This window comes from Nycticebus coucang, chromosome 4, assembly GCF_027406575.1.
Source record: "Nycticebus coucang isolate mNycCou1 chromosome 4, mNycCou1.pri, whole genome shotgun sequence".
NCBI lineage: Eukaryota > Metazoa > Chordata > Mammalia > Primates > Lorisidae > Nycticebus > Nycticebus coucang.
Genome location: NC_069783.1, coordinates 47,895,714 through 48,039,892, shown reverse-complemented (window position 1 = coordinate 48,039,892; position 144,179 = coordinate 47,895,714).

The following is a 144,179-nucleotide window of genomic DNA, read 5'->3' as shown; positions in this document are numbered from 1 at the left end:
GGAGACAAGAAGAGAGGAAGGGCAATTGGCGGATCTCACCTGATGTACACAATGTGAGGTTGTTCTCAACCCCTGGGTGGCTCAACTGCAACTTGAATTTTACCTTGGAATTGAAAACAATGTAACCTAAACATTTGTAATCTTATATTCATTTGAAATAAAAAAAAAATAAAGTACATTAAAGTTGGCCTACATAAAAAATAAATACCATGTTAATAATAGTTTCATTATCAGAGATAACAGTTCTCATTAAAATAATCTATATTTTCAGTGAAAACCCAAAGGAATCCTGACAGGGGGGATGATGAAATTTGACAAGCTGATTCTAAAATTAATATGAGATACAAAAAGTCAAAAGTAATAAGACAGTTCCGAAGAACAGAATAGGAGAATTTGCTTCATAATAAATCTTATAAACCTGTTTAATGAAGAGAGAGAGTCTTGGTATAAAAGCAGATAAATAAATAGCCCACAAAGATGTACATATGTGAAAATTGAGTATTTGAAATAAGTGGCATTGCAGGTGGAAATTTTTCTGGAACAACATGATACATTAAAAAAATATAAAATATGAACTTCATTTCATAGAAGTCCTGGTTAGCAGCTTAAAATAATTGCAAAACCTACATGTGAATATGAGAATGTAAGAAGATATTTTTGTGATTTAAGGATTGGGAAGAATTTCTCAAATAAGGAACATAAAACATAAAAGGTAGTGAATATAAGTACATGTATATTAAAATAATTATTTTTGCCCATCCTAATATATCATTTAATACTGAGAGAAAAAATAGCTAAACTAGTAAAAAGATATTTGCAAAACCTAACTACCAAATGCCTACAATTCAGAGTATATAAAATATTCTTATAAATCCATGAGAAAAAGATTAAAAAACTAGTTTAAAGATATGTAAAAAGTGTATACTAGCAACTAACTGAAGTTGGAAAAATTAGTGGCCAGAAATTGTATGAAAAGATGACAAATATAACTCATAATTATGAAAACAAAAGCCAAAATGAGATATTATTTCACAAATTTCAATAGAAAAACATTTGATGTCTCACAACAGAAATTACTGGAGAGCATAGACTTACTGAAACTGTTAATGTACTTCGGGTAGAGGTAGACATTCGTAGAACCATTTTGGAAAGCTAGTCAAAACTTGCATGAAGGTAAAGATCCCTAGGTAGTAACTTTTCACTTAATGTCATCAATAGGTTCTTGGAAACTTCAGCTCTAAGAGAAACAAAATACAACAAAACCAAATTTACTGTAGGATAATTAATTTAAACAAGAATTATATCCCTATAGCATATTTCTGGTCACAAAAAATGTTACTGAACTTCTCCATAAAGCCCCTAAACACTTCTAATATTAAACATGGAAATAAATACAAGCTATATATATATTAGAGAAAGATAAATAAAACTAAGTAAGAAAAGTATTACCCAATGATTGCAGTTTAGGGTCTCAGCGACCAAAGCCTATCCTGGCAACTCGGGGTGGGAACCAGCATTGGTTAGGATGCCATTTCATTGCAAGGCCTTACACATGCACCTGTACTCACCCCGAGACAGTATAGACATGCCAGTTAGCCTAATTTGGACATCTTTGGGATATGAGAGGAAGCTGAGGATACCTGGAAAAAACCCAGGCAGACCTGGAAAGGATGTGCAGACTCCATGCAGACAGCAGTCCCTTCTAGGAATCAACATTACAGAGAAATGAGGTACTGTCCCCCCAGCAAACCTGCCACGCCCTAAAGAATGCTTTGCTCATGAGCACAGGGAGACAGCATATATTGTTCATTGCAGCACTGTTTGTAATTGCAAAAAATAACTGAAATAAATGTCTATTGAAAATCATAGATAAATTTTGGTTATTTGGGATACAACAGTAAACATGAATAAATTACATCTCACAAACATTTCTTTGTAATAAGAAACTAAATACCATGAATCCCACTAATAGAAAAAAGTTCAAAAATATGTAAAATATGTTTAGGAACACGTATTTACGATCCAAAAAATATATAAAAACACATGAGAGATGAACATCAAGAAGAGTGATATCCATGAAAATGAGAGACCATATGGGAAGAATCCATGTAGACTTCAATCATAATAGAGGTAGACATTATTTTCTTTAATTTTTTATTTAATATATTTAATAAACCTGTTCATGCATAACAATTTATTTACATTCCAAAAGCAGACTATTGCATCTAGACTGGATGAGTGGATAGACTGATATCAACAAGGATGGACAAAAACTATAAAATGGGATGTACATATGAACAAACCTAATTGTGTTGATAACTTTACCACATACAAATGGGAGAAAGCTAGTAACTCCGATAGTTTCAAGACTGTATTTCATCTACACACCATATACAGATATTGAATTCAGTAAGTATTTCTTACAACTACGTGGGTAAAAATTCTTGAAAAATTACACTCTGTGTACTCTATGACTAAGTATATGTGGTAGAACTTCTGTAAGTTGACCACTCAAGGATCTGTAACAAACTGGTTAATATGACTATGGAGGTGGTCAAAATAATGTATGCAGTTTCCATAATATGCTTCTAATGTTTACATTCTGGTTTTGATAGCTGCATTATGGTTACATAAATATTATCATTGAGAAAAGGTAGATGAAGAGTGCACAGCAAGAGCTTTTTATATTATTTTTTTGATACATAATACTCTACGTATTTTTAGTGTACATGTGAAAATTTGTTACATGCATGGAGTAATCTATGGGTATTTTGGGTATCCATCACCTTGGGTACTTTTCATTTCTAACTGTTGGGAACATTTCAACATTTCTAAGTACTTTGAAATATGCAAAACATTGTTCTTAGCTATAGTCACCCTACTCTGCTACACAAAATTATAATTCACATCTTCTATCTAACTATGTCTGTACCCATTAACCAACTGCCCTTTTTCCCAGCTCCCACTTATATACACCCTTTATAGTCTCTGATATCTCTGATTTTATTCTTTACTGCCAGGAGATCAACTTTTTAAGCAAACTTCTATATGACCCTAAAATTACTTCAGAGTAAAAAAAGTAAAGGAGGAAAAAAGACACAGAGGCCATCGGAAGCAACCCCTACTGGTCAAATCTGGGGTAATCTGAGCAACAAAATCAATAAGGATAATAGGAGAATGTGTCCGTTTGTTTCCTCTGGGGGGGAAAAAAAAAAGGACACAGGCACAGAATTGGACATACAATAGATTTATTCATGGAAAGTCCTATAAATGATAAAGAGAAGGAAGAAAGGTAGTCTGGAAAGCTCCAAATGCAATGAGGGACTGACTCCTATAAAGGCAGAGAAGGAACTAGAGAGGATTCAATGGGAAGTGATGCTGTTCGTAGTGCTGTTTTGAGAATGTCTTTCTCCCCCTCTTTTTTTAACATCACAGTCTTGTGGGGGTCAATGCATTTTGGTTACAAAGTTTGCTTTTGTATATTTCAAGTCAAAGTTATAGGTGTGTCCTTTACCCAGAAAGTGTGCAATGTACCCATCTTGAGCCGGCTAACAAGAGGCCTAAGAGAAGGATTGCCCGTTTATAGCAATACTTCACTGGGCATTAATAGCCCAATTCTAATACCCTGCCATGCCCGGGCATTGATCAGGAGAAGCTATGGGACACTATGGCTTTGGTGTAAACTTTGTGGTAGATCTATAGCAAATGGAGCCTGTTAGACATGTCCTCAGAACAGATTCTCTTGAGAGAAGCTGAGCAGTCCATGTCCAGGATTTCACAGAGTACAACTCACTAAATTAAAATTAGTCCATGAATCTATGATATAATTAAATAAATAGACAAATGGAGAAAGAGAAGCTCTTTTCTGCAATAAAATGTCAATTAATAAATGTATAAGAAAATCACCACTTGGCCACCATCGGAGTAAAAATTGAGTCAGTTAAGAATCATCAAGGGTTGCTAAATCTAGTAAGTAAAAGTTTGATGAAGGAACAGCATATTTATATAGATTCAAACTATCTTTTCACAAAGTTTTCGTTAATTAGAAAGAAAGTAGTTTTTTGATGGACACACCTGTCAGACACCATCTTAAGCTAGTGATGCAAGTTAATGTCACTAGTCATGGAACAAACTCATATCCTACACTTCCTGGAAACTGAAGATGACATCACTTCTTTGTTGTACCTGCCCCTAAAACTCATGACCTGAAATTAATCGAGTGAAAAACTTAGATCAAACACACCGCAAAATAATTAGCCCATGCAATCCCAAAATGCAAAAGTTATGAAAGAAAAAAAAAAATCCAAGAAATTAACAAACTGAAGGGACAACAAGACATAACAACTAAATACAAAGCATGACCCTGGACTAGATCTTGGAAGGAAATTTGTGGGTGGGAGAGGACTATAAAATACGTTATTGGAGGACAATGTGGCAAAATATATGGGCTGAAGATTAGATAATAGTATTATACATGTATTGATGTTAATTCCGTCATTTTGGCAGACATTCTGTAGTTGTGTAAGACTTGTCTTTGTTCTTAAGAATTATTCACCAAAGTATGTAGGGGTTACAGCATAAATAGTTCAGGAAAATATGTATATATTAACATAGAATATTCATATATATGTATTTAGTGTCAACATAGATTACTTCTTGTAAGTATCGCTGTTTTACTAATCATAATTAAATGCTTTATCTACAAGTAATGTTAAAAAGTATAAGAAATGATACAATGGAAGAAGACAAAGGAAAAACTTGGATGAAATTGCTTCACTAAAAGTTGCCATGAGTACTTTCAACTAAAAGAAACAGTTTTCTCAGGACTAAAACGTCCTTGCCACACAAATACAAAATTGTACCTGGGACTGAGGTCCAGGTCAGAAATCCCGCAACAGTGTTCTTAGGCTTAAAGATACACTTAGCTGGGCATTTATCCCCGATGGAATGAGAGCACACTTCAAAGGCAAGCTGAGGGCCTAATTCTGCTGATTGCTGATGCCTGTTCAGTTACACATAAGTACAAGCTAGTCTAAGAATAATATACCTGGCCTGGGCTAACTTTGTATAAAATTGTTACCTCTCCCAGGAAGAAAGAAAACCATCCAAGAACCCTCAGGTATGTGTATTTGGGCAATAGGCAGGAAAGTCCATGACCTTTACCAAATAACTATCTGTAAATCTGTGAAAAGTAATGTTAACCTTCCAACATTTGTAGGCCCTTGCTCATGAAATCATTTGAATTGACTAACTGAATCTTCCACATTGATGTGATGTTTCCATGATATGTAGACACCAGCTTTTAACCGTTTTATGCTTGTATTTTCTCTGAGTGCCTATTATAAGCCACAGCAGGCATTTGGTATGTGTTTGCCTACAGCCACAGTAACTTGGTTTGGAGAGCTACCTTTCAACGATTTGAGAAACCACAGCCTAGCAACTGACAAATTTAACAAAATTTAAGTGGCCTCTATAAAAATGTACAGATGGCTTCTTAGTAACGCAGTTCATAAAATGTACTTAGCTGTTATTTAAAATATAAATTTAAAAAACAAAACCTCAGGATTGAAAATTACCATAATTTTGAGGCTTCCGAAGCAGCTTTTAGCCAAACGGCACACGTAGCTTTTGTTACTTCTGAATTTCATTTAAAGTATTAGAAACAGCTTTTCCCCTTGAATCATGGAAGTTTGTGTTTTTGTGGGTTTTTTTTTTTTTAATGTGACAGTATTTCACGTTAGCATTGGAAAAATTAACTTTTAACATACCTTTCAGCTCCCTCTGGGCCATTTTTTTCCATAGGAAATAGGTTTTCTGAGAAACATATACCAAGAAATTGATTAATTTATGTCTTTTGAAATAAATTGCTTCTCATATTTTTGCCTCTTTGTAATAGTAATTCTATGTGAGTGAAAAAAAAAAAAATCCCAAATGTTACTTCCACCTTCACAACATGTGCAGAATGCTTTAGAAACATTGATAAATGAACACCACTCTGGTACAACACATTATGTTTAGATAATAATTAATTAACATTAAATTTTGTGTCTCGGGTGATAAGTTTAATAACATATGGAATAAAAGGAGTAAGTTTCTGCTTAAATTGGTTATGATGGGTGGACCAGAGGTAATCTATCACTCAGAAATACACATACGTTAGGAAATTATGGTGTTTTGATTACCGATTGAGGCAGTGCTCTGTGAAGATTGTACTCAATTTAAATTAAAACTTGGACTGCTTGTCAGTGACCCAACACATGTTGCACAAATTAAAATAACTAATAATGAAAAGGGTGGTTTGAGCACCTAGAATCAGAGCTATTGCAAGGTTAATTTTTTTCTTATGTATTAGAAAATTTGAAATAAAAAAATGCAGACTACTTTATAATATAAAACATATAATTTAATAATGTAACACAGGAGAAACAGAAGTCCCCACAGCTAGATGGTGTCCTTACGGAATCTTTGCATCTGCAGTTGAGATTGCTCCACCCCTAAGTATTTCTATTTTAGAATAACATATATAGGAAGCTGATGTTTTCTTTTCTGGTTACTTTTACAATTACAATCACATTTCATGCTCGCTAAAGGGCTATTAGAGTCTTAAGGCGAACTTAAGATTAATGAGGAAAGGATGCTAGAACATTGCAGCAGAAAGGAACTTTGGGCTTCATTACTTATTTAACTGTTTTAGGGGGGTATTTTTCTGCAATTATCTGAATGAATGAAATGGTTGTAAATAATAAAAGCACAAAAGTAGAAGCTTGAAATCGACCTTTTCAAACAGGTCATTTTATATTATTGCTTTTTATTTGGTTGAGATCCTTGGGATCAGGTACAATGAAGTTAAATGGAATCATTCCTAAGAATAAAAAAAACATGATTTGACTACGACAGTTGATATTGGCTAATTCTTTATGGCTCAGAGTATCTGCTCATGCAGGTTTATCCCTACATGCTTTCTGCCAAACATTACAACACAGGTCAAATATTGCATTTTTCACAAAGCATGATTGGCTTTTGGCCAGTGAAAAATAATTCCCCTCTGTTTTTAACTCTCATAGCCCTTGTTATATACTTTCCTTACAATACCCATAACTCTCTATTATTATGTTCTGATCTTAAATGTTGGACTATCAGTATTTGATGGTAATAAAAGTATCCTTGCCATCCTTGTACCCTCGCAGTACCTTGTATGTCACACAGGGCTTTGTGAAAAAGTCAATTATTAAGAACTGCTGAGTCAGTGTCTTTATAGACCATGATCCACTTGCCCCAATGAGCTCTCGGATTCCATTCTGCTACCTAGGCTGCATGAACAGGGAAGCCCACTGTGGCTGGTTCTCCGGCGTTTAGATTGTCTCTGTTCCTTGAGAGAAGAACTTTAATAGCGCACTGCCAGATCTATGAAAATTTCTCATGGATTTTCATATTCTTGAGATGTGTACATATTCTGGACTGGAAATGCATCCAAGTAACAAAAGTGGAGACAATTATAGGAAGGTGCTTGATATAAGAATTGTCATAACCCACATAAAAAAGAAAGAGGGAGAAGGAGTAATTAAGGATAATCTCAGTATTAGAAAATGGCAGTTTTATGATAATATGAACCGTGAGACTTCTGAAAAGAGGACTGGTAGTTCATTGGTTTACAAGATAGATTTTACTTTTTTCATCACCTTATTTGGGAAGAGAAAAAAAAAGCTTGGCATGTAATTCTTTGCGAGAGTGAATAATTCATTGAGAAGAATAAAGCAATGAGATATTAAGAAAGGAAGGGGGTAGACAGCCTATTCCGTTCTGAAAAGTACAGAATGGTATGATGTGTTTATAAAATGTCATGTCACACAAACAGATATCATCACATATAAAGAAAAATGGCATTTGGTCATGATAATTCATCCCCTAAAAAATGTAAATTGTAGAACTGCCATTTTGAAGTTTTGGTTCCAAAATAAGCATTTGTAGTATTTCCCATTAGTCTCTGATCTTTCACTCAAGGTCAGACATTCTTCTTGTACAGTAAAGGCACGACAGAAATGAGTGCCACTATTTCCTTGCAGAAACCCTTTTCTCTTACTAAGCTAATCTCTTTGTGCACCTCTGTATGTCATCTTTTTCCTGCTCTGCATTTGGACACACGGTTCCTTAAGATTGGCATGTTCTTTTCTCCCCTGCCCTTAATTAAACCCATAGCCATTTTTTTAATAAATGAAAATCATACCTCTCCTCAGAGGTCTTTTCAATTAATAAATAATGATATATATTTATAGGATGCATGTGATACTTTGACATGTGGGTACAATGTGTAATAATCAAACCAGTGTATTTAGGATATCCACCACCTCAAACATTGACCATTTCTTTGTGTTGAGAACATTCCAAATCTTCTCTTCTAGACATGTTAAAATATACAATAAATTATAGTCAACCTATTATGCTACCAAACACCTATTATGCTACTAAACCTTCCATCTAACTGTATGTTTGCAGCTATTAACCAAACTCTTCATCCCAGCCCCCAACCCTTCCTGGCCTCTGGTATCTATTTGTTGCTGCTACTCAGTCCATATGCATTGAACTGAGGGATCCAGGAAGGCCAACACCAGGTAGCTTTCCACACAGAGAGACAAGGGTGCAGCTTTTCCTGACGGTCTTCACAGGCTTTTATTGAAATCGCAGGCATAAAAAAATCCAGCACAGCAGAAAGCTTCAAAGAGAGAGTGAGGATTAAAAAACAAAGAGTTTAAACAAAGAGTTTAGAAGTGTTCCCTTTTCTCCACATCCACGCCAATGTCTCTGGTCTTGGGATTTTGTGATGTGGGCTAATCTTACTAGAGTTAGAGGACATCTCAGAGTGGTTTTGATTTGCATTTCTCTGATGATTAAGGATGATGAGCATTTTTTCATATGTCTGTAGGCCGTGTGCCTGTCATCTTCAGAGAAGTTTCTCTTCAAGTCCCTTGCCCACCCTGAGATGGGATCACTTGTTCTTTTCTTGCTAATACGTTTGAGTTCACTGTGGATTCTGGTTATTAAACCTTTGTTGGAGACATATCCTGCAAATATCTTCTCCCATTCTGAGACAGAATCCCAGGGCTGTCTGCTTGCTCTACTTACTGTGTTCTTGGCTGTGCAGAAGCTTTAGTTTGATCAGGTCCCAGTAGTATTTTTGATGTAGCTTCAATGCCCGGGGGGTCCTCATAAAATATTCGCCCAGGCCAATTCCTTCAAGAGTTTACCCTGCGCTTTCTTCTAGTATTTTTATGGTTTCATGCCTTAAGTTTAAATCTTTATTCCAGTGAGAGTCTATCATAGTTAAAGGTGGGACGGTGTGGGTCCAGTTTCAGTCTTCTACAGGTCTCCAGCCAGTTCACCCAGCACCTTTTGTTAAATAGGGTATCTTTTCCCTACTGAATATTTTTAATTGGCTTGTCAAATATCAAATAACGGTAAGTAGCTGGGTTCATCTCTTGGTTCTCTATTCTGTTCCATACATCTACCTCTCTGTTTTTGTGCCAGTACCATGCTGTTTTGATCATTATTGATTTATAGTATAGTCTGAGGTCTGGTAGCATAATTCTTCCTGCTTTGTTATTATTTCTGAGTAATGTCTTGGCTAATCAAGGTTTTTTCTGTCTCCATATAAAATGATGTATTATTTTCTTGAGATCTTTAAAGTATGACAATGGAGCTTTAATAGGGATTGTATTAAAAAGGTATATTGCTTTGGGTAGTATAGAAATTTTGACAATGTTGATTCTTCCCAGCCATGAGTATGGTATATTTTTCCATTTGTTAATATTTTCAGCTATTTCTTTTCTTAAAGTTTCATAGTTCTCTTTATAGAGATCTTTCATGTTCTTTGTCAGATAAACTCCCAAATATTTCATCTTCTTTGGTGCTACTGTAAATGGAATAGAGTCCTTCATAGTTTTTTCAGCTTAGCTATTGTTGATATATATAAAGGCTACAGATTTATGGGTGTTGATTTTGTAACCTGAGATGCTGCTATATTCCTTGATCACTGCTAAGAGTTTTGTAGTAGAATCCCTGGTGTTTTCCAGATATACAATCATATCATCCACAAAGAGTGAAAGTTTGATCTCTTCTGACCCTATATGGATACCCTTGATCACCTTTTCTTCCTTAATTGTGATGGCTAAAACTTCCATTACAATGTGAAAGAGCAGTGGAGACAATGGGCAACCTTGCCTGGTTCCTGGGAATGCAAACTAATACGGTCCTTTTGGAAAGATATTTGGAGAATACTTAGAGATCTAAAATTAGATCTCCATTCGATCCTATAATTCCTCTACTAGGTATATATCCAGAAGGCCAAAAATCACATTATAACAAAGATATTTGTACCAGAATGTTTATTGCAGCCCAATTCATAATTGCTAAGTTATGGAAAAAACCCAAGTGCCCATCAACTCATGAATGGATTAATAAATTGTGGTATTTGTACAGCATGGAATATTATGCAGCTGTAAAGAAAGATGGAGACTATACTTCTTTCATGTTTACATGGATGGAGCTGGAAAATATTCTTCTTAAGGTATCCCAAGAATGGAAGAAAAAGTACCCAATGTACTCAGCCCTAATATGAGACTAATTTATAGGTTTCATATGAAGGCTATAACCCAATCTTAGTACAAGATATGGAGAAGGGGGCACGGGAGGGGAAGGGAGGAGGAGGAAGGGTGGAGAGAGGGTGATTGGTGGGTCTACACCTAGGGTGCCTCTTGGAAGGGTGCAGGTTAAATTTACTAAGTGTAGAGTATAAGGGTTTGAACACAATAATTAAGAAAATGCCATGAAGGTTATGTTAACCGGTTCAGTGAAAATATTTCAGACTGTATATGGAACCAGCACATTGCACCTCATGATTGCATTATTGTACACATCTATGATTTAAAAAAATAAATAAATAAAATAAAAAACAAAGAATTTATCTTTAACAGTATGATTGAACTCTTAACACATGCTGCTTACTGCACTCTGTCTTGCCTTTTGCTTATCATTGCTAAATATGACTTAGGGCTGAGACAATATACTGTGTCTAAGGAATATTGCTTTTAGTACTCAGGGTCAGTAGTGATGCTTGGCTTTTTCCCAGATCACTCTGTCCCCAGTGCCTTGCACTTTTACCCCTATGTTCTATCCCACATCTATTATTCCTCTTTCTACCTCCATGAGATCAATTGTTTAGCTATTGCATGTGCGTGAGAATATGTGATATTGCCTGGTTTCATTTCACTTAACATAAGAACTTTCAGTTCCATCCATGTTGCTGAAAATGACAGTATTTTATTATGTTTATGGCTGAATAATTGTGTATATAGGCTAATTTTTCTTTACCCTTTCATCCATTGAGTTGAATCCAAACCTCAGCTATTGTAAATGCTGCTGCAGTAAGTATGGGGATGCAGGTATCCTTTTGCCGTACTGATTTTTTTTCCCCTGTGTATAAATACAAAGTAGTTGGATTGCTAGATAATACAGTAGTCACATTTTTAGTTTTCTAAAAAAACTCCATATTATTTTCCACAGTGGGGGTTTATGAATTTAACTTCCTACCAACAGTGTATAAGACTTCCCTTGTCTCCAGATCCTCACCAGCATTTCTTATATTTTGTCTTTTTGGTAATAGCCATTCTAACTGAGGTGAGATGACATCTCATTGTGCTTTGATTTCCATTTTACTAATGGTTAGTGATGTTGAGTATTTTTTCACATACCCGTTGGCTATTTGTATGTCTTCTTTTGAGAAACATCTATTCAGATACTTTGTACACTTATTAATGGGATCATATGTATTTTTGCCCTTGAGTTATTTGAATTCCTTGTGTATCTTGGATATTAGTCACCTTGTCAGGTTTGCAAATATTTTCTTCCTTTCTAGTGGTTGTCTCTTCACTCTGTTTCCTTGTCTGTGCAGAAGCATTATAGTTTAATATAGTCCCACTTGTCCATTTTTGTTTTTGTTGCCCATACTTTTAAAGTCTTAATCATGAAATCTTTTCCTCCCTAGACCAATATCCTGAAGTATTTCCCCTGTGTTTTCTTCCAGCAGTTTTACACTTTCAGGTGTTATTTTTAAGTCTTTGATCCATTTTGAGTTGATCTTCATATATGGTAAAAAAAAAATGGGGGTCTAGTTAATTCTTCTTCATATGGATATCTTATTTTCCTTACACCATTTATCAAAGAGAGTGTCTGTTCCTAAATGTATAATGTTCGTGCATTTGTCAAAAATCAGTTTTCAACTGATATTTTCTGGGTTCTACATTCTGGTCCATTGGTATATGTGTCTCTTTGTATACCAATGCCACATTAATTTGGTAGCCATAGTTTTCTTGTATATTTTGAAGTCAGGTAATCTGATGCCTTCCACTTTGTTCCTTTTGCTTCATACACATTTTATGATTGTATTTTCTATCTGTGAAAATGTTACAGGCATATTGAGAGGGACTGGATTCTGTGGATTGTCTTGCATAGTTAATAATTTTAGCAATGTTGATGCTCCCCATCCATAAGCATGAGATGTCCTTCCATTTGCATCCTCTTCAAATTTTTTCATTAGTGTTTCAGAGTTTTCAATGAAGAGATTTTTTACTTATTTGGTTAAATTTATTTCTAGATTTTTTTTAGCTATTGTAAATGGGATTGTCTTCTATGCCTAATTTGTTGAGGTTTTTATTATGAAGGGATGTTGAATTTTATCATACGCTTTTTTTGTATCTGTTGATATGATCATATGTTCTTTGTCTTTTATTCTGTGGATGTAAAGTTTCACATTTATTGATTTGTGTACATTAAACTATCCTTGAATCCTTATGATAAATCCAACTTTATCATAGTATATTATGTTTTTGATGGGTTGTTGGATTCAGTTTGGTAGACTTTTGTTGAGGATTTTTATGATTACATCTGTCAAGGATATCAGCCTGTTTCTTTTTTGTTGTTGTTATTGTTTGTTTTCTTTGTACTTGTCTGGTTTTGGTGGTAGGGTATGCTAGCCTTATAGAGTGAATTAGGAAGATTTTCTCCTCTTTAATTTTTTGGAATAGTTTGGGAAGAATTAATGTTAGTGCTTTATAAGTTTGGTAGAATTCAGCAGTAAAGCCATTTGGTTGTGAGTTTTTCCTTTTTGGGAGATTTATATATATGATCAATCTCATTACTCATTATTGGTTTGTGAGGTTTTCTATCTCATCTTGCTTCTATCTTGGTAGGATGTGTGTGTCTAGGAATTTATCCATTTCCTTGAGGTTTTACAATATTTTAGCATATAGTTGTTCCTAACAGTCTTTAATGATTCCTTGTATTTATGTGATATCAATTGTAATGTCTCCTTCTATACTTCTGAATTTATTTGTTTGGATTTTTTTGTCCTTGTTAGTCTATCTAAATTCTAGAGGTTTATTGATTTTGTTTATCATTTTTAAAAGACCAACTGCTTGTTTTGCTAATACTTTGTATATTTTTTGGTCTCTAGTTTGCTTATTTCTGCTCTGATCTTTTTTAGGTCTTTTCACCTATGTTTTGCTTTTCTAGTTCCTTGGCATGCATTGTTAGATTGTTTATTTGAAATCTTTCTTTTTTTTTCTTTTGCTACAAACCTACCATTTAGCACTGCTTTTGCTGTATCTGACAGGTTTTGGTATGTTGTGTTTCTATTTTCATTTGTTTTAAGATCTTTTTTAATTTTTATTTTTATATATACACGTTAATTAGTTTTCCATTTTTTTGAAGAAATTTTTGTTTTAAGAAATTTTTAATTTTCTTCATAACTTCTTCATTGACTGAATAGTCATTAAAAAGCATGTTATGTAAATTTGATGTATATGTATATTTTCCAATGTTCCTTTTTCATATACACATGTTAATTAGGTTTCCTTTTTTTTTTTTTTAAGAAATTTTCTGTTTTAAGAAATTTTTAATTTTCAGCTCGGCGCCTATGGCTCAAGTGGCTAAGGCGCCAGCCGCATACACCTGAGTGGACAGGTTCGAATCCAGCCTGGACCCGCCAAACAACAATGATGGCTGCAACCAAAAAATAGCCAGGCGTTGTAGCGGGCGCCTGTAGTCCCAGCTACTTGGGAGGCGGAGGCAGGTGACTTGCTTAAGCCCAGGAGTTGGAGGTTGTGTGAGCTGTGATGCCATGGCACTCTACTCAGGGCGACAGCTTGAGGCTCTGTCTCAAAAAAAAGAAATTTTTAATTTCATTCATAACTTCTTCATTGACCGAATAGTCATTAAAAAACATGTCATGTAATTTTGGTTTATATGCATATTTTCCAATGTTCCTTTTATAATTGATATTTAGTTTTATTGTGGTCTGAGAAGATACTTGATATAAATTGGATTTTTTTTTTTTTTTTTTTTTGGTTGGGGATTCATTGAGGGTACAGTAAGCCAGGTTACACTGATTGCATTTGTTAGGTAAAGTCCCTCTTGTAATCATGTCTTGCCCCCAGAAGGTGTGTCACACACTGAGACCCCACCCCCCTCCCTCCTTCCCTGTCTCTGCTTTTCTTCCCCCCACCCCATAACCTTAATTGTCATTAATTGTCCTCATAAACAAATTGTTGATATTTGTTTTGTGGTTTAACATAGGGCCTATTCTGGATGTTCCATGTACTATTGAAAAGATGTGTACTCTGCTGTTGATGCATAAAGTGCTTTCTAAATATCTATAAGGTGTATTTGCTCTAAAATTCATTTTAAATCGAATGTTTCTTTTTTGATTTTCTGTCTGTAATGCCAAATGAAGTAGAGAAGTTCCTAGCTATTAATATTATTGTATTGGATTCTCCCTCTCTCTTTAGATCTAATAATATTTCCTTCATATATCTGAGTTCTCCGGGATTAGGTGCATATATATTTAGAATTGTTATATCTGCTTGCTAAATTAATCCCCTTATTATATAATGACCTTCATTATCTCCTTTTCCAGTTTTTATTTGAAATCTGTTTTATCTGATAGAGGCATAGCCATTCCTGATTGCTTTGGGGTTTCGTTTGCATACTTATGTTTTTCTATCCCTCCATTTTAATCTATATATTTCTTTACAGCTGAAGTGAGTTATTTGTAGGCAGCATATAGTTGGACCACTTTTTTTTTGATATACTAAGTCAGTCTGTATCTTTTAATTGGAGGAATTAATCTATGTGCATTCATGGTCATTATTTATAAGTGATTTATTCCTGACATGTGAATCATTTTTTGGTTGTCTTGTATATTCTGTGTTCCTTTCTTCTCTTACTGTTTATCACTGTGGTTTGATGGCTTTTTGTAGTGGTTTTGTTCTTTTTAATAATTCTATTGTCGTGACCACATAAATGATCATGCGAGACATGGATTGACAGTACATACTACAATAGGTGAGGCTGACCATAGGTACAGGATAGCCCCAGCACTTCTCACAGAGTCCTTTTATTGAGAAGATACAAAATGGGTGGAAAGATTACTAAGCAAAGACATGCAGGGGCTGCATGCTCAGGGAAAAGATCTCATAAGTGCCAAGAGAGTATGTACTCAAAGAAATAATCTTCAAGGGTGGTAAAGGAAATGATTTCCAAAATACTACATGCAATTTTTCCCCACTAATCCTTCGAGGAACTGCCATAAAATGCTTAATATTTAACATTAGCCTTACTACTACAGGACTGAACTTTGCTCCTCCAGGATTACTGAGTTACTTGGTGGCTTGTCTTCCAAGTCACATGAGATTTCCAAGCTTGCCAGCAGAATGTCTTGTTCTCAGTAATTCTTCAGATGAGTTATGATATTGGTGGCTATTGTAGTAACTATGATGTTTAATCCTCTGTAATCTATCCTTTGTTGAATTTCTCATTCAGATAATGATTTGTTTTTCTGATTTCTTTGTATCATTTATCTGTGTTCTCTTATATTTTACTGAGTTTCTTTAATACTATTATTTTGCATTCTTTTTTAGGCATTTTGTACAACTCCTTTTTTGATGCAATCTATAACAAGAGAGTTAGTGTGTTCTTCTAGAGGTGTTATGTCTCCTTGCATTTTCATTTTTCCTTACATTGATATTTGTACATCTTGTATAATGGTTACTTCTTTCAACTTTATGGATTGGGTTTCATAGGGAAAGACTTTTACTGGATGAAGTGCTTTTGCTTTGGTTCTGGGTGTGCATAGTAGTTTAGTCTTTGGAAGAATTATTTGGTTGTAATCACCATCAGTGGTGTCCATGAGTTCCTCAGTGGTTTGGGCTGTGGTTGTTTGTGGAAGCTGTGGTAAAGCTTTGTTGGGGACAGGGATGCCAGATGGACCAGTACTCGAGAACCAGCAGTAGCAATGGTGGAATAAGCAGGCAGATCCTTGGGCCCTCCCTCAAGATGGCATATATCAGTTCATATGAGAGACAATGCAAGCACTGGCAAGAGTGGGTTTTGTCAAGCCTTGTACTTGGGCTTTTAAGCTGCTTGCTTGCGTGCTGAGAGTTGCAGCAGTGATCTTGGCAGACAGGTGAGTCCCAGGCTCCTGGCAGCATATTTGGCATCAGTACTGGTGATTGTGGTGGTGTGTTAACACTCAGGCCTCTGAATGGTATGCTGAAATACCAGTGGTGGGCTTTATGGCTTTGTATGCCAGTCCCTAGGCCCCCAAGTGGCATACACAGTGGGTGGTAGTGGTGGTTATGGCAGCAGGCTGAGCAGGCATGCTCTTAGGACCACTGATGCTTGCATGGGTGCTAGTGATGGTAAGTGCCATAGACCCATCCCCAGGTACCTGAACAGTGATAGCAGGTGGAGCATCCTGTCCTCAGGCCACAGGAAAATGCCCGGACAGGCCAGTTTCCTGGAGGTGCATTCAGAAGCACAGCAGCTCCACCACTGGTGGAGGCAGTGGTACTGTAAGGTGGCTCTCAGCCTCTGGGGGACTCTCAAAGGCAGCCTTTCTGGTGTGCTGTACTACCCATTCCCTGCAGTGTAAAACACGCATGGGCTAGAATGCTAGGGATAGCCACATCACTGGGCTATCTGGTACCAATCACTGTACCCTCTGTGTGGATAGGGGGTGTCAGAAGTGCTCCAGAGGTGTGGAGATGAGGAGCTATAGAGTCCTAGGAGCAAGATGTAGCATGGTAGGGTCTGGGCCCTCTCACTGGCACAGTGGTACAGCTGTTAGGGCATCATAGGGCGGGGTGGGGGCTGCATGAGCTCCCTCTCTGGAACAGTGCTGTAATGTGGACTCTAGGCAGTACCCTGTACTGAGTCTCAGAACCAGTGAGGGCTGATGGACTCTCCCAGGGCTACAGTTGTAGGGTAAGAATGTAGTGCTGGGGATCCTCTGCCTTTCCCTGCCATGGGCACTTTCTCCTGGCTGGAAGGCAGCCCTAGCCGGAAGGGCTGCTTTACTTCCTGCTCTTTCCATACCTCAGAGATTCCCTGTCACTTTCATGCCGCATTCCAGTGTCTCTCTTGAGTATTTTATCCAACATGTGATTATCTCCTCACCATTTGTGGAGGAGGTAAGTGCCAGGTACATCCATTTCTTTGGATGCCTTTAAAAGAAATCTTAAAACTTTCTCTTTTTTTTTTTTTTGCAGTTTTTGGCCAGGGCTGGGTTTGAACCCACCACCTCCAGCATATGGGGCTGGCGCCTTTCTCCTTTGAGCCACAGGGCCACCCCTTAAAACATTTTTTTATTTACTTGATTACATTCCTCATATCACAGCTTTGGTATTTATCATTGATATTTATTGTAAGTCCAATCATTTCATGTTCTCTTTACAATGGATCTTAAATACTTTGGAGAAAATGAGCTGTGCCTTCTAACTCACATGTGCTCAAGGTTACAGTCCCCTTAACTGTTCTGTTGAAGAGTTAAAAACACTTCATTGCTACAGGTATTCTCACAACACTTGATTGTCAGGAAGTTACTTCCTAGCCAAAATGGTCACATTTTACGTACCTCTTGGCTAAGATCTGATGGTTGCTTAATTGGAATATAGCGTATATTTGGATTGGTTTTGTGAGACACCAGAGCTACAAATACCAATAGTTACTGGCAGATTCATTCACTAGGCATAGACAGAATAAGAGAACACAGAATCTTGGACCTGTTTCTCAGCAGCATTGATTCAGTATTCACAACATGCACGCAGTTAAACCAAACCCAGGACAAAAAGCATAGAACATTATTTGCTCTTAAGATGTTCTTATCTAAATGGGGGATTTGGTTATACATATAGCAAGTGTTGGTGAACATAAATAACATTCATGTACAAAAAGAGAATCCAAGAAAGACTTCAGGAAGTTCTAAGGGATTTGATGAATATATTTTCATGGTCAGTATAGGTTTTAACTGAGTGTTGGTAATTGATCAGCCAGTAATTAATTCTATTTATTCTAGAAGTATTGACTAAGTTGAATTTCTACTATATACCATGCATTGAATTAAGCATCAGTGAACTTGAATTTTGGAGTTAAAATGTCAATGTTAGGCCTTGTTTGTGCAATATCCAAGCAGTGTAAGAACCAATAAGTTGTTTACTCTTTCTAAACTTTAATTTTCCATCTGTAAAATGAGGATAATTTCAGTAGTGAGTTTGCAACAAACTAATCTAAACAATGAATTTAATAATATGTTTGGTACTTACAAATGCTTAATAAAATAGCTATTGTTTTTGTTATTGCTTTTATTTTTATTGTGAACATTGTTGATTTGGACTTTCTGTAGATATATACATATACTTCTCTAAATATTAAGTATTAGAAAGAACATATTGCTAAATTGAATCCTTAAAAGAGCCAATTATTGGCCTTTTTTTGGAGAGATAACTATAGTCTTATTCCATGATAGATATACTATTCACAAAATCTATTTTATTAAATATGATGGATATTGCTATAGCTATTTAAAAATAAATGAAGACCAACCAAAATCAGAAAAGCAAAAGTTATTTATTCAGAGATTGCTATAGGAATGTAGGCAGAGATTTATGTTTTGGCAGAAATTCAAAGATAAGCATAGATGTTGGTAAGCTTTATGGTGAGAAAAGAGAGAAGTCTTCAGGTATGCCCTGATTGGAGGCTCTTGTCCTGGGTAAGTCGTAGGCTGGTTAATTAGAAATGGAGCATCTTTTGTGATTGATTAAAGCTACATATTTGGCTTTTTCTGATGGTCTTCAATTAGAAGCAGAGACAGAAATTAAGTTATTAATTATTACTCAAGTCCTGGCTATTTTGAGCTGATTATTATTAGTTACTGTTTGACTTCTTGGATTGCTACTTTAGCTAACGGTCAGACCTCCTCCAAATCTGACTTATAACGTATTGGCTTCCTGGCTGGCTATCACTGGTAATTCACTGGTTTTCTAGGTCGATTGTAGGTCAGAGTTCCTCTATTTTTCTACATGGTCTGGACATTGTCTTTTTGCATATTCAATCTCTCAGTCAGGAGTTTAGGATCTGGAGCTGGAGTGCACACCTTATGAAATGTGTGTCTTTGGGCAGACTGAAAAATTCCCCTATGCCTCACTTGATTAACACATCAAAAAATATCAGAATAGTCATTACCTTACAGAGTTACTGTGATAATTAAGTGAGTTAACATATACAAAGTACTTAAAACAGTGCCTGGCACATAGTAAGCACTAGATTTTATTCTTATTTATGATTGATGACACTGATGAATTATATCTGTGGGATGTAATTCATAAGATTCATTAGATTCAAAGAGGTGGTTGGAGGAATATTTCAAATTACAATGATGCCAACATTTTGTACCAATACAAATTCTACTTTCACTTAAGCCACTTAAGTATTATTTCTTAAATTCTCATGAAAAAGAAAATATATTTTCTTGAAAGTGAGACAGATTCTCAATTCTTTACTTCTTTTCTGCCTGTGACTTCGTACTACATTATTATGAGAGAAGTATAGTTCCCTGCCCATTTATATGGAGGTTGGTCATGCAATTTGCTTTCACTAACAAAAGACTTATGGGCACAATGAAAGCAAAGGCTCTAAATGTATTTGCACAATTTGGTTTGGCCTCTTATGTTTCTGTGATTGTCGTAAGAAGTCAATGTCCCAGAAAGCCACTGTCTCTTCCCTTTAGCCTGAGCCCCCACATGAGTTAGAAGAAAGAAATATGAACTTAACTATAACTGAGCCAAGCTCAGCCTATCCTAAGGGAGAATCTTTAGATCTGTGAATAAGAAATAGAAATGCTTATTGTTATAAACCAATAGAAACAGGCATAGCTTTTTACACAATATCATCACAACAGTAATAGGAGAGAAGAATAATAGGTTAAATCTTTTGTTCACAATTTTGTTATTACTAGACAAAATAAGCTATTTGTCCTTTTGTTTGTTTGTTTGTTTTGTTTTTATTATTTTTTTTATTATTGGGATTCATTGAGGGTACAAAAAACCAGGTAGGCTATTTGTCCTTTTAACATGAGGGGGACCTTTTTGTAAGGCAGAGAAATTGGGAAACTTGGGGTTCATGTCATATCACTGCCAGAGTGATATGTTACCAGTTTCAGGTGGGGGAGGATTGAGCAGCTGAGGACGTTAGGTACAGAAACAGAGGAGCCAAGTTGAAGGGGATTGAGAGGAAGCATACAAAGGAAGAAAGTACATGCATATTTCATTTCATTATTTTCAGTAGGATAAATGAGAGAGTTAATTTGTCTCCCCAAAGCCAGTATTTCCTAACAACATGGAGAAATCTATACTTAGGAATAAAAATCATTCATGACAAATAATAGAAAAACAAAGACCTTTGAAAATGTCTCAAATAATTTCATGGAAAAAAATTCAACCAACTAAATCATGCTGGTTGTTAGCATTTCATATTTATGACTATATAAGTCTGGTCTTTAGAAATGCCATGCATATTTGAATTGGTTTTGCACTTCTGGCATCAGATTGAAATGTAATTTCATGCCACTCCTGATGATTTTGTTTAGAATAGCAGCCTTTGCAGTGAATTCTGTCAGCATGGTGCAGCAAAACCCGTCTTTAGTTTCTGCAAGTCACATACATGTAAAGCTTCGGAGTGAAACATCAGAATACATGCAGACAGAAACAGTTCTCCTTGGCAATGCACAACCACAGCCATATTCTCTGAAATAGGCTAGATGTGCAGTATTATTCATAATTATCTTTATTTATCTGAAATCCCTAGACTTCGGGTGGTGGTCACATTTACCCAGTGGGTGGGCCTGGCTATCCTCCCACCAATCCTAATTCAGTATGTTTCTCTTGACCATCATTTTCATTTGCTGAAGCAGTGGACTTAGAGGATTCACTGTCAGCACAATGTAGAGCTTAAAATAAAATCTGCATTATTATAATTACTTTTCTACTTGCTTAGGTAAAGGAAAGTTAATGAAAGTATGAACATAATAAAGGCAGACACTAGAAGGCATAGTCATAATTACAATAAAGCACATTCATTTGTCAGAAAGAAATCAAAAATACTGTATAATAATGCCAAAAATAGAAATATGATGACCAAAATATACCCCAAATCTTTCCTACTTATAATAACCAATATCACCTCCTTTAGCTTTATCATTTCTTTCCATCTGATGTTCTATTATTTTTGAAAAGGAATTTATAAACATATCAATACTATGGTCTTAATGACTGATTACAACTTAATATGTTGCTGTTTTAAATTACTGTTTTGAATTGCAGGGGAAGGAAGCTAAACTGGCTGTACTCTAACTAACTGAAGAATTGCTGGGTTAGATGTTCCTAAGAGAAACACTGGGGCAGAGCAGATCTCCCTAGCATATCTGTGATCAGTTGGAAGAGCAGCTTGCTCACATGTGCTGTTGTACCTGAGTATCATCTGTTTTTTTATTTTTATTTTTTTTTTATTAAATCATAGCTGTGTACAATAATGCAATCATGAGGTACAATGTGCTGGTTTTATATACAGTTTGAAATATTTTCATCGAACTGGTTAACATAGCCTTCATGGCAATTTCTTAATTATTGTGTTCAGACTTTTATATTCTACATTATTAAATGTAGAATGTAGAATATAGAAGTCTGAGTATCATCTTTTAAGTGTGATGGTTTCTTTTACAAACTTGGTTATAGAAAATAAAATCTGTGCCTTAGATTCAGGTATTATCCGCAAAGCCATATGGTAACATTGAAAATACTCTCTCCTACCACTCCATTCCATTTTTTTTTTGTGTGTGTGTGCTATAAAGTATGGGTAATATCCAGGGATATAGTGGTCATCACTTCTTACCTGACATGGTTGGGCCATGATTGATGCTGATAATTCTTCTTTATGTTAATTATTCTTTTAAATATCTGTTTCAAGTAGTGGGATTCTATGCTAATTTTATTTTCTTTTTCATAGTTTTTTTTTTCTTTATCGTCTGGTTTATTTTTACAAATAAGAATACTATTTTCAAACAGACAAAATAATAATGCCATTTTAATATTTATAACATATATTGACTTTTTAAAGATAGGAAAAAGAAAAAAAAAAATGATACTGACCCATAAGTCCCATATATAAATAATCCCACTGATTTATTTTAGAAAAATCAAAGTCATGCTTTAAAAATTCAAACAACATAAATATACATATAAGTAGTAAAAATCTCTTATCACCCATCACCAGAGATAACCACCGCTGTCAGTACTTCTTGTATGTGTATTCAGTAAATGTAATAATTCTATGTATAGGCCATCACATAAATGTGTCTTTTCTTCACCTTTAATACATCTTATAAATCTTTACATATACACATGAGGAGATTTAATAAATATTTTAAATAAAAGCATATTCTTCCATTGTATATTATACCTCTAATGACAATCATTGAGATTGTTCTAGGTTTTACTCTTTATGGTCATTTAGGTTGTCCTGTTTTGTTTTTATCTTTTTCTACAAACTGGTAAAGTGAATAGATCTTTGTTAATCTATTATGGGATAGTTTGTTAACCACACTGCACAGTTATCTTACTAGCTATGGAACTCTGAATCAAAATGGATATGTTTTAAAATGTTTTATAGATATTGTAAAAATAGTTCCCAAAGTGATTACAGCAATTTATACTCCCATTAACAATACACACTTTCCCTATATTTGTGTTATCACTGGGATTACATAATTTTTAAATTTTGACAAATTTAATCGGAGAAAATTATCCCAATTTATTTTACATTTGTTTAATAGCAGTTGAGCGTATTTTTATGTTTATTATTCTTCTGTATTTATTTGAGGTGAATGCTATGGTCTTATTTGTTTCCCTTTGTGAATCATATGTTTTTCTGTTGATTTCTAAAATCTATTTTTATTTTGGAGGAAATTAAGAAGGAAAGGGAAAGAAGAAAATTATCCCACCTGAAATAGGCTTTTAGACACAATAGTTTACCATAAGTTGATAGGTAAAGTCATATCGATTTAAGATGGAAGTTTTGAAAGTATGAATGTGTATATGGAAAACACCGTGTTAAGTAGTACAGGATAAAGGAAGGAAGAAAGTCAGACAGCTGGAAATTTCTTATCAGGCAGAGTAAGAATTTGTCCCTTGCCTTACAGCTTCTGGATCACAGGAACAAAATGCAGAGAATTGTATATTTTCTTTAGCAAAGAATGACTTTCCACTTGAGGTAGCCTATATTATTATTGTTCAAATTATTTACTACTTCTCCCTGGGGGTGGTTGACACTGACCCTGTCCCTTCCCACTGCTGGCAGTCTTGACGCTGAGACTTGTATAGTTACATCCTGAAATATTGACTTCAGGGTGAATTATAGGCAAAGCTAGACTTGTGGTGGACATAGGAGAGGCATTCGTTACATCAGTGCCTTGCTCCGTATTTTGCTGTTAAAACAGAATACCACAGATGGTGTAATTTATTTTAAAAAAAAAAACAAAAACACAAGTCAAATATACCTACAGTTTTGGAGACTGGGAATTTTTTTTTCCCTTTTTTTTTTTTTTTTATTAAATCATAGCTGTGTACATTGATATGATCATGGGGCATCATTCACTAGCTTCACAGACTGGGAAGTTTAAGAGCATAATGTCTGTTATCTGGCAAGGGTCATCCCATGGTAGAAAGGCAGATAGGTGAAGAGCAGAAATAAAAAGCAAGTACATAAGACAGAGAGAGAAAATCAGGCCCGACCCACCATTTTTACCGGGAGCCCACTCCTGGCCTAACTAACCTACTCCCCCTATAATGCCATCAATCTACTCACAAGGGCTCAACACCTGCAAAAGGCCCCTCCTTTCAATACCCTACTTCCCCAAACCATTAAAACTGGCAATTCAAACCACAGAAAGCAATGTATTTTAAATAATGCCATTAAGAAATCACCTAAAATGCTACTAACCAGAAATACCCCTTTCAGCATTTGGTGATATTTCTTTGTGTACACATATGTCAGAAAGATGGATAAAATGGATGGATGAATAAATGGATAGAAATAATGGAGAATAATGCACATTATTCTTTACATAATATTTTACCTTATAAAATATTAAATTTCACCAGTTTGACTTTAAAAAGAAAACACGAAAGGAACTTAATTTCAGGTAAAAATTTATTCACTACAAGAATCATATATTTTTAAAAGATCTTTTTAAAAGTAAAAGATAATTGAAAATATTAAGAACTTGAAATAATTAATCTTGAAGAATACATATATTAATTCCGTATCTCAATCATGTTCCATGAAAGATAGATGCATTTGACTCCCCTCTACTTCTCCCTGCCTCATTTTGTTACTATTCTCATTAGTTTGCTTATGGTTATAACATTAAATTCTATTCTGATATCATAAATCAATTCTCAGCCTTAGTTCTCTTAAATATTCTATATTTAAATAGAATAAGTGCTCACTGTGACTTCTCCATTGCTCAATTGTTCATCTGATTTTTTTCTTAAAAGCCAATATGTTGCTGTGTAGTAGGAAGAGGGGTGGTTTAGTACGTATGGTGGTTTTTGTCTTACTTAAGCCTTATGTGGGTGATTCAGGTTTGTATGCTTCTTTTATACTTAGAGAAAAACTTGGCTGAGAATAAATCTAAGATAAATTTATCTCATTGATAAAAGAGTTGACACCGTTTCACTGTCTTTTGGTATGAACATCCTGCTTTGAGTTCAGCCTAAGGCCGACATAATTATTTTAATCTTTGTCTATGCTTTCCTTTCTCTAGCTAAATGTCCATTTGATTGTCTCTTCACACTTGAAGTTCAGTTGCTTTGCTTAATTATGTCTTACTGTTGTAATTATTCAGTATCTTTTTCTCAGACATGCATTTCCTTTCGTTTTGCATGCCCGGGTCTTTATTTTGTAAATGCTTTCCTCTTTGTTTCCTTCCAGGAGCACTTGCCATGTAGGATCTTCTTTGTCTTCTACATTTATCATTTCAGTTAAAAATATTTATAATTTTCTTCCCACTTCACACTGTACATTTTCCTCGAGCTGTCTACCATGTGTCTTACTTGGTTTTGATCATAGTTAGTCCATACTACATGTGACTTCCAGCTATGTATATTTTCATTTTTCTCTCCTACTTCTTTCTGTTGCTCTTCCAACCCCCTTCCCCTCTTTCAGTTTATTGCATCTGAGCCCTGTTATCTCCTTGTGGTTTTTTAAAAAGAATGGAAAAATACCCAATGTACTCAATTCTATTATGAAATCAATATATAATCACCCACACTTTCATATGAAAGATAAAATACAATTATATTCTATATAATATAAAGAGGAAAGAAAAGGAGGGCGAGGGAAGTGTAGAAGGGAGGCGGGGTGGAAGGAGGGTAATCGGTGGGACCTCACCTACTGTGCATATTGCAGGGTACATGTCAAATATATTCATGGTAGAGTATAAATGTCTAAACACAACAATTAAATAAGTGAGGGGAACACTATGTTAACCATAAATTGTATATAAAATCAGCACCCTGTACCCCATAAATGCAGTAATGTACACAGTTATGATCTAATAAAAAAACAGTGATCCTGCAAAATAAAAATTAATCTGTTAAAATGACTATTACCTATACTATTTGTATCACTTGGTCAACTATAACTCATTAAACTCTCACATAGTTACACAATAAAAAAATAAAAAGAAAAAGAACAATCATATTATCTTTATGACTATGGAGAATTATTTTTCTGATATCTATGTCAATTTGTACAGATATTATCTTTTCTTTGTGAACTTCTTACCTATGCACCTTTTTCTCATTTCTCGTTATTGTTGTCACTGCTGTTTCTGGTTTCCACGCAGGAGTTTTGTGTTACTATTTTCTTATTCTTTTTCATTTTTGTATGGATTCAACTATTAATTTTTTTTTTTTTTTTTTTGTAGAGACAGAGTCTCACTTTGTCGCCCTCGGTAGAGTGCCGTGGCGTCACACAGCTCACAGCAACCTCCAAATCCTTGGGCTTAGGTGATTCTCTTGACTCAGCCTCCCAAGTAGCTGGGACTACAGGTGCCCGCCACAATGCCCGGCTAGGATTCAACTATTTCTTAAACCATGACATGAGGGAGGGGCAGAAAGGGTTCTGGGAGCATGCTTGGGGGATGCAGCCATATCCTGGAGGCCTATCTTCCTCCATGTTCACAATAGGTATGGCTCACAGGAATATCCTGGGAACAGCTGCTTGTGTTCTAATGTGAAATCTACAATCTTCCCCCCTACTTTACTTAAAGCAATAGTCTTTGACTAAAAAGTGTAGGAAAGCAATGTCCCAATGAACTTTGAAGGAGGAAAGTGTTAGTTTTCCACTTTTGCTTCTGTTGGCTTAACTCCACAATATCTGGTTCACTTAATAGGATTCATATTTGTGGTTCAAATATATGTACATATTTATATTTTGGAGTTGTAGTATTTTCTGTCTTTTGCTGAATGGAGTTTTGCCTTTTAGCTATTGATGTTTCATTTGCTTTCAGTGGATTTTTCAAAAAAAGTAGGGTGAAATGCCTTTATTCTGTCCTGAGAAGAACTTGTCCTTTAAATTTCCTATAAGTACCACTTTGTATTTTTTCTACTCCTTCATATTGAAAAATTTTCAGGTTTCATAATAAAGGTTGCATTCATTTTTAAAAATAAACCTATAAAAACAGAAGACAAAAAGAAGATAAAACACCCAATTTTCTTTCATCATTCATTGGATCATAAAATATGCAAAAGTTCAACTAACATTCATTGCTAATTAACAAATTCAAGCAAGTATTGGCTCGGCACCTGTATAGGGGATTAGACAATTAAGTTTGTGAACTCATCCTAGAAAAACTGTTCGAAAATTGCTTTGAAGGGTAAACTAGGTGCTGGCATCAGTTCATGGCTTCCTAAGAGGAGTACTCAGCAGTGAGGTATACAGCACATTTACTAGGATGAGTTTGCAAACTTAATTGACTGGCCTCATATATCTTATCATTTTAGGTTCAAGAGGGATAGGAGATAGGCAAAAAAAAAAAAAAAAAAAAAAAAAATTGTACAGTAATTCCTTGGCTGTAAGGGGTTCCAGTACCCCCATAAATAGCCAAATCAGTGCATACTCAAGTCTTGCAGAACCTGCATTTACAAACAGTGGGCCCTCCACTGTGGCACTGTGCTGCAAATACTGTATTTTCAATAAGCAAATGGTATGGATGTGGGATCTGTGGATATGGAGGGCAGACTACATTTATCGAAAAAAATCCACATAAACATGGACTCACAAGGTCCAAACTCATGTTGTTTAAGGGTCAAATGTATTTCCAAACAAGGAGCCATGAATCTAGTTATAGTTTTCTGGCTGTATAATAATAACAACCTTAAAACCTTTCTGATAATAATGTGCCTATTCAGTTCTGATGTTGGAAGAAGATATCTGACTTATTTCTTTTTTTTTTTAGTGCTTCTCATTCCATGAAAAGAGGTTAGTGACAATACAGAGTGTATTTTTTGGCCTTCAAATGCATTCAATTACTGGTTATAGGAAGAAATAGCCTATTCAATTTGAAAAACCAACAGTTATTTTAGACACAAAGTTTATGGGAAGTGTGGACAGAGCTGATCAGTCCTGTGGATGTTACAGATTTATGAGAGGTCCTACAAATGGTGGAAGATAATTGTTTTTCTGGCTGATGGAAGTTGCAGTTGTAAATAGCTATATCCTTTATTCACTGAATAAGAAAAAGTGCAGACACACCTTTCTTACAGGAGAAATCTCATCAATCAGCTTGTGAGCAATGTGAGCAACAGAAATTCAAAAAAAAGGGGAAGACCATCATCGTCTGACGCTGAAGAAAGGCTAAATGGGAAGATGCATTTTATAATGAAAAAAAATCAACAATGGATTGCATGGTTTGCAGTAGAAGAAATGACAGAAACCATTTTCTACTGTGAGACATGCAAGAGGAAGCCTTCATTCAACAGATTGCTTCAAAAAGTATCATACTCAAAAAAATTACAAACAGAAACAGAAACCCTTGAATTGTTTTAGGTAACCTAAAATAGATAATAAAATCATCAGATGAGCTCATATTTATGTTTTTGTCGTTCAAAACTGTAGGATAATTACAAATAATCCACCAATCTCTTTCCCATCCGAAATACATAAGAGCTGGGGTGTATGTGACTGGCCAAAAAAAAAAAAAAAAAAAAAAAAAAATTGGATTGGAAATTAAGATAATTGCTTCCCCTTTCATGAGGTAGTTTGCTTTTCTCAGCAGTAAGCCCTCGTTTTCTCCCCTAATTCATTATTAATGTTTATCAAAGGTAGCTGCTTCCATCTCCAGTTATGTGCATAGAGGTGCAGTCAACTTTCGAAGGAGCACCATTAAACAAGTTTATTTGATCCATTTGGAGTTGGATTCTATCAGTGGTGACAGGGGTCTAGTTTCAGTCTTCTGCATGTGGATTTTCAGTTTTCCCAGCACAATTTATTGAAGATGGTCTTTTCCTCAGTGTGTTCATGGAATCTGTGTCCAAAAAAAGTGAACAGTCAATGCAGGATTTATTTCTGACTTCTGAATTCTGTTTATTGTTTGTTTTTATGCAGTACCATACTATTTTGGTGGCTATTGTTTTGTAGCATATTTTAAAGTCTGATCATGTGCTGCCTCCAGTTTTATTCTTTTTCTCAGTATTACCTTGGCTATTTGAGGTCTTTTGTGGTTCCAACAAATTTTAGGATCATTTTTTCTGTTTCTGTGAAAACTGTCATTGATGTTTTGACAGGTGTTACATTGAATGTGTAGGTCACTCTGGGTACTTTGGATATTTTAACTATATTAATTTTTCTAATCCATGAGCATAATATATTTATTCACTTATTGATGTTGATTTCTTTTATCAGTGTTCTATAGTTTTCCTTGTAGACATTTTTTGCCTCCTTGGTTAAGCTTATTCCCAGGTATTTTTTTGTAGCTATTATAAATGGTATAGATTTATTTATTTATTTTTCTGATGGCTCACTATTACTGCTTAAAAATGCTTCTAACTTTTGTATAATGATTTTATATTCTTCAACTTTACTAAATTTGTTTATTAGTACTAATAGTTTCAGTGAACTTTGTAGGATCTTTTTTTTTTTTTTTTTGTCAGTTTATGTCTGGGGCTGGGTTTGAACCCCCCACCTCTAGCATATGGGGCCGGTGCCCTACTCCTTTGAGCCACAGGTGCTGCCCCTTTGTAGAATCTTATAAATATAAGATCGTGCCATCTGCAAACAAATAAAACTTGACTTCCTCCTTTTCAATTTGGATAGCCTAATAGGTGTTGCTAAGACTTCTAGTACTATACTGAATAAAAGTGGTAAAGTGGGCATCTTTGTCTTGTTCCAGATTTTGAAGAAATAGCACTCAACTTTTCCCTGTTCAATATGATGTTAGCTATGGGTTTCTCAAATATGGCCTTTATTGTATTGAATTACATTCTTTCTGTACCTGATTTGTGTTGGGTTATTACCATGAAAGGATGATGAATTTTGCTAAATGCTTTTTCTGCATCCTTTAAGGTGATTATATGGTCTTTGTCTTTGATTCTGTTAATGTGATATATCACATTTATTGATTTACAAATGTTGAATCATCTTTGTATCCCTGGCATGAATCCTACTTGATCATGGCAAGTGATCTTTTTGATGTATTGTTGCACATGTTTTGCTGGTACTTTATTGAGGATTTTTGTGTCTGTGTTCATCGAGGACATTGCCTGTAGTTTTCTTTTTTGGTTGTGCCTTTGTCTGGTTTTGGTATTAGAGTAATGCTGGCCTTGTAGAATGAGTTAGGAAGAATTTCTTCCACTTCAATTTTTTAGAGTAATTTGAGAAGAATTGATTAGTTCTTTAAGTGTTCTGGGCTTTTCTTTGATTGGAGAGTTTGTATTATTGTTTCAATGTCATTATTTATTAGTGGTCTATACAGGTTTTCTTTTTCTTCATGATTCAATCTTAGTAAGTTGAATGTATCCAAGAATTTGTCCATTTCTTTGAAACTTTTTAAATATTTTACTGATAGTTGTTAAAACTTAAATGTAAGACCTAAAACTATGAAACCAGTAGAAGAGAACATCTGGGAAACACTTCTTGATTCTAATCTGGGCAATAAATTTCTTTTCCTTTTTTTTTTGTTTTTTATTGTTAGGGAATCATTGTAGGTATAAAGAACCAGGTTACATCGCTTGCATTTGTTAGGTAAAGGCCTTCTTATAATTGTGCCCCACCCTTGAGAGGTGTGTCACAGACTGTGATCGGCAATGAATTTTTCAATGAGACCCAATAATTTTAATAAAAAACTTTAATAAGTTTTTAAATAAATCAAAAAAGCATTTAATTTTTAAATGCAGGGGAAAACACTGTAGTGAAGTTTTACATTTAAAAAAAGGGAGAAGAAAAGTGCCTGAGGCTAGGACATTCTTTCCCTATCCCTTACATGGAGACTTGACTCAAGTCTTCAAGTACAGTTTTGGTAGTTGTAGAAAAATTGGAGTAATGAATATGTTTGCTTCTTCTATTGAGAAATGCTGAAAGATAATACTCAACAGATCTAATGGTTATCAGATAACTGAAAGCCCTTGAAACTAGTTTAAGTAATTTGGAATTTATCTTGAGAGAAATAGAAATCGTGAGGTTTTCTAGATAAAGTCAGTGTATTCTATTTGGAATCAGTCCGTAGAGGTGATTATAAGTGGAAAGTATGAGCAGTTATAAGAATGTTTATTATAATATTATAAATAAAACTTGAGAAAGCTAACTTAGAGTACGACAAAAGATATAGACCAGCCTAAGCAATATAGTAAGGCCCTATTTGTACATTTTTTTGTTTTAATTAGCTAAGCATGGCAGCACAAGTTTATCCCAACAACAGGGGAGGCTGAGGTGGGAGCATTGATTGGGTGCAGGAGTTGGATTTTACAGTGAGCTATGATGGTGCCACTGCACTCCAGTCTGGACAACAGAGTGAGACCCTGTCTCTAAAAATATAAAGCAAGAAATAAAAAATAAAAGGAAGCAGGATCAGGTAGGAAAACTAAAACAGAACACGCCTCATTCTCATTTGGTTTTATCTATTTGATAAAAGTTCTGGCTTAATAAGAATTCTAAAAATTTCCCAAATTAAATCTTTCAGACACAGTGTCTACTGGGGTATTTCTTTAGAAACATCTGGATAGTGATTAAATATCGTGGTTCTCATGTAAATGTCTAGCATAGTATATATGCAACCCTGATGTAGAGTTATATTCAATTTCAAAGGAGAATAAAATTTAAAATTCCCAGGAATATTAAGGTTATGCAATTACATAATTAAAAAATCTCATAATTTTTTTCTTTTTTTTTTTTTTTTTTGCAGTATTTGGCCAGGGCTGGGTTTGAACCCACCATCTCCAGCATATGGGGCTGGCACCCTACTCCTTTGAGCCACAGGTGCCACCCATTCATAATTTTTCATTTTTAACCCAGATGTGGTAGCAATATCCAACCATCGTGTATTTAAGAAAAATTTCCCCTTGAGTTATTGTTAGTTTGTATTTTTGTTGTGGTGGCTGTAGTGAGAATTCTTTTGCATGTTGTTTGAAATTTCCTTCAATGTTTGAGTTGGGAAGAGAGGGTCAAGCTTTAGAAGTTGTGTCCTGTTTAAATCCCTAACTTTTTCTATCCTTGTATTATTATCCAAATACTGACACTTGGGTTCACCAAACAGCTTGCAAAAATATGGACTATATTTAATATTCCAGGATCTAAGGAGAGGTGGGAAGCGTTATATACTCCTGAGTGAAATAATAAATAATCTTTCTCATGAAGTTTGCAGGAGATTCTAGTTAGATCACGTGTTAAAGCCTCTCAACAGGATGTCCAACTCCAACCTGGAGCCTGTGGGCTGCATGAGGATTTTGTGAGGATTTTTTTTTTTTACTTATCCATGGTGTGTTGAATTTTGTTTGTTGTGAATTAGATTTTGCGTGTATTTACTGTGTGGTCTGAGACAACACTTCTTCCAATGTGTGGTAGAAAAGAAAAAAGGTTGAACACCCTGCCTAGAATATGCCTGTGTTAGCCCTCATTGTGTGCCAGTTATAGTTATTGCTACACAGCCATGAGCATAAAGATTGCTTGGATTCTTTCCTCATCAAAATTCTTACATATGTGCAGGGAATTTTTGGCAGAGTGGCTGTTACTACTCCTAACAGAGAGCAGGGACATATTTCAATTTCAAAGCTTTCAACTTCTGTGATGTCAAGGCTTCCATAAATATGAGAATCATCCAAGTAAATGTGATTGTTTAAATATAGGAGAAAGGGAAGGAAAGGAACAGAAGGTTCTAGAAAGAAAGCAATGAAAAATTATAAGAAAAATATCTTGGTCAATTCCTTTATTTTGGAATTTAAAAAATAAAAGAAAAAAGACAAGGAGCCAGCAAAGAAACAACATCAAAAAAGATAGCGTGCACCTGTGGCTCGAAGGAGTAGGACGCCGGCCCCATTTGCCAGAGGTGCAGGTTCAAACCCAGCCCCAGCCAAAAACTGAAAAAAAAAAAAAAAAAAAAAGATAGATAGTAGGAGTTATACAGGACTGGAGCAGGAGATGGCCTGGCAGGATTGTTTCCTTCCACAAATATTAGTTACCAATCCGGCAAGTGTCATTACTACACTGGGCATTAGAAATATAGCAGTGATCACAGGACAAAGTCCCTTTCTTCTTGAGGCTTCTACTGTTGTGAAGGAAAAAAATACAAATACAGATATGCAACACATTAGCAGGTAATAAATTCTAAAAATAAAAATAATGCTGAAGCGTAGGTGTAAAGTGGTATTTCGGAGGGGATATTGAGGGAATTCCTCTCAGGGTATCCTTTGAGCACAGACTTAAATGGAGTAAGGAAGTGAGCCAAGTAAATACATAAGGGCAAATTGGTTCAGACAGGTCTTGAATATAAGTGTGACATCTCACTAAAGTTTACAGATGCTACATGTGTAGCCCTGAAGCCAGATGCCTGTATATGAATTGCAAGCTCTGGAATATTTGTGAACTTGCTTAACAACTCTGGGTCTCTACTTCTTCATGTGCAGAAAGGAGTTAATTACAACTCCATTGAATGGTGTAAAGATTAAAGGTAATTCGGGCAAACCGTTTAGCATAATTCCTAATCCATAGTAAATGTTCAATACATGTTAGTTACGGCTTTTGTTATTAGTGTTATTGTTTTATCATCGTTCTTATTAAGTGAGCATATTAAAAACCTCAAAAGGGAACAAGACAACTGTGTCAGAGGCTGAAGAAATTTAAAGTATGGGGAAAACTGAGAGACTATTGGATTATATGAGAGGTGGTAGTTTCTAACTGGTGAAATTATTTCAACAATGATTGAGGGCAATAACGAAGTTAAAGCTTCACTTTTGGCTGGGCACAGTGGCTCACGCCTGTAATCCTGCACTCTGGGAGGCTGAGGCGGGTGGATTGCATGAGCTCTGGTTTGAGACCAGCCTAAGCAAGAGTGAGACCCCCATCTCTACTAAAATTACAAAAAACTAAAGCAAGTGGATCACTTGAGCCTAAGAATTGGAGGTTTCTATGAGCTATGATGACACCGTGGCACTCTACCCAGGGCAACAGCTTGAGACTCTGTTTCAAAAAAAAAAAAATTTGCTTTTTTTTTTTTAAGAAAACTGCATCAAGAAATATTTTACATCCGACATTACTTTTATTACTTTTGATTTTTTTGTAAATTATAACAGTACAAAAACCAAGTGGGATAATATGTGCTCTTTGACATAACTCCCATAACACATTTAGTAGTCTTGTCTTATTTGCTGCAAAAGTGTTAAAAACAGGAATATATGTGAAGCAATTAACCAAAAATATGTGATTACTTGGCCTCACATAGTCCTGAAGTTAGAATACTGAATGCTATTTTAGTTAAATTTGTTTCTCTCATTTTATTTCTTAAACTCCTTATCAAAATAAATTTGATGATATATAGCCACTGTCAGTGAAGTATGAAAATGGAAGTTTCTTTGTAGCCATTGTCGATAAAGAGAATTTCACTTATTGCATTTTTTGTTCAGGTTCTAGCATTTATTTTATGCCTAAAACTGTATCAGCCAGGAGCAATAAATTTAGAGAATACATAGTACCACTGAATAATTTAGTAGGCTGAAAGCCTTTCCTCATTTTTGTATGAAGGCCAATTAGAAAAAAAAAAGTTGGAATTCCTTTTAAGCTATGTTGTACATTATTATGATACTGTCTGGAGCCAACTTGGGCTGTAAGTGTTATACAAAATTAAAATGTAAGTAGTTTCAAATAGGGTTATAATATTTCAAAATATTTGGGTTTGATGACTTAGGCTCAAAGCCAGAGGTGGGCAGTGGGATGGGAGTTGGGGAAGCATCTCAGAGGAACAGAGTGATATGGTAGCCCATTACCAAAAATCACCTGAAAGACGTTTTTACACATGAAGTTACCTGGCCAGGCCATCATGTAGCCATTTTGAATGGCGATTTGAGAAGTCAGAGGAGCATGTTGTCAGGCACAGAAGATTGTTACTGACTTACAGAGGTACCATCTCCAAATGGAAACCACAAGGGGAAATGAACGGTGCCTAATATTTAGCCAGAGCATGTCAGCGTGTTGGCCAATAAAGATATCTTTCATTATAGCACTATTTTTTAGTCTTTGTATTATTATTAAGCGTTCTAAAAGAAAGTCATGTTTATTATTGCTTTTTTAAAGAAGATTTACATACTTGGGAAATAGAACGTGTAGGCTAAGAACAGATGCACTTACCTAGACATAGTCTGTGTAAGAATATGCATCCTTCGGCCAGGTCTGTTCTTTCAAACTGAAAGTAGATATATGAACTTATTGTAGGACTAGGCTTCAAATCCTACTCCTTTTAACACCTGACAGATGTCATCTGTTGAAATCATTCTTCAAATCGTTTAAGAGTAAACATAAAAGGTAATGATTTGAAAACATGTATTTCCTAGGCTGATAATAAATATGCACATATATGTGTGCCCGTTTGTGCACTCATATGTTCATATTTATTATACAGTATGTATGCTCATATATATGATATGTATTAATATATGTTGGCAAAGGAAGATGGAAGAATAAAATAAGAAAATTCTATTTATATATAACTAAGTTATGTATAAAAGCAATGACCTCTTTGAGGAATCTTGTTGCAGAATATTTATTATGCTGTCAAGATGCTTAGAGAGTAAACAAAAAGAATAAGCACAGAAGTCTGGGGTGGAGACGTGGAAAGAGAGATATTCCCATTTTCAGACAAATGTGCTCTTCTCCTTTCTAACTTAGCACATAAGTTGAATTCACCAGAAACCTAAGAATTGTACATAATATTTCATGCCGCCATGGACACCATTGTAACATTTATCACAATTAAGAGATTCATTAATAAGAGAAACACATGTATCCAAACTGGAAATACAACATGTTTTCTCATTTTCAAATGAGTATAAGAATTATTTATCTTGAGGATGCAGTACTGCTACTGAAACTTACATTGAAGAGAACTTTGAATTGTTACAGCCCCATTAGATCTATACAAAGCACAGGAGGTGGTATAAGTTCAAAGTGTCTTAGTGTAATGAGTATTGATTATCATATCTGGGCAGCCTTGAATATTCTTTGGGAATCTCTCTTGAGCAACAATAAAATAAAAATCTGTGTTACTTTGGTTGGATAAACGCCAGTTTTTCACTTGATGCTTTACCATTGCATTTCAGGTGCCTTTGTAAGATAATTTACAATGATTGACTTAGCAAAATTGACATCCAACATGAAATGTATTAAACTTCTAATTGCTTCTGTATTCAGCAAGTCATATTATTTCATAGACAAGATGAGATTCATTTGGAAATAACCCACTCTTTCATTATTAATATATAGTGTGTTGTAGGCCACTGATTTTCCATATTAAAGCATTTAAAACTTTACTGAAAACTCCTTGAATAAACCTATATACCCAGGGCAAGGAAAAAAAAACTGCAAAATTTATTCAATCATCAACAGCTTAAGTTTTCATTACATGTTAGTTCCCATTTCCATCTTCTCCCCCAACTGAATTCTTGTAAACCTTCAACAAATCTTTTAGTTTTTATTGATATCCTCAGTTGTTGATGCCAACCCGATGAGTTATTTAAATTTAATTATACTTTTCTCTATAACAATGCTGCCAAATGAACCTGCTAAATTCTTTAATTCAAAGAAATGGATGTTCAACTGCTGTAATTTCTATATGGATTGAATGCTGAGAATACGTGAGTCTAGTAAAAAAGACATTACTTATAAGTCCAATTTTAGAGGAGCTTGTTGAAACTTAAGCCAGAAAATCTATTGCTTGAATGCCTTCTTTGAATAGGCATAGAATCTGAGAAATGTATATTCAATGCAAATTTATTTTTTAAGTGTTACCATAAACAATAGGAGATGGATACAAAATTAGAAATATAATAAATAATATCTCTTTTAAGATCTTAAAAATGGTTTTATAACATTTTATGCCTCATGATATCCTTTTTCCTTAGTATGTTTCCTTGTTAAAATCCCATACACATGCGTTGCCATATGAATTAGTATTTTTGGATATCAGCTTTAATTTGTTTGAAAACTAACTTCTGGAGCATTGCCTTCTGAGATTTAACAATTGACAGTGATATATTGATTCTTCTAAGTCCACTTTTATCTGAATATAGAAGTATATTGTTTTCTCTTGAGTTGTTTCTGGTTGCACATTTCAGAAAATATCCAATTAGTTATTAGTGAAGATGGGACCAGATTTAAGAAAACCCACTACATGTAAACTTACTTAAAATGTGTGAGAAAGGTTAGCATTTATAGTATAATAGAATTTTTAACTTATAAAATGATTCACCCTAAACTTTCATTGAAATCTGATTTCTTAAATGTGCTTGAAAGAGGGCACAATAAGCAAAATTAAAAAAATAAAATAAAGAATGTGCCTGTGGAGAGAGAGAACACCTTTACATTGTTAGTGCAATGGCAAGCTAATATAGCCTCTTAGAAAGAAGTATAGAGACTGCTCAAAGAGCTAAAAATAGAATTTCCTTTGGATCTCAAAATCCCAGTATTAGTGATATACCCAGAAGAAAAAAAAAAATATTTGACCCTAAAGACATTTGCACTAGAATGTTTATCGCAGCTCAGTTTATAATCACCAAGATATGGAAACAACCCAAGGGCCCATCAACACAGGAATGGATTAATAAAATGTGGTATATTTATACTATGGAATAATATTCATCCATAAAAATGATGGAGACTTCACATCTTCTGTATTAACCTAGATGAATTTTGAGAACATTCTCCTTTCACAAGAATGGAAAAGCAAGTATCCAATACTCAATACTAATATGAAGACAGTAGACAAACAATATTGAAACTAATATGAACAAAGTAGACAAACAAATTCACATCCACACAAGAGAAAAACACAGTTAAATTCAAGGAAGGGGAAGGAGAAAACAGAGAGGCATTGAGGTGCTCTTATATAACAGACACAACAACATAAGGATATATGGAACACCTACTATCGGAGGGGCACAACTACAACAGGGATTTGAACAAACACAAACAATACAGCCTAATCATTTGTACCCTCATATTAATCTGAAATATGAAAAAGAAGAAAGAAAAAAATAAAATGATAATTTATGTTCACAAAAGAAAAGAATGTGCCAATATCTACTCATTAATTTTTATAAATATATCTATGAGCACATGCATACTTTTCAAGTTGGCAGCTTATTGGTTAATGAGATGAGTGGTCAGCAAACACTAAAGTTATGTTGCAAAACGTTTTCCCACCACATCTTATAACTGTTTAAGCAGAAGCATTATTTTCTGTGTATGTAAATTTTCATATTTTGTTTATACACTCCAAATGCCCAAAACAGTACACATCTACAATATTTGACGTTTAAAGGGCAGAAAAAAATACAAAAAGCCAATTTACTTTAACATAGTTTTTTTTTTTTTTTTTAGGTATATTGCTGTCTCTAATGTGTGTGTGTTATAATTTTGTGCTCTTCTCACAAAGAGAATAATGTTAGGCTAGTCAATAGTTAGACTCTTTGGTTCAGTATCTATGATAATATGGTTTCAGATTCTTCCTTTCACAAATGTAGAATTCTTTACCACCTGTCTGTTGTTGCTTTTTGTTCCAAAGTTGTGCCTGTTTAACCCCTCCTGGTGCCTTATCTGGCAGCTCTTGCCTTATGTTACTCTGTAGGACTCCATGTGGATTCTGCACTTTGTGCTTTTCTTTATTTAAACCATCATTCCTCTTGGGTTTGCCTTCACTAAATCTTTTTCATCTGGTCATCTCCATCTCATTTCTTCAGATTTAGCTTGAGCATCTTAGATATTTGGATGACTGTGTTCGCCCATTAAACTTCCAGTTTCTCTGGTACAGATTCCATGACACATATACTTGAGTATTTCCAGGGCCTATGATAGTGCCACACAGAGTAGGTAGATACCCAATAAGTGGTTTCATAAAGTTGTCATGGTTTTAAATTCATGATCCTTTTCTTAAAGGTGACACTGGTTAATATTTAGCTTTTCTATCTTAGTAAAGAAGATTGATTACTAATCAGAAGAATGATAGTTTTTTAAAAATCAAAGTTTTTTTTGAAAACATTCACTCCTGAGGGGCAGAGCAAGATGGTGGATGTGAAGGATCATGCAGCTAAGCTCTCCTACAACAACTGGGGAAAAAGAGAGAACCCAGACATACCTATCAAGGGGACCTTAACCAGAATCATGGCTCAGGGAGCATAGGGAGGAGCTGATGAGCTGAATACAGTGTATGATATGAGTGATGGAAATCTGACGAATTGGAAAAGTGATTGAAACCTGCTGGGACCATTTTGCTCCCCCACAGAGGTCCGGGATGGGAGGAAACCTTTCTGGAGTTATCAGTTGTTGGGGGAAGCTATGCATTGAGTGGAAAGCTTGGAAGAGTGAGTGAACTCAAATAGTACATAGCAACCAGATTTGAATGCCAGCTGGAGTGGATTTACCATAGATTTGGTGGCTGACAAGGCAGACATACTATGAAGGTCTCAGCAGCTGGGGGGCTGTCATTGTGGGAAAGTTGCGAGAAGGTCTAACAAGGGGCCTACAGCATGGCCAACTTAATTCCACCTGCTAGGATCATAAATCCACTCTTGAGACAGGATGAGGGAATCATGCACCCCACAGGAACTAGAGTTGGGGGCACTATGAGACCTGCCCCTGAAAGATTCTTATGAGCTTTAAGATCCCAACCCAGCAGGGTCTGAATGCTAAGAAAACAATCAGGTGATTACTGAAGGCAACTAAGGTTTGAATAAAGACCGTACAGGTTGCTATCTGTGCGCTCTGTCTCCTAAAACAACCACAGCACCACCTGGCATTCTAGCAACATATTGAAATATACTGTCATCAAGAGCAAGGACTTCTGTTTGAAACAAAGGAAGCAGTGAGAAGTAAAAAGGAAGACAAGGAGGTAAACAAGAAGAAAGAACACATGAGGCAGAACCAACAGAAAATTCAGGCAACATGAAAAACAAAAACAGAGCAACTCCCCCAAGGGACCATGAGGCAGCTACTGCAGAAGACTCCACCTATAAAGAATTAATGGATTTGACTGAAATGGAATTTAAAATATGGATGCAATAAAGAAGACAATAAAAGGAATGAAAGAGAAAATGGAAAGGCAGAACCAAAAGTCAGATGAGAGATATGTAGAATATAGAAAGGATATGGCAGAGCTTCAGGAAATAAAGGAGATAATCAGGGAATGTAAAGATGCAATAGAACGTACAGAAACTAGGTTAGGGGGTGGCACCTGTGGCTCAAAGGAGTAGGGTGCCAGCCCCATTTACCAGAGGTGGCAGGTTCAAACCCAGCCCAGGCCAAAAACTAAAAAAAAAAAAAAAAAAAAAATTGGTTAGACCATGGAGAAGAAAGAACTTCAGAGCTAGAGGATAAAGTTTTCGAGTTAACCCATGTAGTTAAAGAGGCAGAAAAAGAAGAGAGAGAAAGTAGAATAGGTGCTTAGAGAACTACGAGACTCCATGAAGCATTCAAACATATGAATAATAGGGATTACTGAAAGGGAAAAAGATTTTCCCAAAGGAATGAATCCCTACTGGAGACTATCATAAATGAAAACTTCCCAAGTTTTACTGAAGACCCCAACACCCTCCTTTCAGATAGATATCAAGCCCTGAGTCATTTCAACTCAAACAGAGCTTCTCCAAGACACATTGTAGTGAACCTGTCCAAAGTCAAGATGAAAGAAAAAATTCTTCAAGTAAGTGCCAACTGACCTACAGAGGCAGGGAAATTAGGATGACAGCAGACTTTTCTTTCTTTTTTTTTTTTTTATTGTTGGGGATTCATTGAGGGTACAATAAGCCAGGTTACACTGATTGCAATTGTTAGGTAAAGTCCCTCTTGCAATCATGTCTTGCCCCCCATAAAGTGTGACACACACCAAGGCCCCACCCCCCTCCCTCCGTCCCTCTTTCTGCTTCCCCCCCATAACCTTAATGGTCATTAATTGTCCTCATATCAAAATTGAGTACATAGGATTCATGCTTCTCCATTCTTGTGATGACAGCAGACTTTTCAATTGAAATTTTTCAAACCAGAAGAGCATGGTCATCCACCTTCAACATTCTTAAACAAAACAGTTTTTAGCCCAGACTTCTGTATTCTGCTAAACTAAGCTTCAAAATTGATGTAGATATCAAATCTTTTTGCAGATATACAAAAACTGAGGAAATTCAGTACAAGACCAGCTCTACAGGAAATACTTAGACCTATTCTCAACACAGACCATCACAGTGGACCACCAGCAAAGTAAACGTCTAAAAGTTAAAAATCAAAACTTACCTTCCACAGCAGTGCAAAGGATAAAACTACACAATGGACTTTCACAAAATTAGATGAATAGAACTCCACCAAACTTAACACTTCTCTCAATACATGTCAATGGACTGAATTCACCAATGAAGAAGCACAGGCTGGCTGATTGGATAAGAAATGCCCAAGCCGGCAGCACCTGTGGCTCAAAGGAGTAGGGCACCAGCCCCATATGCCGCAGGTGGTGGGTTCAAACCCAACCCTGGCCAAAACCTGCAAAAAAAAAAAAAAAGAAAGAAAGAAAATGCACAAGCCATCCATTCACTGCCTGTAGGAAACACACGTAGCCTTGAAGAACAAATCAAGACTCAGGGTTAAAGGATGGAAAACAGTATTTCAAGCAAATGGAAATCAGAAGACAGGAGGGGGTGCAATCTTATTTTCAGATATAAAAATTCAGATTCAAAGCAACTAAAGTTAAGAAAGAAAGACAAAGATGGACACTTTATACTGGTCAAAGAAATGATACAACAAGAAGACATTTCAATTTTAAATATTTATGCACCCAACTTAAATGCTCCCAGATTTATGAAATGGACCTTGCTATCCCATAACATAATAGCTAGGGACTTTAACACCCCTCTGACAGAACTGGACAGATGTTCAATAAAATTGAAAACATTTCCACTCAGATCTGAAACTAGACAAAGATGCCCATTGTCTCCACTGCTATTCAAAATAGTAATGGAAGTCTTAGCCATCTCAATTAGGCAAGAGACAGTGATCAAGGGTATCCAAATGGGGTCAGAGGAGATCAAACTCTCATTCTTTGCAGATAATATGATCCTATACCTGGAAAACCCTAGGGACTCAACTACAAAACTCTTAGAAGTGATCAGGGAATACAGAGGTGTCTCAGGATACAAAATCAGTACTTACAAATCAGTAGCTTTTATATATGTCAACAATAGTCAAGCTGAAAAAATAGTTAAAGACTCTATTCCTTTTACAGTAGTGCCAAAGAGGATGAAATATTTGAGAATTTACCTAACAAAGGATGTGAAAGATCTCTATAAAGAGAACTATGAAACTCTGAGAAAAGAGATAGATGAAGATGTTAACAAATGGAAAAACATATGCTCATGGCTGGGAAGAATCAACATTGTTAAGATGTCCATACTACCCAAAGCAATATACAAATTTAATGTAATCCCTATTAAAGCAACCACTGTCATACTTTAAAATCTGGAAAAATATATAAAGGTCTTTTTATATACAATCAGAAAAAACCTCAAATAGCCAAGATATTACTCAGAAATAAAAACAAATCAGGAGGAATCGTGCCACCAGACTTCAGGCTATACTAAATCTATAGTGATCAAAACAGCATGGTACCGGTTCAACAATAGAGAGGTAGTTGTATGGAACAGAATAGAGAACCAGGAGATCAAACCAGCCACTTATCATCAGTTGATCTTTGATAAGCCTATCAAAAACATAAATTTGGGGGACAATTCCCTATTTAACAAATGGTGCTGGGTGAATTGGCTGGCAACTTATAGATGACTGAAACTGGACCCACATCTTTTGCCATTAACAACAATTGATTCTCACTGGATAAAAGATTTGAACTTAAGACGTGAAATTATAAAGATAGTTCAAGAGAGTGCAGGGGAAACACTTGAAGAAATTGGCCTGGGAGAATATTTAATGAGGAGGATCCCTGGCCAATTGAAGAAACACCAAAAAGGATCATCAGCTTTATCTCAACAATAGTAATGACTTTTGGAATTTTTTTTTTTTTTTTAAAGATTGGGTCTCACTGTGTTGCCCAGGCTAGAGTACGATAAAGTGATTTTAGCTCACTGAAACCTTGAATTCCTGGACTCAAGTGATTCTCCTACCTCTGCCTCCCACATAGCTGGGACTACAGCTGCATGCCAGCATGCCTGGCTAATTTGTAAACTTTTGCAGAGATGAGGACTCACTTTGTGGCCCAGGAAGGTCATGAACTCCTGGCCTCAACTGATCCTCCTGCCTCAGCCTTCCAAATGCTGGAAGTATAGGTGTAAGCCACCTCTCCTGACAACTTGTGGAACTTTAATTTTCTATTTTAAATTCCATAAAACATAACTATTATTATTGATATAACTTTATATACAGGGTATCCTTAAAGTTTGTGTGCAACGTAAAATAGTAAACTATTCACATTCTTTTAAAATTATCAAAATTTATCTTTATTGCTTTTCATTAATTCTCGTAGCTCCAAGTTTTCTGCAGGGATCATTTTACTTCTTCCTGAAGCATATTTCCTTTGTTGCAGGTTTGCTGGTGACTAATTCTAACAATTTTAGAGCCGCTGAAAATATCACACTCATTTTTATACGGCATGTTTGCTGGGCATAGACTTCTAAATTGGCAGCTATTTTCTGTCAGCTACTTTGAGAATATCATCTTGTTATAATCTGCCTTTTACTTTTCCTTCTGAGAAGTTAACTGATAAGCTTATTGTTTTTTTCTTTTTAGGTATTACATCTCTTTTTCTGGTCTTTTTACGATTTCCCCTTATGCTTTTGGCTTTTTGGTGGATTTACTATGCTATGCTCATTTCTTTGTATTTATCTTGCTTATCTTAGTTCTTCTTGACTCTGGGTCAATGTCTTTCTCATGTTGAGTTATATTAACAGCTTGCTATTTCTTCAAATACTGGCTTTTCCATTCCTTCTCTACCATCGTTCTGGGATTTGAGTTACATGTGTGTTAGGCTTTTTCACCATGATCTCTGTATGTCTCATGGTTTTCTGTTTTTAGAGTCTGTGTGTCTTCATGTTTCATTCTGGCTGCTTCTAATCACGTGTTTAATACTTTATATAAAGTTCTAGACATAAGCTGTGCTTTCATATGATGTTATTATATAGAGCGACTATTGTATAGAGAGTAACTGTGTTTGTTTCTGATAGATACTTTAAAGTTCTAGACATGCAAGACCAGACTCATGCAGCCAGGTTTTAACATAAATCAGTATTTGAGCCAGGAAATGTGGTTTCAAACCTCTCCTTTAAATATCAATACCATGCCTGCACTACCTTCCCTTTAAGTGTTGGTTCAAGAAGGTAATGTTCAATGGTGGGGCACCTCCTGGCACCTTGAATATTTGAAATTTTTGTTGTGGCTTCTTCATATAAGAACATGTTGTTTCCACCTAAAATTCTTGGATCACTACCTCTGTTTACCCAGCTTTATATAGGGGTCCACAGATTAATCAAGTGTCAGGCAAGGGACGTTTTACAACAGCCCTGTGTCTTTGTCTTTATAAGCGAAAAAGGAAACTTGATAGGATGTTTGCTGTAATCTCAATTTTTTAAAAAATTTCATAACTTCATTCAGGTCTGTGGATATGTCTAAGTATTGTTTTTAATAAAACTCATTTCTCACAATGAGTAAGCCATTTTCATCTGTTGATTTCAGGCATGGGCATTTTTCATCACTCTTTGAATACAGTTTCTGTTTTATTTATATCATTTATTCTTGTTCATTTAAGCCCATCAGTTACTCCCAGATAATATTTCTATTTTCTTTCCTTCATAATGACCATCCCTCCATTCACTACTTTTAATAATTTGACCTTTAATTGGCTTCCTGGGAATTCTTTTTTTCCAGCTTTATATTGTGAGATACATTTCTTGACATGGTAATTCTGCCATTGAATACTTCTACTATAAATACTATTATTAAACATTTTAATCGACAAACGCCATGTGCACTTTTACATAATGCCATGACTCCAGCATAGTTTACACACAAAAAATGTAACATAGTGGCTACTGATCAGGACAGTGCTAGCCACTCTCAGTGTAAAGTTTGCTTTACTACCCAGCCCACATGTCTAACTCCCTTACTTCAAGTTTTGGCTCAAATTTCACCCTTTCAGTGAGACCTACCTGCACCCCTCTATTTAATATTCAGTGTGCCCCAGGCCCCCACACTTCACACTTCTAATCCTACTTACTCCATTCTACTTCATCTATTTTACTGTGTAATTGCTAACTTACCATTTTCTTTATTTAGTACCTCCCTCCTTTTCCTCAGAGGGTTCTCAACCCGTGGGTCGTGACCCACAGGAACTATATTAAAGGACCCCGGCATTAGGAACATTGAGAACCACTGTGACAATTTGCTATGTGGTAGCTTCATGAAGGCAGGGATCTTTGTTTTGTTCTCTGATATATCCCAACACCCAGAATAGTGGTTGGCCTGTAGTAAACGCTCAATAACAATTTGTGGATTAAAAAAAAAATGTTTAACAGTTACCTGCCCCATCCCTGCAGTCTTAATCCTGCTCCACAAAGGCAATGCATTTTAATAGTTTCTGTGTCAGTTCTTTTTATGATTATAAATTCTCATTGTGTATTTAAATAACATACTAAAATCTTTAGTTAATTGTTCATTTCATAAAGAGTATCTTGACTTTATTCTTTGCAAATGGGGATATTGGTGCTCCTACTTTCCCTTTGCCTATATTTCCTCCTTTTTCTCCTAAATTCTGTATTTTGTACAGTCGGTGTTGCTACAATTTATATTCTTCTTCATAAGCATAATTAAATCTTTCATGCATTCTCCACATATTGATGCCAAAAGTTAGAAATCATTGAGCAACAACAAATTATTATCAGTTTGGGATGGTTCACTGCAAGCCAATGAGTGTTCTGTGATTTCATTTCCTTTCTTACAGAGCTTTTATTTTTTTAAATTACACATCTCCATTTCTTCTATTAATGCATAATGTCTTTGTTATATCTATAAATTGTATTCTCTTAACACTGTCCATGGCACATGTATTTTATTTCAGTGATCTCCCAGACTAAGGGCTTGCTGATCTTTTTCCAGTCTGGACCAACTGATCTTTAAGACCCCAGCTGTCAACCATTTGAGAAAATTCTTCCTCGTGTTCTTAGGGTTAGTATACTATTTCTGGTTCCTAAATCTTTCTAGGTTTATTTTATTGTTTCTTACTGGGGAGAAATCTTCAAGAAATTCCTTAACATAGAGTACATGGAAGGTGTATTTCCTGACCATTTTACGTCAAAAAATGCCTTTATCCTTCCTTCATGATTGACTGGCTATATATCAGTTGCAGTATAAACACACAGAGATAAGAACTATTTCAAGTGACTTTTTGAACACAGGATTTGTATTAAATGATCCTGTCATATAATTTTTTTTCTATTTGTACATTATTAATAGTATTTATATACTACATTTTATTGTGCAGTATAATTATTAGTTACATTAATACTATCATTTTGAGGTCTATTTTATGTATAGTATAGAAAAATGCAAGCTAGAGATAATAGTACTGTTTTAGGAGCCAAAACTTTTAGTATAAAAGAAAATAGATATAAAAATAAAATCAAAGAAATTTAATAAAAACTGCTATAGTATTACATATTAATTAGAAACACCTGTATAGGCTCTCAATTATTTTCTTTTATTTTCAAAACTATATTTGTTGTAGTTTTGTCCATTTAAAAACTCTAGAATCGGTGACAAAGTATTAGCAATGAGTGACTGAGCACCCGGTTTTGGAGAAATAGCTGATTCCAGATCTGGGCTGGAGCTGAGATCTCATGTGCCAGAGGAAAAAGGATAAGGGGCTATATCCAAAAACAAGAAACAAACTGAAAGGGCCCCTTTGGCAAAAGGAAGAGCAATTTAAACACTACAAATATGATACATGTAACTGATTACAACCGATGATGTAAAAACATATGTATTTAAAACGATACTCAAAAAGAGAAAAAAAAAATGCCTCAATTGATGTTGTTGAAAGTAACTAAGGTAACAACTATGAACACTAGTCATTAGAAGGAAAGGCGTTGTCCTCGCTTTCCTATGTCCACTATATTTTAAGATAATCAAATCTCTCTGGTTGCTGAGGGCAAGTTCTCCTTAGCTCAAAATGTGAAAGAAATGATACAATAGGAAATCTCTGCTGGGTGTGGCAGCTCATGCTTGTACTCCTAGAACTGCAGCAGGCTGAGGCAGGAGGATCACATGAAGCCAGGAGTTTGAGACCAGCCCAAGAAACATAGTGAGATCTGACCTCTCCAGAAAATGGAAAAATTAGCAAGGCATGATGATGTGTGCCTGTAGTCCCAGCTACTTTAGGAGGCTGAGGCAGGAGGATTGCTCAAGTCCAGAAGTTTGAGGTTGCAGTGATCTGTGATAAGGCCTCTGTACACTAGCCTAGAAAAAAAAGTGTGATTCTAGTTCAAAAACAAAACAAACATACCTCACCCCACCACCAAAATAAACACCACCCACAAAAGGAAATCTATTCCTTGCAACTCCTAGTAAAAAAATAGTTACTGCAAGCAATGATCATAAATTAATAAAAGTACTGGGTGCAAGGTTAAGAGATACTTCATAATGATGGGATTAGATTACTAGGTCATGTGTCTGTCAATGAGGCCTAACATCACTAAAAGTGAGCTCAGCAGTCAGGATGGTCCTGAGATGTGATGTCATGTGGCACTCTTGTAAAACAAACAAAATAAACACCTCGGAACTAAATCCAACCAAGGTTCACAGCTAACTTCATTTACAGTAAATAAATGAGATTTAAATGACACTAATAAGAAGCAAATAAAGAAAATGTTAATCTAGTTTTTGCCAAAATTCAATAGGATAAGGGAACAAAAACCCAGAAGTGGATGGCCTACAGAAAAAAATAACAGAAGCTCTATAGGGTGTATCTGTGGCTCAGTGAGTAGGGTGCTGGCTCCATATACAAAGGATGGTGGGTTCGAACCTGTCCCTGCCAAACTACAACAACAACAAAAATAACAGAAGCTCAAGACAAGTGAAGGACTAATGTAGCGAGCGGGACTTCTTCGATCTTAATTCAAACAAACCAAGTTAAATAAGACCTGTTTGATGTAATCATAGAAATTTGATTATAGACCGGATATTGAATAGTATCAAAGGAATTATTTACTCTGTCAGGTGTGATAATACTGAAGGACCCAGTGATGCCATTTTGGGCTTCTCATCATTTCAGGCTTTTGTCCTCCATTTTAAAAGCAACCTGAAAATCCTTCCTTTTGTTTCTTAGTAAACCACACCTCTCCTACTTCCCGAAGTGCACCCACCTCCCGACCGTTGAGATTGGCCGGACCCTATCAGCTTTAAATTCTAGTATAGGCATAAAAGATAACCAATCCAAAGGCCACGCTTTGCTTCCCATGCCCATCACCCCACATCCCCTGCATAAAAACTCCGCGGGAGACGAGTAGGGAGCTCTCCGTCCCAGCTGCATTTGGGGAGCCGGACAGCTCTGGCTCCAGCCTGAATAAACGCCCGCGTCTAATTGCATTGGTGTCTGGCTCTCTCGTATGGTCATTGGGGATTTCGATTCTCAGGTGTAACAATACCAGTAGAGTTTTATAAGAAAATGTCTATATTAAAAATGTGAAATAACTTGCCTTTTTTTACTTGCCTTAAGATTCTTCAACAAAGGGGAAAAAATTTAAAAAGTAGTAGAAGCAAATATTACAAAATCTTGATAATTGTATCCAGGTGAAGGGAATATGAAGGTTTAGCATAGGCCTTTTTAAAAAGTTTACTAAAAAGATTTTTTTTCAGTTTCTTTTTTTTGTTGGTTTTCTTTCTTTCTTATTCTTATTTTTTTTTTTTTATTAAATCATAGTGTGTACATTGATATGATCATGGGGCATCATTCACTAGCTTCACAGACCGTTTGACACACTTTCATCACACTGGTTAACATAGCCTTCCTGGCATTCTCTCAGTTACTGTGCCAAGACACTTACATTCCACATTTACCAAGTTTCACATATACCCTTGTAAGATGCACCGCAGGTGTAATCCCACCAATCCCCTTTCCTCTACCCACCTCTCCCCTCCCTCCCCTCCCTTTCCCCCTTCCCCCTATTCTTAGGTTATAACTGGGTTATAGCTTTCATGTGAAAACCCTAAATTAGTTTCATAGTAGGGCTGAGTACATTGGGTACTTAACAAATATGTTTTCAGAGATAATCTTCTGTGACTTCTGGACTTTGGGGATTTTGATATTGAATATTAAATTTTCTTCTTTTGTACTGTGTGTAAGCTTTAATGGGTAACAGTATAATCTACTTGGGTTTTGCTTTTTGTTTTTTCTGGTGAGAAGTAGGTCATGTTATAGAAAACCTAAATTCAGGGCGGCGCCTGTGGCTCAGTGAGTAGGGCGCCGGCCCCATATGCCAAGGGTGGCGGGTTTAAACCCAGCCCCGGCCAAAATGCAACAAAAAAATAGCCGGGCGTTGTGGCGGGCGCCTGTAGTCCCAGCTGCTCGGGAGGCTGAGGCAGCAGAATCGCGTAAGCCCAAGAGTTAGAGGTTGCTGTGAGCCATGTGACGCCAAGCACTCTACCCGAGGGCAGTACAGTGAGACTCTGTCTCTACAAAAAAAAAAAAAAAGAAAGAAAATCTAAATTCATTAATTTGATTAAATTCAGCCAATGTTTTATACCTAATCTTGGCCAGGAATATAGGATATGAAGATGCATATGAAGATACGGGAGAAATAATATCAGTTTGCACCCAGTCAGTGGAAGTGAGTGATTGCCAGAAGAAAGAATGAGAAATAGCTTCCCATCGCATTTATAATTTGAGCTGGGGTTTTAAGAACGAATGAGTAAGACTTTGTCCGAAGGTGAATGGAAAATTCCTCACAGAAGAAATGCAAGGGTAAAGCCACAGATTTGTGAGACCTGAAGTTTTCAGCAACTATTATTGACTCTGCTAGAAAAGTAAGGCAAGAGGGGAAACTGAGATAAAATAGTAATGTAAGCAATGGCTCTGCTCCTCATTCTCTGCTCAGAAACTGGGCCACAGTTTGTAAGAAAGGAAATAATTGGAAGGAGCAAAAGATGGCACTGATTGCTGTGGTAAAAGTGTGAAAGGGAGAAGAAAATGTAATAAGTGATTGAAATAACTTTGGCGAGAACTAACATGGGCCTGAACTTTTAGTGGCAATGAGAATGAAGAAAATAGTATAAATGTAGAGATATATGATGACTGATTAAAGAAGTGAGAAAATGACTTTATAAACATAATTTTGGCATTATCTTTAGACTGTGTTGCCCTGGATTTGATCTTTGCCTAGAAATCAATCTGTTACCACCATCTGCCATTAGAGAGACTGGTAGTTTCCTGGGTCAGCAAGGATATACACGTTGACCATCAGAACAGAATAGAGAAACAGAACAAAAATGTGGTCACTTGATCTATGAAAAGTACTCCACTGCAGTACATCGATAAGATTATAGGTTTATCTATAATTGATGTTTGATCAATTGGATAACCATAATATTTTAAGTACTAGAATATACACATTCATCCATAGATACACACACATATACCCCCCAAACATCTTATAACATGAAACATAAAACTATTGAATAATTTGGTCCTGAAAAAATTAAAGTACCTATCAATCAAAAAATATTTAAGATTGTGAAAAAGTAAGAAGAAATTATTTCTAATACAACTGTAAATCAATAACAGACAATCGAGTAATGAAATGGCCAAAAGACTTGGACAGATATTTCCACAAAAAAAGTAAAGTTTTTATAAATATCTAATAATCAGATGAAAACATCCTTTAATTTATTAATCATCTGAGTAGTCCAGGTTAATACATTCAGAAACCACTGTAAAAGCTCCTGAATGGTGGATATTAAACAGACAGACAAACCCATTAAACTTGTATTAGTAATCTTGGCCAAGGATTTAGAGAACTAGAACCCTCGTACACAGTTGGAGTAATTGGCATGACCAGTTTTGCAAACCATTTGGCAATACCTACTAAGATTTAGTACATGCACACCCTACGACCTAGGAATTTCACTCCCCAATAAGCATGTATATATTCACCAAAAAGAATGTGCTGAAAACCTTTATCAATAGGTAAAAGCTATTATAGATAGGCATGTATATATTCACTAAAAAGAATGTCCTGAAAAGCTTTATCAATAAAGTTAAAATGTAGCAGCAATAAATTGAGTTGAATAGTTGGAATCAATTGTGATGTATTCATAGGATGGAATAGCACATAGCAATGAGGGGGAAAGTGCTGCTTCATGTCACATCTGTGACTATCATGACTACAATGCCGAGTGCAAGAAACTAGAAACAATAATATATGCTGTATGATTTTATTAACTAAATTCTAAAACAGGCAAGACTATCATCTATGATGATAGGTGTCAAGATATGGGGAACTGTGTGGAACACAGTGGGGACAGCACAACTGGGGCCTCTAGGACACTGAAAATGTTCTGTTTCTTCACCTGTGTAGTGGTTATGTGGTGTGTTCACTTTGTGGTAATTCATTAGGGTATGCATGCTTATAACTTGTACACTAATTCTTTCTGTACACATGTACATACTTGATCAAAAAGTTTACAATCATAATTATTTTAGCTCAAGACCTTGTTACAAAAATCAAAGAATTATTTCCGAAAAATTGAATCCACCTATGAAATTAGCTATGTCCAGTTTGTTATACAACTTACTAGCCAAGTGGATACTATCTTGGTTGTAGACATAATCGTAATTAGTAATATAAACATACTTATCCACCTTTACATATCTATATGACCTGATACATAGGCAATATGTAATAAGTATTATCTACCTTTGAAAGTCCATCTTGAATCAGGACTTGTCCTGTGAAGTCTCTTAACTATTTCAATTACATAAATCTACCTCTTTTTCAAACTTCATTATTCAGTCCTTGTAAAAATGAATCTATTTGGTCTTATAGTATTCCTTAGATATTCTAAGGAATATCTTAGAATTCTAAGATAGAGGCTAATCTTTCTGAGGATTAACTATAAAACTCTGAAATGTATAAAGAGAAACATTTGAAAAAATACTGGATGGCTCACAGATTGCCTAGGAAGGGTAGCACAATAAAAGGCCATAAACCAAGGCAGGCTCGGCAGTACAAACCACAGTCAAAATCTCCCCACAGGAGCCTTCTTCCCTGCCCCTCCTGCCTCTGGAGGTGCTCTTGCTTATTTTCGTAATTGTCACTGAAAACTTAGGGATAGGTATTTGTACATGCACACTTGTATGTATACACCCACACATTCCAGAAACAAATTTTTTCTAATGGAAAAAATGTGTGTGTCTGTACTCCATGTTAATGCCACATGGTAAAGTTTTAGTAATTAAAATGTGGAGGTTATAAGTGATTTTACTTTCTTAACTCTCTATACAAAACAGTTTTTGTTTTCTTATCTTCTAAGTAAACTGCATTGCTTTTTGTTTGCTTGTCTGTTTTAATGAAATTTTTACTAGCTCTTTGGAGACATTGAGTCCTTCTCAGAATGACTGTTTCCCATATCAAAAATGTACATTTGTCTATATTGTCTTTGTTGCATTTATGTATTGATTTTTTAAAGTTTTACTTATTTACGTATTTTAAAATTTACTTAGAGAATAGATATGTGGTGCAACAAAATAGACTAACTATATTTTTTAGATTTAGTTATTGAATAATCTGACTGATCTGAATTGCCATCATTATAAAGTAGTAAATTTGTATGTATATCTACAACTACTATTGCATATTTTCCCCAATCTCATGAGTCTATAAGTTTATTCCTGTGCTGGTGTGTCCTCCATTTAATTACTGCAACTTTATAATTTGATTTTTCTTTTTCTGATTGAGCAGATGGTTTCTTTATTTTTATTGAAGTAAGCTCTTTTGTATCTGTGATCTTTTATATATTTCCTCACTTCTAATCTTATTTTTATTTCTCTCTTTTTTTCTCAGTTATCTTTGCAATAATTTTATCTATAGTGTTATTTTTCTCAAAGAACTGTTTCTTAAATTTATTTACCAATTTAGAGCTTTTCTAATTCATGGTTTTTGGAATACAATTTTATTTAAACAATGAGCATCCTCTGTTTCAACCAAAACAATCTACTCTCAGGCTTGGAGGTAGATTGGTTATAGTAGAAATTTGTTAAACCTTAAATACATTTTTTCCTAACTTTTTTCATTATTTTATGCTAAATCCATCTCATAAATTATCTTCTCCCAAGTTCAAACTAGCCAAACTCCACCCTTCTTCCTGGCCCATTCTACATTCTATAGTGAGTCTATCCTGGTCTTCTAGGCTGAACCCATCTGGAATATAATCTGTCCTTAGACATGATTGTTTCTTAGTTTGGAGGTTTTGTATGACTCTACCGTCCTCTCTCCTAGCAGACTGAATTCATTGGAAAAAGGAAGTGAGTTCTAAAACAATTTAGCACAGTAAATAACAAACGAAGAGTTGTTTTTAAATGAACCATTTACAGGCACATATTAACCTTCTACTTATTTATTTAGTCACTTATCATTTGATGCAAAAGAGATATAATAACAAAATATCTTATTGGTTAAAAAGTAGGATCAGAAGAAAATACTTATACACTGTTGATGGGAATGTAAATTGCTACAACCTCTATTGAAAATAGCATGAATCCTCGGAGATCTACAAAAAGTCTTAACATTCAATTCAGCAGTCACACTATCTACCCAAAGGGAAAGAAGCCATGATGTGAAAAAGGCACCGGCACCCAAAAGTTTATTATAGCAAATTCACTTGTATCCCTTAAATCTAAATAAATAAACAAACAACAGGAAAAAAAAAAGGATCAGCAAAAATACAAATCAATCAGATCCAACAACAACAACAACAAAAAATGAATGGAATTTTAGGGACAAGGAAACCTATGTTTCACAAATATGAGACATAAAATTTACTTTGAGGCATCACAATAAATGAAGCAAATACCAACACGTAATTGGCATTGTGTACAAGAAGTCTGTGTAGCAGATTTAGTTCATGTTGCTTTGTACGTGGAAAAGAATGCGTGTATAAGTCGATAGTCATGATCTTGAAGGTCTTATAGTAAGGGAAGACTGTGGGGTAAATACCTTACAAAAATAAAACAAAGAAATCTAAAATAAGGGCAAATAAGTGGCCTTAGGCAACACAAAGATCAAGTTGTTGCTGGCTAAGGTGGTGGTAAACGTATTAGAAGTCACGTAAACGTATTAGAAGTCACGTACATACATTTTCACGTGGATCTCTAGGGAAAGTTAGACCTCAGAGAAGTTGAATATTGTGGTTGACCTCAGAGAAATTGAATATCAGAATATTCCTGGTAAGAACAATAGCCAGAGTCCTGTTAAGAAGAGGTACAACACCGTATATACGCTGAGAGCAGAAGTAGGTAGCAATAGTAACTGAGGGTGGAACACAGGTAAAAAATCTGCAATATCATCCCTTTTCTTTCATTCTACACATGTTTTAAAAAATAGAGAAAAGGAGGATAGCTATTATGGGTTTAATTTTTGATCCCTACTAACTGGACAATGTATGCAAAACTTAGTATTTTATGATCCTGCTTTTTGTCAACCTCACAGTAAACAATGCATCTAATTTTCCTAGTGTTTTCCAATGAGAAATAAAGCATTTGATGGAGCCAGTTAACCTACTATCACAAACAAGAAGTGTTTATTTTCAGTGTTTGTAATTTGCAACCGTAGTAAGTTTGTTAACCTGATATTCAAGAAATCAATGTACCCAGACACCAGATAATTGTAGAGCAGTCAAACAAAAAGATGTGAGGAAACCTCATATACGCCTCCAGAAGTTTGAGCTTAGGGGCCTGAGTACAGGGATTGCTGCTTGGTTGCTAAGTGAGGAAGGGGAGGAGTGAGAGGACAGGGCAATAAAAAGCCTGCATTCTTGTGCCCAGCCAGTTCTTTGCTGGGGTCTTCAGATGGGTTGGCATCAGCAATCCTGCTGGAATTCATGATCTGAAAAAGATCTTATGCAATTCTTAAGAGAAAAAGTGTTATGAGTCCAGCCTCAGAGATTCTACCTATATCTATAGGAACATCTGGGGAGCAGGTGGACTTGCTACTTGGCTCTCAGTTAGCAGCTGCAGGGAATTGAGTCTAAGTGCGCCAGTGCACCCTGGATAATGCCTAATTATAGTTGGATCCGAAGCCTGGATTGTGATAATTGTTAACACTGTCAGGGCAGTTTTAATTTATCTGTGTTCAACAAAAGGTCATAAAGCATTAAAATGAATAATCTCATATACAAAAGTTTCAGTTAGCTACGAAGTCAGATGAGACTCTTAGGTGTTTAAAACCCAGAAGTAAAATGGTCCTTAATGTCTAAGAGGAAACACTTTGAGAATAGTCAGAGAAGCCCTTTTAGCAATGCAAATATGGATAATAAGATGCTAAATCTGAATGACAAGGCTTTTGCCTGAGTATATATACTGGTTTTGTATTCTTGAATGAAGTATCTTCATTGTTTGCTGTTTCTTCATGGAATGTTAAGCATTCAGAACAATTTATGAAGCCATAAACCTGCAAGATTTCTTATCCTGCTTAAACTAACTCAAGGCAATCTTTATATTTTTATTTGCCTAGATACCACCACTAAAGTCAGTTTATCATTGACTGAAGTGACCATAGTTACTCCCTCTGGGATACTGTTATAATGATCCTTTTTATTTTTATTTCCTACTTTACTGTTTTGCTAAAATCAATATTTGAGGCTTCATTAAATTGACAACTAAATCTAAAATGCACTTGCTATCATTCAAGATGCAAATGACTGTTTGGTGCCTTTAATTCTAAAAAAAGTAAAAATGTCAGTGATATAATAAATGTGTATGCTTATTTTGAAATTTTCTACTCAGCAGGTTTCTTTATACTTCTGCAGATAAGTCTTTTATATAAACATAAATTTGAAACTGTTCCCTGATTTAGTTTGCTACCATTTTTTAAGTAAAAAATAGTCAAATTAGGAAAGAGTCAATACTGATGATAAATGAATGATATTTTTACAGTCACATACATCACTTGAATTTGTTCTCAGCTTTCCTGCCATTCCTGTGGATTTGAACAAGGAACCCTATGTATGCAAGGTGAGAATTTGTCTGATTTGTCATCAAGTAAGTTAGTTCTGTCATTTTCCACATTAATAGAATTTTGTGACTGAGTGACCTTGTTAACATAGCGATATGTTTTCTGCCTAATCATCAGTAACAGTCATCTAAATAGAAAGAGCTAGCATTAAAAAAAAAAAAAACACGGTTGATTTCACCCCGTTTTATTCACTTATTTTAGCAAAAGAAAACAATTTCCATTATATCATAATGAAACCATACTGTATAAAAAAGCTACTTTAAGCTACTTTGTTGAAAATCCAACATGTCAAAATAGAGGACTAAAAATCAGCCATCCAACAGCACAAGCAGAGGGAAACATCTGTATCTTTGACAAAATGTTTAAAAAAGGGAGACCAGATAATGCAAGAAAATTATTTTATATCAGATATAGAAAAATGGAATTAAGAGACCTCTCAAGATACCTATGAGAAAATGAGTTATATTCAGATGAGTAGAAGTTATTATATTTTAAGTCTTTGAAGGTGGATCATAGAAACCAGAACTCCTTTTCATGTAAGCCAGCTATCAAGCCTAAAATTATTCTGTGTAGAAACGGGCCATAAAGAAATTACCTGACCTTCCTGATTTGACTATAGGTCATAAGACCCCTATTCCAGTGAGGGTCTTGCCCCACATCCAGAAGGAATAATTGCATGCTCAGAGGGGCTGAGAAAAATCCAGACGGACAGGCTTCGCTGGGTTTTCCCATCTGTCTATTAGGATTAGATCATTCTCTTCTTGTTCGATCATATTTCCCTAAAACTGTCCGTAGCTTGTTGAACCTCAGCATAAAAATGGACAATTCCCCTTGTACCTTTGGGTCTTCATTTTGAAGGTTCCCATATATATGTGTTAAATAAATTTGTGTGTTTTTTTGCTTATTAATTAATCTGTTTCATGACAGTGAGTTTTTAGTAAATTTTTAGGAGGCCAAGGACCTTGGTCCTTACAATGCACACCAAACCTGAAGCATACCTCTCACTCTTTAATGAAACCCTTTTAAGGAATCCTTCCTGTATTTAGGAAAAGACCAACATTTTTTATTAGATCATAACTGTGTACATTACTGCATTTAGGGGGTACAATGTGCTGGTTTTATATGTAGTTTAGAATGTTTACATCAAACTGGTTATATCAACCATTCATCTCATTTAATTGCTGTGTTTCGACATTTATACTCTATTATTAATATATTTGACATGTACGCTTGCAATATGCACAGTAGGTGAGGTCCCACTGATTATCCTCCCTCCACCTGGCCTCCCCCTTCCCTCACCCCTTGCCCTCCTCTTCTCTCCTCCTTTCTGGGCTATAATTGAGTTTTATCTTTCATATGGAAGTGTGGGTGATTATATATTGATTTCATAATAGTATTGAGTACATTGGGTATTCTTTTTCCATTCTTGAGATACTTTACTAAGAAGAATATGATCCAGCTCCATCCATGTGAACATAAAAGAGATAAAAATCTCCATCTTTTTATGGCTGCATAATATTCCATGGTGTACATATACCACGATTTATTAATCCATTCATGGATCGATAGGCACTTGGGCTTTTTCCATGACTTAGCAATTATGAATTGGGCTGCACTGAACATTCTGGTACAAATATCTTTGTTATAATGTGATTTTTGGTCTTCTGGGTATATACCTAGTAGAGGAATTATAGGATTGAATGGCAGTTCTATTTTTGGATCTCTAAGTGTTCTCCAAACATCTTTCCAAAAGGACCTTATTAGTTTGCATTCCCACCAGCAGTGTAAAAATGTTCCCTTCTCTCCACATCCACACCAACATCTTTGGTCTTGGGATTTTGTGATATGGGCTAATCTTAATGGAGTTAGATGATATCACAAAGAAGTTTTGATTTGCATTTCTCTGATGATGAAGGATGGTGAGCATTTTTTCATATGTCTGTAGGCCGTGCGCCTGTCTTCTTCAGACAAGTTTCTCTTCAAGTCCCTTGCCCAGCCTGAGATGGGATCACTTGTTCTTTTCTTGCTTATACGTTGGAGTTCTCTGTGGATTCTTGTCGCGGACCGCCAGTCGAATGAGTCTCAGTCCGAGGGCTTTTCAGGGCGAACGGCTCAGGTTGATTGGAAGGTCGACGCAGGATGATTTGACAGACTACTAGACACCACAAGTGATGATGAAAGTAGCTGCAACTTTACTGAATTTTAAGAGTGTCTTTTATACATTTTTGACAAAGCATTACAAATCACAAAAGACATTTTTATGACTTGCAGGTGGTCGCAAGTTCTTATCTTGTCTTACAAATGTAAGCATTCAACCATCTATCTTACACAGTGTTTTGCCCGCAAGGGGGAACAAAGGCAGCTGTGAGGTAGCTGATAAGCAGCAGTTACTTTTCAGCTTCCTTTATCTAAAGTTGAATGTGTTTTTTAACATACAACACTACTTTCTTTCATAGTTTTATTTTCATGATTATATATAGTTGTTATGATTAGAGGTGTATTATGAATCATATAAGTGATTAGAGTGTGAAGGAAACATGAGAAATAAAAGGATATTGTATGAAAACTAAACTATATTGAAAGTGAGGTTAGGAAAGACAAGGTTAGAGATAGGGGGAAAGGGTGGGTGGATATCAGGTTGGAAACATCTTGTTTGTGGTATTTACATTCTTTTGATGCACTGTATACTTTCAAGGTTTTTGTTCTAAAGAAGTGGTTTCATTAGTAACACCTGGTTGCTTCCCCTTATCTAGGAATGTCAAGGCTTGTAACTTCTCTTAGTTCTTTAATTGGTCTCAGTTTCTTATGATCTCTTTTAAAAACAGCTGAACATATTCTTTTATGTATAATACTTGACTACTACTATATATTTTTACTCTAATTAGTAACTATATTTTGATTCATAGTTAATTGTTTATTAAACATTAAACTACTCTATTGATTTGTGTTACATATGAAAATTAGTGAAGTAAGACATTTTTCTAAGTAAAGTTTTACTAATTAGTGAAGTCAGATGTTTTTCTAAGTAAAGTTTTACTGCAGGAGGTGTCATGTTGGAACATCTTGTTTGCCGTGCCTGCATTCTCTCGATGTACTATTTCAATTCACTGACATTTATGGTGGGGACGTGCTGTTGTACAGGCTCTCTTGGAGCCACTGAGTCCGGCACAGCCATACTTGCTGTGTTTAATTGTGGATCAGTAAGTCACTGTGTTTATTCTTAGTTTCTCAAAACAATCAGGCAATAATCAGTCATTCAACTGAACAGACAGGTTTCAGGGTAAAAGTTTCTTAGGCTTTTATGCCGCACCTCATGACTTCCTACGTTCACTAAAAGGCATGCTAGGCAACTTATGCGCTGCTGTCGCAAGCCAGGGGGACTGGGGGCAACGCTCCGGGGAGCACTCACCGCCTTACCACAGTTTTTACAACGCGGACAGAGCCATCCCGCCACGGCTTGATGCCGGGGGTGCGGCAGATTCTAGTTATTAAACCTTTGTCAGAGACATAACCTGCAAATATCTTCTCCCATTCTGAGGGCTGTATGCTTGCTTTACATACTGTGTTCTTGCCTATGTAGAAGCTTCATAGTTTGATCAGGTCCCAGTGGTGTATTTTTGATGCAGCTGCAATTGCCTGGGGGGTCCTCCTCATAAAATATTTGCCCAGACCGATTTCTTCAAGAGTTTTCCTGCACTTTCTTCTAGTATTTTTATAGTTTCATGTCTTATGTTTAAATCTTTAATCCAGTGAGTGTCTATCTTAGTTAATGGTGAAAGGTGTGGGTCCAGTTTCAGTCTTCTACAGGCCAGTTCACCCAGCACCATTTGTTAAATAGGGAATCTTTTCCCCACTGAAAGTTTTTAATTGGCTTGTCAAAGATCAAATAATGGTAAGTGGCTGTGTTCATCTCTTGGTTCTCTATTCTGTTCCATACATCTAACTCTCTTATTTGTGCCAGTACCATGCTGTTTTGATCACTATGGATTTATAGTATAGTCTGGGGTCTGGTACCGTGATTCCTCCTGCTTTGTTTTTATTTCTGAGTAATGTCTTGGCTATTTGAGGTTTTTTCCTGATTCCATATGAAATGAAGTATTGTTTTTTCAAGATCTTTAAAGTAGGACAGTGGAGCTTTAATAGGGATTTCACTAAAATTGTATATTGCTTTGGGTAGTATGGACATTTTAACAATGCTGATTCTTCCCAGTCATGAGCATGGTATGTTTTTCTATTTGTTAACATTTTCAGCCATTTCTTTTTTTAGAGTTTTATAGTTCTCTTTATATAGATCTTTCACGTCCTTTGTCAGATAAACTCCCAAATATTTCATCTTCTTTGGCACTACTGTGAACGGAATAGAGTCCTTGACTGTTTTTTCAGCTTGACTATTGTTGGTGTATATATAAAGGCTACCGATTTATGGATGTTGATTTTGTAACCCGAGACGCTGCTGTATTCCTTGTTCACTTCTAACAGTTTTGTAGTAGAATCCCAGGTGTTTTCCAGATATACAATCATATCATCTGTGAAGAATGAAATTTTGATCTCTTCTGACCCTATAGGGATACCCTTGATTGCCTTTTGTTCCCTAATGGCGATGACTAAAACTTCCATCACAATGTTAAAAAGAAGTGGAGACAATGGGCATTGTTGCCTGGTTCCTGAACTAAGTGGAAATGATTTCAATTTAATTCTATTCAGTACGATATTGGCTGTGGGTTTGCTGTAGATGGCCTCTATCCAGTTTAAGAAAAGTCCCTTCTATATCAATTTTCTTAAGTGTTCTGATCATGAAGGGATGCTGGATATTATCCAAAGCTTTTTCTGTATCAGTTGAGAGAATCATATGGTCTTTTGTTTTTAATTTGTTTATGTGCTGAATTATACTTATAGATTTATGTATATTGAACCAGCTTTGAGACCCTGGGATAAAACTGACTTGGCCATGATGTATAATTTGTTCGATGTGTTGCTGGATTCTGTTTGTTAGGATCTTGTTGAATATTTTTGCATTTATATTCATTAGTGATATTGGTCTGTAATTTTCTTTTTTTGTTGGGTCTTTTCCTGGTTTGGGTATCAGGGTGATGTTTACTTCATAGAACATGTTGGGTAGTCTTCCTTCTTTTTCTATATTTTGGAACAGGTTGAGTAATATAGGTAGTAGTTCTTCTTTAAAGGTTTGGTTTGTTAGAATTCTGACAAGAAGCCATCTGGTCCCAGGCTTTTCTTTTTAGGGGGATTTTGTATGGTTGATGCTATTTCAGAACTTGATATAGGCCTGTTCAACATTTCCACTTGATTCTGGCTAAGTCTTGGAAGGTGACGTGCTTCCAAATATTGGTCAATTTCCTTCAGATTTTCATATTTCTAAGAATATAGTTTCTTGTAATATTCATTAAGAATTTTTTTAATTTCTGAGGAGTCTTTTGTTATTTCTTCTTTGTCATTTCTGATTGATGAAATTAAAGATTTTACTCTTTTTTTTTTTTTTTCCTGGTTAGGTTAGCCAAAGGTTTATCTATTTTATTGACCTTTTCAAAAAAACAAATTTTTGATTTATTGATCTGTTGTATAATCCTTTTGTTTTCAATTTCATTTAATTCTGCTCTAATTTTGGTTATTTCTTTTCTTCTACTGGGTTTGTGGTTGAAATGTTCTTCCTTGTCCAGCTCCTTGAGATGTCCCATTAAGTTGTTAACTTCCTCTCTTTTGTTCTCTTAGGGAAGGCTTGGAGTGCTATAAATTTCCCTCTTAGGACTGCCTTTGTGGTGTCCCAGAGGTTCTGATTAATCATGTGTTCATTGTTGTTTTATTCCAAAAATTTGGCAATTTCCTTCTTAATCTCATCTCTGACCCAGCTATCATTCAGCATAAGGTTATTTAACTTCCATGTTTTTGTATGAGTATGCAGATTCCTGTTGTTACCAAGTTCAACTTTTATTTTATGATGGTCCAAGAAGATGCAAGGAATAATTTCTATTCCTTTAAATTTACTGAGGTTAGACCTGTGACCTAAGATGTGATCGATTTTGGAGTATATTCCATGGGCTGATGAGAAGTATGTGTCTTCAGTTTTGTTGGGATGAAATGTCCTATAGATGTCTGCTAAATCCAAATGTTGGATGGTTATGTTTAAATCTAAAACATCTTTGCTCAGCTTCTTATTGGAGGATCTATCCAACACTGCCAAAGGAGTGTTAAAATCTCTGACTATTATGGAGCTGGAGGAAATCAAGTTGCTCATGTCTGTCAGAGTTTCTCCTATAAATTGAGGTGCATTTTGGTTGGGTGCATAAATATTAATAATTGAAATCTCATATGGAGTATTACCCTTAACAAATATGAAGTGACCATTCTTATCCTTCCTTACTTTTGTTGTTTTAAAGCCTATTGTATCTGCAAATAGAATTGCAACACCTACTTTTTTCTGGTTACCATTTGCCTGAAATATGGACGACCATCCTTTCACCCTGAGTCTATATTTATCTTTTAAGGTAAGATGTGACTCTTGTATGCAGCAAATATCTGGCCCGAGTTTTTTATATATTCATCCAACCTGTGCCTCTTTAGAGGACAGTTTAAGCCATTTACATTAATGGAGAATATTGATAAGCCTGGTAAAATTTTGGGTATTGAGTTTTTTTAAAGTCTAGTGGACATTTTTAATCCTTTCGCCACTGTGGAAGTTGGGGTTTGATCCAAAGTTTCTGAGTGAGTTTACTTTTGTGGTAGAGGATTGTGCTGGCCCTTATGGAATGTCCTGAAGAGCTGGTCCTGAGAATAACCTGAAGAGCTGGTTTAGTTATGGCAAATTTCTTCAACATGCGAATGTCATTAAAGTATTTAATGTCTCCATCATAAATGAAACTCAGTTTAGTGGGATACAGGATCCTGGGTTGAAAGTTATTTTGTTTTAGGAGATTAAAAGTCAGTGACCACCCTCTTCTGGCTTGAAAGGTTTCAGCAGAGAGATCTGCAGTCATTCTAATATTCTTCCCTTTGTAGGTTATGGTTTTCTTACATCTCACTGCTTTCAGAATTTTCTCCTTCATATTAACTTTAGTGAAGTTAATTATGATGTGCCTTATTCAGGTTGAGTCATGCTAGTGTTCTGTAACTGTCTACTGTCTGAATTTCAGAATCTCTTAGCATGTCTGGAAAATTCTCTTTCATAGTTTCATGGAGAAGAGCCTCTGTGCCTTGTGAATACACTTCATCACTTTCAGGGATTCCTATGTGGCTAATATTAGCCTTCTTTTAATTATCCCAGAGCTCTTTGAGAGAATGATCCATTTTGCTCTCCATTTCTCTTCCTCTTTGAGAGTTTGGGAGCATTCAAAAGCTTTGTCTTCAGTGTCAGAAATCCTTTCTTCTGCTTGCTCCACTCTGTTACTGAGGGATTCTACTGTATTTTTCAGATCTTTGAGGACTGCAAATTCTTGCTTCAATGTGTCAAAATCTGTGGTGATCTTGTCTTTAAATTCATTGAATTCTTGAGACAACTTTTGAATTTCTCCTTGAATTTTCAATTCCTACTTTTCCTCCATTCTATTAATCTTGTTTGCAATCCAAACTCTGAACTCGATTTCTGACATCTGTTTATGAATGGGATCTTCAGTTATGTCTGCCTTATCTTTCCTTGGGGTGGTGGTGGTGGGGGGGTTGATCTACTCTGGTTATTCATGTTACCAGAGTTTTTCTGCTGATTTGCCCCATGATCATTTTACACTGTTTGACTAGATGAGTGGATAAAGAGAAGTTGGGTTTGGGGCTCCAAGAATATTGATTAACCAGCCCTTTGCCCAAAAGCTGGGACTGGTATCTGTGCCTTTTCCCCTGAAGCTTTGCCAAGGATCCGTACAGTGCTATGGCCTGAGAAACTGGGGATCTGCTTGGTAGGTGGGGCTAAGTGGCTCTGCCTTGTTTTCAGCTGGTCTCTGTCCAACCCTAGTGAATCAGTTATTCTGGATTGAAGTCTCAGCTGTGGAGAAATACTAGCAATTTAGTCATGCCGCCCCCTACAGGCAACAGTTGGAAAAGGAAAATCAAACCTTCCTACAACAACACAACCCAGGGTACCTAGACCAGGGATTCTTATGTGTATTGGGAACAATATTACCCCCAGGGGACCAAACGTGGGAGGAGGGCAAAAATAACTTTATGTATAGAGCAGGGTGCAAAAATAAATGAGAAGGAGAAGATCGAGTGGACAAAAAGCCTAAGAGAACAACAACAAAACCCTGTGTTAGGAGGTGATAATAAAAATTAAAAGGGTTGAAAGCCAGAGATACAAAGTATTGACATGTCCCCTAGCCACAGCTCCTTTTAAACATCAAAAAGCAACCTGCTGCCCTCTCCCTTGCCCTCTCATTAACCCACTTCCCAGATAGTTTTGCTCACTTCTTTTACCTTGTTAAGGATGAACATTATAAAGAAACATCAGATGCCTTTAAAGGGAAGTTCCATTAGCACATGTAAGCATTTGTTTACAAATAATTAATGTGGGTGGCAGAATAAATTGGAGCTTAGAAAAAACATCTACAATTTTAGGACATGCCTTTACTGGAAGAAGAAACTAAGAAGATAATGATGTAGTTCTATTTCAACATTAGGAAAATAATAAAATAGATTCATTCTTATGAAAAGTATTTTACATGATTCTAGATGCTGATTTTCTAAACTTATATTGTTTTAATTACTTCAATGACCTTTGCAATGTATACATGGAAAAGCAAATTGACATGGAGAAGGCAAGGCCATCCAAAGGCTGTAGGAAGAATATTACAAAAACTAGACAAGCAAATATTAGACAAGCACTGCTCATTCCCAGGAAGCCAATGAATGAAATCTAATTCCAAGCAGGCAGTAATAACATTATGGATTTCAGTAAAGGTACCAAGAGCAGAGTATGGTGATATGCCTCATCTGTTTGTTTGTTTATTAATTTTTTAAAAAGAAAGCAAGCATATCTCAAGGACTTTAAGAAAAATTGTGTTTTTAAAAAAAACTTCTGTTTGTTTATGTTAGCTATCTTCCCCCCCACACAAAGTTTCTGATTTCTTATGAACTAGCCTTAAGAATCAACCCAGTTAGTCTCAATCTTAACAAAAGGCTAAGAAGCAGGGTCCATGGCTTTTTAGAAATCTAAACAGCTCACCATGAGCCACTGTTTGTCAGCTGTCACTTGGTCAAGGATTGAGCAGCCAGTGAGGTTGTTTAAAGCGCAGATGCTATGGCCAGTCCATCTGTCTTCCAAGGCAGCTCTAATCCTGCCTGGTCCACTGACTCTCCCTTTATGAGTTCTTTTGATTGGTAATTGAAAGAATAAATCTTTGAAGAACTTACATGAATGCAAGTATATAAAGATTTCAAAAATAAAATACCTAGCAGAGTATTTTGTGCAGTCACCTTTCAGGACTTGGCTGTTTAATTCATTTTGCTAGATTTGCTATTGGGATTCAAATATAGAATTTTTGTTCTTGTTTTTGTTTTTCTGATGTGTAGTTAGGCGATTTCAAATTGTTATTTTCTATGCCAACCTTGGAGTTATCTGTGTTTGGGCAGGGACTCAGAGGAAGGAATCATTACAAAGACTTGAATAAAAGTTACATCCACCTAAGTGGAAAGCTGCAGGGAGAATCAAAGGATTAATATGTGAGAGGTAAGGTACGATGGGGAAAGGTTAATGATATTAGGGTGATTTAACCTGGGGACAAACAAGACTAATTATTGATTTTCTTAGAACATTGCTTTCATTAAAATACTTTCTTGCTCTAGAATCATAAACAGATCCTAGGTACCCAGAGGCTAAGAGCCAGGCTTCAAGTAGACTTTCGAACCTTACAAAATCAAGCTACAAACTTTCCTTTGGATTTTATTTCTCATGTTTTCCTTATGGGATCCTACTATTCCCACTCCTTACTCCCCACCTCCCGTCTAATGACAAGATGGCTTAAGTCACTATTCCTCCTTATTCCTCAGTAGCAAAATACAATATGAAGTTTAATACTATTAACAATATCAGTGATACTTATATTCTGAGCATTTATTATGTGCCAGAGAATGTTTCAAACACTTCACATTTGGCAATTATTAATTCTCATTCTCAAAATAGTACTACAAAGTAACCATAGTGATGCTAATTTTATATTTTAGGAAACAAAGGCTCCAGAGAACTAGATCTATTTAACTCAAAGTCTGTGTTTAATCCACTCTACCACAGTCCTCTTGTGGGGACTACACAATGAAAAGTGTGTTATTGACAAAGATTTTAATAGTAAAATGATTTATGAAAATAAATAAATTACTCAGAGGTAAAATTATGCATATAGTATTAAATGAAACTATGGTAGATATACTTGATGAAATAAAATAAATGCATAATTAACATGGAAAATTATTTTATCATGCAATATTAAATTAAAAAGTTCACAATCAAGTGGACTTGATTGAAAAGTATGCTTTTAAACATGTCCAGAATTAGTCTGGAATCAACCAGGTTAAAACATCAATAGAGGCTAGAAGGGAATGTTGAGTTAGAGATAATTTTTTTTTTGTTCTTTCTATCTTAAATATATTTCTGTTTTATTTTGTCAGGCTTTATTACTCTTATTATAATTATGAAATAAATATAGTTTGATAGCATATGGATTTCTGGTGTTAGAAATTAAGTTAAAATCTACCCTAAAAATCCTCCTCCACCATACTTTGGCTATGCTGCTTTCTTTCCCTCTGCAGTATTTCCTTTCTGCCCAGCTCTCCAACCTTCCTCAAGGTCCACTGCAAAGTTCATTCTTTCTCAGACCCTTGTCTTGGCCTCCTCTGCCCAGTCTACTTTTTCACCTGGACTGCAGTCCTGGCCTTTATATGGCTTGTGAATTTACTTCCCTGTTTCTTGCATGTGTGTTTTATTTCTTGAGATATAACTCCACGTTTTAAGAACCTTAACAAATATATCAAGGGTTTAATTTACAAGAGCTTATAACATTGTTTTTTTCTAGTAAAACAGCCAGATTGTCTTCATTACTATTGAATTCAAAACAAGAAAATTAAACCCCAATATTCACAAAAAGAAGAAGATTTAGCATTAATTTCTCAGAAATATTTCCTGACATTAAAAGCTGTTATCACTGGAGTAAGTGACCACGTATGTTTGGATTTAACACGCTGGAGAGTTCCAAATTATTTGGCTTGATAGATATCATCTTTGGTTGAGGCCATAATTATGCTAAATGATATATAAAGAGTCATTTTCCATTTCAAGAATTATTCAATGTTCCACTTCTTTAAACAAATAAGAAGTTGTTGTTTCTTCCCCCTTTGCAACAAAATGCAGTTATCAATGATTTCTAGGGTATAATGTTTTCCTAAGTTAATAAAGAGTCTATCTGAAATAAAAGGAACCTTCCCAGAGAAGACAATTTTGCCTTTTATAGGTTCCTTTGAGGATCAATAGGAGATAATCTAAAAACTTACAAATATGAGCCCTTTTAGAATTACATAGCTCTAAAATGTTATTTCCTTTCATTTGCTTCTATTGAAAAAATGAAACTTCAGCTTTCAGCCCCCTCCATATATCAGATGATGCTTGAAAACAGATACTCTATTTTTTGCATGCCAGTGCTCCTAGAAGCTAGATGCTGGTAGCAAATACTAAGTTAATACTAACTAAATGTTTGAATGAATGCATGATTACCTCCCACTGGTCAGGGCAAGCAAATCTTGAGCCTCTGCTTAAACTAGAAATGCAGGAGAAACCTTTAAGTACAGAAATGTTGACAAATTCACAGTATTCATTGCAAGATCTGTCTGAGAATTTCATGCCCCCTCTGCAGGGGCATGTATGCATTCATATGTTGATTGGCCAGCCCATAAATTAACAAACCTCATTTAACTCTAAGATTCTTATGATTTAGGTTCAGTTCTGTTCCTTTAGACCTGTAAAGAATGAGGGATGATCATTTATTTAAATATTTTTGACAACTCATTTGATTTAAATACTCTTAACAGTTCATGAGTATAAAATACTCAGATTCTCTCAAGTGTGGGGCAAAGTGTCCACTGGATTAAATGGAGAAGACATCTCATAAAATGAATTAGCTTTATACACTTTGTCATTCCAAGGAAAATAAATTAGCCTGAAAACTACTTTTATAAACCCTAAGAAAATCATTTTCCAAACAAAAATGAAAATAACCAATTACGGTTTCAAATTTAGAGAAATAGACTATCAGGGTTAGGAAGGAGATGATCTTATAACTTAGCATCCATATTTAGAGACTTTTGTTCTGGCAAATTCCAGGTTGTATTTAATGCTGGGAAAACAGGTACAAGTGAGGACTTTCCTGAGAAAGCCCACGTGTAGTCACTAACATCAGACACCAATATAGACCCCTTGTGTGACTTGTAGCAATTGTCATCATTTATACTTTACTTTCCCAAGAGAAATTAATTTATATCTTCAGTAAGCACTTGAATTGAATTCCTTCAGTTCAGTACCATGCCTGCTGTCAAAGTGAAAACAAAAGCTTTTAAGTTTAGGATCTAACTTTAGACAGATTACCATGGAGTAACTTAGTAGATGAAAAGCATACTCTGTACAGTAAAACTTTGTCATTACTAGATTTAATATTTAAGTTTTAATAGTTACTATGTACTAAAGTTTATAACATAGAATTATTTGCAATTTTGTTTCTTGTTTTGTATCTGTTTAGGAAGTGGGGCTAGGAGGGGAATATTTAGCTAATAAGTTAGACAAGCAGATTACTCATCAACTCAGCATTTGCAATTCAGTGGGCATTTGCTTTGCCCACTATTTTGTCCCTTGTAAATGACTTATTGGGGAAATAGTAAAGCTTGTTAGTATTTGTGAATTCAGAGGTTTTCAGAATGTCAAGAATCAATGATGCATAATTTATCATCCTTCTTTCCCCCACCTTCTGTAAAGCTCATTGTTGACTCATTCAATTTAGTTTATTGATTCACCCATTAATTCCAAATATCAAGGTATTTTCATTTTCAAATATCTTCCATTAAAGGTAACATCTTGATGTAAATGAGTTTATCAGAACACCTTCTAACACTGAATGTGAGTTAATAGGTTAAATTTCTAGAAGCGAGGTACTGGAAGAAGAGAGATGAATAAAATGAAAAATAGAATTGTGAGAACTAAAGTGACTCATTTTATCTGGCACAACATGGCCCAGGGTAAAGGAAAAATAAAAAATGTTCAGTATTAATATCTATATCTTTCTCAGACTGAGCAACAGGAAATGCTATACGAGGGTCTTCAAAAATTTCGTGGAAAATGCATATTATGAAAAAAACTAGATAAGTATTTCGAAACTTTTTTGCACAAAATAAACTTATAATAACTTGCGATAACATATTTGAGTAGGATCTAGTTTGAGGCACTAAGAATAATAAGACATCAGTTTGAAAAGAGCCCCTATCAGATCATCATTAATTCTGGTAAAATTAAAATAAGAACAATATTTATGTTAAAACTTGAGTAAAAAAATGGTGAAATCAGTAATGATTTACAAAAAGTTGGTGACAGTGCCTAAAAGAAATCATCAGTTTACAAATAGAAAACTTATTTTAATAAGGGACGAGATATTTAAGATGAAACTCACAGTGGCAGAACACCCACATAGATTTTTGAAAAACAAATTAATCTTATTTGTGTCTTAATTGAAGAGAACTAACAATTAACAGTACAAACAATAGCCAATACGATAGACATCTCAATTGGTTCAGCTTATGCAGTTCTTTTTTTGTTTTAATTTCAGGTTAATGTGAGGATTCAAACAACTAGGTTATAATGTTTGCATTTGTAGAGTCCCTTATGTAGTTGTGTTTCACATCCAAGAGGTGTGCCCATTAAGTGGGAGCACATCAATCCTCTCCCTTCTCCCTCTCCCCCTCTCGTTCCCCTTTTCACAACTTGAATTGAATTGAGTTTTTCTCTTATATGGGTGTGTATGGGATCATTTATTGGCTTCATATTAGTATTAAGTACATTGAATTCTGGCACATCCATTCTTGTGATACTTTACTAAGAAGAATGTGTTTCAACTCCATCCAGGTTAATACAAAAGATGTAAAGTCTCCATCTTTTTATGGCTAAATAGTATTCCATGATATACACATACCACTGTTTGTTAATCCATTCCTGGGTTGATGAGCATTTAGGTTGCTTCCACATCTTGGTGATTGTAAATCGAGCTGCAATAAACCATCTAGTGCAAACATCCTTATGATAAAATGATTTTTTTCTTCTGGATAGAAACCTGGTGATGGAATTGCAGGATCAAATGGAAGGTCTAATTTGAGCTCATTGAGGATTCTCCATACTTTTCTCCAAAAAGGCTGTATTAGTTTGCAGTCTCACCAACAGTGTAAAAGGAAAAACCAGAACAAAGCAACACCCACAACCCCTGCAAGGGCCCATGATGTAGTCACCACAGAAGATTCTAACCATAAAGAGATAGTGGAAATGACAGAAAGGGAGTTTAAAATATGGATGGCAAAAACAAGGAAGGGAATTGAAGAGAAAGTAGAAAGTTCAAAAGGCAATCCCAAAACAGACCCAAATAATGAATGAAAGATATAAAGAATTTAGAAAGGATATACTAGAGCTTAAAGAATTAAAGGAGTAAATTAGGGAACTTAAAGATGCAGTAGAAAGTACCAATAACAGATTAGACCATGTAGAAGAAAGAATCTCAGAGCTAGAGGATAAGGCTCTTGAGCTAACCCAGGCATTTAAAGGCAGAAAAAAAAGAAACAGTAGAGGAATTGATTACAGAATTATGGGGCTTCATGAAGCATTCAAACATACAGATTATTGGTAGCCCTGAAGGTGAAGAACAACGCAAAGGAATGGAATCCCTCATGGAGGATATCACAAATGGAAACTTCTCAAACATCACCAAAGATTCCAACACACTCCTCTTAGAGGGATATCGAACCCTGGGTCATCTCAGTACAAACAGAGCATCTCCAAAACACATTCTAATGAGACTGTCCAAAGTCAAGAAGAAGAGAAAGTTCTTCCAGCAGCCAGGAGTAAGTGCCAATTGACCTATAGGGGCAGATCCATCAGGGCGACAGCAGACATTTCAGCTGAAACTTTTCAAGCCAAAAGAGAGTGGTCATCTACCTTGAACCTTCTTTAAAAAAACAATATTCAGGCCAGAATTCTGTATACTGCTAAAAACTAAGCTTCAAAATCGATGGAGAAAAATTTTACATTGATATGGATAAATTTCTAGGACCCTCAGTTTTTTAGAGATGGGCTAAAATTAATATCCTTATTTCCAAAAATATCTTGCATTTAATGGAGCTAATGTAGAGAAATTAATTTTTTATTTTTATTTTTATATTTTAATTCCATTTTCAATGAGTTTTGTTTGAGGTCTCCTCATACATTTACCTTACATTTAACACCTGAGTTTATTGTTACTGTGAGGTCAACATTTATTTACAGCACGAGAACCATGAGATACTTCTGCCAGGTCACAAAGGAGCCTTGGATTATGGATAAGAAGAAACATATATCTTTTTTTTTTTCAAATTCAACATTATTTTTCATTTAATTTTTATATATAAAAATGGGGAATATAATTAATCTATATGACTTGAGTTTGAAGATAAATATACATTAATGATACCATCATCACAATCTAAGCCTATCACATCTAACAATTCCTTCCCAATCTCTTATTTATTTATTATTTCTTGAGATAATAACATCTAACATAAGATCTATTCTCTTTGAAAATTTTTAGATATACAATACTGTACTTTCACTGATGTACAGTGAATCTCTAGGGCCTATTTATCTTGTATAAGTGAAACTTTCTTCCCTTTGACTAATTCCTTCTTGATCTCCCTTTCCCATATTCCTCTTACTCAACACTCTTTCCAAGTTTCTTCTTAGTTAATGCAAACATACACACATACATGCACATTTTCTCAAGCTTCTGTTATGTGATGGAGATTGCATTTGAACCTGTTGATTGTTGACTCCTCCACAGCCACCATCAGTGAAGATTGTTTATCAGGCAAAGCTAATTTTATTAAACATACCACAATAAGGAGAAGAACCACATTAACAGGGTCTTATGTGTGCCTTGAAAGAAGACATAAGGGGAGGGTGTTTTTAAGGTTTGGGGGAATGTACTCAAATGGTTTAAAGTAGGTACTTTAAGGTGGGGAGGTTGTTGAGATTAGGCAAAAGTCATGACATAATAGTTTATGATTGGTAGACAAATGGGCATAAAGCTCCTGATAAGAAAACTGTTTTCTGAACTGTTCACCCAAGTAAGAAGAAAGTTGTCCAGTAAGAGAATTGTATGGCCAGATGAGAAAACTCATTGCTTGAATAGTTTGCAATAATTTCCTGAAATAAATACAAAAAATATTTACTGGTTTATAATTTTATTATTATAATAAAGTCATGTTGACACAAGAGGTCTCAGTTATATAAATAATAAAATCAAATAAGGCATTTTTTATTTCAAGAAATTTATTATCTAATGAGTAACAAGGCATATAAACAGATAATTTCTTGTTGGAGAAAGAGGAGAAAATACAGCATATTAAAGAGATAGGGTCAAAAGGAACTAATCACTGATTAGACATGGGCATGAGGGAAAATAAAGAGCCTAGAATATTTCCTATTTCTCTCAGTTGGCTGTTTTAGCAAATATTGGTAACACTAATTAGGATCGAAAATATAGTTAAAATTAGGTAAAGGAAAAGGTAAATAATGGTGTCCCTATTAGACAGGTTGACTTTGAGACAACCAAGTAGAGATGCCTTAAGATAAATAAGTAGAGATGACTAGTAAGCAGTTGGCTATACAGGTGGAAAAAGCTACGACAAGACCTTAAATGTAAATATCATTCAGCCTTAGCTGCTTGTAGAATTCATGGACATAGACAAGATCAATGAGAAAATAAGCAGATGGAGAAGAAAACCAATCAGCAAGCTGTGGACACCTTTGGGATTTAAAAGACAATCAGACAACAGTTGAACCAAAGAAATCAGCAAGGGTGTCAAAGAAATCAAGAGAGTTTTAAACAATAGAGAGAATCAGAGATGAGATGTCAAACACTGCAGAAAATTTACTAAGATAAAGGCTAGAAGTAACTGATAACTGGAATGTTAAGAATACCTTTAGTATTAATAATTTCAGCAGAATAAAAAGAACAAAAGCCTAAAATAGAGGTTTTTCTCTATCTTCTAGTTATACTCCTCAGTATAAACTCCCCACTGTTTTAGAACAACATAGGAAGATAATAAATCTCTATCACCTTTCCAAATCACCAACTGTGATATCTCAGTATAATGGAATTATGTTCTTTTTTGTTTATTCCTTCCTGTATTTGGGAATGCCTCTCATTATGAGATTTGGTGGGAAGTGAATCCAACTGCTCACTGTAAAACCTGAAAAATGTCACAAATTCTCTTTTCCATTCTGCATTTAGCTCAAGCATGATCGATGATGTATATTTCATCTGTATATATACAGATATATATATATATATATCTGTATATTTCATCAGATACATCAACACTAGACTTTGACCCAAGAGCTAATGATGCTGGAACTGTGTAGGAGTCTTCCTCCAAAAGCAGGAGGACTTAAAGCCAGGTGAAGTTCCTGGCTAAACAGCTGGGAGGCAATTGAAAAGTTGAGTACTGGGTGGCTGTAGCGGGATAAGCAGTACCCTCACCTGAGCAGTGCTGTTTGCTGGCTCTTTATAATAAAAGCAAAAGCTTACACTGCTGGGAGCTAACTATATGTCAGGTATGTCCTAAGAGTTTTGCTTTTACACCCTCGCTGGTTTTCTTAATCTCAGCACAGCTGGGTGGGATAATTCTTTGGTGTGTGTTTTGGGGAGGGGAGGGTGGGCTGTCCTGTGCACTGCAGGATGTGTAGATGTGTAGCAGCATTCCTGATCTCTACTCACTAGATGCCGGTAGCACCCTTTCAGTTGTGGTAATTAAAAATGTCTCCAGACATTGCCAAATGCCCCCTGTAACATAAAATAGCCCTTGGTTTAGAATCACTGCACTAACTCATTCAATATTCACAGCCACCCCAAGATGGAGGCACTGAGCTAAATTCTCCAAGCCTCTAGAAGATTCTGTTCCTTCTTTTTATAAGTCTAATAGAGAGATCTAAATCAGTTTTTGTCTAAATCTGTTCTGGTTTCTGCTAGAATTTCTTAGCCCTCAATTCTATTCTCACAGCAGTCTCGAAGTAGTTGCCATTTCCCTTCAGATTATCCCTGGGTCTTACAAAATCAGGACTCTAATGTGAAGGAGACATTGCTGCATAGGAGTTCAGAGCTTGGAAAAGGGAAGTGGATTTTCTCTGGTTATCCAATGCAGGAAAGTAATTTCCAAGCCTAATTAGCTGTCTTGGCTGACATTGGGGCCAGTTCTTCTGCAGCCCTCATTAAAGCATTATCAGTAAAATAGAAGGCTCTACTGTCCTCTTTTAATGAGGCAACTTCATACCCCATTTTCAAACAGTAGGTCAGAAGAAATCTCTCTTTCTTTCCTTAGAAGTGTGGATGGCAGGTAATTGGATCATTAGTCCATCCTTGACTGAGATCTCCCCTGGAGAGCCTACTTTGTTCTTTGAAACACTCACTTTCTCCTGGGGCACCACGTTGGTGAGCACCTACCCACCTCTTAGAAGTCTCTGAGTCAGTTACAAAATCAGGCATACGCCTGCTCAGAAGCTGTGGCTGAACATAAAGACCATCGCTTCAAAACATATTGCACCCAAACCTCCTCCAAGAGCTTTTATTTTTATTACAGAGGTAAGGCCATGTGGCGAGTTAACAGCATGAGCTTACAGTCAGATTGATGAGCTCCACTGCCTGCCCCAGCCCCTTCTGACTGCTTAGCCTTAGTGAATTTTCCTCACCTCTCAGAGTCTCAGTCATCTCCTTCAGAAAATAGAGGTAATCGTGTATTATATAAAGTGCTCGTGAGAAGGAAATGAGATGAGAATACCAAGAACTTAGTACACATTCAGCAAATAATTGTTATTGTTATTTGACAATGTCCTTTCCCTGTTCACAGAGGGTCATCACATTCTCCATATGTACTATTTTAAAAGCTTCCTCAAATTTCCTGAAGTCTGTTTCCTAGGACTACCCAGTCAATGATTTGAAATGTGGTTGCATCATTCTCTGAGTCTTGTGTTTATTTTTCTGCAGTCTATGCATTTCTAAAGGAAGGCAGATGTTATGGAGGATGAATCCACAATTCAGGAAGGACTTAAGCAGGAATCCCCTGGTTGCTGGTCTTCCCCAATACCTCATGGACCATCACAATATTGCACTCATCTCATTATGACATTTGTTCATAAATGTATATCTTTTTCATTAGGTCTTACATGAGTAGTCAATGTTTCTGTCACTTCTACCCACCTGTGAATTCAGAGAACAGTTTCAAGTGAGCCTAAACCATGTAAGGGAGTAGATAATTGGCAATGAGGTTGTCTTTAAGCCAGACCAGATGAAGGAGAAGTCAGAACCAGATGTGACTGACTGTGGGAAGACGTCAAGGATCCTTGGACGTCATTGAATCCTTGGAGGTTACCATGCCAGGGGGGTAATTCTTTGACCCTGCTCCATGTAATCAGTGACCCTAAATGATTCTTGCCTCCACACCTGCCCAGCACTCAGCTTCCCAGCACTGCTGCTTCTGTCATTAACTCATCAAAACTTCATTCTGGATTCTAGAAATCTGTGTGTAACTCACTAATATCTATTATGTGGAATATCTTGTTTCTGGCTGCCTTAGCCCTGGACTGGCTTTTGATCCGGACATGCTTCTGAACACTCACAGGCCAAAAAGCCTCAGAATCTATCCACAAATTTCTAGAAACAATAGAGCATCTTTCTGTCTCTTGGTTTCCTAGTCTCTGCAAATTTACTTAATGGGATTTTAAATCTAAATTTTGTTTGTTTCCCAAGATTTCCTAGTATGGGTTCAACTGTATAACCCCATGTCGTCATGTAGAAATATCCAGAGGAATCATTCTTGCTCAGGACTCTGCCTATCACCACATTTGAATGGCTGTGGAGGTGTAAACTTACCACTTAGGGGAATGCAGCGTTTTCCTCTTTTGAATCCTTGGAGGTTATCATGTTCTCCAATTAGAAAGAATGACACGGGTAGAAGAAAATGTCCTTTTCTAGAGGGGGATGAGAAGCTATCCACAAAAAAGGAAAACAGTAAACAATAGGCTGATTCTTATTCTTTTAGAGAGAACCCAGGGCCATGGACAAGATTATACAACTGCAAGAATTTTATAAAATTTCTAGAACCTTTGTAACTTTCCTGGTAATGCTATTTTTGCTATTACCATCTGTTTTTCCATAGTGATTAGTACTAAACTTCTTAAAATATAAAGGGTCTGGTGCTTATCTTCAGGACATTAAGAAAGAGAAAACAGAAATTTAGCTTCTTATTCTGCAGCCATGCTTGCTAGAGGGACAACTCAGAAAGGTGGAGTGGGTGTTAACTTCCAAAGGACAGCAAAGTGGATTGAATCCTTGTAACATGTGGAAAGGGAAAAAAAGAAAAGTAAACCCAGTGGGGCCTGAAAACAGATATAGAACCTGATAGAACCAAGTCCTTTATGAAACATCCTCAAAATAGCCCCAGAAATTTACCTTAAAGGAGACAATTCACTAGTAAAAAATGTTCTTGAAGGTGAGAGTTACAGGCTGCTCTTTTCCCTTGGGATGAGAGTGTGTACCTTTTTATTTAGGACATATTGAATGGGAATCTTTTTCCTCAGAGACAGTAATAAATTGTGTGAAATACAGCAGCCTACATGTCAAGGAGATTTAAGTGCAACTTTGAATCAACCTTTCTCTGGTTTTATTTTATAAATAAAAGTTTGCTAATTTGACTTCATCAAAATTGAGAACTACTCTTTGAATAGGACTATTAGAAGGAATGGAAAGAAAACCACAGACTGAAAGAAAACAAATGCAAGGCATATATCTGACAAAGAATTTGGATCTAGAATATGTAAAGAATATCTCTCAAATCTCGATAAGACAAATAGTACATGGGCAAAAAAATGTTTACCAAAATGTCATCAAAAAATAAATAAACAAATAAAGTATAGCTCATAAATAAGCAAATGAAAAGATGCTCAGTATTACTAGTCATTAAGGAAAAGCAAATTAAAACCTCAATGAAATACCACCTGTAAAAATGTCTAAAGTTGAGACTGACCATATCAAATGTTAATGAGTATTGAGAAACCAGGATGTTAATACATTACTGATGTAAAATGGTATAACTAGTTTAGAAAAAAATCTGGCCCTTTTTCAAGAAGTTAAATTTATTTCTACTCATTAGTCCAACTACTCCATGCTCCAGTGTTTACCTGAGTGAAATAAAGGCACGGGCTTAAAAAAGACTTCTATACAAGTGATCATAACAGCTTTATTTGTAAAGCCAAATACTGGAAACAGCCCAAATATCTGTCAACAGGTAAATGGATAAACAAATGTACCCTGTCCATATAATGGAACACTACTCAGCAATAAAAAGGAATAAACTATCAGTACATGCAAAACCATGGATGGGATGGCGCTCAAGATAATGATTCTTAGAAAAAAGACAGACCAAGAAAGCTACACGCTTTATGATTCCATGATTCCATTTTTATACAATTCTAGACAAGCAAACTAATCAATAGTAATAGCAGATCAGTTTCCTAGGATCTGCTTCAGAAGAGGGGTAGTTGGCTTGGATGAGGGATGTGATGTAGATGAAAGAGGGATGGCAAAGAAGCACCAAAAAAAAAATTATAATGGATGTGTCATTATCTTGATTTTGATAATTTCACTATTTGTCAAACTTCTCATACTGTACTTGTAAAACATGCAGGCTCTTTATAATTTACTTACATAGCTATAAATTATATCTCAATCAAGCTATTAAAAAAAGAAAAGATTTGGTAGGCCTGCCCAGACTCTCAGATTATTAAAAGCCCTGGGAAATTAATCAATGCATTTTGATGGGGCTTTATACTCCCCCTCATAAGTTATACTGTTATAGTACTCTTTCCTGTCTAACAAGATGTTAAGGCCTTAAGGAAAATAACTATGCCCAGCCAGAAAATGTAACCATAGGAGCAACTTTAAAAATCCTGGTAAGCCCCTTCTCTTGAAATTCACTCCAAATCAACAAGACTGGAGACAGAAATTCTGACTTCAACATATGCATACATTTGTAACTCCAAGTTGTCCTGAAGATGTTGGCAAAATGGCAAGAGATCCAAAATTAGAAAACCAGTACAGCAGATGAAGAACAAAGATTTTAGGGCCATATTGCCTAAATTCAAATTTTTGTACTGCCATTTACTAGCTATGTGACCATGGGCAGGTCACCCTATGCTTAGTTTCCCCATTTGTAAAATGGGGATAGTAATATTATCTCATGGAGTGTTGTGATATTAAAGTGAGTTCTATTTGCAGATTGTTTAGACCTACAGTAACAGATGGTAAGCACTAGATAAGTTTTTGTTGAATGAATAAAATATTGTAGAAAGATCTATTCTAAACAAAATATGTGTTAATGGGGATGATAAAAAGCAAGGCTAGTTGGGATGGATGACATAAGTGATAAGGCCTTAAAAACAAGGGGCTTATCTGAAAGTTCATGTAAGGAACCTCAGATATTTTGTTATCCCTTTCCCACCCTGATTCTTGCTAGGATATGGTAGGTTTGTTTTCTAGATAGAATGAAATCTGAGAGGCCCTAAAGACAAATATATTAGGCTTAAAATGGACAAGGATGAGAAATTGGACTAAAACAAGGGGACAAAATTAAAGTTTCCACTAAGTATTGACTCTGAAGACCCTTCTCCCCTACTCCACAATACTTGCCAGGAAAGCGAGCTTAGACAACCCAGGTGAGCGAGAAGGAAAGCTGCTCTAGAGACATTGGAACACCCTGAAGGTAAGCTAAATGGGCATGTCTAAGGAGAAGCCAGTGGCACTTAAACTTTCTTGAAAGTCATATCCACCAAAGAGAAGTTAACCATCTCACCAGAGTATCTGTGAATGTTAATTTTTGGCAAAACTTGATTGAACTAAGGGATACCTACATATACCTAGATAGCTAATAAACTGGCATTTCTGGGTGTGTCTCTGAAGGTGTTTCCAGAGGATACTGGCATGTGAGTTGGGGGATGGGTGGAGAATATCCACCCTCAATATAGTGAACACCATCCAATCAGCCAGGGGACCAGCTATAACAACAAAAGTAGAGAAAAGACATTCTCTCTCTCTCTCTCTCTCTCTCTCTCTCTCTCTCTCTCTCTCTCTCTCTCTCTCTCTCTCTCTCTCTCTCTCTCACTCACACACACACACACACACACACATATGCACTGAGAGCACTTTCTTCTGTCTTTGGATATTATAATTCTCCTGTCTTTGGCATTCTGAGACTTGTACCAGCAACCACCCAGGGTTCTCAGGTCTTTGCCCTCAGCTGAGAGTTATTCTATCATCTTCCCTGGTTCTGAGGCTTCAGACTTGGACTGAGCATTGCTACCAGCACCCCCAGGTCTCCAGTCTGCAAATGTCCTCTTATGGGACTTCTCAGTCTCCATAATTGCATTCCAAGTACCCTAATTTATTCCCTCTTATCTATATCTCTCTATCAACCTAAATAACAAACAGGCTCCCTAAAAGATAAAGATACTTATATAGAAAGGGGCATTGCCGTGGGAATGCATGACATGGTAAAGTGTGTGTCTTCAAAGAGATAAAGGAAGAAAAATATTTTTAAAGAAAAAATAAGAAATATTACATTATTTTTAAATGGTTATTCTTTTGATACAAAGATAATTCATAAGAATGATGCTGGTCTGAGATTTGACAGGAAGTAGCTGGGCAGATGTTTGTTCAGAAATATTTTTTGAGAGAGGTTGCATGACCTTTGTGCAAGATTGTGGGTTTTACAGAGTTTGTGGGGGACAGGCATACAAACATGAGGACCCTCTCCTCATGACCTTCTGTGGTCCTGTCTGTCAAGGCTTTTGTTTAGTGTTGTTTTGTTTTAGCGTTTTGATTCTGACAACATTCACACTGTCTATCCTGTTGGTCCATCTCTCTGGAGAATCCTGACTAACACAGCTTCTAAACCACCTTTTGGTGTTCTTATCTTAAATAGGAATGGACAGCCAAAAATCACCAGTCATTTCAGGAAAACTGTCATTGTGAAGGAGAAACCAAAGTAAACAGATTAGAGAGAGAGAGAGAGGGAGGATGCAGAGAAGACAACAAAACCTTTAAAATTATCACATTCATATAACAAGACACGGTGCTATAAACGAGAATGACTCGGGTGGGAGAAAGAAAAGAATTCTTGAATTTAAAAGGGTAACTTCTGTCTTAAGTTCTAGAAGCAGAGCCTGAAAACGGGATCCTTGCTCACATGATACGTGGAGGGAGAGCTTTCAGGAGAGTGGAGGGATGAGCAGGGTGAGAAAACTGAGTAACCACGTGGTGCCAGTTGGAGACTTCTTTCAGTCTGATCTCATAATAAAAAAACTCCAGAGCATGCATTGAACCCCCAAATCAATCTCACTTTGAGACAAGGGTCCAGACTTTTAGCCTCCCATCCGTCAGCCTCCATCTAAACTCTGAGCCCTAAGAGGTGAGTCCTCAGCCCTATATGAAGAGGCAGCTCCTGATAAGCCTTCAGAAAAGGGGATTCTGTTATATGTCAGCCCACACACCCAGCAAGTTGGCGATGGAAGCACTGGCTGGGAAAGAGCAAACTACCTGCCTGCAACCTTCTCATTTATTTTCTTCATACCTAGAGTCCAATCTTATCCTTTCCCTGCAACTTTTTAATGGGCACCTCTTGCACACCACAAAGATAATGATATTTAAAAATAGCCTAAATTTTCTCCTATTTTGACTTTTGGCTTTTGAAAAATTTAAACAAATAATAGTAAGACTTTCAATAAATTTCACAGCCCTCCAACTAATATATTTCAACTCTTAGGCTAATACCTGGCATCTGTCTCCATTCACTTCTATTTTTATAGTTTGGATTATGTAACTGAGAAATTTTCATTTAAATCTTCTTCCATTTTCACTGCATTAATAGATGTTCTAGAAAAAAAATGATAAGAGGAGAATTATCAAAGAAATTATACAAGAAAATTTTCCAAAAGTAAAAGGCATATAACTCAAGATTAAAAGTACCCACGGAGTGTCCAATTAAATGAATGAAAAAAGACTCACGAAAGGCACATCATGAAATCTCACAACACCAAGATAAAGAAGAGGTTCTAAAGGCTTTGAGACAGAAACCCAAAGCTATTTTTATAAGCCTTTTGGCACTGTTGGACTTTTTAAAACTATAAGTCATAACATAACACAACATATGCATCCCCAGGAAACCTTACATTCCAAAAAATTGATGACTAAAAATGATGGTGCTCGCCCCCCTCTATACACACACACACAAAATAGAGTGGAGAAAGACTCCTCAAATTTGCTCCTCCTGGGCAAATTCCTAAGTTTTCCTTCCTTGGTTATATAATTTGTTAATCAAAGCACCAAAAACAAAAACAAAAAGCCCAAACCCAAAAGCTATTTTTTAAAAACTGTACACATATTCTCAGAATTAGTATGGGGGAATAGGGATAGCAGGGCATTTAATCAGTGAAAATCCAACTAAAAGCAAAAATAAGATAATCTAAGAAGTGATAAGGTAGGCCAAGCCATGGTAAAGGTAATGCAATATTTTATTTTTAATTCTTCTCATTATATAATACACAAGATCACAGAATTTCAGTGAAAAGATACTCTTATTTATAGATCTAGTCCAATCCCCTGGTCTGGTGAGCACTTGGTATCATGCAAGTATTCAGAGTCGTACCAGTGAGTGACACCGGCTGACACCATATAGCATCTTAGAATAGGGACCCTAATCTCTCATTCTTTCTATACATCTAAAGTCATCTCTCTTAAATGAGTTTATCAGGAGGTTCTAAGAGTCTATGATGAGTAGGTCTATGCTAGGGAAAATAATAAATTCATAAAACCCACAAAAAATCCATCCATTTACACCCAATTGATTTTCAACAAAGTTGCCAAGAACACATATTCAGGTAAAGTCTCAATAAGTGGTGCTGAGAAAATTTGATATCCACATGCAGAGAATGAAACAAGACCCCTATCTCTCACCACTTAAAAAATCAATTCAAAGCGGATTAAATACTTAAACATTAGCCGCCCCCCCCCCCAAAAAAAACTATGAAACTACTAGAAGGAAATGTAGGTGAAATGCTCAATGACACTGGGCCAGGCAAGGATTTTTTGAATGAAATCTCAAAAGGGAAGGCAAAGAAAGGAAAAATAGACAAATGGAATTATATCAAACTTAAAAGCACAGCAAAAGAAATAATCAACAGAGGTAAGAGACAACCTATAAAATGGGAGAAAATGTTCTTAAACTGTGCATCTGATAAGGGATTAATATCCATAATATATGAGCAACTTAATAGCAAAACCCCACCAATAATCTGATATAAACATAGACAAAAGATGTGAATAGAAATTTCTTAAAAAAAAAAAAATACATACAAATGGCCACAGATTTATACAAAAAAATTCAACATCACTAATCATCAGGGAAATGCAAATGAAAACCACTATGAGATATTACCTTACTCTGTTAGAATGGCTATTACCAAAAAGACCAAAAATAACAAATACTGGTGGTGGTGCCTGTGGCTCAGTGAGTAAGATGCTGGCCCATATACTGAGGGTAGCGGGTTCAAACTCAGCCCTGGCCAAACTGCAACAATGACAACAACAACAAACATATCTGGGCATTGTAGTGGGTGCCTGTAGTCCCAGCTACTCGGGAGGCAGAGGCAGGACAATCACCTAAGCCCAGGAGCTGGAGGTTGCTGTGAGCTGTGACACCGCAGCACTCTACCAAGGGCAACAAAGTGAGACTCTGTCTCAACTGGTAAGGATGTGGAGAAAAAGAACTTATATACTGTCGGTAGGAATGTAAATTAGCATAGCCTATATGGACAACAGTATGGAGGCTCTGAAAAAAATTAAAAATAGAACTACCAGATGATCCCACAATCCCACCACTGGCTATATATATCCTAAGGAAATAAAATCAATATGTATGTGCTTCCATGTTTATTACAACATTGTACACAAATCATCATTGAAATACCAAAAAACATTGCCCTTAAAGTAAAACCAAGATGCTTAGGGAAATGTGAGATAATTTAGAGCCTCCCTTGAGATGGCATGATTTCTACCCCTTGTTATGTTCATTCCACGCAGTCCTCACCTTTTAGTACAATATATTTTTCCACTCAGGGTCTTTAATTAAGGAAGTATAGAAAGTGTAGAAATTGGAGAAAAAGCCAAAGAGAAGGAATTCTAATTTTTAGAACTCCTTTGCTTAAGACTATAAATAGTAACTGTAGCCCTCTCCCATTACATGGAAACCGAAAGGGGCAGAGATAACCTTATCAATGGGCTTGACTTTCTTTCTAAAGACCTATTAGGAAAACCAAGAATGTGGAAGAGATACTGTCTAGCAGCATTTGCAATTTTAATTTGGGTAATCCTGATTTTAGGGCACATTTATCTCTTATAAAAGTTGCCAATTTTGTCTTATAACTCGTGTTTATTTCATTGTGGTTTTTAGTATTTTAATTCTTTTTGATTTTATGTCTTGGACACATATATTTTTTCATTTTTTAATTTGTATTATTTTTAACTGAGCAATTCTTCTATAGAATATGCATTAAGTTCTAGTATAAAATATCATAGGGTGCATGTGTGGAGGAGGAGCGGGTGATGCCTAACAGTAGTTATAAAGAAGTGATTCCATTGGAGCCATTTCCCTAAATGATCTCAGCTTTGCTAACAGATACCACCTGCTAGGTTCAGTGATAGCTTTCCCTGACAATTAATGACAATTTGTTTTAAGACTTTTAATGAAAACTAATGTAGGAGTTAAAATTGGAGAACAAGTACATTGGTACCATAATTGGCTTCAAACCTACCAATTACACATTATATGCATTAAAGTTTTATGTGTTTTTAATTGTACCTTCAACAAATGAAGAGTACAGCTTGTCTGTTAAATATACAGTAAATTAATTAACTATTGGATTTAGTACTGAATTTCACAGATTTTAACTACCATCAGAAAAAAGCAGAGAGATGACAAAGGAGGAGCATGGAAAATATGTGGTCAAAAGAGACTATATCTATTCTTCTCCCCAGTACAAGAAAATATCTATCCACATGATGGTACTTGTGTGATTAAAATGGGATTAAAACTGTGATTAGGACTGATGACAGCATAGATATTAACTAGCCTTACTAAAGGAATAACTCAAGGGTTGAGGTTATAGACTGTAGACTGGTGTATGGTCCAGTTCTCTAATTGATTTTAAGTATAATAGAACCTTTATAAGTTGACTCCCCCCCACCCCCCAAGGGACTGTAATGCACTTGTCAACATACAGAGGCAATCAATTGTCCTACTGGGCGTATGGGGTGCATGTCTGGTCTAGGAAAATTATGTCAACTTAAGGAGGTAGTCAGTGCACAGAGGTGGTCAACTATGGAGGTTCTCCTGAATTTTCATAACAATTTCAAATCTGGCTAAAACCAAAAAGTAGTTTGACAAGTTTTCATTTTGCTAACTAAAAAACCCTCTCTGTAACACATCTCAGTCCTAGCATAGTTTGTAAAGTAATAGCAAGAGGATATTAATCAGCTTCCTCCCAAGACCTGAGAAACACAGGGGAAGTTTGCAATTTACAATTTGCAAATTGTCCTTCCAACTTAGCTTCCATTACGGGGCAGCTCTTACATGGGAGGTACCCAGCCAGGTGTGACCTGTGCAGGCATGTGAATAAAATGTCATCTGGACTTGGGGAGGACAGAGATCACCAGTACCAGCAGTTCTACCCTAAGCCAGTCCTCACTTCACATTCTACTTCACACAAAGGCCATTGTCTCAGGGCTCAGGAATTACTCTACAAGAAAAACTAAAAAGCGAATTTGGTTCTCGTACATTGCATCCAAGCACCCTTATTTTAAATCCTGGGTGTTATTTTTGATGTGATATTCATTTCACTGTGCTTGAAAAAGAGACCTTATAATTCTTTAGACAAGCCTGGCAGCTGTAGCTTTATTATAAAACCACAGTGAATCCCATATCCACTGTCATTAAAGCATACTGTGAAATGATTCACTGGCAGGTCTTGAAGGATAGAGGAAAACATGGGCAGGAAAGGAGTTATGATGATATGTGATTTGATGATCCCCAAATTGTTAAACTAGATAATAAGACTAACAACAATCCCCTCGATAAATTGAATTCTCTGGGTCTCCTGCTGCCTGAATTTGTTACTTTAATGACATTGCTTTAATGACATCTGTAAGGTTTAATACTCTGTAGACTCCACACTGTGCCTATGGGATAATTCATACCTCACCGGTATAGGCAGAGCTTTCAGAAATAAGGAGAAATGTCAACTGGGCCTGGTGCATGGGAGTTGCGCAGAAGCACCAATAGCGGCCCATCTCTCCATATTGCTCATTTGTTTACCTGCCCCTCAGGGATGGAATAGTTGGTTAGAGATGAAATAAGAAATTTGGAGTAGCTGCTGAAAGGAAAATAGGGTCTTACCTAGGAGGTTGATGAGCCCCTAGTTCAAAGAAGTAGACCCAACTGAAAAGGAACCCAAATTCCCCTTATAAGTTCTTTTATTGTAATGGGCTTGTACCATGACCTACTCTTATACCACTGGATCTTTTCTGCCCTGTTGTTTGATAAGTTTCTGACTAATTTGACCTCTTTGTTCTGGATTTTATTCTTCCACTTACCCTCCTCAAATAGGCTTTGTCTCTCATTTCATCTGCTTCTTATTTCTCCCACATAGCACCACACATTTCTCTCTGCATTTAAAAAAATCACCTATCCATCATCTCCCTGCCATTCTGTTTCCTTCCCTTCTTATACGTCCATAAAAACATATTAATCATTTCATGCATGCCCAGTATTGCACGTGGCACTCGTCAGGGTCACCCTCTGGAAGATTTTTCCCTTCTCTGCTGCCCTTCACCTACACGAATGTGTCTTTTGTTTCAAGATCAGAGGTTGGTAAACTACAGTTTGTGGTCTAAGTCTTGCCCGCTTCCCTCTTTTGGTAAATAAAATTTTGTTGAGATAAACCACACTCATTTATTTGTGCTTTGTCTGTGGCTGTGTCAAGCTACTATATAGTCGAATCCTTGCACAGAGATCATGTGGCCAGTAAAAAGAAGTTTGTGAATTTCTTTCTTTTCTTGCAATGATTCTAAATTAGGCAAAGGTTGTAAGGTTAGGAAACTCAATTAGAAATAAAACCAAACTGAAAATGCTAATTAATTTTATTTAGCTTTACAGAAGGATGGCTTCCATTATTAAGAATGAGCCCTCACTGTTTCCCAAATGTAACATGCTGTTTCTTCTTTGATTATCCTAAAATTAAAAGTCATTTTACTACTCATGACTTAAAACCAGCTCAAGGACCACTCCATCATAAGGTCTTTTGGATTGCTCTGATCCTTCAGATGACTTCTCTTCTCCTGAGCTACAACCGGCCCTTATTTCACTGGCTCTCCTGTCTCTGCTTCTCTCTTGTCCACATCTTCTATTTGCCTGCCTTTTTCCTGTGATTAATGGTTTAGGGGGAATAGTTTCTTATTGTTTGGGAATGTCCTTGTAGCTTGCTTTTCACTCTAAGTAGCATTATTTCCAGTGAAACACACATAGTGCTTCATAGACAATGGATTCCAGAAAATAAAAATGTCTCTTTTCCCTCTATGAATGAGTAGCCTATTGTAGTTATTCTGTTCTGCACGACAACGTCTATATTGACCATTTTCTCTAATATAGTATCTTTAATATATTCAAGATTCAGTCTTGATGAGGTAATATATACTGAGGCCAATATAGAATTTTATTTTATTTGAAATAGTTCACAAAATTTAAAAATGATAAGCACGCACTTAAAATCTGTATTCCCAATTTCTCTATGAAAATCAGAAAACCTACTACTTCCAGAATTTCCCCATAACTTCAATCAGCTAGAAGTCAGTAGCACTTCATTATAAGGGTCATGTGCTTTCTGATTTCCAGTTGACCAGATATCCCAACATTGCTATTAGCCTAGGTTGGACCAACTTCATCATTTGTGTTGCCTATGCATTCCCTATAGGCATTTGATTTGTGATTCATGATCTAAGGAATAATGAACATTGGACTGCAGTTGGACTGCCTTGGACTCTGCTTTACTTCAGAGGTGGTTATGAATATCAGCTTAATAAAACCTGAAGAAGAGATAGCATAATGGGTGAACATGTCACATGCATTAATAGTATCACAAATATATCAACCTAAAGCCAATATTGCTAAAATACTGAAAGAGAAACAAACAAAAACCAATCCTGGGGCTTGATAGTCTGTGTAGGTAACCGAGACCAAGCTAATCCCCATATTTGATAATAGCATCTTGGAGTATCTGGTAAAGTGGTGTTAGGAGCTAAATTGTATCTTTCCAAAATTCATGTGTTAAATCGCTAACCTCCAGTACCTTATAGTGTGACTGCATTTTGAGTCTGTAGAAGAGGTTAAGACAAGGTCATCAGGGAATACCCAAATCCAATCTGACTGGTATTCTTATAAGGAAAGGAGAATAAGACAGAGAGGTGCCAGAAGCACTCGTGCCTGGAAATGACTCCCTGGAGAGGCAGGGAGACAGAGCCATCAGTACTCCAAGGCCACAGGAGAAACCAATCCTGCTAGCACCTGGATTTTGAAATTCTAGCCTCTAGAACTGTGAGAAAATTAATTTCTGTTGTTTAAGCTACCACCACATATCAGTGGCAGCCCTAGTAAACTAACACAGTAGAGCCCTTACAATTTTCTCCTCTTGGCCCTACGCAAGTTCTGTCCCCTCACTCCTCCATGACCGTGAGAACCACTTGGCATCTCCCACTTCCACATAGCCATTTTCATAGTCCCTCCCCTTTACCTTCACCCAACCATACACATCTGCATCTTTATGCAAGGTGATGGTCGCCAAGATGCCATTGTTGGCCTAAAATGATCCGTCTCCAAGAAAAAAAGAGTGGAGACCGAGGATCTATAATATGCAATATTTGCTTTTCCACCTTCATCCTGAGTATAAACAGAAGAACAGGATCATCAATTATTTCATTGCCAATACAGAGTTACCTACCTTTCTCTGTTGATATCCCTAAAATATTACATATCTGTACCTTTATAATACTCTTGTTGTCAAGAAGATACCAATTAGAGAAGATTCCTTTCTTGATGATCGTAATAAGGTCTCTTTTTATTTATTACGGACTCATGAAAATGCATCTGGGACTGTCCCTCCCCAGAATCACCTTCTTAATTTATTTTTTTAATTTTGTTAGCATGAAGGTTATTGTGGTTTGTTGAAAAAGAGTCCTTTGCAGCAGGACAACCAGGGCCCTGCTGGGTGAATCATCATTATGTGTACACTAAACAGTCAGAACTGGTAGAATTCTTGGCCTTTAAGTTTATGTAAGTAAGAGGACAATCTTGACAATCATACTCCTTTTGCACTGTTGCAAAAACATCATTCTTTTAACTGTGGAGAAATAACCCAACTGGAGTGCAATCTTTTGGAGAAAGAAAGATTAGTCTTTGTTTCTTTATGTGTCTTAATTATGTTGCTAGAATCTGACATTCCTTAGACAATCACTTTTATTGGTTATGGCTTTGCCCTCGCTAAGAAAATTCCCCTTGCAATATCTCATAAAAATTTTATGATGATTAATGTAATTCAGCATGGAAATTAGCTAAAGACAGTTCCTTGAAAAATTTCTTGTGGCATTTGGTGTTCATACAAAGAAGTTCCTTTTAGAAGAGGGCATACCCAATTGTTCGCCAGATGAGAAAGGTCAGACAGGTTATCCAGGAGATAGCAGAGGGGAGGCATTTAGGCCCGAGACAGAGAATGCTGGTAACAAGGAAAATGAAAATGAAATCAGAAATATTACCATCTTTCTGAGGAAGGGCCTGTGTAGAAAAATTTAACTAGAGTTCTCACAAAGGTAGGAACCTAAGACTTGATTTCTTAGGCATTGTGCCATTTGCAAGGATTCTCAGGTCTAATCATTCTTTTCCTGACCAGAGTCAGTAGTATCAAACATAGTTTCTTGTTTAAAATTTAAAGAGTTACAAAAAAGTATAAAAGTTTAAAAAGGGTATGTAATTTGGGTTTTAGAATAAATATTTATTTTTTACAAGATTTACCATAGTTCTCCTTTAAAGAATATGTTCACTGACTACAATTTTAGAGGTATATCAGTGGGATTGTAGATAGGTTTTCCAAAAATCACAAGTATGGCTTTAAATAAACCCTAAGTGCATAAAGTATGATGACACTTGGAAATGTGTACATGTGAAAAACATAACAACATATGTGCATACACATAAACTCCAAAAACATATCAGTGTCCACGTTTACACCCATACACTTAAACATGTGCACACAAATTCATACCAACCACTTCCCTTCCCTTTAGATTTTAATTAAAGTGCCATTTCCAAAGATTGATGATTTCTGAGAGTATTACTGAAACAAATAAATAAAAAGATGGTGGCATTTTTGACAGCTGACAGGATGACATGAATGCATTGCCCAAGTTTTACTGGAATAAATCATCTTTACGCTAGTTTTCACCTTTGACTCTGTTTCTCCCTTTTTCTTCCAAGTACATTCTGGGAGGGAAGCCTGCTTAGGCAGAGAACAGATGCAAGGAAACAGGGCTGTCTTCGTCAGAATCTCTCCTCAAATCCTATATAAAGCAATAAGAACCAAAAAGCTATAACAATTAAAAATTTAATGAACTGGCCCTAAAACTTAGTTTTCCTTTCCATATCTTGCTGTGCGCATCCAAGCCAAGGGAGTATGCTAACCCAAGAAGAACTGATCACATATGGGGAAAAGACAGAAAGGATGCATCCTTCAAAAAGCACATTTCGTTTTTAGATTTCATTCTCCTTCCGCTGCTGGCAGTGTGACACATTCTGCTATTGCTGCTGGCCAGGACCTTTCCTCACATCCTTGATCTTCTCTCTTTGGAAAGATTCACCTTCTGATAAAACCAGCCACAATTTAGAAACCTTCATTTCCTGAACAGAGCCTTCCAGCCACACTAAATGCTTCTGGGTGAAAGAAAGTTAAGTGATTTGAAGCTTTTTGAAGATTATATCCCCTTAAATACAACCCAGACTAAGAAGATTTATTTGTATGAAATGAAAAGTGACTGCAAACTCTATTTTGCACTTGCACCAAACCCCAAACAAATTTCAAATTTATAAATGTTTATCTATTGTTTTTTTCTCGGTCTTTCTTCTTTGGTGCATATACATGTCTCTACTTTCTCATCGGTTTTGAAGCAAATATAGCAACAATTTTAAAATAAATTCATTACAGGTTTCTTTTTTACCATTTTTCTGAAAGCATAGACTGTGCACATGAATTTCAGGTAAGTATTCAAAACTTTGTTGGCATTAAACATCAATATCTGAATTTAGCACATACTAATCATAATGAATCTCATTTTTGTACTTTTAATGTCATGTAACATGATAGCACACACATTTACTGAATGGAAATGTCTTTCTTTATTTCCCTCATACTAATATATCCTAATATTACCCTTTATTAGCAGCTATTCACAGTTAAATCTTTTTGCTTGCTTGTATACACAGTACAAACAATGACATTCGGAAACCTTCTAGGTAAACTTTTCTTACTCTTACCATTTCTAGAAAAATAAACAGATAATAGCTAGAATCCTCTCAATGAATAACCCTCATAATCTTCCAATGAATGTATGCCAACCCTAGGCAAACATCTAGGGTTGGCATACGCCTCCTTTTATTTCTATTTTCATTGTTATGAGTTAAATATCACAGATATTTTGTTTCAATTCTCTTACGATCTGTGAAAAATATAGATGTTTTGTACTATCCCTAAAATACATCCATTTAGAATTTATTTATCTCAATTGTGAAGTATTCTTAGCATCATCATTATCTGTGATATAAATGACCCAATATGTTCCACAATGTATTAAAATCTACAGATAAAGAACAAATAACATTATAATTATAATGTTGACTTTCTTAAAATAGTCTTGCTGTTCCTCCTCAGCTCTTTTAGGGCAAATTGAGTCAAAAACAATACTTAAATATAATGGGTATTGGCAATGTTATATAAGGTGTTACGAGTCCATAGTGTAAGTATATTTCAATAGATGTATATGACCAGTGAATGTGGGTTAAAGTAAATCAAGGTGTACTCAAAGCCACAATCAGCGTGCAAGAGTACATAAATCAACATGAGATCTACTTTTTGAGATTTTCCCAGTATACACAGTACTCAAGTTACGAACAACTAATTTACATATGAACATACAAATTCAACTTAAGAATAAACCTACATACAGAACCTATCTCATTTGTCACCCGGAGACTGCCTGTTGGTTCCTAGTCTAAGGACTCCTGCTACTTTTATAAGTGTAAGAGGCACAGTGACATGTCAAAACATCAGGCAGAATGTCAACTTACCATTAGAAAAAAATATTCCTAATATATGTGATTTTGATATGAAGAACTTGCTGGCAAAGCCACATCTATTGAGTACAGAAGAAGGTTGTTTGTGCTGTTCAACATGTGGTGATGGTTAGAGTTGGCTTCCAGCTATCTTCCCAAAGGATTATAGCATATTCATTGTGGTTTCTGTCCCCAGAACACTTACTCCTTACTCCTTCAAGGGACCAAGTAGGACCTATTGAATATGCAATTACTTTTCAACTTAGTACATTTTGTCAATTTGCTGTAAAATACCTTATGTCCCTGAAAGAGTTAAAAGGTATTTAAAAAATTCATCTTGACAGGGCTACCTAGGAAAAATCATGTTTTTGGTTTTCTTTTTTCTATTTAATGCTTTCATTTTTCTTCATCTTCCTCTTACTATCCAAATGCAATCCGTCTGGCATTGAGCAAGCTTCTGACTCTTTCTTCAGAAGGGATTAGCTTAAGGCAATGGTTTCTAACCCTGTCTGTTCATCGAAATCACATGGAGATCTTTAAAAAACAAAACACAGATTCACAAATTCAGACATTCTGATACAGTAGGACTCAAGTTTGTGAACATTTGATTTCTCTTTTCTTATTATGAGATCTTGGTAATGGAAAAATATTTCAATATCCAAAGAAGAGAATCCCTAATTTTAGATATTTAGGCTTTGAGGGTCTTGTGATGAAAAATGATTTTGTAGCACCTGTCACCTTGTAGTCATACCCCTGCTTCAATCATGAACATCACTAATAATATCTAGATGTTTAGAACATTTGTCTACACTTTTTGTTTTTGTTGTAATCTCTGTGGTTGAGCATCTTACATAATGAAGGCTTCCTGTACAGATGTTAAAGAGCATAGACTCTCATTTAAGATTTGTGTGTAAATACTCATTCTGCCTTTCAATATCTCTTTATATCACAGTAAAATGGATAACAGCAGTATTTGCCCAAAGGATTGTTCAGAGAATTTGCTGACAATAATGGGTGTGCCACAGTACCTAGTGCATAGGGAGTACTCCATAAAGGTAGGTTATTTCAGATGATTTAATGAAATCTTAATCTTTTGATTTGTCTTTATGGAAATCTTCACCACCTCTGATTTCTGAGATATTGAAAATTGTTTTTAAGTGTACTAACCTCTTTTGAGTCAGGGTCCTTTTTCTCCTGGGTGCACAATATTCTGATCTGTTATGAAAAAAGCAAAATATTATTCTCCCATGTATGTTAGATAATTTCCATGTCTTCCCTACTTTCTAGTTACTTTTGTATTAAGCTTTCTCTACTGCTTCAGGGAATTAGCCTGTCAGAGACTATTCTGACAACATCTCTCTACTTCTCTCAAGCAAAGTACAAGCAATTCTTTTGTACTAACTGATTATGATACTTGAAATATAACTACAATCTACTAAAATGATCAAATATATTATTAAAACATTAACATTTTGTTATCTTCTAACTTATGCTGGCCTAAAACCTTCTGTCTCTCTTAGAAGATAGATCAGTGCTATCTAAGCACGGTCTGTGGACCAGAACACTCCATAAATTTTTAAGGGTTTGTGAGCAGATAGGACATTTGTACCGTAATATAAATTAACCATGTCACTAGAAACAGTGCTCAGTAGATTTATTTATTTTTAGTAGAAAGACTTTCTTGATGAAAGAACGCTGTGTTGTTTTACATATTGACAAACTGGCAATGAACAGTTCGAAGACCAACTAATTTTTCTAGCACCAGGCTAGAACCTGGGCTAGATGCTAGAGAGACAGTACTGAGCAAAATAGAAAAGATCTTTTTACTTCTATGGCTCATGTTCTGAGTTTGGAGCAGGGGAAAAGAAAAATTGATAAATTAGTAAACTCTAAAAATCGTAACTGCTAAAACTAATGGATAGAAAGTAACTGTAGAGTATGATAAAAGTATAATTCTGTAGGATGTACTATTTGGGCTGAGACTTAAATAATATGGGGAAGTCAGGCATGAAAAGATGGGTGGAAGGAAGAGTGTACCAGTTAGAGAAAAAACTAACACAAAGCATTAAAGTAAAAAGAATTCAGTGTTGCTCAGGAAATAAAAGGTCAGAGAGAAGACTCAAATAAATAAAACCAAAGATGAAAAGGAGATGTTATAACCCATGTCACAGAAATACAAACGATCATTAAATAAAAACTGTTATGAACAACTATATGCCACCAACTTTGATAAGAGAAGAAATGAACACATACAAACTTAAGATTAGATTATGGTGGCTTGGCGCTCTTAGATCAGTGGTTAGGGCACCAGCCACATGCACCAGGGCTGGTGGGTTCAAACCCAGCCCGGGCCTGCTAAACAACAATAACAACAGTAACAAAAATATAGGCAGGCATTGTAGTGGGTGTCTGTAGTCTCAGCTACTCAGGAGGCTGAGGCAAGAGAATAGCTTAAGCCCAAAAGTTTGAAGTTGCTGTGAGCTGTGACACCAAGGGACTCTACCGAGGGTGACATAGTTAGATTCTATCTCAAAAAAAAAAAAAAAAAAAAGATTAAATTATGGAGAAATAGAAAATCTGAATGGACTAATAATAAGTGAAGAAATTAAATCAGTAAAAGTCTTCCAACAAAGGCAATCTCAGGGCCTGGTGGCTTCACTGCTGAATTCTACCAAATAATTAAACAACTAATACCAATTATCCTCAAACTATTTCATAAAATTGAAGATGAGTGAATACTTCAAGCTCATTTGATGAAGTCAGCTGTATAGTAATTCCAAAACTAAACAAGGATACATCCAAAAAAGAAATCTACAGCCAATATCCCTGATGAACATAGATACAAAAAAAAAAAAAAATTTCAGCAAAATATTAGCAAACAGAATTCATCAGCATATTAAACAGATCATTCACTATGGTCAAATGAGATTCATCCCAGGGATGCAAGTATGATTGAACACTTACAAATTAATCATCGTGATACATCATATCAACAAAGTGAAGGACGAAAGTAATATGAACATTTTAATTCATGGTGAAAAAGCATTCTAAAATATTCAACACCCTTGGTGATAAAACTCCCAAGAATCTAGGTATATGTAATAAAGGCCATATATAACAAACCCACAGCTAACATCATACTGAAGAAGACAAGGATGACTAATTTTACCACGTGTACTCAACATAGTCTGGGAAGTCCTAATTAGAACAATTAGAAAAGAAAAAGAAAGAAAAGGCACCCAAATTGGAAAGGAGATAGTTATATTGTCCTGTTTGTAAGGGACATGTTCTTATAAACTGAAAACCTTAATGACGTCACAAAAAAATTCTAAAGTTGCAGAATATAAAAGCCACCTACAAAAATCAATAGCGTTTCTATACATTACTAGTGACCTATATGAAAAAGAAGTCAAAAGAACAATTCCATTTGTAATAGCTACTGAAAAATAAAATACCCAGGAATAAACTTAATCAATGGGGTAAAAGATCTCTATATTGAAATCTATAAAACTTTGATGAAAGAAATTGATGAGGACACAAGTAAACAGGAAGATACCCTATGTTTATAGATTGGAGGAATTAGAAGTGCTCTACAGATTTAATGCAATCTCTATCAAAATATCAATAATGTTCTTCACAGAAATAAAAAAAAAAAATCCTAAAGTTCATGTAAAACCGCAGAAAACCCTGAATAGCCAAAGCCATCCTGAGCAAATGAATAAAGTTATACATATAATGATACCTGACTTCAAAATATACTACAAAGCTATAGTAACCAAAACAGCGAAGTCAGAGGCAAAAACACACCTAGACCAATGAAATAATGTCAAAAATAATAAAATAGAATAGATATTCTAGAAAAAATTCACACAATTCACAAAAAATGGAATCCTGATTTTCAACAAATGTGCTAAGCCTATACAGTGGGGAAAAGATAGTCTCTTTAATAAATGGTGCTGGGAAAATTGGATATCCACAGGTAGAATAATAAAACTTAGACTCCCACCTCTCACCACATACAAAAATCAATTCAAAATGGATTAAATACTTAAACATAAAATCCTGCAAGCTATGAAACTAGTAGAAAAAGGCATAGATGAACTACTATAACATTGGGCTGGGCAAGGATTTTTTTTTTTTTTTTTACTGAAACCTCAAGAGCACAAGCAGCAAAAGGAAAAATGGAATTAAAACAAACTCAAAAGCTTCTGCACAGCAAAGGAAACAATCAAAGAGTAAAGAGACAACCTAAAGAATGGGAGAAAAAATTGCAAATTACGCATTTGATGAGGGATTAATGTATAGAATATATGAGGAAGTTGAACAACTCAACAAAAATAAAAAACTAATTTTTAAAAAATAGGCGAAAGAATTTAATAAACATTTATCAAGAGAAACATACAAATAGACAACAGGTGTATGAAAAACATGCTCTGTATCACTAATCATCAGTAAAATGCAAATCAAAATCACAGTGAGATGTTACTTCATTCCAGTTATTATTATCAAAAAGGCAAAAGAAAACAAGTGTTGGTGAGGATGGGAAGAAAAGGGAATACTCACACACTTTTGGTGGGATTGTAATTAGCACAGACATTATGAAAAACAGCATAGAGCTTTTTCAAAAATTAAGAATAGATTTGCAGTATGATCCAGCAATCCTCCTACTGGGTATGTATCCAAAGGAAATGAAATAATCCTGTCAAAGAGACTTGTGCATCTGCCCTGCGTGTGTACTGCAGCACTATTCACAACAACAAAAAAAAATTAAAAAAAAAGAAAATGCTATGTTTAAAGATTTAAAAATAAATATCAATTTTAATAATAAAAAAAGACATCAAATCAACCCAAGTGTCCAACAGAAGAATAAAAGATTAAAATGTGGTATACATATACAGTGAAATACTATTCAACCATCGCAAAGAATGGAATCCTGTCATTTGTAACAGTGTAGATGCATCAGAAGAGCATCATGTTAAGTGAAATAAGCCAGGCACAGAAAGATAAATACTGTATGATCTCAAACTCATATGTAGAATCTAAAACAGAAATAGAACAGTAGTTACCAGAGACCAGGGAGAATAAAGAGATTGCTCAGTAGTTACAAAGCAACGATTAGATAGGAGGAATAAATTCTGATGTTCTGTTGGACCAGAAAGGTAACTATGGTTAACAGTAAAATATTGCATATCTCAAAATGACTAGAAGGGAGGATTTGGAAGCCTCTCACCACAAAGAAATGATAAATGCATGCGATGATAAGTATCACCCTTACTGGATTATTATACAAGATAGGTATCTGTCAAAACATTGAATGGTACCCAATAAATTGATATTTGTCAAAAATAAATAAATACAAATTTTGAAAAGAAAGTCAATAGTTGAATTGGAATGAACAAGAAAGAAGAGAACAGGAGATGACACCTGAGCAGGAGGCAGCAACTGTATCAACTAGATCATGTGAGGCCTCGAAGGTCATGGATGTAACTGCATTTTATTCTAGTTATAGCGAGAAACCACTATAGAGTTTTAAGCAGAGGAAGGCCATGATCTGATTTATATTTATAAGAGTTCAGCACAGTCTTCCTTCTAAGAACACTTCATATGCCTGTTGCTTTGCCCTTGGTTTTGTTCCTTCTGCTTACTTGATTCGCCCTCCTGTTTCTCTTCTTTCCACATGTCTCTCCAGCCTTTTAAAGCAAAGCTTAGGCCTATGTGCTTCCTTGGTGCTCTCTATGGAAGACCCTAGTTTAGATTCCCCTGTTGTGTTCCCTGACTCTATAATATTTAACAGTTTAACACTTAACATGCTTATGGTTTTAAGAAACATGCGTACTGGTCTTTAGGTCCAGCCATATCATCTTGTTTGCTTATTGAAAACACTTACTTGAAGAATCCAGTGATTTAGTAATGAACTCCTACTAATTGTTCCTCTTGCTCGCTCTCTCTCTTTTTTTAATTGTTGGGGATTCATTGAAGGGACAAGGAACCAGATTACACTGCTTGCATTTGTTAGGTAAAGTCCCTCTTACAATTGTGTCTGTCCCAAAGAAGTGTGTCACACCTCGCAAACCCCCATCCCTCCCTCCTTCCCTCTCCCTGCAGCCCCCTTCCCCCACTCCCTCTGTGTACTAAGTCATCAATTGTCCTCATATCAGAGTTGGATACATAGGATTCTTGCTTCTCCATTCTTATGATGCTTTCCTAATAAGAATGTGTCCACTTCCATCCAGTTTAATACAAAAAATGTAAAGTCTCCATCTTTTTTAATGGCTGAATAGTATTCCATGGTATACATATACCACAGCTTGTTAATCCGTTCCTGGGTTGGTGGGCATTTAGGTTATTTCCACAGTTTTGCAATTGTAAATTGAGTTGTGATAATCAGTCTATTGCAAACGTCCTTATGATAAAAGAATTTTTTTTCTCTTCTGGGTAGATGCCCAGTAATGGGATTGCAGGACCAAATGGGAAGTTTAGTTTTAGTTCTTTGAGGATTCTCCACACTTCCTTCCAAAAAGGTTTACAGTCCCACCAGCAATGTAAAAGTGTTCCCTTCTCTCCATATCCAGATCAGCATCTGCAGTTTTGAGATTTTGTGATGTGGGGCATTCTCACTGGGGTTAGGTGATATCTCAGGGTGGTTTTGATTTGCATTTCTCTGATAACTAGGGACAATGAGCATTTTTTCATATGCTTGTTAGCCATTTGTCTATCTTCTTTAGAGAAGGTTCTATTTATTTCTCTTGCCCAGTGATATAAGGGATTGTTGGTGTCTTTTTATCCTAGTTAGCAAGCTTTTGTCTGATTTAAAATATGCAAATGTCCTTTCCCATTCTGTAGGTTGTATTTGCTTTGGTTGTTGTCTCCTTAGCTATACAAAAGCTGTTCAGTTTAATGAAGTCCCATTTGTTTGTTTTTGTTGTTGTTATATGATTGACTAAGAAAACCAACAGGAAATGAAGAATAACAGAATATAAACAAGTATTTTAGAAGGGGAAGAGGTGTTCTTGATGGGAAAATAAATGAGCAAAGGCGATACCATTTAAAATGCACAGAAAAAACAGAGTATAATCCTCAGCACTTTGCAATTCACTTCCCTTGGACAGATTAGGTTCACTGGGTTTTGACACTGTTAAATTTCTCATAATATCAGCCATCTGGTTTCCAGGGCTTCTACTATTTTTATACTTTTCTCCAAACCACTGCAATTTTCCCCATTGTTCATTTTTGTATAAATGGAGCAAGAGTGCAATTATGAAATACCTCAGCCTCTTCTCTTATCCAAGTATGTTAATTTCTTATTTTTGACTATTACATTCTAATTTTCTCCCCATCTGATCCTTGAATTATAACAAATACATTTGGGGCCACTGTATTTAGAATGCTTTCTCACATCTCTTATCGAAGATTCTCTTTGCAATTCTAATGCCTTCTTTTATCTGTTCTACCATCTTCTTGTAATCTACCTACTGTTCAGTTCTTAATTAAAAAAAGTTACTCTTATGAGGTTGGATGGCTGCTTTTGAAACTCAATCAGTAAGATTCTTTTCAAATTTCAGCACTTATTCTGATGAGTGCTTACTTAGTAGATGATTCAAGAATTGAAGAGGTTAAAGAGCTGCTTTCATTTCAGGGGAAAATGTTTGGGAGGGGGGAGAGAGAGAACACACTGATGTTGATAAGATCTGTGAGTTTTTCTCCTTCATTTATTTTCATTAAAAAGATAATTGCATGAAAACAATTTTTTTTTCCCTTGAGGGCACACCTGCTCTTTCTGTGACATGTGACTTAAGAGTTTCTTCTCTGCCTCTGTCTCTGACATCTGTAATTTTCACAGCACCCAGAGACTATGTGTCTTACAGTCAAGAAATAAAGTCAGATAGACTACAATTCGTCTAACTAAAAAGAAATTATAGTCCAAAACTTTTTAGTTATTTGATAGCCAAAAATATTTTATTCCATCATAGAGAGGAGAATTTTCCAAGGTAATTGCTACTTGATAGAGTGAGACCAGTTATTGGTATATATGTAAAGTTCAGGGAGCAGATGGTCTAAGGTGACCAGAAATTTTTGTCTTTATAAATGCTTGGGAATACACAATTTTTAATATGTTTTTCTCCTTTCTAAGAAATGGGATGTTTAAATAGTCTGTATTTGTTCCACAATGAGAACTAAAAACCTTTCCCATGATTTTAACTTCATTTTTCAGTGAAGACAATTATGTTGCTTAAATCAAAGGAAAATGTATATGGCTTTGCAGAACAAAGTGTCTACTTTATCACTAAGCAATTGTAATTCGGTGCAGGTCAAAATTTTATTTGAGTTCTCTGGCTAGATATAGGAGTTTTATTTCTCTCAAAACTCTTCCTTTATTTCTCCAAGAATAATAGGGAAAAGGAGCTTATTTGCTATAATCTCTGTAAGTTCCAGCTTTGAGGGTGTCATTCACCATTTCTACTTACTTGGATAGGTTTAGGAGAAGAATGTGCAAGAAAATAAGGAAAAAAGGGAAGCCAAGATTCACTATTCTTGCAAATGGCTTAGTAAAGAGAGAGAGAGAAAAAAAAAAACAACTATTGGAGGGCCTAGAGTCTATAATTACTTGTACATGTCATTTATCTGATCCACTGTGTCTTAAATGCAGAAGTCTGCTTTTAATTAGATGTTTTACAGCTATGATCTCAGCCTCATTTATGGGTATTCAGAATTTAGATAAATCAGAGAAATTCACCAGCATCAATATTATTAATTATTCTAGAATACCTGATGTTATACCAGGCACTATATTCATATTCAAAGACGTGGGTGTCATTTCATACTGCACACCTCATACTAATCATCTGAATAAGTTCATTGGTGGAATTAGAGGGAAAGAGATTATTTGAACTGGGTAATAGTTCAAAGTAGCGTTTGATATAATGATTTACTATATCAAAATTTAAAAAGCCATAGTGTATGGTTTTCAAAATATATAAATAGTTTGATATGCTTTTGACAGTCCTTTAATATTTTTACTATTTAAAATAAATTTTGCTTCTCATGGAAAATATGGGTTGATATAATTTCTGACTTTTCCCTACTAAATCTTGTCTTCTGATAAGGCATGATGTAATTTGAAAGTAGAGAGAAATCGTACCATTTAAAAATTTCTCTTTCTTCTTTGCCCAAGAGCTCTGTCATAATGTCTCAAATTTCACTTTTAGAGATTAATTTCTTTTGGTATTAAAGGCTTTTGTGCTACAAGAGTTTCTTATTAAAATGCAAATGCCCCTGGGAATGAAAACATCTTAAGCCAGTAATGAACAACCTGAGGCTCCATGTAGCTTTAAGATATAGCCAAGATGTAATTCTGCATTAAAAAGATTAGAAAGTTGCCTCCTTGTCACTATTTCTCAAATATACTCAGATATTAACATTTTGGTGAATAATTGGAAGTGCCTTTCCTCATTTATATTTGTCCAGTCAATAAAGAAAGTAAAACATTCAGTTGGAAGAATTTTATTTATTTACATTTTATTTTATTTTTTATTTATTTATTTTTTTAGAGACACAGCCTTACTTTGTTGCCCTCAATAGAGTGCTGTGGCATCACATAGCTCACAGCAGCCTCCAAATCCTGGGCTTAGGCTATTCTCATGCCTCAGCCTCCCGAGTAGCTGGGACTATAGGTGCCGGCCACAATGCCCAGCTTTTTTTTGTTGCAGTTTGGCTGGAGCCGGGTTTGAACCCACCACACTAAGTATATGGGGCCAGCACCCTACCCACTGAGTCATAGGTGCTGCCCCAGAATATACATTTTAACATCAGCTCAAGATGAAGACTGGGTCCATACAAATGAAAGGCAAGAAAATCTAAAAAATTGTGAGAGAGTCCTGACGTAAAGAGCAGATGGATCAGGCCTCATGCAACTACGTAAACCAGAGCATAAAACATAAGTGAATGAAAATCATCATGAAGATCATCACAGATGCAGGGAAACACCAAGCTCAAAATGCACACACGGAATGAGACAGAAAATACAATGGGTTCCTGGGGCATCCGTTGAAGCTGTGTTTAACATAATGGATCTAGTTGACCTCTGGATATGGGTGTGTGTGTGCACCTGCATGCATGTGTGCATGAGTGCACACACATACACACACACACAATAGCAGGCACAAAAGCATTATACCCCATGCTAAAATCCAAAAAGTGAAGAAAATATGCTCACTGCCTGGGGAAGGCTCAGATTCAATCTGAGGTATAACTCTAAATCCCCATGAGAGAGAGAGAAAGAAAGTAAGAAAGAAAGAGAGACAGATTAAAAAGAAAGAAATCTCTTCTCATTTTGCGATGGCTAAGTCTAAAACTGAGAAAACTACCTATTTACCTAAAGAATAACATGGTGGTTTAAATAGCCTGACTACATACCCATAACTTATTTGAGCCTTTCCATTCAGGGTCGAAATTTGTAGAAAGAAGAATGGAATAAATTTAGGGAAACTCCAAACTACCTGACTTCATTAACCCAATTCATGCATGTACATGAACAAACCACCAGAAACTACCATTCATTTAAGTAAAACCAGCACAATGATATACAGAGAATAAGATGAACAAACAGAAAGCCTGGGCCTAGAAAAAATAAACTGATCATGTAGTGACAAAATAATAGAAAACAGGAAAAAGTGTTTGGAAATCCAATATAAATATATATTTATAACGGAACCATCTTATTAAAACATTCACTGTTGACTGCAAAATTTGTGACTTGGTAGCAAACATGGAGGGAAGTGGAGAAAATTTAAGAGAAAAATATTTAAGAGAAAACATTTAGAAACTAGGAGCAGATATATAAGATGAGTGTAGTGTATCTAACAGGAGTCCCGAACTAAGAGAACAAAGGCAACAGAAGGAAAAATAAAGAAAGGAAACACTGGACTAAAGTATCCTGAAACTAAAGACAGGGGATGAGATTTATATTGTAAAATGTACATTAATCCTGGGCTTATGTACTTGAAAACACACACACACAGAGTCCTCTAGAAAATCCTAATTGTGTGTCATAATAAAAGACTTTTTGGAAGAAGTGAGAGTCTCAGGTGGAAAGTGCAGAATGGTTATGACCTAGGAGGGTAGAGAATAGAAAGAAAGAAGAGAGAAGGGGCTGAAAGCAGGGTGGGAATCTGAGATAGTTAGAGGGAAATCTCAGAGGATAATATTTTTCTATTCCCAAACTTTAGTGTTAGATCAGTTAAAAAAGGAGAATTTATGCAAGTCAGTTAAATGCCCCAAATGTTTTTAATGACTAGTCCCTCCTCACTTGAACTGGGAAAGAAATGTGAACATTTTTTTTTTCTGACCTTATCTCATATTCAGCAAATTTCTATTTTTGAATGGACAAAGCCATTTCTGAAAAAATGCATAAAGGCCTCTTTTGGGACTGTAGTCCTCATGTTGGCACAGTATATTCATCTTGTTTTGAATCATAGTATGATGAATAATTCTGGTGGTAATGACTGAACCTCTATATTTATAGAAAACTGACATTTCTTGAACATGAACTGTTCCTGTTTCTATGTAAATGTAGCTCTGCATTTAGGTGTGGTGGGGCTTCTGTTCATCTTAATTGCTCTGTCTTATTTAAATCGAAAGATTATATCATCAATTTTCACCCTACCCCCCCTACACACACAAACTGCTGTATCTTCTCTGTCGGGTCTTTGCTCCTGCTCAAAGAATATGTTCCTTCCCTTATGTCTCTCACACAGCATGCTTATTTTATACTTACTGGATTATAAGATTATAAATATCTTATAATCAAATAAACTTGGTCTATCCAACTAAAATAAAGTGGGCTATATGTGTATATTTTATCTTTCTCCTCTCCTACTCATATATAACACATGCATTTGGAACATTTCCCTTCTTGACACGGGTCTTGCCAGTGTTTTTTGTTTCTGGCAAGAATATAAACTCTGACAGGGAAGAGGCCGCCTCTCCTTTTAGGGTAATTTCTGTCTTAGTCAGCACAGGCTACCAGAACAAAATACCACAGAATAGGTGGGTTAAACAAGAGAAATTTATTTTCTCACATTTCTGGAGGCTGGGAAGGCCGAGATGAAGGTGCCGGGGCTAACGGGCTTCATTCACCTTGGCCCTGCCAGCCAGGTCCTGAATGGTCTTTCTCCTACGCCTTCGACTGGAGAGTGAGATCTCTCTCTTTTCCTTTTATAAAGCCTTCTATCCAAGGTAATTAGGGCCCCACACTTATGACCTCCTGGAACCTTAAATTATCAGGTAAAAGCCTTATCTCAAATAAGGGATTCGACATATAAATTGTAGGGAACACAATCCATCACAACTTTAATCTATAGGATACTGTATTGTGCCTCACAAATGTGAGACTTTTTCAAATAATTTTTTAAGCATTTTGATCTTAAATAGGAACAGTTATATTTGGAAGAGAGGTGCTAATTAAGTTCAAATTCCTCCTTTTTTCTAAAGGTTCTCAAAACTTCCCTCCAAGATTATTGTATCTTCTTGCTTTTAATATTTGTATTTTGCATATGTCCTCCCTATTGTGACTTCAGCTCCTACAACAGAATTGTGTGTATTCCCTTGTTTAGAAATTAACCATGTACCACCGTTTAACCATTGCACTATAATTCTTTTTTTTCATATATTTCTTGCCTCTCAATAGGGTTCTGAGCCATGTGTAGTCAACATGGTATCCCATCCTGCCACAAAATCCTTTACAGTTTCCAGGTTTAGAAATGTCTTGCATGAAAGTATCTATTTTCTTTCTTCCTTTCTTGCTTTTTGCTTGCTTTAATCTATATGTATCTAATTAATGATCATGCACTTAATTAGAAGAAAATTCAGTGAAAAGATCTTAGAAATACAGCAGTAATAATTTTTAAGATACTTGTTATCCTAAAGAGCTAATAAGTGAGAAGAATGTAATTCATTCTTACAATCTTCTAACATAACTTATCCCAAATCAGTGTTTTATGGAACACTTTTTGTCATGAGTAGAATTTCCTGAAGCAAGTTCTTAGGGTGCTTTGGAGTTCAGGGTATTAATGAAGGATCAATGGCTGTGAAAGGAAGTGGGAGCAGCAGAATGAGCAGAGGAAGAAGCTCAATTGTGATTCAAGTTCAACAAAGCTTTAGTCTACTTTGGAAGGTCTGTGGTTAATGGCAGCACATCAAAAGACCACATCAGCTCTTCTATTTATCTGAATTGTCCAGGCCTTTGTACTTTGCTTCTATCTTTCATTTTGTGGGCTGCTTTGGGAGACACAGCATTCTGTGGCCAATGCATGCTGTGAAAGAGCTGATAACTGGAGCAAGTGCTTCCCTGGAAGGGGATCTGGGCAGCACATCTCTGCCTCTTACTTTCTGTCCCTTTGTGCCACTCAGACATACCTTACATCCATTCAGGAGGCAGCTCCTCTGGTATTCAGGTAGGCCTCTCTTTATATGGGTGAAACTTTGAAAAAGGAACTTAGTCTAATAAACAACAGTCCCTGACACATATATCCTCAAGGTCACATCAGATACTCATTTTTCCCTCCCTTTATCATTTATTCTAAATCCTTCTCACCATCTCTGATAATCTTCACAGACCACTCCAATGCTTTACTACAAAGAAACTTCTAGACAGTATAGTATGTGATCTGCCAGTGAATTCCCCATGCCCAGGGCCCACTTAAATAGTTACTTTCCCATAAAATGATTCCTGCGGTCCAACACAATCTTGTATGTGGGATCCCAGGTGGGTAGATTAAATATCTAAGCCACTGGAAAAGTGGTGCTGACTTATGCCACAGTCAGAAAAGTAAACCTATACCTGGACTGTGTATCCATTACCCTCAGAACAAACATCTCGTTCTTCAAGGATAAAAGTGTTCCTGTGTAGTCAACTTGCTGTCAAGTGTCTGGTGAATCCTCTTGAGGAATGTTGCCATATAGGGCCTCTCAGGTGCATACTGAGCAGTAGCACTAACCAAACCAGACTTTGTGATTTGGCCCAGGCCCAGGTCCACCTCATTCCCCCAGCCCTGACCCTTCATACCTATTGTGTCAACCCTGGGGCACCAAAAGTGAGGCTGACTGATAACAAGTCATTCTGTTTAGTGCCTCTACCCTGCTGGATACTCTCTGGATATTAAAACAAAGATTCTATTTCATGCTCATTCCCATTTGTTACTTTTTCACGTCAGACCTTGTCCCACAAATTTCAAGTTTTCTTTTTTCAAGCTCCTAGCAGCCTAGCCAGAACTTTCATCACTGCTGTGAGATTGTATGTACTCTAACCGCAAACCACTTTTCTTTATATACAAGATAAGAACCCAGTTCCTCACCCCACCCTTCAGGATGGTTTTCCCTTCCCTCTGTCCTACACGGCCACTCCTCAGTGAGCCTGCCATGCAGCGGCCATTGCTTTTGCCCAGCACCCACACTCTAGGCTGACACTCTGCAAACCAAGCCTAGGTTTTTGCTTCTCTATCACCTGACCTTAAGGAATCCTTCGTACACCTGCAGATACAATCCAAGGAAGGAGCTCTGTGACACCATTGTGGCTGATGTGGGAGTTTGGATTACCTGTTTGCTTGTGCCTTACTCAAAACGATAGAGCATTGCCCAGAGATACCAAGTACTACTTCCATCTTATGATAGAATTCTGGGCCTGCCCCACCTTCTGTCTTGCTGGGAGAACTGAACCTAGCTTGATGAGAACTTCCAGATACCTGGCCATTGAGCTCCTCATGACTGGATATCCCATAACTAGTAGAACCAGATAGCGTACCTGGAGTTATCAACCTGGAGTTGACCAAAGGCATATGTCTCCATTGTAGATAACTTGGTCTCATTTCAGAACCCCAAGGGCTTGTATTGGCTTCCCATATTTGGCCTTTCTATAAATTCCACATGGCCTTACCACTAATATCTCTAATATCATAGGGTCTTCTAGCCATATGTCCCAGTGGCACAGCAACCTAAGTTCTGCCACAGAGTTTTCTACTCTGGTTTTGCTCCAGGCTTATGGCCTTATATGTCATTCAGTATATAAGCATCAGCTCTATTCCCACATATATGCTGGTTACTTTCAGAGCTCCAAGATACCTATAAGTGTTGCCCTTTCTTCTTCATAGTTGAGGTACAATATGAAATAAATTGTCTTTTACTTGTTTTGGATGTCCCAAAATACCCCTGAATGTTAGCTGACTACAAATGTCACTGACATGGCAGGCCCTTGAATACATACAGCTTATTTCCTCATTTTAGAGGCTCATGTCTCTTACCAAGGGCTTCAGAGTGCTGGCTACTTCTCGCTCATCTGGACCAATTATCAGAGTAGAGTGATACTCAACACCCTTATATTTCCCAAAGAGTACTCTGACCTTGGAGTAGCAGATTTAATGTTCTTGAGCATTTGACTTCCTTTGGAGCTTGACCATGATGACTATTAAATCCTGAGCTGGTCCTCCTTTTCCCTTTCCTCCCACTTCAGAAAATCATAACATCTTTATAAGTTACCAGGGAGTCCATCTGACCTTTAATGTTGGCTCTCTATTGCTTGGTAACCAATTAAAACTTCTTACTATCCTTTTGGGGAAGACCAATTGTTTTAAGCAATGACCATCCTTCCCATCATCCATGTACTTGCAATTTGCTCTGGACTTCTCATATTCCTGATAAATCACATCAGCCATTGTATTTGTTTCTACTGATACCCCTGTTTATTACTGAGAAGAATTTGAGCAATCCATTGCCATCTGGTACAGGGAGCCCTCTGTGCTTCCCCCAGCAATAGCAGGGTATCCATGCTTGCTGCATAGTGAATTATCTGGCTCCAATATCCAATCTTATTCCCTGCCTTTTTTGACCACTCCTGGAAACAAGTTTACATTATAGGAGTCTCTAGAAACAGTTCTGAGATGAAGTTTGGTACTTCAGGTATTTACTGAGATCAACCTTGTGGAAAGAAGGAGAGAAAGCAGGACTGAGTAAAGCGAAAGTTGAACAGCTATTTAAGCCCAATAAAACCTTGTTTAACCCCATGGAGAAGCAGTCAAAGCTATTTTACACTTGACCAAAATGACTAGGCCTCTATGCTCCCAATTCAGTAAGCCACTAGATGTGTGTCCACTCCCCTCCTGCTCAGCAGAAAGGCCAAATTCATGGCTAAGGCTCTTTGTGGCAGAGGCAAACCCTAAAGGAGATGAGAGCTAAAGCAAAAAGTGCTTTCTGGAAGTGCTATCTGTGTAGCACATCTGTGGCCGCCATAATTATTCTGCAGGATGTCATTACAAGTGCTGGAAAACAATGCTGCATTCTCAAATTATAATTGCTCGGTTAAACAAATGTGAACATGTCTCTTTATTACACAACTTTTCAGAGTCTTTTAATGCTAATATATCATTCTGTAGAGGGGAACAACAAAAACGTCCACGACATTTTTATTTAATTTGTACCAGTTGAAAAAAACACAGATCTATTCTGGTAGCATTTTCTATGAATGACAGAGGCCCAGGTAAAGTTTCATTCCCAAAGAAAGTATATTCACAATGAAACGTGCCAGGAACACACTGATCTCTGCTGACTTACAGAATGGTTTCAGAGTCACAGAAAGAAGCAAGCTCTGCATGAAGTTGTTGCTCCTCTGATTCTTTTAGATATGTGATTTCTATTAATCAGCAATTTCAAATGGGTGTTTCAAGCAGGCTACTTCTAAAGATCTCAAAGTACCAGTTAAAAAAACTTTCCAGTTGTGTTTACCTGATGAATTGGTGCTCTTTCTGAAGAAATGATTTGGGAAGTGAGCTTTGCTATCCTTTTGAAAGGAGAAAGAGGAAGTTACCAATGTCCTAAGGTGCCTATCTCAGTCAAATTCAGTATTAGTCTGCATAAATGAGATTTCCTCTCTGATGTTATATTTTAAATGCTCACAAAGTCTTTTGATTATATCTTAATCTCTGTGAAGCAAGAAAAAATGTATTTTCATTTTCTTTTCTTAAAATTTATTTTTTAATTTTAATTGTATTGTTTTTGAGACATTGTCTCACTCTATTCCCCTGGGTAGTGTGCCATGGCATCATATCTCACAGCAACCTCAAATTCTTGGGCTCAAGCGATCTTCTTGCCTCAACCTTCCAAGTAGCTGGGAGTAAGGACACCTGCCTCAATAGTGTTTCAATTTTTAGAAGAGACGGGGTCTCACTCTTGCTCAGGCTGGTCTCGAACTCCTGAGCTCAAGCAATTTACCTACCTCAGCCACCCAAAGTGCTAGGATTACAAACTTAAGCCACTGCACCTGGCTTTTAATTTTCTTCTGAAAAATGTTTAGGCAGGAATTCATTTTCGTTCGCTTTTAGTAAGGTACCAGTGAAAGCAGAGACAACTGAATAGATCTGAATTAATAGCACTATTCAGAGGATCATCTGCAAATCACAGCAGATACTACAGAGATTCTTGTTAAAAGAAAATGCAAAAGCAGATCACAGTGGATTTTCACCTATTATTTACACTAAAGCACATATCTTAGTAAAGACAATGTACTATACTGGAAATAATATGGGCATTTTCATACAACTTTACCTCCTGATTTGACTCTTCACATAAAGAACTGGCTGAGTAAGAGTTTCCTCATGAGTCAAATGGTGATTACTTGAAGGATGAGGTATTTGTAAGAATTAGAGGTATCAAATAAATTAAGTCTAGTTCCTTACCCAGCAGCAAGGAGGCATATGATAAATGGTGGCAGTTATTATTATTGTGGTCAATGTAAACATCGAGGTTAATATTTCCCCTCCTTTTTCCAGAACTTTCTATTTGATTTTAAAATCAGGACAATTTAAGTAGACTGTGATTCCCTAACTCTATTGGCTTTATTATGTATATTTAAATAATATGAAGTGCTACAATGACAAACACTATTTCCTTTAGCAAAGATCTATCTATTGCATTTTGCTGAAATGACAAATAGCTATTGCATATATGACGTCAGCGAAGCTTTTAAACAAATTGCCCTCTTGTAATGACAAAGAGCACACCATCTCTAATGCTACAAGAGTTCTGTGGTTGTTGTTGTTCATAATTATTTGTAATGGAAACAGTGTAACAGAAGCTCTTATGGTGCCTTCCATAAATGCTAATTAAATTATATGGTGAATACGCATGCAATTGATTTAAATGCCTTACATTCTTTTCAGTATTGTTATGAATAAATGCACATATGCTTACAGATCCTAATGTGGTCCTTTCTTCCATTATCCTGAGTGGTTTGCTTTCTTTGTCTGTGATGAAAGACATGCCAGGGGAAAAGTGTGGCTATCAAATGCCCAGTGCAATGAGAAGTCAATTATTCCAGGAAGTGCCGTAACAAGGGTTACTGGCTTCTGGGAATATGAATTTTATAGCCTCATCTGTCCTCATTGCTTCTGAAGAGAGCATGACTACTTATAGGAGAGAAGAAGGCAAGGAGAAATTGGGTCTGGGAGATGTCTTAAAAGACGAATGTACCCAGGGACATCCATGTAAATTGTTTTGAGAATAAGAATAGATAGTTTTCTGTTTTATTCTGTATCTGTGTCTAACTAGGTCAAATAAAGCACTGATAACTCTACCTGTTCCCAAGTGGGATATGAAAGGTATCTGGACTCCACAAAAAGAAAAAAACCAGTAGGAACTACTTTTGATCTGTATAACACGTGGCCACCAAGAGATCTTTCTTCTAAATCTCTTGAGAGTGGTCCTAAGATAACACAATCTTTGATTCACAATTTCTGTTGCCAGATCATTTAAGAAACATTGGTTTTATTTACTGTATCATGTGCATGCTGGAGAGGCTACCTTGAAGTAGATGGAAGCGTGGGTTAGGTGAACCAGCTTCCCCATCGTCCGTCCTCTAGGAATGAGTAGTCATGTCAGTTTAAAGTCTCTAGATTTAAGCTCCAAAAGAAAGAAAGATTTTGTCTTGTCTATTTATTTCCTAATGAGAAATTAACAGTTGTCTTAATAGAGATAATTAATATTTTTGTAGAACTCTAAAGTTTATAAAATATTTCTGTTTCTTTCTTTTGTCACCCAGGCTGGAATACAGTAGTGGCACCGTAGCTCGCTGTAACTCTGGGCTTAAACCATCTTCCCACCTCAGACCACCATGTAGGTGTGCCTACATGTGTGTGCCACCACACCTGGCTCATTGGTAAATTTTTGTAGAAATGGGGTTTTGCTATGTTGCCCAGCTTGTCACCAAGTCATGGGCTCAAGTGATTCTCCTGCCTTGGCCTCCCAGTGGCTAGGCCTGTACCACTGCATCCAGCCAAATGTTTCTAGTTTATATAGAACTGAACATAGAAGACAATCCTGTGAGACAGATTCGACTATTCCCCCTTTCAAAACATGTAACTAAGTTCTCAAGACAAGAAAAATTAAAAAAAAAAAAAAAAAAAGAAAGAAAAGAAAATCCAGCTAGAAAGTGGCTTGAACCCAGATTTTTCTACCCAAATTCAAGCACACTTCCATATCACACAGCTGTGTTGGTCTACCAGGGGAACAACTTTCTACTATCCCCAGGATGTAGATTAAAAGATAATGGTTCTCTTCCCTTATCACCTCAAAGGTGATATGCTACAGAAAGTTTGGATCAGTAAGAAACACCTCTCTGGTCTCAGCTTGAATTGTCCTCCATCTGTGAATATCACTCAGGCTCGCCTGTCCTTGTCCTGCAGCCTTTCTGTCTTGGGCTCACCAGCTCCTTGGCAACACTGCCTGGGCCTCAGATTTCTCTTGTGTTCTTGGCGTTTGATCTAACCTAAGATGCCACTGTCGTGGGTCTCTTGCCATTAATGATTTCTTTGTTATCCCCAGGGAGAAGCACAATAGATACCTTCTAAATGGTGTGGTTAAGACAACTGGGTCACAGTGCTGTTTATGGAATGTATTTGTCAAACATTTGGAGTTATATGCGTATTAAGGAAGCAATGCTGGGTAACTATACAGTATAACAGTGCTGTCTGTCACATTCCTCCTTTGGTTTAAGTAAACTTGGTTCCCTCAAGGTTAAGTGTGGGAACGTGGCAGACACTTCATCTTACAAAACAAGATCCAGGGCCCCAGAATTCCTTCTCTGTGTTCCATTAATGGGAAGCATTATGCAAATCAATTCAAGGGACAGCCCTGAGCATTTCAAAGCTTCCAGACATAAACAGGCAAAACAAAATACTAACTTTGGAATAGTCTGTTCCGTTAACACCAGGCCAATGCTAATGTGCAGGACTTCAAAAAACTCTGGGAAGTTGAAGATTTAAAGCATCAGTTTTAATTATTTTTTTTTTTAAGTGCCGAGGCTTGGATGTTTCTGCAAGGAGGTTTTTGCATTTAGCACACAGTCCTTAGCAGCTCAAAATCGAATTAGAGCTGACTTTCGCAAGCCGTTGTGGAGAATATGTATTCACTAGTTTTAAAAGCTTCCTGGAAGATTTAAGAGGGCAAGACCATTTCAGTCTCGATCCATTAACCCTATTTATCATCCATTGGAAATATCTAAGAAACCATTTTCAATTTCCGCTAATCTGCCTAGAACTGATATAGCATATCATACTTAATTTCCACACTGCATTATGTAGTTGTGTTTTGTGTTTGTGAACCCAGAGGTGGCAGATCTCACAAATTCAGGTTGCTGCTCCTGCGTAGCCAGCCAGCTTGACAGTGGCTTGAGATTTCCATTCATGAAGGGAGCAGGCATCAGAGCTACTCGACATGGCTAATCTAGGTGTCCTGTTCAGCACACTATATACACTCTCTGTGGCTTGAGGAATGAAATATTTAATGAGTTTGAGTTTTAAGTGTAACTTCAGCTTTAAAGGATGTCTGTGTGTGTGTCTTATTTTGTATATATTTTCCCTGTCGATTTTGCACAATGCACATTATGTGTGACTGAGTGGCGGTTGGTGCAGTAAATAACATTTATTGAAAATCCACTGTGTTTTAGGCCTTGTGCTAAATACTTACGAGTAATATTTCATTAGCTACTCACAACAACTCTAAGATCTAAGTAGTGCAGGTACTACTGTCATGACAATTTCACATGCCAGGGAACTAAGACTCAGAGAGTGTAAGTCACTTGCCCAAAAACCTAAAATATTAAGTGTGGTTCAAACGCAGTCTTCTGTGACTGTGAAGCCTGCTTCCTCTTCTACAAAATACAGGGAGAGCCAGAGCAACAAAGGGTCTCTCCGTCAAGGTGGGACACCTGCAAGTCATGCATTAGGCCCTTTCCTGCCCAGAATATTTGGCAACGCTCCAGCAAAGCCACTCGCCAATCATCAAATGAGGGGCTGGACCAATGAAGGCATCTCACAAGAGTGGAGGTCACAAAAATGATTAAAACTGTGGGGAATAAAGAAGTCCTACCATTGAAAGGGCTTTCAGAGAGTGTGGGGGTGTGGGGCTAGAGTGGCACTCTTGGCACCTGCAGACCTCAAGCTGCAAGGCCCTCACCTCTGCTGAAATGTACGAGCCTTTCCTTAACCCCCCTCCCAGCTGGCTTCTGGCAACTTTAATGACATTGTGTCCTCCCAAAGCACTGGGTATACATCTTGAATCGCTGCCTATGTTACAGCAGCGTATGTCTCACCGAGTAGCTGTGACTATTCTGAAGACAGGTCCACTGAATTAATACTATTTTTTTAAAAAGAAGTAATGCCTTGAACAAACAAAACAGTCTTCCCCATAGGGCATCTTTCAATCATTTCATGACTCCTTTTGTTTGCCTATGTTTCTGATAGTCCCCAGGTAAGACTTGTTAGCGGAATGAAAGCATAGGTGCAGCAAAGGCCAGGAGACAGGCATTAAGGAGGGAAAAGTACACACAGTGCATCCTGGAAGCCAGCAGCCCGCACCAGCTGCAGGTGGCTTAGCTTCCACATGTGTCTATGGATTGCCCCACCTGCACGTTGTACTTCAAACACCAACTAAACTCAATTTACCTACTTACAGCCATCTGGGAGCGTGACTGTCTCCTGGGCTTTCTGAGGACAAAGACCCATCCTTATTTGGAACAGTATTCTGTGTCATTGGGCCTTGAATGCCTGAGCTACATTGAGGTGGTTGATCTTCCCAGGAGTGGATAGAGGTAGAAGCCCCGGAAGGCAGGTAGTTTGGGAAACACACCCTACTATCCCTCCACAAACCTGTGCTTCCACACACCTCCTGAGCCTGCCTTCTCATTCTGATTTTAATCACACAGGCGTGGATAACGCAGTTTACTTCACTGGACTCACAAACACTCAAGTAGATTATTAGTTCCATGTTCTAAAATTATTATGCTCGCTGAAGTCAACTGAAAATATGAGCTTCACTTGCAGAGAATGTGGTGAGTCCTGAACAATGAATGGCATTCCTAGAGGACGTTCTCCGCAAGAAGAGTAAATGTGCCCATTGTGTAGGTCCTGATGTGGTGACAAACAGCTTCCCTATTTTTCTTGGTGGCAGCTCGAAGGAAACAACACAAATTCAAAGACAAGAGGCATGATTTGTGCTGGGTTCTTTCACCCCTTGTTTGCGCTGCTTCCTTAACTTGGACTTCCCTTTCCACACATCTCCTCTGTACTGGAGGGAAATGCAGTTTTGTGGCTGACAGCTTGTGCTCTGAAATCATACAAACGTGATGTTTCGTACCAGTATCTATCTGCTCCCTGTATCTATGTTACTTAACTTTTTGAAGACACAGTTTTCTTACCTGAAACAAATAGTTTCTAAATTTACTGCCTGGCATATAGAAAGTATTCAACAAATATTGAAAAATGATGGGCTTAGATCTTCAAATCCCAATTCAACCCTAACCACCACTGACTATTTCCTTTATAGAACTATCATTTCTTAAAGTCCATACCAGAGCACATGACACAACGTGGACCTCAGACACTCAGACATCTTATATTCCCCATTTTCATGGTTGGGAAAGGGTTGAATTATTCTGAAAATGAACAATTAGAAACTTTCACATAAACTTCCTGCTTTCTAGCTTCCTTTAAAAATTCAGAAATTCTGGCAGTACTGACCACCACCATTTCTACTCAGCCGCAATTAACATTCACGCCAGATCAGTAAATGCTCCCCTCCCAAGACAAAGTGCTCTTCAGTCTGACATGGAATGCTTCAGTTTTATTGTCTCCTGGAAAATAAGCTCCATTGTCAGTTGCCATTTTTCATTGTATTCTTGATGCTGTTTTTTTTTTTTTCCTTAACCAAAGGCTACTCTTATGCCACATATTATTTTATGCAAAGAAACTCATTTTTTATTATTAGCTTCCATGTTTTTAAAAAGTATATTTGGAATTTGACTGGAATTGCATAGGTCAGTTTGGGAAGGCAGTAGAACCTCCATAGCTGACCACCTCCCTACATTGACAACCTCCTTAAGTTGACCTAATTTCATAGACCCAATGTGCACCACATGCATGTGTTAGTACAGTAGGCCTAGTTCCTTATGTTGACCACCCGTGTATGTCAATTAGTTTGCTAAGGTCCCTTGGGTGGTAAACTTACAGAGGTTCTACTATAATTGAAATCTTAATAATTTCTTCTAATCCATGTATATGATATATATCTCTGCCTTTTAAGTCATCTTTAAGTTTTCTTAGCAATATTTTACAAGTTTTACTGTAGAGATTTTGGACATATTTTGTTAGGTATTCTATATTTTTGATGCTATCATAAGGATTTTATTTTTAGTTTTACTTTCCAAATGTTTGTTCATTTATGTATATTGACCTCTTTATCCTGTGAAATCAAATTCACTTATTAATTTTAGTAATTTGGGGATGTGCTTTAATATTTCCTACATGAAAAAGAAATGCCCTTTCTTTCCAATATTTACAACTTGTCTTATCATTGTGTTTCTTTTGAAAATTTTTGTATTGTATCCACTTTATTGTCATATTTTATTTTTTGCATGTTATTGATTTAATTTTTAATATTTTTATTGTTTGTGAGAGATACTGAAGTATTGTACTGTCTTTGATAAATTTTAGTATAATAAAAATATAAAAAGTTTAGAAGTCTAAACTCTTTCAGATATATTCCTATATATTCCTTTGTCTGAAAGAGTTTATGAATTTTATTATTTCTTCTGCATATATGTGGTGAAATTTACTAGTGAAATAATGTTATAGAAACATGGAAATTTCCATCAACATGGAAGTTTTTTATTATGGATTCAATTGCTTTCCTAAATATAATCTTTATATTTTCTATTTCATCTTTATAAATTTGAGCAAGAAGTATTTTTGAGTGACCTTTCCATCCCATTTATGGTACTGAGTTCATTAATAAAGCTATTCACAGTATTTTTATTATCATTTTATGTTTGCAAAATCTATAGCGAATTCTTTCTTCCATCTTAATATGGGCAACTTGTATTTTTCCTCTGTCCTCCTATTCAGACTTGCTTAGATCTATCAATTTCATTAATTTTCAAAGTACCTAATTTTTCCTTTGTTGATTTTGACTATTTCCTTTTCTACCTTATTGGTTTTTATTATTATATGTATTCTCTTTATTCTGATGACTTTGATTTGAATTTCTTTTTCTTTATTGGCTCCCTAATGTATAAGTATAAGATTATTAATTTTAAACTTAAAATATATATATTTATTTTGTATGTATTCTACAAATATAGATCCAGGAACTGTTTAAACTATATCCCCCAAATGGGAAAAGGCTGTGTTTGAAATATTATTCAGTTTGGAAATGCTTCTAACTTCCTGAATGATTATTCTTGACTCACATGTTATTTAGAAGTGATTTCTAATTTCTAATTATTTGATACTTTCACAAGTATCTTATGGCTATTATTTTTTAATTTAATTACATTATTGTTATAGAATATAGTCTGTAAGATTTAAATGTCTCCAAGTATGTTGAGACTTCAAACACTGTGTCCTTTTTAATTGCTAGGTTTAGTATTCTATATATACAGGTGGTCATGAAGTTTGTGTGCAATTTAAAGTAGTGTACAACTTAAAAGTGCACACAAAGTTTATGGACACCTTTTATAAATCAGGCCCACTGGGTTGATTGTGTTGTTTCAGATCTCCTATATTTTTTGACAATTTTTTATCTAACAATTACTGAGAATAAGATATTAAAATCTCCAACTATGATTATAGATTTATCTATCTCTTACATTATATATTTTTGCTTTATAAATGTGAGGCTATGCTATTTTAGTTAAATACATGTTGAGAACTAGTATGTTTTTTCTGGAATTGACCTCTTTCTCATTAAGAAATGGTCATCTTTTGTGTAATATTCCTTTTCTTTTTCATACTATTAGCATAACATGTTATTTTCTAAATTTATTTCAAACTATCTGTGCCTTTATTTATTTATTTATTTTTGAGAAATAGGAAAGAGAAGTTTATTAATTTGCCAGCAAATGAGGAGGACGGTAGACTCTTGTCTTCTTTTTTAACGTGATATAAAATATGTATTATTTTTATTTATTTATTTTTAATTTTATTATTAAATCATAGCTGTGTACATTCATATGATCGTGGGGCACCATACACTGCATTTATAGACCATTTGACATATTTTCATCACACTGGTTAACATAGCCTTCCTGGCATTTTCCTAGTTATTGTGCTAAGACATTTATATTCCACATTTACTAAGTTTCACATGTACCCTTGTAAGATGCACCGCAGGTGTAATCCCACCAATCACCCTCCCTCTGCCCATTCTGCCTTTTCCCTCCCTTCCCTCTCCCCCTGCTCCATATTCTTAGGTTATAACTGGGTGATAGCTTTCATATGAAAGCCATACATTAGTTTCATAGTAGGGCTGAGTACATTGGATGCTTTTTCTTCCATTCTTGAGATACTTTACTAAGAAGAATATGTTCTAGCTCCATCCATGTGAACATGAAAGAGGTAAAGTCTCCATCTTTCTTTAAGGCTGCGTAATATTCCATGGTGTACATATACCACAATTTATTAATCCATTTGTAGATCAATAGGCACTTGGGCTTTTTCCATGACTTAGCAATTATGAATTGGGCTGCAATAAACATTCTGGTGCAAATATTTTTGTTATAATGTGATTTTTGATCTTAAGGGTATATATCTAGTATTGAATGACAGGTCTATTTTTAGATCTCTAAGTGTTCTCCAAACATCTTTCCAAAAGGAATGTATTAATTTGCATTCCCACCAGCAGTGTAGAAGTGTTCCCTTTTCTCCACATCCATGCCAACATCTCTGGTCTTGGGACTTTGTGATATGGGCTAATCTTACTGGAGTTAGATGATATCTCAGAGTAGTCTTGATTTGCATTTCTCTGATGATTAAGGATGATGAGCATATTTTCATATGTCTGTAGGCTGTGTGCCTGTCTTCTTCAGAGAAGTTTCTCTTCAATTCCCTTGCCCAGCGTGCAATGGGATCACATGTTCTTTTGCTGATTATATGTTTGAGTTCTCTGTGGATTCTGGTTATTAAACCTTTGTTGGAGACATAACCTGGAAATATCTTCTCCCATTCTGAGGGATTTCTGCTTGCTTTACTTACTGTGTCCTTGGCTGTGCAGAAGCTTTTTAGTTGATCAGGTCCCAGTAGTGTATTTTGAAGCTGCTGCAATTAACCGGGAGGTCCTCCTCATAAAATATTCGCCCAGACCAATTTCTTCAAAAGTTTTCCCAGCACATTCTTCTAGTATTTTTATAGATTCATGTCTTAAGTTAAAGTATTTAATCCAGTGAGAGTCTATCTTAGTTAATGGTAAAGGTGTAGGTCTAGTTTCAGTCTTCTACAGGTAACCAGCCAGTTCACCCAGCACCATTTGTTAAATAGGGAATCTTTTCCCCACTGAATGTTTTTAATTGGCTTGTCAAAGATCAAATAACGGTAAGTAGCTGGGTTCATCTCTTGATATATATACTCTTGATATCCACCTCTCCGTTTTAGTGCCAGTACCATGCTGTTTTGATCACTGTTGATTTATAGTATAGTCTGAGGTCTGGTAGCATGATTCCTCCTGCTTTGTTATTATTTCTGAGTAATGCCTTGGCTATTCGAGGTTTTTTCTGATTCCATATGAAACTAAGTATTATTTTTTCAAGATCCTTAAAGTATGAAAGTGGAGCTTTAGTAGGGATTGCATTAAAATTGTATATTGCTTTGGATAATATGGACATTTTAAGAATGTTTCTTCTTCCCAGCCATAAGCATGGTATGTTTTTCCATTTGTTAACATTTTCAGCTATTTCTTTTCTTAGATTTTCATAGTTCTCTTTACAGAGATCTTTCACATTCTTTGTTAGATAAACTCCCAAATATTTCATCTTCTTTGTCACTGCTATGAATGGAATAGAGTCCTTAACTATTTTTTTCAGCTTGACTATTGTTGGTATATATAAAGGCTACCAATTTATGAATGTTGATTTTGTAACCTGAGATGCTGCTGTATTCCTTGATCACTTCTAAGAGTTTTGTAGTAGAGTCCCTAGTATTTTCCAGATATACAATCATATCATCTGCAAAGAGCGAAAGTTTGATCTCTTCTGACCCTATATGGATACTCTTGATCGCCTTTTCTTCCCTAATTGCAATGGCTAAAACTTCCATTACAGTGTTAAAAAGCAATGGAGACAATGGTCAACCTTGCCTGGTTCCTGATCTGAGTGGAAATGATTTCAGTTTAACTCCATTCAATACGATATTGGCTGTGGGTTTGCTGTAGATTGCCTCTATGAGTTTAAGGAATGTCCCTTCTATACCAATTTTCTTAAGTGTTCTGATCATGAAGGGATGCTAGATATTATCAAAAGCTTTTTCTGCATCAATTTAGAGAACCATATGTTCTTTTTTTTTTTTTAATTTGTTTATGTGCTGAATTATATTCATAGATTTATATTGAACCAGCATGAGACCCTGGGATAAAACCAACTTGGTCATGATGTATAATTTGTTTGATGTGTTGCTGGATTCTGTTTGTTAGGATCTTGTTGAATATTTTTGCATCTAAATTCATTAGTGATATTGGTCTATAATTTTCTTTTCTGGTTGGGTCTTTTCCTGGTTTGGGGATCAGGGTGATGTTTGCTTCATAGAACATGTTGGGTAGTCTTCCTTCTTTTTCTATATTCTGGAACAGGTTGAGTGATATAGGTACTAGTTCCTCTTTAAAGGTTTGGGAGAATTCTGACGTGAAGCCATCTGGTCCCGGGCTTTTCTTTTCAGGGAGATTTTGTAAGGTTAATGCTATTTCAGAACTTGATATAGGCCTGTTCAACTTTTCCACTTGATTCTGGCTAAGTCTTGGAAAGTGATATGCTTCCAAGTATGGGTCAATTTCCTTCAGATTTTCATATTTCTGAGAATAAAGTTTCTTGTAATATTCATTAAGGATTTTTTGAATTTCTGAGGAGTCTGTTGTTACTTCATTGTTGTCATTTCTGATTGATGAAATTAGAGTTTTACTCTTTTTTTCCTGGTTAGGTTAGCCAAAGTTTTATCTATTTTATTGACCGTTTCAAAAAACCAAATTTTTGATTTATTGATCTGTTGTATAATCCTTTTTAATTTCATTTAATTCTGCTCTAATTTTGGTTATTTCTTTTCTTCTACTGGGTTTGGGGTTGGAATGTTCTTCCTTTTCCAGTTGTTTGAGATATCCCATTAAGTTGTTAACTTCCTCTCTTTCCGTTCTCTTGAGGAAGGCTTGCAGTGCTATAAATTTCCCTGTTAGGACTGCCTTTGCGGTATCCCAGAGGTTCTGATAATTCATGTCTTCATTGTCATTTTGTTCCAAAAATTTGGCAATTTCCTTCTTAATCTCATCTCTGACCCAGCTATCATTCAGCATAAGGTTATTTAACTTCCATGTTTTTGTATGAGTATGCAGATTCCTGTTGTTACTGAGTTCAACTTTTAATCCATGATGGTCCAAGAAGATGCATGGAATAATTTCTGTTCCTTTAAATTTACTGAGGTAGACTTGTGACCTAAGATGTAATCGATTTTGGAGTATATTCCATGGGCTGATGAGAAGTATGTGTATTCAGTTTTGTTGGGATGAAATGTTCTGTAGGTGTCTGCTAAATCCAAATGTTGGATGGTTATGTTTAAATCTAAAATTTCTTTGCTCAGCTTCTTATTGGAGGATCGATCCAACACTGCCAAAGGAGTGTTGAAATCTCCAACTTTTATGGAGCTGGAGGAAATCAAGTTGCTCATGTCTGTTAGAGTTTCTCTTATAAATTGAGGCACATTCTGGTTTTGTGCATAAATATTAATAAATGAAATGTCTTATTGAGTATTACCCTTAACAAATATGAAGTGACCATTCTTATACTTCCTGACTTTTGTTGGTTTAAAGCCTATTGTGTCTGCAAATAGAATTACAACACCTGCTTTTTTCTGATTACCATTTTCCTGAAATACGGGCGACCATCCTTTCACCCTGAGTCTATATTTATCTTTTAAGATAAGATGTGACTCTTGTATGCATCAAATATCTGGCCTGAGTTTTTGTATCCAGTCAGACAACCTGCACCACTTTAGAAGACAGTTTAAGTCGTTCACATTAATGAAGAATATAGATATGTCTGGTAAAATTTTGGGTATTGAGTTTCCAAAAGTCCAGTGGACATTTTTAATCCTTTCACCACTGTGGAAGTTGGATTTTGATCAAAAGTTTCTGAGTGAGTTTACTTTTGTGGTAGAAGATTGGGCTGGTCATTATGGAGGATAGGTCTGAGAATATCCTGAAGAGGTGGTTTGGTTATGGCAAATTTCTTCAACATGTGAATGTCATTAAAGTATTTAATTTTAAAGTATTTAATTTCTCCATCATAAATGAAACTCAGTTTAGCTGGATACAGGTTCCCGGGTTGAAAGTTATTTTGTTTTAGGTGATTAAAAGTCGATGACCACCGTCTTGTGGCTTGAAAAATTTCAGCAGAGAGATCTGTAGTCATTCTAATCTTCTTCCCTTTGTAGGTAGCAGTTTTCTTACGTCTGGCTGCTTTCAGAATTTTCTCCTTCATATTAACTTTAGTGAAGTTAATTATGATGTGCCAGGGGGATGTCTTATTCGGGTTGAGTCATGCTGGAGTTCTGAAACTGTCTGCTATCTGAATTTCAGAATCTCTTGGCATATCTGGAAAATTCTCTTTCATAGTTTCATGGAGAAGAGCCTCTTCATTGCTCTAGGAGTTCCAAAGAGGCAGATATTAGCCTTCTTCGAATTATCCCAGAGCTCTCTGAGAGAATGATCCATTTTTGCTCTCCATTTCTCTTCCTCTTCGAGAGTTTGGGAGCATTCAAAAGCTTTGTCTTCAATGTGAGAAATCCTTTCTTCTGCTTGCTCCACTCTGTTACTGAGGGATTCTACTTTATTTTTCAGAACTTTGAGGACTGCAAATTCTTGCTTCAATGTGTCAAAATGTTTGGTGGTTTTGTCTTTAAATTTGTTAAATTTTTGAGACAACTTTTGAATTGGTCCTCGAATTTCCAATTGCAAATTTTCCTCCATTCTATTAATCTTGTTTGCAATCCAAATTCTGAATTTGATTTCTGACATCTCAGCTATCTGTTTATGAATGGAATCTTTAGTTGTATCTGCCATATCTTTCCTTGGGGGGGTTGATCTACTCTGGTTATTCATGTTACCATTGTTTTTCCGCTGATTCCATCCCATGATTATTTTACACCATTTGAGTTTTCCCCTGGAGCTTCATCGAGGACCCGTACAGTGCTATGGCCTGAGAAACTGGGGATCTGTTTGGTGTGGCGGGGCTAAGTGGCTCTTTCTTGTTTTCAACTGGTCTCTGTCTGACCCTAGTGAAACCATTACTCTGGGTTGAACTCTCAGCTGTGGAGAAATACTAGCAATTAAGTCACCCTGCCCCCCCACAGGCAACAATTGGAAAAGGAAAATCAAACCTTCCTACAACCACACACCCAGGGCACCACTTGGATAGTCCACGGGCGATTGGCTCAGTTTAGAAGGTCTAAATCAATTGACTTAGTCAGCACCTGTCTCAGGTGAAAGAGTTTAAAAGGTCTCTGGCAACTAGATTGCAGGGTTCTGCTGAACTCAAATATGACTTGCTCCAGTGCTCTGTGAGGTCAGGAGGACCCACCCAGCAAATAGATTAGTGTGGAAAGGTTGATGCCTCCTTCCTCACCTTGCACCTCTGTTACACCCAGTCACTGATAACCCTATGGGGCTATGATCCAGTTGCCTCCAATGAGCAGATATTCCAGGGGTTTGCACCTGCCTGAATCACAAGGAAATCTATGTCTCCTAAGCCAGGCTGCTGCTCTCTGCCTCTATCTGGCAGGGGGAGGTGAGGGCTGACAGCCTTGGGCACTTGATGGAGGCTGGGGGTGTTCACTCAGTTTCAGCCCCAACCCTGATTGATGTTACTGACAGAACAGAACAACTTTGCAGAATTTGTTCCTGTCCCGGCTAAATTCCCGGGGATTGCATTTTTATCCCACATCTGTTCCATTGGGGGTTGTCACCTGAGAAGATGCCCAGCCTCCTCTGGTTGTCCAGAGAGATAGGCGGTGTGACTCCAGAATATCCAGGGGTGAGCCCTATTATTGCCAAAAATGGCCGCTGCTCTGTGCCTCAGGGCATGCTCTGGCATGGTTCCCCTTCAGCCAACCATCCTCTCCTCACTCCTGTGCTGCAGAATCAGTACTGACCAGCTACAGTCCCAGCCCTTTTGTTTGTATCCTTGGGATGGTAGCTGACCTCAGCAGGGTTGGTATGCATTCTTCAACCTTCTCTCTTGGTGCAGCTCTAATCTGCCAGGTTACTTGCTAAATTTCTGTCCTTTAACTCTTCTCCTGGACCGGAGCCTCTGTGGAAAGCTGGCTTCTGTCAGCCATGTTGTCTCCGCCGGTAGACTCTTGTCTTAAAGTACCACTGTCTTTTCTAGCAGTGAAACAGATCAGCAGAAAAGGTGATAGTCTGGAGACATCCTCACTAAGTTCTTGTCTTTCCATCTTGCTCGATATGTTGCTTTACTCTGCTTTCCTTACTCATGGTTATATTCTCATACTTATTACTGGGTGTGTACCTTTATTTTTCAAGTATTTCCCTTTTTCTATGTTTGGGCCTTGATATTTTAGCCAGTTTGACATCTGACTTTGATGGAGTATTTGGCTTACTACATTTAATGTAACAGTTATATGGTTGAATTTAAGTCTAACAGTTTGCTAACATTTTTATATTTATCTCCTACATTTTTACACTATTCTCTTCCTCTTTTACTGCTATCATTGGGTTAATTAAACATTATATTCCATTTTACTCCCTCTATTGGCTTTTTAGTTACATCTCTTTTTATCACTTTTTGGTGGGTTCAATTTTAACTTACCACTGTCTACAAAGAATTAATACTGTACCAGTTTATATTTTACCCTTTTAAAATCATCTTCATACTTGAAAAATGTAAGAACCTTACAATACTTTAATTCCACTTACACCCACTCCCAGCCTCTGTGCTATTATTGTCGTTTTTGTTTTTTTTTTTTTTACTTCTACTTGACATATACAAATCCCAACTTACAATGCTATTACTACTGCTTTAAATAGTCATTGTCCTTTAAGATACATCTTAATGCTTCTTCATATATCTGGAATTTTTTAATTATATGTTGGTGGCATGGTTTGTATGTTATCTCCTTCAAACTTTCATGCTGAAATTTGATCCCCACTGTTGGACATGGGGCCCAATGGGAAGTGTTTGGGTCATGGCGACAGACCCTTCATAAATAGATTAATGTCCTCCCCCTCAGGGTGAGTGAGTTTTCTCTCTATTAGTTCCCAGTAAAGCTGATTGTTTTAAAAAGACTGGCTCTTCCACCTCCCTGTTAATCCTCACTTGCCCAGTGAACTCTGTAGACACCAGTTCCCTCTCACCTTGCACCATGAGTGGAAGCAGCCAGTGGCTCTCATTGGATACAATTGCCCAATCTTGAACTTTCCAGCCATCAGAATCATGAGCCAAATAAACCTTTTTTCTTTATGAATTACCCACCCTCTGGTATTCCTTGATAGTAACACTAAATGGACTAAGACAACTGGATCCTGGTTTCTGTGTTACACAGAAGATGGATTATGTTGTATTCCTTTTAAAAGTATTATTTTTTTGTTGTTTTGGGGGGAGGCAGGGAGTTAATTTTTTGGTAACTTACCGTGGTCCTGTTGAGGTTTGGTGTTAGGCTTCATTAGAATTGCCCTCATTCTAAGGTGTTTTTTTATTGAAAGGTCTTCCCTTTCTAGTTTCTTAGATAAAACACAATGTTTACAGGGTCTCATAATTCTGGCAGGGCTTGAGTACCTATTTCTGCTAACACTGTTGTATCTTTATTTCACTATTCACTTCAGTTATTCTCTGAGAAGGATCATATACATGTGTAGCCCAAGCCTTAGCAAAGGTCCTACAGGAACCCCACACAGAATTCTGGGACCCTCTATATACAGAATTCTCTTTTTTTCCTATTCCTTGCCTGGCTTGTTCAATCAGCTGCAAAGTCCCCAGCTCCAACCTCTGCCTGCTCTCCTCAGAAACACCACTTGTGCTTTTGCTTGGGCTTTACCTCTGTATCAGAATCAGGAGACTGGCCCAGTCTGAATGGTGAATGGGAAACACATCTTGTGTGTTTCCTCGAACTTGGGGATTACAATCCTTCCTATCGTCAGTGCCTGAAAACTACTACTGATAAATTTTATCTAGCGTCATAGTCCAGATCCATTTATATTGTAGTTGGAAACCACAAGCATTTTCTTTTCTTTTTTGATAGGAATCACACAATATATATTTTGGAGAAATTTCTGTATTTGTAGGACACAAACAGCGATATTAGAAGTGAATACAATTGTGCATGAAGTCACATGGTTTATGTATCATACTAACTATAATAATTCTTAGAAGAAGGACTTAATTGTCTTTTTATTCTCCCAATAGAAAATACATCAAAAACTCAACATCAAATGAACAATCAAAAAGTATGCAGCTAAATATATAAAAAAGAGAAGGTTTTGTAGAGGTATTTTTAGTAGTTAATGAAAATATTTTGGTTTTCATGCTAGAATTTGTGTATTTTGTGCTGTTAGCCTTAAAAAGTTGTAGTCCTTTCATTAACGATGGCCCATAAAGTTAATAATCATATACCAAAGGGGAGTCAGGAACTGACTCCACCAATGTTTTGTTTTTATATGTCCTTACACCCACCCCCTTGTCATGTGACTGTTTAGTAAGTTTCATGGCCCAAAAAGTCTAAATTTGAGAAATCTAAAACATCCTGTCATATAACTAGAGATCAAGAGAACAAAATTTTTAAAGTTTAACTTTCTCAAAGCAGCATGCATTGACTTTGTGGGTAGGGACAGGAGGAATGGTTAGGTAGTGAGAAAAGAACAAAACAATCTATTCTTTATTATTATACCTCCTTCAGTTTGGAGAAGTGCTACAAAAACAAAAATCTTTGAAAGGTCAACTTGAATTACTGGATGTATCATGAGGTAACAATGTGGGAGGAAATCTATCAAAACACTAGGAGAAGCAAATATCCAAGTTCAATTCTAAGAGAATTAGGATATACACAGACACATGCACACATATATTACATGTATATTTCCACCTCCCTTTTATCCCCAACAGAATAAGTAAATAAGTACATTTGGAGAATTAAAACAAACATATACATCCCCAGCAGCAAAGATGACTCTCTCCCATCTTCCTCAAATTCTACAAATTGCTGGTTTAAAGAAGGGGGGTAACAAGCATACTTCCATTTTCTGTTAGGTTCAATTAAGACAAAAGCTGTGTTCCAAAATAAACAAGGAAGAGGCTATTTTGCATCAGAATTCATTAGGGGAATGGCACTGGGGAAGCACAGATGGCTCCATTCAGGGACATGGGAAAATTACAATTCTCTTCACTGTTTCAGTGTCTGTGTGACTTTAAGGTCTCAAGAACCATATCCCTAGTCTCCACAGCCAATTAGGAATAGAAATTTGTACCACTGGCTGTGATGATCGTAGCTTTTTAGAGCTAATCTTGTAGGGATGGGTTCCTCTTACTCTCTTGGCAATTTATAGCATGCATGCCTGTTATGTATTGGAGAAAGGGAAAAAAAATTGGAGCCAGTTTCTAAAAAGATTGTTGGCAACATAGGCGTCTATGAATAAAGCACTTCTAGGCATTTAAAATGGAAATGAAAATGACACTATGTATGTTAGGCTTGAAGCTAACTGGTAAATTGAAATCCCTGGTTTCATCTGTTGTTCAGCTAATAATTCATTGTGTAAATTCTGTCCTCAGTTTCCATGTTATTAAAATGTCTCTAATTAAATTTGCCCACCCCTCAGTGTTCCTTCTTCCTTCATCAACTTTCCAATGAGAGGATAAGATTCTCTAAGTTCCCCAAAATAGAGCTAAGTACATTCCAAGGAAGAAAAATGATAGAGGTAGAGAAGTACCAATAACAAAATGTATGTCTGTGTGGTGCTAACCCTTGGTTTTAAATACTTCAGCCTGGTTGAGTTGGTAAGAGCTTTGGAGGTTCTTGATCACTGAGTAAGGAGCTATGGAGAACTTACCAATTTTACCATGTAGAAGACAGACCCACTGCCTTTAGTGTAAAGCACGATCTTGTGTTTTACAGTACAGTCTACCATGCACACAGAGGCGTACATGTTTTCTATATGCAGTGAAAATTGCCATGCAAATAGAAGATATGCTTTCTGTGCTAGAGTAGCTTTTTTGGTGAAGTCCCCCAGCCAAGCAATTGGATATTCAATGTATGAATGCTTGGGGGAAATGTAATTATGATTATTTTCAATATTAAAAAAATAATAATAAGATCATTAATATCCCAGTAAGAAACAATTTTCTTCCTAAGTGTAGTATAAAGAGAAACGGGACTTATTACTTTAAAAACTCAATTCAAAATTGCCCAAAAGCAGATATAGACAAGTTTTCAGAAATTAATTTTTTTTATTCCTTGTGTATTATTTTTAGTATTTAAGTAGTTAGCAAAGAATTGCTATAAGAAAATTCAATTATTGTTTGCTATAATAACCTTTCCACTGTCTTCAGTGGATATGCTATTCCATGTCTAGTAAAATATCTTCCCCAGATCCCAATCTCACCCCTGAGCATCTTTGGATGCCTGGTTTTCACTGAACATACTCTCTGCTTGGGGTCCCTACTTCTACATTGTCTAGGCTTTAGGACTCATGGGTGGTGGTGTCTCCCTTACTCTCTTCTTCTACTTCCTACCCTCTAATGAGAATTTCTGCTATTTTGGTGTCCAGGTCATACAACAAGACCACCCTCTCCCTTCCCTGTTGTTCTCACGTATCACAGGCTTCTGTGCTTATTAGCTGCAGATGTTGCAGTTGGCAGCCCTTTAATCTATAACAAGCCCTGCCATAAATATGATAAAATATACATCCAACACCATGACTGTTCATGTCCTTGACCCCTTCATTGTCAGTGACCCACACTGGCCTCTCCATCTTCAGTGTACACTCCCTGTCAGACCCTTTAATTCTACCGCTTTCAAAATAATTTCTCTTTCCCACTGAACCATTATTATTTTTATCCTATTTACTCTTAACCATGATTAAATATCTCCCATCTAAAGAACAAGTAAACAAACTTGACATGCCATTTCCCCCCGAGTCCTCAAACGCCCTGTGTCTCTGTTGCTGTTCATGGTCAGACTTCACAAGGTGTTCCCTGTACTCACCATCCACATTCCTCTCTCATGTGGTTTCTTCTCTTCATTGCTCAACAAAATGCCTCAAAGTCGCTGACTACAGTGGATGTTTCTCAATTCTCATTTTGCTCCCCTCTTCTTATAATACCCATCCCTTTGTTTCTGAAACATCTTTGTGTCTTGCTTCTCTTCCTATATATACACTGTCCCCCTTCTCTGACATCTTATCCTCCTTCCCCAAGGACTCAAATTCTGAAGTTCCTCAGTCCTGTCCAAGAACTTCTTCTTCACTTAATGTCTCCCCTCCCCCCACACAAGAATATGCTCATGCCTTCACCTTTCATTCCCAGCAGTGCAAGTTGTCTACCACTATGTCTCTAACCCAGATGATCTTTAGCTGTCTGGATGAATAGATTCACCTACTTACTTGACATCTCCACTTGGATGTCTCAAAAGTGCTTCATTCTTAAAATGTACAAAACCAAATGGATGGTCTTCCTGCAGCAACTCCTCCCACTTTGCACCCAGTCTAATTATAAATAGTGAAAATAAATAGTGAAAAATGATCTTCTTCCAGTTTTGGTCAGCCACTTCAATTAATTTTTACAACCTCTTTCTTTCTTTTCTTGCATCCATTTTCAAGTTCTGTCTAGACGATCCATGAACTATCTCTCAAATACATCTTTTCATGTCCGTGGGCCACCACCCTCACCCTAATAACACCTAGCAGGATCTCTTATCTAGATAAGTTGACTGCAGTAGGCTCCTAACTGATTTACCATTACAAACTCTTGCTTACTTTCGATCAGTTACCTAAGTGATCTTTCCCCAAAATCAATCTTGTCCTGTGGCCAAATGTTCGGAATATTTAATGATCCCCCTATTACATGGAATGTAGAAACATAATCCCTCCCCTACCCCCTGAAGCCAAGTAAAGTATTTATACTTCAGGTCTCATCCAGAAGTACGCTGCTCCACTGAATGCTTCCCTGGCCTCCTTCACATCCTGACAGCACATTATGAAGTGGGATCCAGACAGTTCTAAGCCAAATTTGGCCTAGTTTGGTAAGTAATCAATGAAAGAAATCACAAGCAAAAACATAATCAAGAGATCTTTTTGCCTTGAGAAAAGTGACTGCAAATCTTAAATAGCATTTAGTGCTCACTGTTTCAATAACCTCATTAGAAGTCCCTGGTCTAACTTCTATAGAATTATGAGGCTATAACAGAAACATTTACTAAAAATGCTAAACCATTTTTCAGAATGATGTGGTGCCCCCAATACTGAAGAGAATCATTTCAGAACACATTTTCACAGATCACCTTAATTCAACTTGAACTAAATTCATTTATGAGAGCCGCCAGGCTGTATATCTCAACTTATCTTTGCCTTGAATTTGCCTACGATGGATATTGTTCAAACTGCATGGATCATTGAGCAGTTCTGCCCTTCCTTGTCCTTCTCGATAATCAGAAGGAGCTTGCAACTTGTTATGTGTTTCCATAACAAGAGATTCAGAAATGGCCTTTGCATGCATCCCAGGAAAAGGTGATATAAAATGGCCTTCTCAGTCCTCTGGGGTTATTGTTGTTTCTGTTGTGAATGGTGGAGAATATGATCAACCAAATGGAATCAAATTCAGAGACACTGGGAGTTATAACTGCACTCTCTGGGTTTAAGTCACACCTGCTGAACTTAGGCCGCAACCCAGACTGGTGACATGCTTCTCTCAGTCTGCACCCTGCTGCTGCCTTCAACTTACTTATGCAATCTACCTTTTTTGCAGGATGTCAGCCCAAAAGAGCTTTGTGCGTCCCAGGTCTCTGTCCAAGGGTCTTTTCTCATTTTACGCATTTTTTCATTGCTTCCATTATTTGCTATGTGGTAACGATTGCCAAATACGTGTCTCTGTTACCTCCCTCTCCTAGCCTGTAAACAAAATTATCTGTCTACCTACTATACCAAAGCCCCTGGATGCCACATAGGCATTTCAATCCTGTAATGATCAAACCCAAACTGAATATCTTTCTCATGAAACATGTTCCTCTTTCTAGATTCCCTATGTTTGCAGAAGGCACCAATTATCTAATAAGTACGCTAAACCAGAACCCAGGTGCTTAAGTCAACTATTGCCAAAATGCTGCTGTATAACAACTATATAAAAACTTGTTGGCTTACACAAACATGTAGTCTCATGCCTGTAAGTCTAAAGATTGATGCTCATTTGGCTTATCTTGTGTGAACTTGGCTGGACAGCTCTGCTTTTGCTACAGATCAACTAGTGTAGCTCAAGTTATCAGGTGGGACTAGTCTGTTCTATAGGTATATATTCTGGGCCCCAGACTAAAAAGACAAATGAGTACCTTAAACATCTTCTTCAAATACCAGATTATTGGAGTGCAAGAGCCAAGCAAAACTGCACAGGGAAATTGAAAGCTCTCTGCTATTGGCCAAAATGATGTTGGTCCCATTGCCAAATCCAACATTGGTGGGGATGAGAATGAATATTTCTTTACAAATAATGCAATCTATCCCTGGGCATCATTGTCAATAATTCCTTCCACCATTATTTACTATTACCAGTAGCCCACAACCACTACCATTCCCAAGCAGTTATTAATCCCTGTTGTTTCCACTTCCTAAAAACTTTCAGGATGCATGGTATAGCTCACCACCACCCCTTGTTTGGATTTCTGCTCAGCTTCCAGCTGGCCCTCTGGCTCCAGGACTGCCACCAAGACCATCTCCACACTGAAGCTAGAGTAGCCATTCTAAAAATCTTTCAGTTTTTTTTTTTAAGTTAATAAGTACAGAGGGTGCCAAAGGAAAAAAAGTATGCAGATTAAGAAAGTGGGAAAAAAGTATTAAAATTTTAATAATATGTAACAATAACAAAAGATGAATATAAGTCACATTTGAGTACCTCTTGTAATTCTAGAAGTCAGATGTAACTTGAGTATTACAATTTTAATACCGTTTTTCCTTTATTAAAATGTGTATATATTTTTAGCATCCTATGTATATAAAAAATAAACAGAAATATGACCATAATAAGTAGAGTCTTATATAATATATAAGAGAATTGTAAAGATTATATCATGGTGAAATCATTAATAAAAGCGCTTGAATTCACAACAGTATACACATACCATCTACAAAGTGTGTATTTCCTATTTTCCTATTTGGTGCCTGATTCTATCTCCCACAGGCCAGTCTCATATCTTTTGGACATTTCCCAATTCATCAGCAGAATAGATTTAAGAGTTAGGTCTCCCATAGGTGGCACCTGTGGCTCAAAGAAGTAAGGTGCCAGCCCCATATGCTGGAGGTGGTGGGTTCAAACCCAGCCCCAGCCAAAAAAAAAAAAGTTAGGTCTCCCATTGATATCTGCGTTACCAAAATTAGGTTTTTAAAATAAAATCTTTAAAACATAAAAAATGTACTTATTACTATTGGAATTTTAAGCACTGATAAAAGAAAAATAAGAAAGAGATATCTGAATAAAGAGAGACCTTCTGGAAAGATTTCAAATTATACCATATAAGTGATCATCTAGTTCACATAGAGAGAGTAAAAATCAGTTCATGAAACTCTTTATGCTTTACATTTTTCATTGAATTTTGCAATGGGAATAGTGGACAAATTTTATAGATGAGAAAACTAAAAGGCTATGAACTAGTATAAAAAAATAAACAGCAAACAGAATAAAGCCAGAATCCAAAGCCTATGTTCCATCAAGAAAGAGAGAGAGAAAAAGAGAGAGACTGAAACTTTAATAATTCTGAGAGTCTACCCATCATTTTACTCAGGGTGTGAATCTGACCTGCAATTGTGTAATTCAGTCTTCCTGCCTGTGCCTACTTCTGTCAGGGTAGGTATTTTGTTGTGCTAATTGTGATTCTGGTATTTAAAAATGGCATTTTTCCTATACTATGATGCCCAAACATAAGCTCACCCCTGTAAGAAATGCTGCAACAGTAATTAAGAGCACAGACTCTGGGGCGGTGCCTGTGGCTCAAGGAGTAGGGCGCTGGTCCCATATGCCGGAGGTGGCGGGTTCAAACCCAGCCCCGGCCAAAAACCACAAAAAGACTGGGCCCTGAATGCCTGAATTTAAATTGTATTCATATGTGACCTTGAGCAAATTATTAAACCTCTGCACATTTATTCCTTTAGCTGTACAGTCAAGATAATATTACATTTGTTTCACACAGTTGTGGTGAGGGTTAAATGAGTTAATATCTTCAAAGTGCCTAATGTGGTCCCTGGTGCACAGTAAGTATTTACGTAAGGATCAGTTCAACTGTCTCCTGTTCAACTAAACAAACAGCTCCCTGTTCCAAAAGTGAAGAAGAAACTCTCCATGTTGAAAATACTAAAAGAAGATACCCTGACCCAGGGCAGTATTTATCTCATTGTCTGCTGCGATTTATGGATGTGAGGCTGCCAGTACTAAAACTCAGGGAATTGCATTACTTTTTCACATTATACTTAGATGAAAAAACACACTTTTGATAAATCACACGCGTTAGGTTTTTGTTCATGTGGAAAGTCTTAGAACTGGAGGACAAATCAGAACTTGAGTGTCGAATTGGGAGTTAGAATTTTTTCTATCAAATATATTGACTAGCATTTGAATGGTGAAAGAATTTGTAATTGTATTTTAAGGATGAAGAGACTAATGCCACTTGATAAATGTTTTAGGACCCCATACAAGGTAAAAATAACTCCAGCGGAGAATGTAGAAAGTGCCCAAAAGTCAAAGAAGAGTTCAAAATGAAAAGCCCTAGTTCTAAGAACTCAAGAGTTAATTTTGGTTTCATTTTCTGAGAAACAGAAGGTTCTTAATAAAGTTGCCTAGACAACAGCAGCTCAGTCCCAGGGCAACCACCTCTTTGATTTCTAGCCATTCTGCACCAGCTCACACCAACCCATAAACAACTTGAAGGCCCCTCTGGGCCCTTTGAAATGGTGGCTGGTTGCTGTTAGTAGACCCGTGTGGCTGCTGACAGAAAGATCAACATACCTAATTCAGACTATCAAGGTGTGAGCAGGATGTGGGCCACCATACAGCAGCTGGTGCTTACCAGGAATCTCATTTGCAGGGGCAGCCACAAATCCCGTTCTCCTGCTAAAGAAAAGGGAGGAATGCCTGAGGGGGAAGGAGATTCAAAAGGGCATCAGGTCTTCTCAAGCAATTTTCACTTTTTAAAAACATTTTTGAATTTTTCTTTTCTTTTTCTTTTTTTGTAAGTCGGGGTTAAATATGTTTTATAATCACGAACTTATTAATATTTAATATTTTCCTATATACATATGTGCCTGGTGGAAGACATAAGATAACTTTAAAAAATTTGAATCCTACATGCTTCAATCCAAATGCTTTTTCATAGCATTTATCCCAGTTATATTTAGTGGTTGTTCATTTAATGTCTCTCTGCACTTCTAGACTGCAGGTTTCCTGAAGGAGAGGACTACAATTTTGCATGTCAGACACCAATATAAGCTCCATGCCTGGTTTGGCGTCTGGAACAGTTGGTGCTCACAAAATGATTCTTGGATGAATGTACTGCCCATTTTCAAAATTATAACCACTTTAAAACTATAGCCTTTTATGACAAATGCTATAATTTATTTTGAAGAAAATCTATCCCTCTCTTAATTAAATGGGGAATCATTGTGACGAGCCCTTTTTGGTGAGTCAGATAAAAGGCAATCATGAGAAAGAAGCCAACAAAAATAATATAAATGATGATGTTTCAGACTTGGATCTTAAGTACTATTTTTATAAAACACAGTGGGTTTATCTTTCAGTGTATCTAAATTACTGCAGATTACACTGGAATAAAGATAGGTAGAGATAAATAGATAAATAGATACAGAACAGATAATGGATATATATGTCAAATAATTTTAGGTAATATACTAATACTCTGTAATATAATATATAATGCACCTAATATATATGCAATATGCTTAATATATATTAAACATACACATACATATAATTAAGTATGTAACTGCATATAAATTACCCCCAAATTTAGCAGATTGAAACAATTTCTCTTACAGTTTCTGTTGGTCAAGAATCTGGAGGCAGCTCATCTGGGTTGTTCTAGCTCAAAGTCTCTCATGAGGTTGGAGCCCCAAGCTATTATGGGGTTACAGTCATTTCAAGGCTGCTTAACTGAGGCTGAAGTATCTGCTTGGAAACACTGTCCATATAGTCATATAACCAGCACGGCAATCAAAACACAATGTATTTCCATCACCCAGAAAAGTGGTTCTCTGGAGACTGAAAGGCTGACCCTGCCTTTGGTTCTCTGGAGTAAAGGACCTGATGGGCTGGCTGAGCATGGTGCGGGCTGCGTAGCTGGTGTTCTGCACAGGTGTGAGGGAAATCTGAGCAGCAAAACCTTTGGAAAATATCAATTCCCTGAGGTCAGACCACACTCTAGTGAGTGTCAATGAGGGAGCTTTCCCTGAAATGAATATTAATCATCTAAAGAGAGATTAATTGCGGGGTCAGAAATCAAGCAGTCTTTAAATGCAGAAGAAAAATATATCATCTCTGCCTAATATGGATCTGAAATACTGGAACTGACCAGTGAGGGAGTGAACTGGCCCTAGCCCAATAATAGTACCCCAGGAAACATGAAGGGCGCCTTCTGAGGTCTAGGCCTATGAACCAGAGAGGACTCGGGTCCACTGATACAGTCCCAGAAGAAGGAAGAAGAAAGATGCAACATTGCAAACAAGGAAACAAAGTGAAAGTCTCTGCATAAAATGGAGGGAATCTCCAGGGTCCTCATGCCTCTCAGCTCCAAAAATGCTGAGACCCAACATTACCCCTCAAGCAGGAAATCAGAGAACATTTTTTCTGGAAAAAATGAACCAGAGAGTAAACCCTACAATTTGACATCGGGACTCCCTTCATTAAGGAAGCCAGCTATTCTATATCACCTCACAAAAGAGCTCACTAGTTTATAACATGCCTCTAATTAGCTTTTTAGAGCCATGCTCTAAAATATGAGCAGGCATTAATGAATCACAAACAAATTAACAAAGCTTACAGCACAAAAGACAGACAGAAAAAAAAAAATAAACTCAGAAGAAACAAAAATTAAGAGCCTAATGTAGAATCTTCAGAAAAAGAAAATGAAGACATCACATTCTAGATCAGAGCTACGTGAAATTAAAATGTACTTGCTGGGTCAGGTGGGGTGGTGTACGCCTGTAATCCTAACACTCTGGGAGGCTGAGGCAGGATGATCACTTGAACATAGGAGTTTGAGACCAGCATGAGCAAGAGAGAGACCCCCATCTCTACTAAAAATATAAAAATTAGCTGGGAGTTATAGTGGGTGTCTATAATTAAAACTCCTCGGGAAGCTGAGCAGGAGGATTGCTGGAGCTCAGGAGACTGAGGTTGCTGTGAGCTAGGTTGATGCCAGGGCACTCTTTGTACTAGCTGATTTAAAAACATCAATGCAGATGTTAGGATATATAGGAGAGAAAATCTACCTGAAAGTAGAAGGTCGAAAGTAAGAGAAAAGATGGTAGGAAAACTAAGATGTTCCAGAAGGATGGCACAGAGAAAATAGAGAGGAAATTACCAAATAAATAAGAAAAGAAAAATCAGCAGAATTGAAGGTCACAAGTTGCTGTATTAAGAGGACGCTGAGCATCAATTAGTCTACTCCTGGCTCAGCAAAGAAAACTCCGTGCACAGCAACAACAAGGCAAACAATGGAAATTAGTGTAAAAAAAATGGACTCTTGGGAAATACACAGGATGGAAGTGGAGGAATGATCTTGATTGTGCTAAATTTTCATTTTCACATGTGTATTGTTGGGAAGATGGCCCTGAACCACAATGTCCTAAGGTTAACTTAGATTGACTAATAAAAACAGGAAGAATGTACATGAATGTGCAATCAGCCAGTAATTTGGACCTGGTAATTTCTGAAGGGCCAGTTCTTTTTCCCTGTAATCTCTTGTGGATTAATCTGTGGTCTTATTATGCATGATTAGCTTACAGTTCACACCACTCGGTGATGTGCTGAAGCTGGCTGGTGCTGACTCACAAGCGTGCATTCTACATCACCACATTGGCAACTCAGAGTCAGGCAACGTGGGAGTATTTACATCAGAAATCAGCCAATGCCACAAATCAAAGTGAGGCTTTTTTCATGGCTGTTTGCTGGTTTTTTTCTTGAAAGTCAGGTTTCCCTTCACACCCTTCCAAACATTTCACCTTGTAATTCCCCAAACACACAAAATGATCTATATCCTGTTCAATGAGATGAGACTTTCAATGAATCATTGAATGTTGCAACAATGTCAAATTTCTATAGAAGTTTTCAAACTCTTTCTGTTTTTGTACTTAACTCCTCTTGTACAGGTAGCAGTTTGCAGACTGACACTGATTTGTAGACCATGTAATGAGTAGCATTGCTGTTGAGTATATGGACTCTCTCCTCCACCTTTAACTCACTTTCAACTGTCATAATATTAGTTCCTATGTTAACAAACTTAGTAAAAGTCTTAACAAGTGCCCCAGCTCAATTTGCCTAACAATTTTTACCTTAAAACAGCTTCATAGAATAAAGAGAATTAAAGCTGAAATTCTTAGGGCAATCCCTAACACATAGGAAGTGTTCTGATAGGTAGCAAGAATAAATACTGTTACTAGACCATGGGTTTCATGATGCAGGGACCATGGTTGTGTTCGTTATGGTTTTGGTTTTATTTTATAAGTATGATCTTTAATACATAGCATAATGCCTGACTCTTAGTATGTGTCTAAAGCATGTTTATTGTCTAAAGCATGTTTATTGAATGCATTAATGATGAGCAAATAAGTGACTGTAAGCCTTGTTCTCCTAAACTTAATCTAGACACTGTTTCTACATTGAGAAGTGTGAGGAGTGTCAGATAGCATGGGGTTCACAGACCTGATCCTGCACAAGTCTACTCTGACCTTGCCCTCTACTCCCAGCAAGATGCACATTTTCCCAATTTAGCTTTGTGATTTTACTAAAGTAAACACTGTGAGAATTGATATTAAACTCAAAATTTTAACTGGCAATTAGTCACATTGGCCTTCTGGTTTTTCCAGAGAAGGGTTAAGATGTGTTAGCACTCAGTGGGAAGTAACATGGGCCCTAGTCATCTCCTCTGCCAAATGAGAGGACTAGAGATTATCCTCCAATCTCTTAAGTGCTATCATTTTGTATGGTTAATTAATTGACTACACAGAAGGACTATCTTGCCCCAAATTACAATTAGCTGTATTCTGTGCAATGAAGTAAAAAAAAAAAATCAAGGTTTTCTTGATTAGAAGGAAATAGATGACATTTTTTGGTTTCTAAGAGTTGTCAGAAAAGGCTTCAAGGAGGCAAGCCTTAATTGACAAGTCTGATCCGAGGTTTGTGAACACCTGAGCATGTGATGTTTTCTCTTTTCTTCTGTGGCTACCATCTATTATCATCAGGAAACAGGGTTCCATCCACCATAAGATCCAAACAGTAAGTAGAACACAGTTGCAGGAATGTTTGGGGTCAGACATTTCAATAATAACTAATGCACTAGGTAATACTATCTTTATTTCTCTATAAAGGTCTGGTCGTATCTAACCAATGCATAGAGTTTTAGTATACAGTAGTAGGCCATTCACTAGATCGAAGGAGAGTCAAAAGTATAATTTACAATTCACTTTTTAAAGCTGCTGTTCTTAATATCTTTGATGAAAATCACAGACCCTTTACACAAAGGGCTTTTAAGCACATGCTTGGCATAAAATTAAGAAGTTTGAAGCAAAACAAGTAGTCTAAGTAGACCCCACATATGGTCGAGTCAGAACATCTTGGGGTGATTTCAGCATAAGTGTTCCTTGCTTGTGGGAAGAGTCCAGCTAACCTAAGGCAGGAGTGATTTCTGGCACAATGGAGTGAGGTGGAATGGAGCTAATGTATGTACGGTACCCTGGAGAACTGGGAGAACCCACCATCCAGACAGTGTGGTAGCATGAAAGACTGTCCATCTGGAACTCTGGAAGACAGTCTTGCTTCTGCCTCCAGATGCTTAGGTAATGTTATATTGTTTGCTTTGTGCTTTAGTTGTATCATCCGAACAAAAATAGAAATGAATTGAATGATCCTTTTAGCTCTCAAATTCTATCATTCAGAGACACAAGATAGGTACAGAGAATAGGAAAGATTCATACAATGAAGAGAAATTTTTTTTCCAAGGATATGAACTTTGCAAAAGTTTGCCTAAGGCCAAAAATTTCTATTCAACACCCCTGTGCTACTGCGTTATAAGTCTTCATGCCTTTTTTTTTCTCCCTAGAGAATATCACTTCTATCTCTTCTAGTAATCATTATAATCTCAATGTAGTGTGAGGGGGAGAGGGAACAGCAGTAACTTCATAAGGTACATCTAGAATTCAAACTGCCTTGGATGAGACTGAGAAGGGAAAAAGCAAGATAAACTTTGCAGTTTAAGAAGTCTATATAGAGCCTATCACAACACTCAGGCCAGCCTGGAGAGAGCCAAAGTCATTTGGGTGAGATACGGTGTACATGAGGATGACTATTACTTTGTGCTTTTCTAAGCTTGCTTTTTGTTGATTCAAATTTCTAGGTTTAGAAAGTTCTTAACTTTTTAAGATGTATGATTAGAAAGAAAACTATTAGGCAGGTATGAACCAACCAGAAAGCAAACATACCAATTCTTTCAACAGGGGTGGGGTGGGGGTGGGGGTGGGGGATGATTTTGAACATTTCCCTAGCTATGTGAAGAATTAGGCAAACTTATTCCCATCTCTTGGCTTCTCTGAAAATATAACACCAGGGCAAAAAAACAAGAATGTGCTTACGTTGTAGCCTGAAAATTCTAGCCTGCTGTGTGTCTGTGCAGTAAATTTACTGCTATAAACAACAACTCAGGCTTGGTTTACTATTGTTTTCTTCTTTAGAAAAACTCTAAGCTGCCCTATATATTAGCCTTAGGAATTTAGTCAGCTCAGTGGTTCAGAAAATTCAGAATAAATTTCAAGTCCAAGGAAAATAAGGATATCAATTAAATTTGTTTACCAGGCACTTAGACTCATGATTCATACTGATCTTCAGCCTGCCCTGGCCCTCTGAGACCTGTGATGGGGATTGGCCCTCCCCACCTCACAAAATGCCCAACGTCACCATTTCTAAGGGTATTTTCTCTCATACAGATGCAACTTTTAAAACCATAACATGGAAAAAAAATGTTACTATCTATGTTGTTGTGTACATTACCTGGTTTAGTCTTCATAGCGTCCATCAAAATAATATCAGATAGGAAATGAAGTCTCACTGAGATTGTCAAAAATCTCTTATTTATTAAATGGAAGTACTAATATTTAAACCCATGTATTCTAACCCCAAGTTCACCCTGCTTTCTTTGGAATCAAAATCACTCCCTCTGTGATTGGGTCTTTCATTTGCAAAGACCAGAGACTCAAGAAATCTTAAAAATAATGGACTTGTATTAATAAATTAGTAGAATTTAGAATCTAACAGCTTTGAGGACTAGTTGTTCTCTCCAACGCTCTGACAGACCTCATGGTTTCCCTGATTGCATGTCTTCTTCTTGATGAATGTGTCCTAACTAGAAAATTTTCTAAAATGCTCCCATCAAAATTCTCTAAGTACCTGACCAAACGAGCCAGCTAATAACCAAACCATTATTCTCGTAATGACTTTGCACCAGGATACCCATTGGCTTATTTGGTTATCCTATGGGTGGGCCACCTTGATTCAATAGCAGCTCCTGAGAAAAGCTTCCTCTCTTACAGGGGCTATAGGTGAAAACGTTCCAGCAAAAAAAACACATACAGGACACAGAGAGCAATGACAGCCATGCCTGTGTACACTGGGATTCTGTAAGTGATACAGTGGGGGGAAGACAGGGCATCTGATGTCCCTGTGTCCCCTGACATCACATGTGGGCACTGCTAATCAGCTCCATGAATGCACCAGGCAGTTTATCTGAGAAAGTAGGCTAATGGATGACCTCACGCCCTTCGCCTTGGCTCTATTCTGCTTTTCCCTCACCCTGGAGTGCTTTAAATCATCCCTGCAATGATGATGATTTAAGCTACAATTAAAGCATGGTCATTGTATCCATAGCATAAAAGCTGTTTTATATATATGTGAAATAATTAAATATAATATATAATAATTAATCCTTAAAAATACTTTTATAGGTTTATCTATTGCCATAGGGTGTCATTGTCGTTCGAAACTAATATATTTGCATAGCCTGAAAACGTTCTTTGATTCATTTTGCTCTGAGAAGTAAACCCTCTCTTACAGTCTAATGAATATCATAAATCTAAAATGCTAATGATTGGATCTTTATCTTGACAAACCCTGCTATTTTGAGAAGTTAGATCAAAAGATGTGATTGTACCAGATAGATAAAAAGTTTATCTTTCTAAATGTTTGCAATGAATTTATTTCTCTCTGCGATGAGATTACTCTTTTTTAAAAAAAAAGTAAAGGTGACATTCCAACATATCACATGATATGTAGGCAAGTAGGTCTTTGTAAGTGCCACATGGCCTCTGTGAACCCCCGCATCTTTCTCCCTACCGTGCAGGAGAACTAGCTGGTAGTTTTTCTTCTATCTAGTCTTCCATGATTCTTCTTTTCGGTCTCAGTGGCCACTTGAATTTGGGATCTGCCACAAGTCCCTTCTTATTCCAGCCACTCCATACCTTGTACACACAAACGTAATACTCTGTATCTCACCTACTTCTACACCACATGCCTGCCATAAAGAAAGGGCATTGCCATGGTGTTCTTAATCATGAAGAATTAATGGCCTTCTGGAAAGGTGGCTGTTGTGTTTCCGTGGTTTGCATATTGTGATCTTGGAGTTTTCATTCTACAGCACTGCCCCAGAGGCTTGAAAAGGGAGGAATGTCAAATAGACAGGACTCCCTGTCTCACCTACCCCCATTTCAGAGGAGGCTTTATATGTACGTGAACACACACACACACGGATTTATCTTAGGTCAGTTTACCAGAACTAGGCCCTAAAATTGGGATCCATCCATGTGAAGTAAGTGGTCTGCAGGTTCAGGTGAAGTGGCTCCAGCCTGAGGCCACTCTTTCAAAGGGAACTGCAGGTGTGAGTTGGTACAAGAGCGCACTCACAGAGAGAAGTACGAAAGGAAATGGGGTCCCCAGAGGGACGGCACGGCAGCCACCAGGCCTGCTCTAGGTTTCCATTCTTTTTTTTATTATTAATATTAAATCATAGCTGTGTACATTAATGCGATCATGGGGCACCATACACTGGTTTTATAAGCAGTTTGACACATTTTCATCACACTGGTTAATATAGCCTTCCTGGCATTTTCTTAGTTATTGTGTTAAGACAATTATATTCTACATTTACTAAGTTTCGCATGTACCCTTGTAAGAAGCACCACAGGTGTAATCCCACCAATCCTCTGCCCATCCTCCCCCCTCCCTCTGCCCATCCTCCCCCCTCCCTCCCCTCCCTCTCCCCCTTCCCCATATTCTTAGGTTATAACTGGGTTATAGCTTTCATATGAAAGCCATAAATTAGTTTCATAGTAGGGCTGAGTATATTGGATACTTTTTCTTCCATTCTTGAGATACTTTACCAATTCACAATTGCTAAGTCATGGAAAAAGCTCAAGTGCCCATCTATCCATGAATGGATTAATAAATTGTGGTATATGTACACCATGGAAGATTATGCAGCCTTAAAGAAAGATGGAGACTTTACCTCTTTCTGTTTACATGGATGGAGCTGGAACATATTCTTCTAGGTTTCTATTCTGCTAAAGCCCCAGATATGCTTTGTCCTCATTGGCTTCCTGTCTCAGAGGTGTTCCCACTGAGCACTTCTTCCTCATAGCAGTCTTTCTTGGGCTTCCTTGACATTGTTCTTTTTTGAGTCACTTCCCTTATTTTTACAAACTCTTGCCCAGTTCTACTCTGACAAGTAATTTTGCAGCTGCTCAAGACTCCGTTCTAGGCTGTCTTCCCTCTCAATACTTTTCCTCTGTTTAATCTCATCCCAGAGATTTAATTACCACTCATAAGCAGATGTTTTCAAAGATGTTTATATCTCCAAACCAGCCTTCCACTTTGAGTTCCATATACAGACATGGGTTGAACACAAGTGTTTTCTGTATTATTCTTGAATCGCAAACCAAACATGCCTAAAAACACAACAACCCCCTGAGAATTCCTGTCTTTCCTGTCTTCTCCATGTCTTCATCATTCGTCAGCCTGTGCAAGTTTAAACTAATGTTATTTCCAAACTTTCCCCAATTCTGCTCTTTTGCATCCTACATACATTTAAAATCTGTTCTTTTTCATTTCTTGAGCATTATTGCCCTGGTCCAGAGTGCCATAATATTTTATGGAATTATTGAATAGCCTCAGAACTGGTTCAACCACTTCTTCCCCTCTCACCAACAGCATGTCTTTACCAATAGATTGTAAGTATATGAGGTCAGGCACCATATTTGAGTTATTGTTCTAGAACAGTGTTAAGTTTGCAGAAACATTGCAAAGATGGGGCAAAGAGTTCCCCAAAACCTTGTACCTAGTTTCCACTATTATTAACAGCTTCCATTAGTATGGTACATTTTTTACAATTAAAAAGCTAATCTTGGTAGACAATTATTAATTAAAGTACATAGTTTATTTACATTTTCTTTGTTTTTTTACTAACAAATTTCCAGCACCAATGGCAGTAGGCAGCCCCTATAAACAGCCCACACAAACCATTTTCAGAACTTTTTGTTGCCTTTTCTTCCCTGCACACCTCATTTTCCCATATCAACAACATACTCTCAAAAAGAGTTTTACCCTGTGGAAGTCACCTTTTCTTTGTGAATGAAGAATTAAGTTGATACCTTCCAAGAGAGATTGTGTGAGGCTTGCAAACCATGAGCTTAGCACAATGCCTGAAAAATAGAAATTGCTATAGTTTGTCAGCTGTTTATATTATTGCTACTAGCTGCTTCTTTAGGGAATAAGGCCAAAGAATGATCTAGGAAGGGAAGATGGCAGGCTGAGGAGGTTCCCGGGGACTTATGTCCTGTACCGGCACTGGTCTTCCTCCCTGCATGCCTCATGATAAAGGATGCTTGGTTTGGTTTGTGTGGGCTATTTGCAGGGGTGGCCCACTCCCTTCATAGCTCAGGTATTGTGGTTCAGCTGCTTGACTCTGGCCCTTCATTTGGGGTGGTCCCTCTATA